The 116,659-nt window shown below is 51.6% G+C and overlaps 1 protein-coding gene across 2 annotated transcripts; it reads left to right on the forward strand.

Moving 5' to 3' along the window:
- Positions 1-350: 350 nt before the first annotated feature.
- On the forward strand, positions 351-99,808 carry NOS1 (nitric oxide synthase 1). 2 transcript variants are annotated; one of them, XM_036276381.1, is made up of 30 exons: positions 455-640; positions 25,655-26,788; positions 37,212-37,338; positions 51,635-51,763; positions 52,642-52,787; positions 54,225-54,387; positions 55,070-55,161; positions 57,991-58,132; positions 60,302-60,441; positions 61,615-61,789; positions 64,736-64,837; positions 66,810-67,004; positions 67,444-67,529; positions 69,894-70,038; positions 71,020-71,124; positions 71,674-71,732; positions 72,664-72,765; positions 74,420-74,536; positions 79,607-79,781; positions 81,598-81,736; positions 82,146-82,224; positions 86,901-87,094; positions 88,606-88,775; positions 91,249-91,459; positions 92,024-92,111; positions 93,344-93,465; positions 94,712-94,860; positions 96,476-96,670; positions 98,381-98,499; positions 99,764-99,808. In XM_036276381.1, the coding sequence occupies exons 2-30, from the start codon at positions 26,085-26,087 to the stop codon at positions 99,777-99,779; spliced, it is 4,386 nt and encodes a 1,461-aa protein (XP_036132274.1). In that variant the 5' UTR covers positions 455-640; positions 25,655-26,084; the 3' UTR covers positions 99,780-99,808. The 2 variants fall into 2 exon arrangements, with proteins under 2 accessions (XP_036132275.1, XP_036132274.1); XM_036276382.1 differs by lacking the exon at positions 72,664-72,765 and having other exon boundaries at positions 351-640.
- Positions 99,809-116,659: the final 16,851 nt, after the last annotated feature.

Consider the following 116,659-nt stretch of genomic DNA (forward strand, 5'->3'; position numbering starts at 1 on the left):
GAACAAGGGAGCATTTCCAAAGCCGGCTGCCAGCCCTCTGTCTACCCACCCAAGAGCCAGTACCAGAACTCGGGCAGCATCTCCTGGGGGTTCCTGGGAGCTCCCAGCCCTGCCCAGGAGAGGCTGTGCACCCCACTGTCCCATTAAGGAATGCTATCACAACACCGATGTAGCGATGTAGCGACAGAAATAACCATCCCTGCCTCCCATGGGGTCTCTCTGCCTAGGAGAGCTGCCCTTGTGGCTACCACATTCAGCCCCTCCAGGCTCCCAGAAATTGTCCGTGTGTGTGTGTGTGTGTGTGTGTGTGTGTGTGTTTCCTGATAGAAAAAAAATGGAAATTAGGTTATATAAAAGATGTATGCTTTGGAGCCCAGAGCCGCTCTTTTAATGAGGGTTGCGACGTCTCCCTCCCCACACCCATAAACCAGGCGGGTTGGACGTCACCGCTAATTCGTTTCAGTGATGATAGGATAAAGGAGGGACATTAAGAAATAAATTCCCCCTCATGACCCTCCCTGAGCTCACGGCTCAGTCCCTACATATTTATGCCACGTTTCCAGACGCTGGGCTAGGAGCTACTTAGTGCTGCCGCTCCTCCGAGGGGCGGCCAGGCGGCAGGCAGCGCCGGCCGGACCGGGTGAGCCACGGGCGCGCGTGCAGAGCGCCTGGCACTGCATGGGGGAAGCCCACAGCCTCTGTCCCGAGCTGGGGTTCTCTGAGGCGGAGGGAGGGCGGGGAGGGGACGCGGGAGAGGTGGGGGCTCTAGGCAAGAGGGGGTGGGGAGGGAGGGATCAGAGAAGCACAAAGCGGAGCGGAAGGGGGAAGGACTCGCGCAGCTCCTACCCGGGCGAGTGGGTGCGACTGGTGCCCTCCAGCCTGGTAGGACAGGGCGGCGGACCCGAGGATTAGGAACTGGGAGGAGGAGGAGGAGGAGAAGGAGGAAGAGGCGGGCTGGCGAGAGGACCCGAGGGCGGGCGGGTGCGCAGCGCGAAGAGGCAGCTTCTGTGCTGCCCGGCTTGGCGGCAGGTGAGTTCTTGGCCCAAGCGTCCCGCGTCCTCTCCCTGTCCCCTCCGGCTCCCTGCTCGGGCGCGAGCTCCCAGTGCGTAGGAGAGGTGCGGGGTTTGCCGAATCCCAACTTGGTTCGGGCAGCCTCCTTCCCCTCCCCACGGGCGGTCCCAGGCAGGGGCTCCGGCCCTGGGGGTCTTTGCGCCCACCCCGCTGCAACTTTGCAGGCTCCTGGGTTCTCCTCCAGCTGCGCGCTCCGCTCCGAGCTGTGTGCCCACGTTAATGGCGGAACCTTTGGCACCGCTTGCTACCCACCGCGGGCAGCCGAGGCTGGGGGACGCCAGTCCCTGGGGATCTGTGCACCTGCCCAACCCGAACTTTAGGCTTTTCTCCCTGCCCAGGTCTTCTGAGGTAGGGCACCTGCGAGCCCAGGGAAATGGCGGACTTGTTCGCTTTGCCAGCCACCCTCGGTGGGGGGCCTGAGGCGGGCTCTGCTCCCGGGAGCCTTGCTCCCGCCTGCTTCCAACTTTGCAAGGACCCTCGTCTTGCACCTCTTACCTCTGTTCTGGCGGGGATTGGGGTGCACGAGCGCTGGTTCCCAGAACCTTGAAAAGTTGTGCTTTGTGCTCGAAAGATACTCTAGGGCTTGCGCGTATCTCCTTGACCGGCGAGGGGTGCGCTTCCCCGGGATTAGAAGCCGGACAGTGTGCACTGCGCGCGGTTTGTTTGCTTCCAGGTAGCCAAGGGCTGGAGCAGGTTTCCTGCGAGATCCAAATTCCAGGGCCACCCCAGGGGCCCTTGGGCCCGAGGGTCAGCAGGAGGCTCTCCAGACCCGGTCCTAGAGTTAGCCAAACCCTCGCCCCCACCCCCAGGGCACTGTGACTCTCCGGACCCACTGCGCTGTCCAGGGTGGGCACCCAGAGGGAAGAGCCATGCGCAGGAAGACAGCAGAGACCTAGGGCAGGAAGCTTCTGAGGACGCCCCTGGGTTCTAATCCTAGATGTACCCTGTGCTTGTTGTGTGGCCTTAGGTAAGTCCCTTCCCCTCTCTAAGCCAGAGTTCTCCTCTGTAAAACGGGGAAAACAGTCCATAGCTTTCCCGTGGTACTGTTGTAAGGACCTCATTGCGCGCTTGTGAATGTGAAAGCAAAGCCTAAGGTGAGTGCTCAATTCACAGGGAATGTTGCTGATATTTTAAGGCCCGAGAACCCGATCCCCGAGATTGATGGCCAGGGGTGTCCTGCCCAAAGGAGCTGGGGGTCTGCCCCTCGGGATCCCCTGGCTGTGGTAGGTTGTATTCACCGCCAGTGGGAACCAAGTAGCCCCAGGGAATATACATAGTTTCTTTCCCACAGATGAAGGCCTTACAGCCCCGCTCAAACCCAGAGCTCAGGCCCCAGAAGAACCCAAGAGCAGCGGCAACAGAGGAGTAGCCCATAGGGTGTCCCCAGGCAGAGGCGCGGAGCTGACACAGGTGTGCGAGGCACGTCCTCCCTCCGGTGGCCCAGGACCTTAGGAGAAGGGAGCAGGGCTCCATCCCTCAAGCTGGCCCCCAGGGAACCGGGGGAAGGACTCCCCTCTCCATGTCTCTAATGGGGAGGGGCACACACTATGGCTTCACAAAGATGTAAAGTAGTGTTGATTCTCCCCACTGTTGTTTTTAATTTAGATAAAAAAGAGACGATGCCTCCTGCCCAGCCTGCAGGAGAGGCATCCACTCTCCTCTGCCTTTCCAGCATCATATCTGAGAGGCCTTGGCAGGTCCCTGAGGGGGGACATTCGGACCCACTATGTCTACCCCCCACCTCCTACCAGCCCGGATTTCAGAAGCCCCGAAGGACCTCAGTGCTGTGCCATTCCCCAGACCCTGTCACCCACAAGGTAGTCCTGGAATGTCCTCAGGAAGGCTCCCCCAAACTCCCCGAGGTAGCCAGCACAGTGATCTGAATGCCATTTTCAGATCTGAAAACAGTCTGGGAAAACCAAGCAAACTGCCCATAGTCCCCTAGCTGGCAGGTGGCACAGCCGGAAGCCTCAAATCTGGTTCTGGGCTTCTTTGGGGAATTTTTTTACACATCCCTGGGCATGTAAGCATTTTGATGTGCACTCCTCCAGTAGCACCCCACAGCCTCATCTCCTGATACATCTGCTCAGCTGGAGGCTACCCCAGCAGTCAGGGGCACAACTTTGTCCCCAGAAATTGCGGTTTCCCCAAAGTCCCAGCTCGTGTAGAGAAAAGGCAAGCAGCACAGTGAAGAGATCTGGTAAGGACCTCTGCTTGAAACCAAGCTTAGCTTACTCCATGGCTGTGTGACCTCTGGCTGGTTTCTTAACCTCTCTGAGCTTCCGTTCCATTATCTGAAAAATGAGAGCAGTAACTCCCACAAGGGGTTGTTTTGAAAATTGTTGGATAACGTATGTGAAAGGTGTTCTGGAAACAATAGTTTCTACCAAGATTGGTGGTTGTGCAAGACAGGAACCCCAGAAGGAAGTCTTCGGTAGCAGTCATTTGGGGCCGATAGTGTGGACATGGTTTCCAGACTAGCTTACCCTTTGCTCTTCCTGCCTCATCTCCATTTCCCCCAGATGGCCAAAGCAACACTCCCCCCCCCTCCCCCAGTTTGTTGTTTTCATCTGGGTGGGGTGGGCTGCTCTCTGAGGGTCTCCAGTGAGCTGCAAGGTGCTGTCCAAGGTACCACCCACATAGTTGTCAAAAGACTTCCCTGCTGTGGGGGTGCTGATTTTCATGGATGCAACAAGATTTGAGGGTCAGTTCACCTGGGTATCATGAGCACACACAGGTTTGGCTGTGCTGCCTTTTTGAGTATAGGTTTTGGGGTGTCTTATGACAAGATTTGGTGCATTGCCTGTTGTTCAGTTTCTGTGGGTCTGAGCCTTGGGTAGTGGTTGAGAGCCACAGGCAACAATCTGTACTCATTAGAACTGGGGCTTTTTCCAATTAGAAACCGGATTGTGCAGAAGTTGAATTGTTGTAGACCAACGAGACAGACCAGACTCAGACTCCGAACTGGGTTCAAATGAAGAGAGCTTTATAAGCCGCGCCGTGACTGTCCCATCTACGCAGAGGAGAGAGCAGCCCCTAGCTCAGGGGGTGAGTTGCTTATATAGTTTTCTTAGCCCCTGTTAAGAAAGTGGGCTAAGCAAGCATGTACAGAAGCGAACATCTGAGGTTAGCCATTATGTCTGAGGGGTGAGCAGTTCTATTTGCACAATATAGTGGTCAGCTCTGACTGATGCCCATCTCCTTCCCTCCTACCTAGTTCCTGTAATCTCCTTAGGGTCCAGGGCAAGGTCTACCAAGTGGGAAATTTTAACTATAAGTTTTCACAGTACTTTAGCTGTATGTTCTTTTGTTTTATTGCCCTATTGTCTGTCCTGCACAGAATTTGGTGTTCCAGGACCAATTTTCATCGGGCCTGTGTGAACAGTGGGACATGCTTCTCACTGCGGGTCAGTGCGGGTTTGTGTGGTTCATGATACAAAGGCTGCAATGATGGTAGACATGACCACTCTTCTCCTTCTGATATATGACGGCATTGAGACGTCATTGAGAAGTCCCACGCATTCTGAACTTAAAAGCAATTTAATTCCGTCTGTTTTCCTGGTTATTGTCATAGATTGGACAAACTCTTCAGAGAGGCTGAGCATGACTCCTTCCACCTTGACCTTGCTGCATGCACTTCAGCTGTGGGTCTCCATCTGATGTTGGGCTTTAGTTCCATTGGTCGACCCGTTTGTCCTTTCAAAGAGGAAATTTCTTTTAAAAGTGACTTACCAGGTATAACTTTAGGAACCAAGTAATCACAACAGCTAATAAACCCTGTCTAATTACCACTGGTTCCACCAAACCCACTGGTTTGAGCTCATTTGAACAGCTGAGTCCCCCACCCCCACCCCCCACCCAACCTTTGCAAGTGTTGTGTATGTTTATATTGTTCACACACTTATTCTAAGGAAGGATAATTAGAGTAGCATCCTGCAAGTATGGAAAATTGAGTCTACTCGACCTTATTACATGAAAATGATCTGCCCAGCCGGTGTGGCTCAGCATATTGTGTTCCATGGTTCCATTCCCGGCCAGGGCACATGCCGGGGTTTCAGGCTCGATCCTCAGTAGGGGGCATGCAGGAGGCGGCCCATTGATGTTTCTCTCTCACATCAATGTTTCTATCTCTCTTTTCCTTCCTCTCTCTGTAAAAAAAAAATCAATAAAAACATATTTTCTTTAAATGAAAATGATCTGTCAACAGAAAATGCCCCTAAGTTCCCAATAAAAGTAGAGCCAACAGGGTACAGTGGGTGTGGATCCTGGCACAGCCGTAGTTAGTGATGATAAGCCGAAGCTGAGCAGCAGTTATGCGTGGTTCTGTGGCAGACGTCAACACATTTGTCAAGTGTGTAATGATGAGTGTTAAATAGCAGGGCCCATGTCAGGCCCCGAGGACAGGTGCCCAGATTAAGGTGGCGTGAGCCCCACTCCTATGTACCCTGCGGTCTGGTCGGGCCGTGAGCACCAACAAGCCTTGTGCCAGGCTTGAAGTTTCTGCAAGAGCGGTAGAGGTGGAATGCTGCCACAGCACCCAGGACGGGTGGCTGGGGGACCAGGAAAGGCATCTCAGAGGAAGCAGCATTGGAGCTGATAGCCTTCCGATGGCCAGCACCCTCCCAGTGACAGGGTCTCCGGTGCCAAACCGGGTCAAGTGCAGCCAGGTCCAAAGTGCAGCATCACACTGAACATCAAAAAAGGACGTCATCTGGGGAAGCGTCTGACACCAGGCTCGGGCACTGGTGGCATCTGTGACTCCGGGTGAGTGAGTTAACCTCTCTGAACCTCAGCCATGTCATCCATAGTATCGGGTTATCACCACTGCATTGTGTTGTGTGGGGGACCCATGTGTGTGTAACTCTGGAGAGGGAACAGCCTCAGGCCGATCTCAATGATCAGAATAAAGAAGAGAAGTACAAAAAGGAGAGAACCCTTAAGTTAGCCAGCTGATTGGGGGCCGGCGCCTTCCACTCACTCAGCCCCCATTTTCTCTTCTGGGAAATGGGGGAGCTGGAATCCAAGGACATGTCAGTCTGGAAGCCTGCAGGTGGCGTTTATTTGGCTGCCATGGGGTTTGCGCTTTGCTTTGCTTTGCTTTGCTTTGCTTTGGTTTCGTCATTGTTTGTTGTTCTTGCCCTTAGGTCGCAGGCCCCACCATTAATAGTGTTTATGTCTTGCCTGGCCCTTCAAGACATTCAGTTCACAACCCCTAGACTAACTTCCCTCTGAGACAGTTTGAATCACAACGTTCTGTGCCTTGCCCGAGACAAACATTTGCCCAGTTCTCGTCCATCAGTCGCATTCGTGATTTTTGCTGACGGTCCCTAAAAGAAAGGCCGCTCTGTGAGGACAGAACCCTTTGCAGGAGCGAAGTCCCCTTGTCCAGCCTGGGCAGCGTTTTCTTCTTCCCCGCCTCTGATTTGCGTATTCCGCCACCTGCCATTATAAAATCAGCTCTGTTCAAGTGGGATACCCCAGAGAACACAGGCCTTCTTTTGGGCCATCAAAGATGCTTTGGGAGCCTTCAACTACAGGCACCTGAAAGAAATTCCACGGATGTTCAGGGGCGTCCTGAAGTGTCCCAGCTTTTGCTAGGAACCTTTGCCCACCAGCATTCAGTAACATTCAGGAATGTCTTCTTTATGCAAAGCTTGACAGCCAGATGGCTACCAGGCGATTAAAAAGGTGGGCCTTTCTGGAACCTGTTTCCAGGGAGAAATGAAGAAAGGCACTTGTGAACTCAAAAAGCTTACCCAGCTTCTGATGCTATTCATGAGCATCCAGTGGTTCCCAGCTGAAGGATTCCGTGTCTTCAGCAAGCCAAGAAAGCTGCCTCTGCATCTAACCAGCAAGACCTGGCTCCTAGCTCCAGGGGCAGAAAGAAGTGGGAGACACTGCCCCTACCCCCAAGTACTCCTGGCGTCTGAGACAGGGATCAACTTGCCAATAACTCGAGTGCAGTGGGAAAAATGGTGTGGTCAGTCCATCCTCCCTGGGCATTGAAAGGGCCGGGCAGATCCCACTGGGGCAGTATTTCATTCCACAGATTGTAAGCTGAAAGTGTAACCCACAGGGACAAATCGGAGTAATACTCGCTAGCAGTTGACATATTTTGAGCATGTTTTTCTCTTTGATTTTCGAAGCAGTCTCTCTTGGCTGCAAAACAGTCAATAAGGAGAATAAAAACCAATTATGTTCATGTACCAGAATTCAGGTAATGAAAAGGGTCAATAAATTCTGCATGTTAGTATATTAAGTCTTAGCTGGAAAGACCTTCCTTGTCATTTCCCCCTCATATGGTCGTCACTGAAATGAAATAACTTTGTCACAAAGCTGGTATAAAATAATGAGACGGGATGGATTTTCTCAGCTTGATATTTTTATTATTTTTTAACAAACATGCAAAATCTCTTGCATGTAGATATATGTAGTTTCTTTATCTGCTGCCTTCTGTGCCCGGGATTTCTTGGGGGTAACTTCTTCAAGACTTGCCTTCGGAAATCCAGACATTTCTTTCTTAATGCCAATACCGTATTCGGCTTTTAAGGGAGTATTTGCATTTGAGAAACACCAAGAAGTATCAGGAACCACAATTCTGCGGTTAAAATGGGCGATTGTCTTGGAGATGGTGTGAAGACTGAGTTCTGAGGCAGGCTGTTTTCGAAAACAACATGGTGCAACCAGATTGGATTTCTCGTCTCGTTCCAAACCGGCGTCTAAGTCAAGCAGTGTGCCCTGGACACTTCATCTTGAGACTGATGACAGGAACCAACTCCCGTGAAGCCAAAAATCTTCCCACTGAAGAACCCCTTGACAGCCAATTTCTGGGTGGCAGATTGACTTCTCTCTGCTAAGCAGTGGGGCTCAGATTTACTACTCGGGTTACTATTGTTTGAAAAACAACCTTAACTGGATATTTGGGACAATTATGCCAGTATAGGTGCTGTGGGTTTTGTGAGAGGCTATATTTATTCTTAGACGATGCATGCTTAAGAATTTAGGGCTGAAAAAAAAAAAAGAATTGAGGGCTGAAGAATCTTATTTTCAAATGGTTCAGTGTAAAAGACAAGTAGGTAGACAGGCAGGTAGGTTGACAGGTAGGTACGTAGGTAGAAAGGAAGGAGGGAAGAAGGGAGGAACAAAGAGAGACAGAGAGGGAGAGAGAAACAGAGATTAATGGAAGGATGGATCAATCAAGCAATTGATAGATACGGCAGACAGACAGGGCAAATGAGGCAAATGCTAATAGTCAGTGAATCTGGTTGGAAGTTTATAGGTGTGCTATTCCATTTTCTGTGTTTAAATATTTCCTAATAAAAAGTTGGGTGGCCAGGACAGCTTTAGTTAGACCTTTCTCTGTGTTAAATTTCCCCACATTTCGTAGGAGAACAATATTCAGCCTCCCATCTCTGTCCCCGTCTCCGCACACACACAGACACACGTGCACACGCACAGACACACCTGCACACGCACAGACACACACTCAGAACACTTCCTTCCCTGGAAGAGATCAGCCTGCGGTTCTGCCGGAGGTCACTGTTAGCCATGGCAGCGTCTCTTTACATTTTCCCCTCAGCGTTTTAATTAGGGCTGTGAGTCACTGTGCTTTATGAGGGCTGGTGACAATGTCACTTACGGCTGTGTAGCATCCCGATCGAGCCCTCTTCCACGGTGCATTATATCAGGGGCGCTGAGCAGGTGACAGTTCCCTCTGTCAGAGGCAGAGCAGGCTCCGAGCCTCTTGAGGAATTCAGGAATGAGCTTGAGGCTCGTCCCCGCAATATCTTCTCAAGTTGCCTCTTTGACCGCTGCCCTCGTGGCCGTGGTGTGCCTGAATGCATGCGTTCTGACGGGTGATTCAGAACAGCAGCTTTGACACCCTCCTTGGGGTCAGCAAGCTCTTCTCTCGGGCACTGGGGTCTGCCTTGCCATGACGTCGGCTCCGGGGGGGAGGGGGGGAGGAGGCAGGGTTCTGGAGCCCATCCGAGCTGGATTCGAGTCCAGCCACTGCCACTTATTCCCCCTGTAACCTTGGGCAAGTTATTTAATCTCTCTTGAAACCTTCTTTTTCTCTTCTGTAAACAGGAGGATAACTCCATTGGGTTAGTGGGACCATTAATTGTTGGCACGTATCCGGTACTCCGTCAGGTTATCATAGGGTGAAGGTGGTCATTAGGATGGCCATCTTAGACATGCTATGCCCCTGATCATTCAGGTTGCTTCTGATAGTCCTCATCCCTAGACCCTAGGTGCCATGGGAACTTAAGAATTTAAGGCTGGCCCTGGCCGGTTTGGCTCAGCGGTTAGAGCGTCGGCCTGCGGTGCAGGGAGACCTGGGTTCAGTTCCTGCTAGGGGCATGTGCCTTGGTTGCGGTTTGTCCCCGGCCCTGGTTGGGTCGTACGGGTGGCGACCACTCGATGGGTCCCTTTCACATCAATGTTTCTCTCTCTCTCCCTTCCACTCTATCTGAACAAAATATCAAAAAATGTCCTCGGTTGAGGATTAAAAAAAAAGAAGAAGAATTTAGGGCTGAAGCATCTTATTTCAAATGGTTCAATGTTAAAGATAGATAGATAGGTAGGTAGGTAGGTAGATAGATAGATAGATAGATAGATAGATAGATTGATTGATTTGTCAGTCGGGGTCAAACTAGGATACAGAAGACCTGCAGCTTGGATTTCTAAGATGATTTAATGAAAGAATTATTTAAGGACACAGTTGCCCTGGCCAGTTTGGCTCAGCGGTTAGAGCGTCGGCCTGCGGTCCGGAGAGACCGGGGTTCGGTTCCCGCTAAGGGCATGTACCTCGGTTGCAGTTTGTCCCCGGCCCTGGTTGGTCGTGCGGGTGGCAGCCACTCGATGTGTCCCTTCACGTCGATGTTTCTCACTCTCTCTCCCTTCCTCTCTCTCCCTCCCATTCTATCTGTACAAAAAATGGAAGAATATCCTCGGGTGAGGATAAAAAAAAAAAAAGGACACAGTTTAAGGCATTGACAAGGGAGGGCAAAGTGTCCAGGCCTAGCAACGGGAAGTGATGAGCACCCCAGCCTGATAAAGCAGGGGCGGGAACAGCATGACCCAAGCCCTTCGGGCCAAGGAATAGGGGGGGGGGGGACCTCCCAACAGAAGCTGAGCTCAGAGAGGAACGCACATTTCTCCAGACCACAGCACTAAGACAGAAGTGAGCAGAGGGAGAGAGAACAACCTCTCCCCTCCCTCCCTCTCATCTCCTTTGTGCCTCCCAAGGCCAAAGCCAGTCAGAAGCCAGAGGGCAAGGAGCCTGTTGGTAGCCACAGAGGCCAGTCCCCTCCCGGGCCCAGAGGCATTTTGAGGAGGGTGGAGAACAAGTAGCTCAGATGGGGCGGGGGGAGAGCTCACTGGTAATCGTGGGTGAAACCAACCCGATTCATCAGTGCCGAGCAGAAAGATGCTTCCCGATCCGGGGTGTGCCGGAACGTCTCCAGTGTTCTGTAGGATCCTCGGGAATCCTCACAACCAACCAGGCATTTGCTTTGCTTTCCAGCCCCGAACTGCATCCCCAGGTACTTTGAGGAAATGGGAGCGGGCATTGTAAAACCCCGTGAACAGTGCCAGGGCACCACGACTTAACCAGCAAACCGTAGGGTAGAGCTCTGGGTAAATAAAGCGTTCGCTCCGTGGAGGAAGTAAGGTTTGTTGAATAAGCTGCTGAAGTGGGTTTTGTGTTCCGTCCACAAGTAACCAGTATGGTGTCTGTTGAATGTTCACTCTGTGTTGTTCTGAGCATATATCCGGGGGCGGTGGCCAGCTGTGTCGTGCCAGCCAGGGGTGTGTCTTGTGAAAGCAGCTCTTGGGTGACAAAGCAAAGCATTCTAGTGGCGGTTTCTCAGGGGCCCTGGAATTTTCCTGCTGACCTGCAGGGAGAATCCAGATCAGACTTGGAGGAACGTTCTTGACGAAAGCCGTGTGATGTTGTAGAAAGCACCCCGGGGTGGCTGGGAGCTGGGAGTCCGGCGCGGCTCTGGCAATGACGGTGACCCTGGCCAACATTCTCAGCACACTCACGAAGGGCCTGCTACTGTGTTCAGTGCTGGGCTCACGCAAGTGCAGGTTTTCCATAATGTAGTAGATACTCCACTGGAGGTACCCTTTTTTTTTTAATTGAAGTAAAATTCACATAACATCAAATGTATTGTTTTAGGTATACTTCGTTGGCTTTCAGTACATCCACAATGTTTTACAACCATGGCATCTATCTAGTTCCAAAACATTTCCATCATCCCCCTGGGAAACCCTCTCCCCATGAAGAATTGAAAACACGAGTTTAAACAAGAACCTGTAAATGGATGTCCATAGCTGCTTTATTCACAACAGTCAAAAGGTGGAAATAACCCGAATGTCCATCAACGGATGAATGGATAAACCAAATGTGGTCCAGACACACAGTGGAGTGTATTCGGCCATAGAGAGGGACGCAGTCCTGGTACCTGCTACAGCGCGGAGGGTCCTTGTAGACATTGCGCTGCGTAAAAGGAACCGCACATTGTGGGATTCCAACGAAATGCCCGAAACAGGCAAATCCACAGACGGAAGAAGGAGTGGTTGCCTGGTGCCGAAGAGGAGGCGGGACAAGAGCGAGAGCCTGCTTACCTGGTGCCCGTTTTTTAAACACTTTTTATTTTGAAGTCATTTTAGACTCACAGAAAAGTTCCAAAAGAGTGCAGCGAGATTCTTTATACCCTTTTCTTCGGCATCCAGGCAGGGACGGGGAACCTTTTTCCTGCCAAGGGCCATTTGGATATTTATAACATCATCCGCAGGCCAGACAAAATTCTCAGCTCAGAACTGCGCCTGCTGTGTTTGGTGAGGCTAATTTCGCGAGGCGTGCGATGTGGGTGGGTTTTGATGCTGCAGGCCTTATACGGCGTGCGGGTCGGATGTCCCCACCCCTGAATGGAAGCACCGTTCATAGCCATGGTCCATGATCGAGAACAGGAAATGGACAGTGATGTGATGCTATTAACCAGACTACAGACCTCGCTTGAATCTCACCACGCTTTCCACAGACGGCCCCTTTTGGTTCCAGGATGGAGTCCAGGAAGCCACACCATTCACAGGGCTCATTTGTCTCCTCTGATCGGCAACAATGTGTCAGCTTTTCCTAGCCTCTCATGGGCTCGACACTTTCAAAAGCCACTTATTTATGGAATATAATGAACAAAATAAGCTGACGATCAAAATAGACCCAGAGACAAGGCAGTAGGGAGCAGACTGACAAACCTCAGAGGGAAGGGGGTGGGGAGCGGGAAGAGATAAACCAAAGAATTTGTATGCAGATGTGCATAACCAACGGACACAGACAATAGTGCGGGGAAGGCAGGAGGGGGATGGGACAGGGAGGAGGGCATCAGTGGGGGAAAAAGGGGAAACATCTATAATACTATACTTTCAACAATAAAGGTTAAAAAAATAAAAAAGTGCTAGCCAGTTGTTTCGTAGCATGTCCCTCAATTTGAGTTTGTTGGATGTTTTTTTAATCTACTCTATTCTAGACAGAAAAAATGTAGCTAGCACCTTCGTACAGTGAGTTCATGGATATTATTCCTTACGAAGTGGTTATAGTAAGTACTAAAGATAAATAGTGAGTCGACTTTAAGGAAGAATAGTAAATGAGTAACTACATAGGCAAGACATAAGTAGGTATGAAGGTGGTCGGACCGGTTGGGGAAATGGGGCATTATTTCAGGTAACCCTCACAAGGGCCCCGCAAAGTGGATACAGTTATCAGTCACCATTTCACAGGTGAGGAGACGGGCACAGAGATGCTAAAGGTCTTGCCCAAAGTTCCGAAGTCGGTGAATGCAGAGTCAGGATTGGAACCCAGGACCTGCCATCTGAACCATGCCATCCCCTGATAAGCCTGCCTTCCCACCCGCGGTGCCAGCTTAGATGCTGTTCCAAGCGACATCATTCTCTTTCCTCCATGATTTTTATTCCGGGGGGAACTGGGCAGAGCTGTATATGGGAAGGCCGAGTCAGGTGGGAATGTGTCACTCAGTGCAGGGAAGGGCTGTCTTCCCGGGGCTCAGGTGCACTGGTGCGGCAGGAGATAAGGACCCAGCCCTCAGGGAACCCCAAGGCACAGTCACTCAGGACAGCGTGTGTACCTGGGCCTGGCTCCTCCGAAGGGAGGAAGGAGTCTGGTTTCCATCCAGATCTTGGAGTGAGTAGTCGTGGGCTGGTTCGACATCAGAAGAAAAGGCGCTATTTCGAGAGAAAGCGTCACTCCGGGAAGGGTTTCTGTAAACACACTGAGGTGAGAGAGCAGGCAGGTGTGCAGGGAAGGGTGCCCGTCGTGTGAAAGGCTGTACCGTTCTCAGCAGCTTTAACGCAGGGAAACAGGTCAGCTGAGCGGCAGCCACGGGGCACAAGCTGGGACAGATGCAGAGAGCGCTCAGGATGCGGGGACCTGGCTGAGCCTGTAGCAGGTCAGTACTTCTTCCTTTTTATGGCTGAATCAGATTCCATCACGGGATAGGGGACACCTAGGATGGGACCCAAATCACTGAGCACATCTGTCCCTCATTGAGCAGCTTCTAAAGGTGACCTTTCTTGCTTCCCTTTGAACCTCACTATCTAGCAAGGGTCCCAGAGTCAAATAAGTACCTACAGGGTCCTGGCAAGAAACAAATGAATGCGGGGGTCACCTGGGAGCCAAGAGGAATGGAGAGCTCATGCCCCGTCAAAGGGGGCACCCCCCCCCCAGCTGTTGGTTGACCTTCGGGTAGGCAGACCCAGTGTGAGCACACCTTGCAATGTTCCAAGAAAACCAGAAATCTGCATTTCATGTGAAACGTGCCGTTTTTAACTGTGTTCACCAAATGAAACTCATCTGCGTGCCCACGGGGGTTGTTGGTAGAATCTGGCCGGAGCAAGCAAGCGATCCCCCTGCGTCCGAAGCACTTTTGTGCAGAACAGTTTATAGAACAGTTTGGGTTGGAGATGAAATTTCATTTGAAAGTGCCATTTCTGTAGGTCACAAAAGAGTGGACTCTCTGCGGTTTTACAAGGTTCAACCTTAAATGATCACACTCCCTAGACTGAAGTGTTCTGCTTGAAGCATCGCAGGACAACGAAAAAGTGATGCAGGTATTTAGAGGCAAACTGGTTTCTCAGACTATAATAGACACACCAGCCACCTGGGGATCTTCTTAAAATGCAGAGTTGGTCTGGGGCGGCACCCGAGACTCTGCATTTCTAAGCAACTCTCAGGTGATGCTGCTGGTCCATGAACCACACTGTGGAACAAGGCATTCGACCACATTCATCGCTGATCATTTTACGGACTTCACTGAGGCCCCCTCTTTTGCTCCCCTTGTTCTGAATCCTAGTGTTGTTACCCCAGTAAGTGAAGACTCATTCGTTCATTCATTCTTCCCTGTTACCACCTCCCTGCAGCTGATACCTGCATGGCAGCCGCCATCTGGCATGGGCTCCCCAGTTCTCTGCAGTCTCCACTGCTCCCTCTCACCTCCCACCTGGGCCACTCACTCAATCGCTGTAGACTTGGAAACTGAGGCTCTGGTTTATTGGGCACCTACTATGGGCCAAGCACTTTGCTGTGCACTGAAGGTACAACAGTAAACCAGGAAGCCATGATCTTTGTCATCAAGGAGCATACAGTCTCAGTTCATTAGGATGAGCTGGTTTTGGAACCAAGTAGTTATTCCATAAAAGCTGAATAAACAAAGGAGTTGTAGCAGGGGTCTCTAATACTATGATCCTTATTTTATTTTTAAATATTTTTTCTTTATTGATTTTAGAGAGAGAGGAAAGGAGAGGGAGAGAGAGATAGAAAACATCAATGAACGAGAACATCGATCGGCCGCCTCCTGCATGCCCCCCACTGAGGATCCGGCCCATAACCTGGGCATGTGCCCTGACCAGGAATCAAATCGGCAACCTCTCGGTGCATGGATCGATGCTCAACCACGGAGCCACACTGGCCTTATTTTATTTTAAAAATACATAATCATTTATAACTCTCTTAACTCTAAATAAGTATAACCAGCTTTTTACTGTCATTATGAAATTGATCTTTGAAATGTTTACCTTGACAAGCAACTAGTATGGGGTCTGTGGCCCCCTGCAGGGCTCTGGGATACCTGAAAAGCCTGGAATTGTGAGCACAACCTTGTGACAGCTTACCCCTCCCTCCGCCTATCATGTATCCTCAGACCCCGGTTATCAATCCGGAGAGGTCGATGGTAAACGAAGGTGGTTCACCAGGAGGGGAAGACTAATTTTGAATAATCAAGAAAGAAGCAGTTTAACCAGACAGAAAGTGCGCCTACCAAGAAGACTGCTGCTCACATCCTGAGTTGGGTGTTACTGCAATATAAGATCCTGAGTAAACATCCTAATTTCAGGGGGGAGGTAACAAAAAATGAGCATGCAACCTGAGTTTAGAGAAGAAATCAGGCAAGAGACCTAAACTCTAGTTTTGAGCCTGTTTTAAGAACCTATGAGCCTCAAACTCCTTATCTGCACAATGTCAGGTTAACCCGGTAGCTCCCACTCTTATTGCTGAGAGGGTCGTGAGTGCTTGGGAAACCATGTAATGTTATGGCCTCTCTCCCCGTATAAATGCACTTATGCACATAGTCACAAAAGTTGGGTACACAATTCCAGGATTTTCAGGGACCCCCGAGCCCTGTCAGGGTCCCTAGACTCCAATTATGAACGATTGGAATAAAAAACCCCTAAGGGTCATTTTCATCATCCGATGACTAAAATTATAGGTGGTGATCAGGACAACTAAAATAAAAATATGCAGTAATACTTGGAAGGTGATAAAAGCAATGACCTTGAACTGTCATTATTTATAGGTTATATGATTATCTGACCTAGAATATCTGAGTGAAAATGACTGGGACTAATAAAAGTTTAGTAAGGTTTTTTTTTTTTTTTAAATGCAGATTTTGAGTTCAGACAAACTTGGTTTAAATCCCCATCGTTGACACTCGCTGGATAAATGTCAATGACTTAATTAAAATCTTTGAGCCTCAGTTTCTACACCTATAAAATGGGAATCATATCATGTCCTTCCTATGGTTGTTGCAAGAATGAAGTTAGATAGTATTAGGTTGAACAGTAGAACATGGGTGAATTCGATCATCTGCAATACATCTAATTTTATCTAGTTCACCTAATTAATAAAAATTCAAGAAAAATATAGCTGTGGATAGCTGGTCATTTATTCAGTAAATATTTTATGCTTACTAGGTGCTAACATGCGCTAGAAAGAGAGTCAGTTATATCTTTCAAATCAAAGAAGACCTATGTTGCTGTAGAGTCAAGTGACCAGCAGATATACATGGAGCTCAAACCTGCCAAGGAGGATAATTATCCCTCCTGTTCCTGTCCCCCACATCATGCTAATGTAGGGCAACTGCATACACATTTAGCTAACCTAGGAGTCTTGGTCTTTTACTCAGGTTTAACCCATTTACATTTATTGTGAATCCTGACATATCTGACGTGTGGAGTTATTCCTGCCCTTGTAGGTTGTGTTTTCTAGTTCATGTGTCCTCCCTTTGCTGAAATGTATTTGTAACTGATTCAGGCCTGGATGCTTTGATCTCGTCACAGGGAATTTTCAAGTGAAGAAGTCAGATATTATCACTGCTCCCTTACCATAACCATTCTTCTTTTTCCTCCTATGAGCACCTTTTGCCATCCTCTTGACCCACCAGGAGCACCAAGGATCCCAGGCATGAGGGAAGAAACTTGGTTGAGTACCAAGTTTCTGCTGAGCTGCAATTTGAGAATACAGTTCTTGGCGTCTTCCCCAAAACAAGGACTCAACATTGTTGCTACAGTTGACATTTACCATTTACAAAGTGTTCTTTACAGAGTCCATCTTGTGTGCTCTCCACAACAACCTTGGGAGGTAGTTGTTTTTACTTTTTTCAGTTTCACAAAAGGAACTTGAGATTTAAAATGTTAAATGACTTGCCTAAGACCAAATGGCCAGTAACTAGCACAGCTGAGGAATAAGCCCAGTCAAGTGCATTTTTTCTGGAATCCTGTCTTAATTTTCAGAACTGTGAAAATAATGAGATGTTGAATCTTGCAATATGCTGGACCATAGTTAAATTAGTTATTACTGCCCTGGCCAGTTTGGCTCAGCGGTTAGAGCATCGGCCTGCGGTCTGGAGAGACCTGGGTTCGGTTCCCGCTAAGGGCACGTACTTTGGTTGCAGTTTGTCCCCGGCCCTGGTTGGTCGTGCGGGTGGCAGCCACTCGATGTGTCCCTTCACATCGATGTTTCTCTCTCTCTGTCTCTTCCTCTCTCTCCCTCCCACTCTATCTGTACAAAAAAATGGAAAAATATCCTCGGGTGAGGATAAAAAATAAATAAAATAAATAAAATAAAATAAAAAAATTAGTTATTACTACACAGGAAGAAGAATTCTACCAAAGGATCATTCTTATCTTTTTCTTTCACCCTACTTTTCCTCACCATCACATTCTGTCTGTCTGTGGAAGCCAGGCCTGGGAAGTCACCACGGACACCTCCTCCTCTCTTACCTTCCATCCAGCCACCAAAGCTTGTTGACTCCACCTCCCACATATCTCTTACATCTACCCACATCCTAACTGGACTCCCCATTGCCAGCCTGGTCTTTCCCACCCATTCTCCAAGCCGCCAGAGTGAGCTTTATAAAATCCAAACCTGACCACAGAACTTCTCTTCTCAAAACCCTTCAAGGCTTGTCATCACCCTAGGAATAAAGTCTAAAATCTTGAACGTGGCTCTCAGAGACCTACATGCCCCAGCTCCTGAAGACCTCTCCAGCTTTAGAAGACATTGTTGTTGTTTTTTTTTATCCTCACCCGAGGATATTTTTCCATTTTTTGTACAGATAGAGCGGGAGGGAGAGAGAGGGAGGGAGAGATAGAGAGAAACATCGACGTGAAGGGACACATCGAGTGGCTGCCACCCGCTCGACCAACCAGGGCCGGGGACAAACTGCAACCGAAGTACGTGCCCTTAGCAGGAACCAAACCCGAGTCTCTCCGGACCGCAGGCCAACGCTCTAACCGCTGAGCCAAACTGGCCAGGGCGACTTTGTTTTTTTTATCCTGCCACAGTGGACCTTGTCAGGTACCTCAGTACCTTCTCTCCTGCACCCCTCACTCCCAACACCCACCCCTTCATCTGACCAACTCTTTATCCCGACTCCCCCTCCAGCAAGCCTTCTCTGACCAGCCCCTCTAACTATTAGCGATCCCGTCCCTGCTCCCATTGTTCTAGTCACTACACTTGTCGCTAGTAACTCTCTGCACCCGTCTCCGCCCCCAGGTTGTGAGCTCCGAGGGCAAGGAGGCTGTCTCTCTGGTCCACCCTTACATTCCCAGTGCCGAAGCCATGTAAGGGTTAGTGACTTACATAGCTGTGTAAGAGTGGATGACTTGGGAACAGGGAGGGAGAGAGTAAGGGAAGGAGAGGCAGAAAAAGAAAGGAAAAGAGGGAGAGGTTTATTGGGGGTAGAAAAAGTACCATCTTTAATGGCCCTTAAGGAATATTTCAGAGACCCCTGGTAATACGTTTCCTTTTTATAGTAAGAAGGCCATCCTCATGTCCATGATTATGTTTGCATATCTGGCCTGAAATAGTTCGTTTTCCTTGAGGTGGAATTGAAATTGACTCTAAAAATAATAGTTAACAGCGCCGTGCCCACTACATGTATTATTCCCCCAAATGCATTCCCATTTAATTATCCCACGTAATGTATCGTTTTCACATTACAGATGAGAAATCTGAACCTAATAGGTGGTGGAGGTGAGGCAGAAACTCGTGTCTTTCTGGCTCCGAGGCTCATGCCTTGAACCACTGCCTGCCACTTCCCGAGAGAGGGTCTGGCGCAGACGAGGAGAGAGACACTGCCGGGGATTTGGGTGCCATGAACAGGTCCATGGATGGAAGGGACTGAAGAATCTTCGTCCTAAGCCTTGGAATTTTCTGTCTGTATGATGGAAATAGTGCTCTAGAGCTGGCTGAACTAGGTCATAAAAATGAGCTTTGCGAAATGAAGATGGAATGAAGTCTCGTAATTCCCCAGCTCTGTTTCGGCATGGAAACGCCTGTCCCGAGCTCTCTCCCGGGTTGGGCTGGACCCGTCACACCCCCTTCCCACCCCAGTGGAGTCTCCACCGAGGTCCAGGGCCTGAGCTGTGGCTGCCTCTCTTCAGTCCCACGTTCGGATGCACCAAGACCTGCTCCTGGGTGGTCTGAACATACGAGATGCAAGAAGAATGTACAATGTAAAGGAATCTTTCCTCCCACCCGACCCCTAGCCTCCTAGTCCCCTTTCCCATGAGCAAGCTACTAACACCTTGTTACTAATACCTTGGGTGTTTTTGCAGAGATTTTCAGTGCATCTTTAAGCATACATGGGAGTATGGATAACTGCATAGGATGCATATAGAAATATATGTCATGTTCTATGACTCGCTTTTTAAATTCAGTACTATATCTTGAAGATCATTCCCCATTGATCCTTTCAGATCTAATTGCCCCATGTTTCATACCTGCACATTGCATGGGTATGCCATCCTAATGGTGAACACTCAGATGTTCCCAGTCTCTTGATATTCTGAACAACCTTGCAAGGAAGAGTCTTTTGTGTAAGTTTAAGGATATCCCTCCCAGTTCATCTTCAGGGGAAAGTCTTAAGAACCAAACTGCCAGGCCAGAGATCTGTGTATTTTAAATATGAAGGGTAGAGATTGTCAAAGCTCCACACAAAGAGGTTGCACAAAGCAGTGCTGTAAGGGAGGGTGGATTTCCCGAGCCCTCAGGTGCAGGGTGTCCTGTCTAACTTGAAACAATCCTTCTTCCTCGTGCTCCTTGCTCTCAACTGGGCTCGTGCCTGCCCCTGAGGTGTGAGCATTTGATCTGGGAGTATCAAAGGCATCCCAGGCAAACTGTAGCCATGAATCTGGGGGAATTATGTCTGGGAAGATCCCCTGGGACCAGGGTGTTCGTGTCTCTGGGATCCCCAAAACGCAGAACACCAGCTTACCCCCTGATTTGCAGAGGCTGGCGGGTTTGTAACTATGACTTGGCGTAGGAGAAAGTACGTCAGTTTGATTCCCGGGTGGCGTCCTCTCTAGGGAAAGACTGCCAATGAGCTGTTCGGGAGATGTAAGGAAGGTGGTTTCGTTGGTTTTTGTTTTGTTTTCAAGAGCAGAGTTGGGTTATGATTTTGGTCTTCTGTTTGTGTCGGGGGTGGCAGTACTCTGTTTTGTTTTAAGAAGTGGAGGACTTGAATTTGTTGTTAAGTGAGATTGGAAGGAGAGGGGGAGCAGGGGTGTAACTCCGTGAGAGATTTTGTGGGTGTGCGAACCGAAAACACCTGGGTGTTCACAGGCTGAGTGTTCTTTACTTCTGTTCTTTTTTTTTTTTTTTCAATTTTATTTTATTTTTTCTGTCACCTTTTATTCCCTCTGTGGGTGTTCTTTTCTTTAGTACTGCTCATTTAAAAGGTACTACACGTGTGATAAAAAATAATTTAAATGATATGCAAATAGAAAAGAAACAGAGTCAGTGCTTCCTCCCCCTTCTGAGTGCAGTGCTCCTTGGACGATGCAACCAATGATGCTCATTCCTGCCAGAATGCTCTCTGCATTTGTCATTGGTACCTTTCTTTTTTTTTTTACCTAGTAGTATATCTTGGAGCTCATTTTTCACCTGTAAATGGGGATCTGCTTCATTCAGTGACACATTTATTGTATTGTTGGGTTGGTTAGATTTCAAATGACATTTGGGTGGCAGGCTGTTGGATACTGGACTGTTGGTCCAGGTGACACCCTCCTGTTCCCTCTCTCTCTACAGGGTTCTAGGTGGGTTTTCTCTCCACACCCTACCGATCAGGCTTAGTGCCAGCAGTCAGCCTCAAAAAGTGGTGAGATGGCCCTGGCCAGTTTGGCTCAGCGGTTAAAGCATCGGCCTGTGGTCCGGAGAGACCCGGGTTCGGTTCCCGCTAAGGGCACGTGGCTCCGTTGCAGTTTGTCCCCGGCCCTGGTTGGTCGTGCGGGTGGCAGCCACTCAATGTGTCCCTTCACGTCGATGTTTCTCTCTCTCTCTCCCTTCCTCTCTCTCCCTCCCACTCTATCTGAACAAAAAATGGAAAAATATCCTCGGGTGAGGATAAAAAAAAAAAGTGGTGAGATGGTCGCTAACCTTCTGTGTCATTTTTCTTCATTCGAAGGAAGTGTCTTCTGCCTGGCTAAGTGATCAGTAGATTCTTGAGGGGACCTCAGGGACGGGGGGCTAGCAGAAAGAGCTCTGGCCCGAGAGCCAGACCCTAGAATCAGACCTCAGACCTGCACCGCCCAGCGCCAGTACACGGTGAGCTGCATGCGTGACCTGTAACTGTCCGTGGTCTCATTCTGGGTGGAAAGCAGCAGGTGAATGCACTTCCTGATCATCGCGCTTAGCCCAGTGTATCCAAAACAGTGTCAGCTGAACATGAATGATGGATACTGGGAAATTATTGAGATCGTTCATGTTCTTTTCTTCCTGCGAGTCTTCGAAATCCAACCCACGTCGTACTCGTGCAACGTATCTCAATGGAAGCAGCCACAGCTCAGGAGTTCAATGGCCACGTGTGACCAGTGGCAGCTGTGTTGGGTGACACAGCTCTGGACATCCCCCAACTGTTGCTGATTCCGAAATCCCCCCACCTTCAGTGCTGGAAGTGGAAAGCCACAGGCAAGCCAGGCAGGCAGGTCCCCCTGCGGTAGCTCCATTTGTGCATCTGTGAAGTGGGGACAGTCAAGCGTGTGACCTTGGCCAGGGTGCGGTTGAAGAATGTGTCAGTGGAGTAGGTGTGCTTTGGGGAGGAGGAGGAGGCAGGCATGATTCTGTGGGATGATGGTTAGGGTTAGGATTCTCCTTGGTGAGGATGCAGAATCCACTCCCTGAGACCCAGGGCTGCCTCCCCCGCTTCCCTCCATCCGCCCCCCCCCCCAGCTTCCCTCCATCGGCCTCAGTCCCCTTGCCAGCTCTCGCTCCGTAGGGCTGAGGGCTTAGCACACAGCAAACTCTCAATCACTCGGAACTGCTGCTGTGGCTGTTCCTGCAATGGCAGAAAGGCGGCCCAGGAGGGGGAGTGCTTGCCCAAGGTCGCACAGCGAGCTGGTAGTGGCAGACGCTGGCCTATTTCGGCCCCTCCTTCTCCCTGGCAGTCAGCCCCGACAGTCAGCCGCTCGCTTCCTGGCTTCCTCGCAGCGAGGTAACAAGTAAATGCACTGCAACCTCGGAGCCACTGGAGTGAGGCCTGGGTCCCAGTACGGGCTCCACGGCAGGTAGGCGGGCGTGCACACCCGCGACGGTGAAGTCGCAGCTCCAGAGGGCAGGGCTGTCGTCAGCGCGCCATAGTGCGACTAGCGTGAGAGTCCTCGGTGTGATGTCAAGCAGAGGGCCCCCTTCTAGATGGCACATCATGTAGCTTTGGCAAGACGGCGGTGGAGTAGAAAGTGTGCTAAATGATAAGCCAGGAAGCCCAGAACAGTAGGTGTTATGTAACAATAACAGGAAGCTATTGTTTCCTGAGCATTCGCTCTGTGACACTGACGAGCACCCTGCATCCACTGTTTCGCCTAATCCTCCCAGTCACCCAGGCAGGTGGTGATCACTTAATGACCCCATTTCACAGACGGGGAAACTGAGGCTCAGAGAAGATAAAGAACTCACCCAGAAACACACAGATAGAGCCAGAAATGGCCTTTAAAATCCCCGTGGGCCCTGGCCGGTTTGGCTCAGCAGTTAGAGCGTCGGCCTGTGGTCCTGAGAGACCCGGGTTTGGTTCCCACTAAGGGCACGTATCTCGGTTGCAGTTTGTCCCCGGCCCTGGTTGGGTTGTGCGGGTGGCAGCCACTCGATGTGTCCCTTTCACGTCGATGTTTCTCTCTCTCTCTTCCTCTCTCTCCCTCCTACTCTATCTGAACAAAAAAATGAAAAAAATGTCCTTGGGTGAGGATAAAAAAAAAAAAAATTTTTCCCCGTGGCAGAAGGGTGGCCAGCTCTCCAGGTTGGCTCAAAACCGAGGAGCCTGCTAGACACTGGACATTTGCAAGCTGAGGCAAGGGGGTCTCCCTATAGCCGCTTAATTTATTCATCTGTGAAAGGGGGAGAGTCAAACCTGACATTGGTCAGGGGGTGAATAACAATATGATAGCAGAGGAATATGTGCTTTGGGAAGGAAAAGGAGACACCTAGTATCACGGAGCTGTTTCTAGGGTTAGGATTGACCGTGGTCGGTGCTCAGAATCCGCTCCCTCGGTCCCGGGGCTGTGTTCTCTCGCTCGCCGGCTCTCATTCTGTCTCTCTGCAGACACTGGCTTATCCCAGCCTCTCAAGCCCAGCCCCTTTCCAGTTCCTTCCAAATTTCAAGTTGCCTTTCTGGAGCCAAAGTCTGAGAAGCAGCATCGCAGTTTCCCCAGCACCCGCCAACAGCCCTCTTTGATTTGGAAACAGTTGAGAGAGAGAGGCGAGGCCCGGGATGTTTGTGCATGGCTTTCTTGCTTTTTCTTGAGTCAAGTCTAGCCTCTGTCCTTCGGTAAATTCTGGCCCCAACCAGTGTGCGGAAGGAGAGCTTGGGGTCCTCGCCTCCCCAGGAGCTCACCTTCGAGTCCCTTCTTTAATTAAGGACCTCAGCTGAGAGCAATCTGGAGTTCCCGCTGTGTCTGCCTCCAACTACACAGTGAACATCCTGGGTTTGGTACCGGGAAGAAATGGGGCTCACGGAGACTTAAGGGAGCAGGGGCAGGGTGGACCGGTCCTCTCTCCAGCGAGGAAGAATACAGCGGTGCTGGATGGTTTCCTGTAAACCAGGACTCCAGCAGCAATGTGCTGAAAGACACTCCGCCGGTCTGTCCATGGGCCGCACACACTCACACACACAGCCGAGAAGTGACACAGCGCGAGGGCGATGCCTGAATACACAGAGAGAAACACACACACACAGCAACACCAGATGGAGAACGCAGCCCGGGCCCAGCCCCGGGAGTCATTATTCCCTCACCCACACAGAGGGACGGCGGAGTTACGTAATGCAAGCTGCGAAAGGGTGAGGCTGAACTTGCTAACCGGCCCCCCCAGGGCACCCAGGAGGTGGTGCCTCCTCCTGGGGGCTGTCTGCACCCACTTTCTGCTCTCAGAGGCAGCAGGAGCTTGTCATCTGCCTCAGCCCTGGGGTGACCCCGGGAAGCCGCTAAAAGGGAAACGAGGGAGTGAGTGTCACTTTGTTAGTAGTGGCAGATGGGAGCTCCCTCGCCACGCTAAGGCGTGGTGAAGATGCCCGCAGAGGGGACGCCAGGCAGAGATGGAACTGGGGATAAGGAAAGAGATGGAGAGGTTCTCTACTGTCCCCCATCTTTCCCCCATTCACCCACTACCCTCGATCACCTGCCCCAACCCAGACATGAAACGTACCGACATCACTGCCCGCTATGTACCTGCCACAGGTGCACACACCTCATCCTGTTATCCTTTGGTCCCCCAAACACACCTCATTTCCTGAGCCGAGGGAGCTGGTGGGAGTGGCAAAAATAACTAGAATATACATTTTTTAAACCTAGAGTATAAGTCAGCTCAGGCTCAAGAGTGGCACCGAGCTGAGTTCAAATCCTCCCTCTGCCGCCGTTCTCTGCTTGTCCTTGGACAAGTCCCTGACCTTCACACGTGGGCGTCTTGTCTATGGAAGGGTTGCTGTGTGAATCAAGGAAAAAGCATACGTTAAGTGTGTCTGTGCTAAGTAAGGGTCCGCTGTGTTTAGTCTTTTGGGATTCTTCTTCTTCGTTCAACAAACTGTCACTGAGCACCTGCTCCGTGCTTAGGTTCTCCTGGGATACACCGTCCATTCTTCCGCATGCTGCTCTGGTAGGGTTTCCCGTGGTCTGTGGAGTACATACGTCCTCCAAAGTTTTGTGTGGACCCGTGTCTTTAGCATTTATTATACCCAGTTTGGTTTGTCACAGTGGCCAAGTCTGTCCTATTGAACCTGCAAGAAGTCGATAATTACAGAAATGGTCACAAAGACCAACTGACAGCCTTCATCGGTGGTTGCACAGAAGGCTGTGTCTCCCTTCTGGGGGTCTGTTGTGGGGGCTTTGGGAGTGGCTGGAATGGAGACCCCACAGATCTGTGCTGGCTGAGCTCCTGACCCGTGGATGGACAATGTGTGTGAAACACACAGACAAAGGCCAGGCGTGTGACAAGCTGGAGGGGTGGCTTCTTGCAGTGGTAAAAAAACGAGAGAGGTCTTACGATCCTTGCCTTTTGATTTCTGGGGCTGACTGTCAGTGGTCACCCAAGGCTTTGATCACGGCGGTGAACCAGACAGTTTGCAGCTAACTGGGAAAGTACCCTCCGCGAAGGAAAGGGATTGTGTTTCTAGGTTGGCTTCAGAACTCCAGAGCATCTTATGCCTAGACTTCTTGGTCTGACATCTTGGTTTTGAAGGTGGTGTTGGGTACTCCAGTCTCTATTTTAATTCTCTCCATCCTGTTCCTTGTTCCTTCTCCTCAGCTCAGGAAGCCCCAGTCCTCTCATCTGCGTCGCACAGGCCGGCGATGCCCAGAGGATAGTCCACACGAGCGTACGTCACCTCTAGACGTCGCCTCTAGACACATCCACCAGATCCTCCTCCTCCCAGTCCGCCTGACCCGCTGCGCAGGTACACTTCCCACCACTCCTGACGTCTGCCTGATCAGCCCTCACTTCCTAAGAGAACAAGGAAGGGGCAGATGCGTGACATCATGCCACCGACAGCCAAACAGCAATGAGTGGGTGATACCGCGTTGACGTCCAAGACAGACAAGCCCAAGAGACTCTGCCACAGCCCTGGCAGCACCAGCCCCAGCTCCTTCGTGGCACAGCCGGAAGCTGGGCTCCTCCTGGTGAAGTCACCTTGGCTCGACACACTCTGAGGTCTTCAGACCCTCGGACGCTGGACACCATGGAGAATCACATGTTCAGTGTTCAGCAGATCCAACCCAACGTGATTTCTGTCCGCCTCTTCAAGCGCAAAGTGGGGGGCCTGGGGTTCCTGGTGAAGGAGCGGGTGACCAAGCCCCCCGTGATCATCTCTGACCTGATTCGAGGGGGTGCCGCAGAGCAGAGTGGCCTCATCCAAGCCGGAGACATCATTCTTGCGGTCAATGGCCAGCCGCTGGTGGACCTGAGCTACAGCAGCGCCCTGGAGGTGCTCAGGGGCATTGCCTCTGAGACCCACGTGGTCCTCATTCTGAGGGGCCCCGAGGGCTTCACCACGCACCTGGAGACCACCTTTACTGGGGACGGGACTCCCAAGACCATCCGGGTGACACGGCCCCTGGGTCCTCCCACCTCGGTCGTCGATCTGTCTCATCAGTCCTCAGCCTGCAAAGAGCAGCCGCTGGCGGTGGATGGGGCCACAGGTCCTGGCAACGGACCACAGCATGCCCTCGACAACGGACAGGAAGCTGGTTCGCCGACCCACACCAACGGCCTGGCTCCTGCCGAGAAAAATGCTGGGGCCGCCCTCCAGGGCAGTGGGGAGCACAGTGAGCTGCTCAAGGAGATAGAGCCTGTGCTGAACCTCCTCACCACTGGTGACAGAGGGGTCAATGGAGGGGGACCCGTCAAGGTGGAGACAAAAGACGCAGAAGTACAGGTGGACAGGTAAGCCCCACAGGTGCGCATGCACGCGTGCTCGTAGCATGTGAGCACGTGCTGCAGCTCAGCCTCGCAGCCCAGAGGCCGCCTGAGCTGTCCCGACATCCGTGCGGGCACACCCCCCTCTCCCTTCCCATTGCAGTCGCAAGAGCAGAGTGGGCGTGGCATCTAGGACGGCTCTCTTGCCTTGAGTCCCAGAGCTGCTCATCATGGTAGCTGGCGCCCTGTCTTCCGATCCTGATCCCGTGTAACCCTCCAGCAGCCCCCCAAGATGGGTACGTTTGCAATCCACATATCACGGGTCAGAACTGCGGCTCAGAGAGGGGCTTTCTCAGGAGGTCACCCAGACATGAGGTGGGTGTCAAGGCCCTCGGAAGAGAGAGGACAGCGGAGCCAGCCAGTCAAGGGCAGAGGAGGTTCTGAAGGAGGGGGATAGAATCACAGTGGAGAATTGGCCCCAACTTCCCAAAGCAGGGGTCCTGCTCGGATCAGGTGTGAGTCCGGGCTCGAACTTGAAGAACTGGGTGCAGGCCCCTCTGTGTTTGCCAGGTCGGCACTTCCTGTTCTCTGAGGAGGGAGGCTGTGGATCGCTCCAGCTCCTTCTTGGCGAGGGGGGGGGGGGTGCCGGAGAACAGCAGGTCAGGAGGTAGGAGAGAGAAGTTCCTGTCTGCCCCCATCACGCTCACCTTCAGTCCAGCACTGACCCCCGCCCCTCGTGCTCCCAGGGTAGGTCTAGGTAAACCCTTCTTATCTACCCCCTCTGGTCCAGGAACCCCAGAAATCTGACGCAGAATTTCCCAGCCCTCTCCCAAGGACCCCTGTGTGTCCCAAAAGCATGTAGGGGTCACCAAGAAGCCCCTCGGGTGGCCTGGACTAAAGTCGTTCTCCAGGTACCTCCATTAATTCGTTTTCCAAATGTCCGTCGAGGGCCCCCTGCACGCCGCAGTGTCCTGGGCCCCAGGGGTGGAGCAGTACCCGGAGCAGATGAGCCCCGCCCCTGGGGAGCTTTCGGTGCGGTGGGGAAGAGGAAGAGCAAACAAGGAAAAGATGTGGATAGGCAGCCCCTTAGTGGCCGTGCTGAGGGGGTAAACAGAGCAGGGAACGGTTAGGAGGTGTGGGGCAGGGTGGACTTTCAGCTGGGGAGGCCGGGCCGGTCTCACTAGGAGGTGACACTGTGAGACCCAGGGGAAGGGGGGAGGGAGCCTGGTGGCTTTGTGGAGGAGCAGCGTTCCAGGCAGCGGGAATGGCAGGTGCCAGTGTCCTGAGTTGCAAGTTTGCCTGTCTGTTTGGGGAACTGCATGGGATCCAGTCCTCCTTCCTGATGGGGCAGCTCCCAGACCCCCTTCGTGGGCCCCTCAGTCCGTGGCAGCCCACCTCAGCCCACCATGGCATCCTGGGCGTTCCCAGCCTCCTGCAGCTGGGTGAAAGTGGAGCCAATTTCAGCAAGACCCCAGAGCCCCCGGGAAGGAAGACGAGGCTCTGTTGGGGACCCCTGGGCAGAGGGGAAGCTAGGGTCACTACTGCCCTTCGATCCCCTGCCTTCCGGCCCACTCCTTCCAATCCGGCTTGTGTCTCTCTGCCCTCCACACTGCCTCTCCCACGAGGAGCAGCGAGGCACCGAGCGGGGCCCTTACCTCGCGTGGCCGCCGATCCCCGGCTGTGACTAATGTTCCGTGCGCTTGGTTCTGGTTCCCAGCGGGGCAGGGGCCGTGGGCATCAGAATGCCCCGGGGGCTCTCTTCCAGTCTCACCCAGCCCAGGAGGCTGGCTCTCCACGTGGGACTTGCAGACACCCTCCCATAATTGGGAGCTGAGCCCTCCCTCCAAGGAGGAGCCCATGTGACCCTCACTTCCTGCCAACAGTGCGGGACACAGAAGCTTGGTGCTGGACACCAGGTGTGCGTGGGATTGTCAGATGTGAAGGACTTGAACGGGGCCCTTTCACCAGCCGGGCCGAGCGTCATCCTGTGGCATCATCCCAGGGAAGCCGCCCTTGTTTCCCCATAGATGGGGGAGGGGCGCGCCCGTCGGATGTGCAGTCCGACCATTTTCCCAACTTGAGCGGCTGCACCTGAGCTCCCAACCCACCCTCATCCCTCAGTTCTCCTGTGTCAACCTTGCCCTTCCTAAAGGAGCAGAAAAACTGCTTTGGAGGAGGTCAGGTTTGGGAGAAAGCAACCCAGGGCAAGTACTGGGCTCCGTGAAACCCACTCCCATGAATGATCCTAAGGACGAGGAATATTTTATACTCACACCCGTGCTGGGCTCCAAGCTCCCCACCCCGCCCTATTTTTTTAACAAATATTTTAAATGTCCCCTTTACTAACCAGAAGCGGATCCATGGGTCATGTCACCCACCCACATTTGACATTGTTTAAATCCATATAATGCCCTAACTATAAAGTAAAGGAGACAGACAGCATAAAAGTAGCTGACGATGAAAGAACCCATCACTCATACATCAGTGCTTAGACTCGACTGCACGCGCACGGCCCGATGTTTGCACCTAAACATAGACCAGTTGCAGACCCGGCAGCATCCGATGCAGACTGACACAGGTGTGTTGTTTGGCAACTCGGACGCCACCAGCAGCGTCGTCGCCTTGGTGATGTGATTTCCTGAAATGGCGAACGGCTCCCAATGAAAGGATGCCCTTTCTCTGATTTAGTTGCAAGAGCGGCATGCGTGGAAAATTCAATATGTTTTAAAGCCTTATATACACACAATAGCGAATCGGATTCATGGCTCAGAAATTTAAGCATTTAATAATCTGTGTGAACGTCCAAAGGCTGTGTGGCAGTCAGGACCTTTATTCCTTGTGTGGGGGGGTGTCCCTGGTGTTACAGGATGTCCGTGACCCCAGATGCCACCTCCCTCCCACTGGGACCACCACAAGTGCCCCCACAAATGGCAAAACTGCCTCCTAGGGGCTGAAATAAGTGCCTTACTGAGAATCCAAGCCTCGGATCCGAAAGGGAAGCGCAGAGACAGAATGTCTTCAGGGTCACTCTGGGGGCTGGCAGGCCAGGGACAAGTCAAGCCCCTTGGATCTTGTGGCTGCCTGGAAACTGTGTATCCTCTCCATCCAAGCTGCATTTGGGGGTTGGGACTGGAACTGGCATCCTGGATGCTGGCTGTTCAGGTGACAGTGTGGCGAGCTGCCTGCCAGGCCCAGAGCCCCACATCCAGGTCACACTTACTGGTCTGTGACTTCTGGGGTCTGAGCAGAGGCTGATTCTCAGCAGTGCCCCGACCTTCCGCCCTCTTGGGCTCATTCCCTTCCTTCGTACCTCTTTCCTTTGGACAGACTTACTCTGCCCCATTGAGTCCCTCTCCCTCATGGAGCATTCCTGGTCCTGTTGTTGTGGGGTGCTGGCCCTTACCCGAGGGGAGAAGTGATGCTTAGTCTAGACACAGCCTCATCCCTTCGTCCCAGGGGGAGGCGGCGTGCGAGGGAGAGCAAAGAAGAGAAATCGGGGCTTCCGGGACCTGCTGCACTTGGGAGCGGTCACTTTAAAATGCTCATATCAGAGGATATCCAGGTTGTCAGCTTGCTGCCCTGAAGGAGGGTTCTAAAGAGGCCAAGGTCCCCAGTTCAGCCTCCATCTGGACCAGCTGGTCAGCCTCACCCTGTGCTCTGATAACTTCTCTTCCACTTGCGGGGCACTCGGTTACTTACAGATTACCTCCTTGCATGAATTAGGCTCCCTAAGTAGGACATGTGCTTTTAGCCTCCTTTTGTAGCACTGAAGCTCAGAGAGGTTAAGCAACTTGCCCAGGGTCACACAGCACTGTCCTGGTTCTACCTAGACATCTCACACTGAGTGTCCAGAGTTAAAGAGAAACCAGGCAACAGAATGTGACTAGAGGAACAGAAGTCAATTTCGACCCTGGGGAATCAGTTTAATTGGGGGGAGCCTTCTGTAGCAAGCCTGAGTTTTGTTTTTGGGTTTGGGCAGGTATTTTTATTGTGGTAAAATTGGTATCCAAGGTTATATATATTTCGGGTGTAAAACATTATACATTTGTATACACTACACAGTGTTCACCACTGTAAGTCTCGTTACCATCCATCATCATAGAATGAACCCCCTTTGCCCTCCCCAACCCCCTTCACCTGTGGTAACCACTGTTCTCTGTATCTATGCGTTTGTTTTTGTATTGTTTGTTTTAGTGTTTGGTTTGTTTTTTTTAATTTCACATATGAGTGAAATCATACAGTATTTGTCTTTCTTCCTCTGGCTTATTTCACTTTGCATAATGCCCTCAAGGTCCATCCATGTTGTCACACGGGGACTGAGTTTTATAATCATTATGTTCAGCCTCTACAGAGCACTCCAGGGAGGCCTGGCCCCATGCTAAGGTCTTTACCTTGAGTAATTCATTTGCTCCTCATAACACCCTGTTTCCCTGATAAGGAATTCGAGGCTCAGAGAGATGCAGTTAGTTGTCCCAGGTCACGCAGCTAGCAAGTGACAAAGCCAGGACTTGACTCCAAGCCCATCCTCTTGATCTCTACTGACTCTGTAGATTGCAGTGTTGGCCACAGTTCACTTGACCATTAGCTCTCAAGTTTCTGAGAACATCAGAATCTTTTCTCAGAGTCCAAAAGGGAAACTGAGGCCCTGAGGTGCCTTCTACTAAAGACAGCACCCCTGGAGAGCTGACCTAGATCAGCCAATGACAACAGAGATTCCAGGTCTGTCTGTGTTAGAGGGTCCGTCCCTGCAGCACTTGACATGTCTCATAGCTTTGAATCACTCTGATGGCACTTTTCAATGAAGGAATTGAAACCAATAACATTTACACTGAATCTTAGTGCAACTCTTCATTCTCATCTTAACTGTTTGCACGTGAATGGCTTCCTCAGTCCATCTTCTCCTGAGTAGGGGAGAAGGACCCTATTTATAGTTATTACTCTTGCAATGCAACCTCTTTCTATCTATGTCCCCGTCACTTTGTCACGTGGGCACCCAGCCTCTCGTTCTGGAGAAGAGCTATGGGATGAACCCACGCACCCACCCCAGATGGCATGTACCCAGGGGACTTCTCGCCACCTTTCATTCAACAAGTATTTGTGAGCATCTGTTCTGCGCCAGACACTGTCCTCAGAACTGGGAATCCACTGATGAACCTCCGCCATGGTGGAGTCAGATCATACAGTCCTTTTAGATAATGATACATTGGAAAAAGCAACATGTGCATTAAGGCCGGAACATGCAAAACCTGAAATCCAGGGAAGGGTGTTTCTAGCAGAGGCTACTGGAGGATCAAAGGCCCTGGGGCAGGAAGGAGGTTGGGATGTTCAAGAAACTGAAAGATGGCCTCTGGGCCTTGGGTATAGCCGGTAGGGGAGAAAGGCAGTGAGGTCAGACACATGGACGGGCCATCAGCGGTCTGATCACCGAGCCTCCCATCCCTGACCCCATCTGTTCATTGTACCAACTTCCTATGGGTTCTGTAACAAGTGTCACAAATTCGGTGGCTTAAAACAACACACTTATTTCTGGAGGCCTTGTGTCTGGAGGGTCTAGAAAAGAATCCGTGTCCTCGCCTTTTCCAGCTTCTAGAGCTGCATTCCCTACCTTTCTTGGCTTGTGACCTCTTCCTCCACCTTCAAAGCCAGCATCTTGCTTCTGTCATCCCGTGGTCTTCCTTGTCTGTCTTCTCTTGTAAAGACACTGATGATTGCATTTAGGGCCCGACCACACGATCCAGGATCACCGCCCCACTTTCAAAGTCCTCACTGAAACACGCCTGCAAAACCCCTTTCTCCATGTAAGGGGACAGCATGGGTCCAGGGATTAGGACCTGATAACTTTGGGGTCATTATTCAGCCTACTACACTCTTCCAATAAGCCCCCTGGAACAATGTCATGGCCGGGCCCCAGACTGACCAAGAGCTGTCCCCATCACCGTCAGTGTGACTTCTCACTGGACTCGTTTTGGTGACCTTGCTTCTAGCCCCTGCCCTCTGCACTCACCAGCTACATACTTTAGAAAAGTCCCTTGGCCTCTCTCTAAAACCAGTGTATGGACCAGGTGAGCCCTAAGATTCCTCCCAGAAAAACCAGGTTCTCCCTGGAGGTCAGTGTGGCTACACGCATCACAGGCCGAGCAGTGACCTGCCCGCCTCCTGTCAGGCCACCGCCGGAAGGGGCCTGCTCCGTCTGACTCGTCTAGAACGCCCCTCCGGGGGGAGGAACTCAAACCTCCCTTTAGGTCAGAGGTCACAAAGGGGGTCTGAAGACCACGACCAGTTGTCCCACGAGTTTTACTTGGCCTGCAGAGTTTTCTGAAAAAGTAAAATCGTGGCAAAATAGAAAAATCAAGAGAGTTCACATTAAAACTGATTTCCAGCCTTTCAAAGAAAAACATCAGAAGAGCGGTTAGCACAAAGTCCACATCCTAATGAGACAACCGGCCTTGGGAGCCGGCCAGGGGCTGCCGTGGGCCGATCCACCCAGCCTGGGCCCTGTGGACGCAGCAGTTTGAGAACCCAGCCCAGCTTTTGTGATACGAGGTGCTAGGTCATGACTATTCCTGCTCCAGGGGCCTCACCCCACTTCTCAGCTGCAGCACTGGCCGTAGAGCTCAGACTCTCAAAGGCACACTTTTCTCTTTGTGGGGACCGTTTTCTTTTCTAGCACATACTCCAGACCCAGTTTCCACAGTCCCCAGATCTTCCTGCTTTGACTCAGCCCCCAGCACTCGCATCCAGGTGGAGGCAAAAGCCACAGGCTCTCGGGGTGTGGAGGGCAGGAGGGGGCCAGAGAGAGTGCGGTGTCTGCTGAGAGACGCAGGCAGGCTTCCTGCCAGGACCAGCTGCTCCTCAGCGCCCTCCTCCTGGCCGGGGCAGAGCCGGCGGCCCCCACCTGCAGGCTGGGCCCTGCACACAGGCCCGGCCCACCTGTTCCTCGTCCTGGGTCCTCGGGGACGGTCCGTGGTCAGCACCGGGCCGACCAACAAACACTTGCACAAACTCTGTGGAGTCAGACCCAGACCCCCGCCCACCCCCACTGCGTGAGGGGTCAGAGGGTCCTCCCGGGAAGCCTCCGTTGGAAGGATCTCGCAAAGGTTCTCGGAAGATTTAGAGATGCTCGACCGACTCCTGGCTTGGGTCTGATCGCCCCGCTAGCAAAGTGGAAGGAAGATGGCCCTGGTTTAGGCCTTGCCAGAAAGCACAGAGAGCCCGCCGGGCGGGAGACAGAGGGAATGTGAGGGCTGAGAATGGGGGGGAGGGGGTCTGGGAGGCAAGCAGAGAACCCGAAATCCCTGGGCTCCGCGAACAGGCTATGACAGCTCAGAAAGAGTCTGAGTGGCAACGTTCCCGCCTCTGTTCCCCCGCCCCCAGGGGAGATGCCCCGCCCCAGGCCAGAGCCTTGTCCACCTTCATTTCCCAGTCTTCAGACGCAGTAGGACTTTCAGTGGCTCCGTCCAGTGCTGCAGCCCCCGCCACACATCCCTGTCTGAGCAGAATGACAGTTCAGCGCAATCAAACACGCAGTTTCTCACGGACAAGGGCCGCACCTCCAGGCCCCGACGGCCCTGGGTGTCCAGTGGCTGCCGTCCTGGGCAGCACAGAGGTGGACGATGGCAGAAGGCCTGCTAGCCCCCGCGGGCTTGGAAGGACCTTGACTGTCTCATACAGAAGCAGCACGTGCCTGTCTCTGTTTCTGTCTGATCAGCCCCTAAGCACGTCCATAGTGAGAGCCCCGCTGGTCGGACCGTAGAGCTAAGTGCTACAAGCTGACCTCATGGACGCACCGCAGCCACCCCGCAGGCAGGGCTCTGTGCCTAACCCTGTTTAGAGATGAGCACACCGAGAGGTGGAAAGGGTAAAGGGTCCAGACCCCCCGAGTCGCACAGCTTGTACGCAAGCCGAGCGTTGAGCCCCATTTCATCCGATCCATAGCCAGTGTTCTTAACCATCCGGCTACCCTGCCCTCCAAACCCACCAAGAGGATCATAGGCCCCCAGGGCGAGCACGTCTGTAGCAATAAGCTTATCACCCACAGACTGGGGGTTGGGAATCCACCTAAACCTAATTTTGCCCCTGGGTGAATGGAAGCTGAACAGCTTGTTCCCCGTGGTGCCGTATTAAAAATACTCCTTCCTTGCTAATCACACAGGACTCTTAAATAAGTTTGTGTTGACAAAACACTTCAAAAGCATTATTTAAACAAAACTGTTAAAGGTTTAAAAAGAATGATACAAGCGGCTCCCTCCCTATAGGTTCATACACAACAAGCCGTGTGAGCCATTTCAGAGTTGCCTAGGTAATTGTTCCCTGTGAGTTTTGTAAACTGGCCTCATTCTGAGAGCGAAGTTGGATTACTTACTCTTTAGCCTCTGGCTTAGCATGAACATCCTGACTAGTTTTTCCTGTCTCTGTTTTTTTCTTTTTTTAAACAAAGGAAGGATCTAGGCTGAATATCAGACCTAGTTTCAAATCCCAGCTCTGCTATGTGCTTACTGTGGGACCTCGGGAAACTTGCCTAACCTCTCTGGGCTCAGTGTTTGCATCTGTAACATTGGACTTCGAATATCTGTTGGGATTAAATGAAATCATGTCTGTGCAAGTACCTGGTACCTTACAGATGCTCAGACCATATCAACCCCCTCCCTTCTTTGCCGAATCCCCACTTCCGGTCGGTCATGTGATGTCATAGAATCAGGAGTGTCAGAGCTGAGAGGGATCTTGGTGACATTTAGAGGAGCCCTCTCAGCAGACACTTCCTCCATGTGTCACCACGTAGGTAAACTATTGATTTGAGTTCTGTAGTCAAGAACCATTCCCGGTGTGTTTTGGTAACGTTTTAAAGAGGGTAAAACAGGATGTTCCCTCTGACAGTTGCAGACCTCTCCAAACAGAAGAGCGGAAGTGGCTTTGACGTGGGCCACCAGGACTCCGAGAAACACGGGTGAGGGGTATGGATGGACCCAAGTGAGCAGCTGGACAGGCTGCCCAGGGCCATGGCCTCTGATTCATCCAGAATGACTGTCAGCACCAGATCAGGGATTGGGGGAAATGATGGAGCCCCCAAAGCTGGGAACGTAGAACAGGAGGCTAGACAAGAGCCAGCCTGGACGCCTGGGACCAAAACCAAGATGGGCCACACAACAAGCTGTGGTGCCCAAGGCTGGGGAACAGACAGATACCAAAGTCCGGGCACAGGGGCGGGAGGGTTGAAAAGCAGGCTGTCGGGAAGCAGGAGGGCAGCACTCAGAGGAAGGACAGGTCTGGATCTTAACGCAAAGTCAGCCCATCCCAGCCCCCAGCCCAGCCCCCAGCCCAGCCCGCAGCCCAGCCCCCAGCCCAGCCCCCAGCCCAGCCCGCAGCCCAGCCCCCAGCCCAGCCCCCAGCCCAGCCCGCAGCCCAGCCCCCAGCCCAGCCCCCAGCCCAGCCGTGCTTTCTCTGCGTCCCAGAGGAGGTCAGCCTGTGGAACCCAGCCGAGGTGGGCTCCTCCTGAACCTTCGAGCTCAAAGCCTGGGAGTGGGGAAGGCTTCCTGGTTAAGAAGTCGCACTCTAGGGTCAGGAACGAGCCTGGGTTTGAATCCTGACTCCACCATCACTAGCTGTGTTACAGGCTAGTGATTTAAACTCTCCGAGACTCAGACAGGTGATGGTGGCGGTGGCGGTGGTGGTGATAGTGGTGGTGGGGGTGGTGATAGTGATAATGATGATGACAAATGATGATGATAATGACAGCCTTCATTTCAGATGGATGTAAAGAGTAGGCTGGGATGCTGTGACCTTGAGCAACTTAGCTTGTGTCTCACTTCTGCTGTCTGTACAATGGTGATTAATATTCACATCTCATAGAGTGGTCACAAAGATTAAATTAACCAAAACATATATGAAGTACTCAATAAACACTAGCCATCGTTATTAACAGGATCATTATTTTGGTTGCTGTGTTCTCCTTATTTTCAGAATTCTTCCTATTTATCCTGGGCTGGTATCATTAGTCTTGTTATCGACGCCTCAGCATTGGAACGACTTCCCCCCCGGCCCATAGGACTTGTTTCCTACCCTGTCGCTCCTGCCTCCTGCTTAATTGTGCAAGACAGCTGTGTAAGACACAATTAAGTCTGATGAGCGTTCTTTGTCCAGGGATTCTGCCTGGGAGGGGGTGAAGAGAGCAAAACCCATGTCATGGCCATTCTAAATGATGCTCACAGAGAGGGGTGTGTGCCAGTCACCGGTGCCAACTTGGATGAGTTCACTCTTGTGTGACAACGGGACTGCCTCCCACCTGTCGCTGGCAGTCCCGCGAAGCGGCAGGCGGGGCACCCAGTGCTCTCTGGCTCCACGCAGGGTCAAGTGAGTGAACCGCGGATGTTCTGGACTGACTCAGGAATTCCAGACCAGGGCAACCAGCTGCTCTCTCCTAACGTCAAGCTTCCTCACCTGCCTTGCCTTTCAGAGATTTGGACAGCAAGTCACACAAACCTCTGCCCCTGGGCGTGGAGAATGACCGAGTCTTCAATGAGCTGTGGGGCGAGGGCAACATGCCTGTGGTCCTCAACAACCCGTATTCGGAGAAGGAGCAGGTAAGCGGGTGGTGCCAGCTGGGAGAGTTGGGGCTGCAGCCAGGAGCACCCATCCTGGGGTACAGATTTTGGCTTTGGTGTGTTTTCTTTTCTTTGTGAGCTTGCCATTTAGACATTTTTAATTCTGTTTCGACATTAAAGGCAGTCACATGGTTCTGACTTGAAAAGGTATAAAATATACATGGTGAAAAGTTTGTCTTGCTCCCCCAAACACAGCCATGTGGTTTCTCTCTCTACAGGCATGCAACAGTCATGGTTTCTGCACACATTATTTTCACGTGTTTACACAAATGAGCCTACATTATACATATTGTTTTGTACCTTGCCTTTTCACTTATCAGCATATCTTGGAGAGTAGTCCTAATAGTAGATAAAGGGAATCTTCATTCTTTTTCATAGCTGCATAGTTTTCCATTGCATGGCTCTGCCATGTTCCCTCAGCCAGTCCTCTGAAATGGATACTTTTAGGTCATTGCCAATGTTTTATTATGACATTACTGTAAAGCATGACATTGCAAAAATCTCTCATTTGGCACATGGGCAGGCTTTTCAATAGAATACATTTCTAGAAGGGGAATTGTTGGGTCAAAGGTCATAATCACTTGTATTTGGGCAGACATTGAGAACTTGCTCATAAAGATTGTGCCAATCCTGCCGGCTAAGTTAGAGTGATTGTTTCCCCGCAGTCTTGCCAGCTCCATGTGTTATCAGACTTTTCAGTCTTTTGCCAATTTACCAAGATGTAATTTGGCAGCTGAGCAGATGTGGTTCCTGAGAGTGGTTGGATTTGGCAAGAGAACAGCAGCCCCTTTCTGCCGCCCAGGCAGCTCGTGGGCCGGGCCAAGCAGCCTAGTGGGCCTGTGAGTCCCAGCCCAACCCTGCACGGCAGCGAAGGGCAGGTGGGCTGGTCCAGGTCACTCAGCAGGCCGTTCTCCCTCCACCACCTGCCCCAGGCCCCGGATGGCACAGGCCCGATTGCCAGGCTCTTTCTTCTAGGCAGGATCTGTGGCACTTTTGCCACCAGCTCATCTAAGCAATGACTCATAGTCTCTCGACATAGCTTCCCAGGGAGGATGGGACACTGCAGAGCCTCCGTGAGGACTGCTCTCCTCAGCTGCTGCTGCTGGCCAGGAAGATGAGCACATGAGGCATCTGCAGTAGGTCAGACCCGTGCTCCCCCTGGCCAGTCACCCTACCTCTTGCAGTGACTTCTGGGAATGTCGGAGGACAAACATAATTGTAGGTTCTTGTGCTGCCTCAAAAATCAAGGTCATGCCCTGGCCAGGTAAGGCAGGCAGCTCAGTTGGATGGAGCGTTGTCCCTATATGCGAAGGTTGCGGGTTTGATCCCCGGTGGGCACACACAAGAAGCAACCGATGAATGCATACAAAGGGGGAAAAATCAAGGTCACATTGTGTGCCTGAGGGGACTAGTATCCATTCATGATTAAGTGAACAAATATAGTTAAAATATTCTTTATACTTTCTTTCTTAATTGAAAATAAAGAGGTGTTGCCATAATGAAAACTCTCCCAAGACAAAGGACAGAAAGAGGCAGCCTCAGGCCGGATTCGGGCTATAGACATGATTTGTTAGAGTGACACTGTTTATCCTAAGAGACAGTTTCTATCTGAACTTTGAATTTATTGCCAATATTTCAAAATTTTATATAAATATCATATTTACAACTTCTCTTAAAAATGTGGACAGTCTGACCACATTGAGCCTATATTCTTATGGGGCAATAATCTCCTGGACTGAGTAGCAGCTGCGCCCCACCCCCACCCCCCAGACAGGGCATGGGCTCTCTGGTTTGCCACAATCCCCACCACTCTCTATTGTGCCCCTCTCGTTAAGTCAAGATGAAGTTAAATCTTTTTGTATCCCTGCCTTTATTATAAGTGGCAAGGTGAGCTCTACCAAGAGGTTTATATGTTTCAGGAAAGATGAGAATGATTTCATGTTGTATGAAAATGAAGACTATTCTCATGTATTTTAATACGCAACCATGTGTTCTGTCTTGAAATCGCTCAGCCTGCTTCGCTAATTTACCTTCCCTACCTGCCCCCTTTAGGTATCAGAGTTTGTAACTGCAGGTCTGCAGTAAGCCTTGAGATCTGGGGTACAGGGAAGAAGCAGAGGAGGCCTTGGCCCCACCAGAAGGACCCTTGACCCTTACAATCCTGCTGAAATATGAGCAGCAGGACCGCGGCCATTTCCTGCCGTGCCATCTCCTTGGCCAGACTGCCGTAGCTTGTAAAACACAGTCCTGAACTCCAAGCCTGAGGAACAGGCCTCAGTACTGCAGGGCAGGCATGATGAACAGGACCACTGCCGCCTTCGCAGGGTATCACGGTGAAATGATGGGTGTCTTAGTCTGTTCAGGCTGCTCTAACAGAATACCATAGACGGGGTGGCTTACAAACAACAGAAGTTTATTTCCCACCATCCCGGAAGCCGAGGGGTCCAAGGTCAAGGCCCCAGCGGATTCGGTGTCTGGTGAGAGCCCACTTGCTGGTCCACAGACACAGTCTCCTTGCCGTGTGCTCACACAGCGGAAGGGGCAAGGCGGCTCTCTGGAGTTTCTTTCATAAGGACACTAACCCCATTCATGAGGGCTTCACCCTTATGACCTCATCAGCTTCCAAAGTCCCCGCCTCTTAATACCATCACACGAGAGACACGGACATCCAAACCAGAGCAGTCAGGAAGAGGTGGCGAGAACTTGCCTCAGGGCCTCCTCTACAATGACAGGTCCAAGTCCATGTCCAAGGAGAAAGGGTTCTGGAAAAAGGGGGAAAGACGGAGTCTTCCTGAGGTTAAGACAGCCAAGTGGCTTTCAACTCGGGAGCTCCTGGAAGCACATACATAGACCAACGGTGCTGGATTTCCATTCCTTCCTTGGTCCTCGTCCAATCCTCAGCGTAGCCCACAGGCCAAAGCAGGTTCGAATCCACTGGCCTGTGAGATCATCATCTCTATTGTCTGAGACTCAGTTTTCCAAATGCCTCCCAGAAACAGAGCTGACAGGAGCAGAGAGCCAAGTGCTCAGTTATATTCGGGTCCCGGAGCTAAGGAAGCAACCCCATCCCTCCTGCGAGACATCTCCATAGCCACGGAGCTCAGGAATGTCTCCCAGCCTGAGCAAATGAGTGAAAAGTGTTCATTTTTCTGACCTGGAAGACCAGCTCCTAGGCTTAGCCTCCCCTCTGCCTGCTCAGAGCCGCTATACCTGGACTTCCTGGCATGGACTTCCTTCTTCCCACTTGTAACCCACATTTGCTGCTTGTCTAAGCATCCACTGGGGGAGGGGGTTAGCATCGTTAATAATCCAAAGAGAGATCCAGCCACTACCTGCTTTCCTGAGTCAGGTAGACCGGAGAGGTTGGACCAGTAGCTGGTCTGCATTTTCCCCAAGGACTGGCAAAAGTCAACAGAGAGCAAGTGAAGCAGGGTGGATGCAGGCTAGACATGAGAAAGAACTTCCTGACACTGAAGACTGTCAGCTCTTTGAAGGAATAGTGAGGTCCGTCCCATTCTCCTTCATGCTCTCATTTGTCCAAATTCAAGGAAAATCTCCAGAAAGCTGAATCTTTCATCTTTATCTAGTAATCACTTCTCTTGCTAATAGGCTGGGTCAGCAATGGGTGGGGCTGATGAGACTCAAGTCCCTGGTCACTACAACACAAAATATGAATGACTGTGATGGTCATCTTTAACATCCCCTTGCAAATTCTATCTGGCCTGGGCTGATCGAATGAATCTGTTTGATTCCATCACTGTTCCCCCAATACCTGCCATGCGCATAGTTCAGACACCGTCCTCCCTGTCCCTGAGAACTTCACGGGTGAATGTGGGGATTCAGACATGGATACAGTGTAATTCACCCTAAAATAGGGACACAAAAGGCTGTGGGGACTGAGCAGGTACCTGGAAAGACTGACGTAGGGACGTGGCATTTGGCCGGGAAGTTCACATAGGGTTTTCCTGGAAGAAAGTGAGAAAAGACATTACAGTACAAAGGAACAGCTGTGGCTTCTATAGTGCACTTTTTGTCTTGCTAAGAATCATTATTCAATCTCTGAGGTTGTCTTGGGTGTTAATACCATCTGAGCTACGTATTGAATTTTGACACCCTTAAGTGTCACCCTGGCTAAATGACGTGAGAAACTGCTGTTGGTCTATTCTCCCCGCACAGCCTTAGGTTTGAAGCAAAGCCCCTCGCCTTTCCTTCTTACGAAGTGCCTGCCTGATTTGCTTTCCTGAGGGGGAAAGGGTGGACCCATGCCCTGCTCGAGGACGGAATGTCTATTTTCAGATACTAATTAAGCGTCAGTCCAGTCCTTAGTGGGTGCAAAGGGGGTCTCGAGACTGAGGGGACAGACATTTCCATTCGGTGGTCTTCCCGTGTATTCAGTCCGCGGCCCCTCGGCAGCCTCGTGCTGACAAAGGCCATCAGGCAGGCAGACGGAGGACCTCTGCTGAGACCCCCTCCCCACCTTCACCACCTCCTCAGGAGGGAGCCTGGGGACGCAGGCCTGCTGGCTGCTTTCCAAATGTCAGGATCTGTTGAGAAGCTGTTCTCAGCTTCCCGGTAACTGTCAGCATGACCCTGCTTTCTGGAGAGCTCTCAGCTATGAGGCGATTGGGGGTGCTTGCGGGTCCCCAGTCTTCAGAGGACCAGACACCTCCAGGGCCCCTCTCTGCATGAGCACACCCCCCAGCTGGCTAGGAGTGCTGGCTTCTCTGGAAGCCAAAAAGGGGACAGCCAAACCCAGCGAGATGGTGTCCGGACGACGGCGGACCAGAGGGCCACTGCTCTCCGTGACAACCCCGCGTGCCGAGGGGAGCCCTCTAAGTCAGCCTGCCCCACTGCACGTTAGCAATGTCAGGATAAAAATAACAGCACTGACGACGCCACCTTGCAGGGGGTGGCCGTTCTGCCCCTCCTACTCGCTCACCCACAGCCCCGGGCCAAGCACTCGGCGTGGGGTCAGCCCAGGTTCAGCCTCCTCCCACTGGTGGTTCGTGGTCAGACAATGAGTGTCTCCTGGCAGGGCCTAACGGGCTCATCGAGCTGTGGGCGGACGAGATGAGAGACTGTGCGGTGATGCCATCGCCTATAAGAATAACAGCTAATGTTTCTCCAGCACTTGAAGTCTGCAGTCTCATTTTATCCCCAGCCCGACCCAAAGAGGTACTGTTATTGTCCCTCTTGACAGATGAGTACACTGAGGCACAGAGAGGATGTTCCGTAGCTTGACAGAGGTCATATGACTAGTAACTGGGGGGGGAGAGACTTGAACCCAGGCCTTGGCGCCCAGCCACAAGTCCCCTCTCAGCTCTATAGAGCCTGGCACAGAATAAGTGTTCCAAAAAGGTTATTACTGATGTTCTTGTTGTTATTTGGCTAATTATTATACTACTAATTATTATACTACTACACCTCTGTCCCGTTACAGCCACATTGTCACCCTTGCCGATCACTCAAATCGATGTAGGTGATGTTATCTATGCCTCCTGGGGCCAGGCTCTGGGAATACACAGAGGGGAGACACTAAGGCCTGGAGTGGAAGAGCGGGAACGTTGAGGCCCTGGATTCTGTGCCCAGCCCAGCTGCCTGTTAGTTGTTAATTTGGACATAGTCACCTCACCTCTCGGAGCCTCTGTTTCCACATCTGAAAAATGGGCTTCCATGAGGATTCAGTGTGCGATGGCCTAACCCAGGTTGGGCCCAAAATAGGCATTTACTACATTTCACTCGAACTGAAATTGAACATGATCACTGCCCTTGAGGAGTTCCCAGCCAAGGTGTCATCTGTTCATCAGATGTCCGCCTCAACCTCCAGGAACTTACACTTCGAAGACAAGCTGCAGCCGTAGGCACACACAGCAGTTCCCACACCATGATGGTGGGGTTTGTGGAATCATTGCCCAGACGTTCCCCCTCCTGGCTGGCTTTAGCAGACTCCTCTGGCCCCGATCAGGTTGACATCTCCGGGTGCCCGTTAATAACTCCCTTCCCTAAGCCTCTTAGAAGCACTTGAGAAACTTCCTGTGTTTCGAGATTAAGTCCTCTCCATAGGAGGGGGCCCCAAATCCCTAGCTGTAAGTGGCTGTTTGGCTATTAAACTCACTTTTGCCCCCAACTCGATCAGACCAGCTGTCCCTTATCTTGGTCTGGCTATGACTAAAGCTAGACACCCAGGTTGGATTTTCCCCCAAAGCATCTTTTCTCAGGTTATCCAGTGTTCCCCGGTGCCCTCAAACACGGGACAATACAATGCTTTCCAGGAATTTATACTGAACAGAGATCCCCCAGGCCCTGGGGGGAGCAGAATGCATACTTTGCTGATATTCCGCTTCCCCTCACCCGTCTTCACCTGCTCAGTGACCCCCAGAGTCTTTGTAGGTCACGGAGCCAGCCTTCCCTAGGAGGTCAGAGTCAGGATGGAGCCAGGAAGTGGGGCCTGGATTGTCGGGTGTTTGGGTTCAGCCCTGCTGTAATTTCCACTTATTGTAAGAGTGAGTCTATTCAATGCAAGCTGACTCAACTGTTGTCCGAGCGGGACAATGACTTTCTGGTCTAGAAATCATTGACACCACTCTGCATATTCATTCACTGCCGGAAACCATATTCGAGTTCTTTACCCAGACAGGCCACGTTGGGGCAAAGTCATTTTTGCTTCCTCTCTTTGCAAATTATTATCAGTGGCCCAAACCCAGAGATTCTCAGAGGTCAGTAGAGACCCAACCCGCATCCATTTTCTGAGGGTCCCAGGTTATTTTAAAAGGTAAAAAGGCCAAAACATAATCACAAAGCTTGTGCACTTGAACGATTTACATTTAGCAATTTAATGCTTTTAATAAACACACACACAATCCAATGTAATATAATGGAGGTAGGCCATAGTATAATTACAAGATTTATTTTAAAATTAATTCATAGTGCACATATACATTCCGGTCTGGTAATGGGACCAAGTTTAAAGTGGTCTAATATCTGGTTATCTTGTAGCAGCATCGCAGTGCTAAGCAGAAACCCATTTGGAGAAAGTATCAACAATCTAACTTAAAGACCCCTCATCTCTGGAGGCCCTCGTCCATGGACCCAATAATGTGTGAGGGGTCTGACTCCCAAGCACCCTCTCCTTCATCCCACTCCAGACTGTAGAACATGGACCGTAAAATCAGGGTGGGCGGGGAGAAAAATAAGCGATTTCAAGCTTCCATGGAGTTGTTATAAAGAATGAGTCACTTTAGAAATAATGCTTTAAATAAAGCAAAGGAAATTATACTCCGAGGCATTAAACACAGTTGGTTAGGTTTTTTAAGTAGCGATTTTTTAATTGCACTGATGGGTGCGTACCTGCTGGTTTACAGCTCTGTGGTCGCAGACCCCGAGCTGCCGCAGCTCGTAACTGGGTTATGTTTGCTGCCCCGAGGAGATGGTGCCCCCGGGTGGGAGCTGGCTGCCGGGAGCTGCAGCTAAGGGCCCGGTGTGTGGCATCTGGCCCCCGGTGTGGATGGCCTGCTGCCCGGCGCAGCCCAGTGTGCCGCTCTCGTTGGAGCAGAAGCCACGCGGGCAGGTCACTGCAGCTCTATAACGGAGGAGCTGTCGCTGCTGTCAACAGAAAAGGAAAAAGAAGCCTTAGCTCCTGGATTCATTTTGGGCCTTAGCTCCTGGATTCATTTCCCAGGACTGTCGTAACAAAGCACCACAAACTGGGGGGCTTAAACAACTGAAATCGAGGGTCTCCCCGTTGTGCGAGCCAGAGGTCCGAATTCAAGGCGAGGGCCGGGCCGGTTCCTTCTGAGGACTGTGAGGGGAGGATCTGCCCCAGGCCGCTCTCCACGGCTGGTCGATGGCCGTCTTCCTGTTCACCTGGTGTTCTCCCCATGTGCATATCTGGCTCCAAATTTCCCCTTTTTATCAGACATCAGCCATACTGGGTGAGGACCAACCTGATGACCTTGTTTTAATAGAATCACCTCTAACAACTGCAAATGAGGTCATATTACGAGGTCCTGGGGGTCAGGGCGTCAACATATGAATGTGGGAGGGACACGGTTCAACCCAGAACAGTTTCTAAGATACTCTGTGTCGCACAGGGACCCCCCTTCCTGCTGTCAAGCTCCTGCCCGTTTCACTGTGAGGCCCCGGATGGAGACAGCCCATAACTGGGGAAGGGTAGTGCTGGGCTGTTTCTAGGTCTTCTGGATTCTCATGTCTGGTGTCTGTCTTTCTGCCTCCCCCTTCTCCTTGTGCCTGCTCCTCACCCCCCGACTTCGGCTCCAAGACTTACCACGTGCCCGCCCACTCAGACTGGAAGCTGGGGGGCAGTGGTGACTTCCTTTCCCTCCCACTCTTCCGGCACCCCAGTCTCTAGCACCTCCCTTCCTGCCCTGCAATCCTTGCAGTCACGTGTTTATCGGAACTCAGCATTGATAAGGTCACCCCCTCAGTCAGGCAGCTTTGGGGATTCTCCATTCTCTACGCAATCAAGACCCAAGTCTCTGGCTTAGCCTTTAAGGGACGCCACAGTTTTGAGATGCATTTAGGTCTTGCATTAGTCAGTTCGAGCTGCTGTAACAGTGCCACGGACCGGGAGGCTTCAGCAGCGTTACTCCTATCAGTTCTGGAGGCTGGGTGGCCAAGGCCAAGGCGCCAGCATGGTCACTGGGGTGAGGACTCTCTTTCTGGCTTGCACAAGGTCACCTTTGCTCTGTCCTTACGTAGCCTTTCTGTGTGTGTGTGTGTGTGTGTGGAGAGAGAGAGAGAGAGAGAGAGAGAAGGAGATGTCTCTTCCTCTTCTTTTATTTTATTTTTTTATCCTCACCCGAGGATATTTTTCCATTTTTTGTTCAGATAGAGTGGGAGGGAGAGAGAGGAAGGGAGAGAGAGAGAGAGAGAAACATCGACGTGAAGGGACACATCGAGTGGCTGCCACCCGCACGACCAACCAGGGCCGGGGACAAACTGCAACCGGAGTACATGCCCTTAGCGGGAACCGAACCCGGGTCTCTCTGTACCGCAGGCCGACGCTCCAACCACTGAGCCAAACCGGCCAGGGCTCTTCCTCTTCTTTTAAAGCAGCGGTTCTCAACCTTCCTAGTGCCGCCACCCTTTATTTATTTATTTTTTTGGTACATGGCCTTAGCGGGAACCGAACCCGGGACTCTCTAGTCCGCAGGCTATCACTCCAACCACTGAGCCAAACCAGCCAGGGCGCCGCCACGCTTTAATACAGGTCCTCATGTTGTGGTGACCCCTGACCATAAAATTATTTTTGTTGCTACTTCATAACTATAATTTTCTACTGTTATGTCTTAGGCGACCCCTGTGAAAGGCTCGTTCGACCCCCAAAGGGGTTGCGACCCACAGATTGAGAACCGCTATTTTAAAGGCATCAATCCTATCAGATTAGGGTCTCACCTTTATGACCTCATTTTACCTTAATTACCTCCTAAAGACCCTGTCTCCAACTATAGTCACATCATGGGTGATGACTTCAATGTATGAATTCGAGGGGGTCACAATTCAGTCCATAGCTAACCTCAAACATTTGTTGAACATGTACCCCATGCTGGGCGCTGGTCTAGGGGCTGGGGCTAGAGCAAAGTGAACAGTGAGTAGGCAGAAAACTTTATCTATAGATACAGAGATAAATCTATGATACATATATTTACATGCACATGCAAACACACACACACACTTACAGTCATTACAAGCAGGGATAAGTGCTCTGAAGGAAAATGAGACATAGTAAGGGTGGTGAAGGAGCACAGAGTAACAGAGTAACAGAGGGGAGGCGTGTTTTAACAAATGATCAGGAAAAATCTCTAAGGTGGTGGCGTTTAAGCAGATGGAAACAGTAAACTCGCTTTGAGTCCAACCAGTGGAATTCAGTGCATTTACTCAGGAGTCGGCCAACTTGTCCTATAATGAACAAGATAGAAAATATTTTTGGCTTCAGGGCCCTATTGTCTTGGTCTCCATCACAGCTACTTGCCCTATCATTGCATTGCAAAAGCAGCCACAGATAGTACAGAAATGAGCGAGTGTAGCTGTGTGCCAATAAAACTTTATTGATGGACGCTGAAATCTAAACATCGTGCAACTTATTTGTATCATGAAGATTATTCTTTTGATTTTTTTTTTTTTTTGGAAAAATCATTCTTAGCTTATGGGCTGTACCAACACGGGGAGCAGACCAGATTTGGCTCGTGGGCCTCAGTGTGCAGACCCTGACTTTAGAACATGCAGCCGTAAGGTTTCTCCCGGTCTGGATGAGAGCCAGGACCGTTGTAGGGCCTAGAACACAAGTTCCTGGCACATAGTGGGTGTTCCGTATGTATTTGTTAAAGGAGTGAGGGAAGGGGAGAAGGACTCAGTGTCAGAAATCCTACAAGCACGAACTCCTGGCTTGGAGCCCCAGGCTCACACTGACTGCCTCGCTGTCTCCTCTTGGGCTGGAAGACCATTTCCTTTCATATCTTCAGGGCCTCTGTAAGGAGGTGTTGACACAGCCTTTGAAATGCCCACGGACTCAGAGCTTGCCTTGCAAACCTGGGAGCAGGCAGCCCTCCCACAGAACCCACTGGATCAAACCAGTGCCTCCCGTCACCTGAAAGGCTTCCGTGTCCATCCCAGACACTGAGCTGGAACTGGACGTGCAGAATCGCAGCCCAAAGCCCACTTGTGCGCTGTCCCCAGCATAATGAGTCACAGGTGCCACTAATCTGCATTTTTAACCCACACTTTGGTCCCCACTCAGAAAAGTCATTAGCATCCCCCATGCGGGGCCCCTAACTGCTATATTAATCTCCCATTTGTCCCCTCTTGAGTCATCTAATATTACTGCTGGCTAATTAAAACATCAAAGTCTCAAGTACAACAGCCCTGCCAGAGGCCTCCTAATGCTGGGTTTCATGTGTGCAGTCAGCGCAGCCCGGGTGGAGAGTGGCATGCCTGGCGCTTGGGCCCCCAATTACTTGGCTCGTAATGACCACCCCTGGCACATCTGGAACCTCAGCAGATGGCCTCTGTTATTAGGCCTGTTAGCTCTGCCCCCTGCCGGTGGAGGCTGCCGGCTACCCGCCCACTGGCCACACCCCACACCTCTTCCTCCTGCCTCACTGTGCTCCCCCCCCTCCGCCCTCCCACCTTCCCCACAGGTCCTGGGCTCAGCCCCCACGCCAGCACCGCCTCTGTCACCCCTGGGATTACAGCCGCTCTGCAGCCTCCGGGGCATCGACGTGCATGGTCCAGACAGTTTCCAAACTGGCTGCAGGACGCCCGTGTTTAGGGAGGGTGTCCGAGCGCCTCCCACACGGGCAAGGGAGGATGTTCTTTCTCGTGGGCACAGGTTGTCAGCACCATCAGAGGATTTGTCGGGACGAAGGCCTGCCCAGGGGTGACTTCCATCACCCAGCTGTGTGCTGGGAGAGAGCCTGGAGACAGCACAGAAGAAGAGCTCAGGATGTCTTTCCAGGCCTTCGGGGGAAGCGGGGTGTTCATGTGCAGCTTCACGCGGGGGCACAAGTGAAATAACTTAAAGTTTGGCAGGATAGAAAGTGCCGAAGGGGCCCTGGCCGGTTAGGCTCAGTGGCTAGAGCGTCAGCCTGCAGACCAGAGAGTTACGGGTTTGATTCCGGTCAGGGTCATGCACCTCAGTTGCAGTTTGGTCCCCAGCCCTGGTCTGGGTCATGCAGGAGGCAACCAGTCGATGTCTCTCCCCCCATCCTCCTCCTCCTCCCACTCTATCCCAAGATAAATGGAAAATATCCTCGGGTGAGGATGGAAAAAAGAAAATGCCAAAGCTGGTTCCTTGGTGGGAACCAAGGGAGAAGCTCATCCAAGTCCCTCTGCTCCCTGGTCTACAGTGGTGTCGTTACAGCGACAGTAATAGTAATACAACTAAATAATAATACCAGTTGTAAAAAGTACTGGCTAACATTTCCGAGGTGACTGCTGCCATCCGAGTGAGAGACAATGGTGGCTTGGACGGAGGAGAGGAGGGATTCTAGAGCTATTTAGAAAGCTGCAGGGGAGGGAGTGGGGGTGGAGTAGGTATGGGAGATAGAGTGGGTGGTGTCCGGGACGGCTCCCACCTGTGGCTTGCAGGTGGATGGATGGCGGTGCCCAGCGCTGAGATGGGAACCACTGGGGATGACCGGATCTGGCCAGCGCAGGGAGGAATGGGAGAGCATGAGTCACAGCACCTTCCGTTTGTTCCCTGCACTCTTCCGCAGCTATCTAATAGTGGTGTGCTGTTCACCTGCCTCTGTTTCTCGTGGTAATGCTTAGGCACAGAGCTGGCCACTGGCTGGAGAGGTGGCTATGATAGGCCTCTCGCCTCAGGACCTTTGCACAAGCTGTTCTCGCTGCCTGCAAGGACCCAGCTCCTCCCCCTTCTTTGGTTAACACCTCCTTGTCCTGCAGGCCTTGACTTAGAAGTCAGATGCTCCTGGTCAGGTGCCTCTTCTGTTTGCTTTCACAGTCCCCTACATACTGTCAGTGTCCCATGTCAGTGTACCCATTGCTCTCAATTATAGCAGCTCATTCAGTTGTGATTCCCCCTCCCATCGAACTTCATGAGGGCAGAGATCACATCTGTCTAGTTTGTCACAGTAGCCCTGGCCCTTGCTGCCTTGCCTGGCGCATAAGAGATACTCGGTAAACAGGTGTTGAATGAATGAATGATCAATGAATGAAGGAAGGAAGGAATGATGAACAGAGGCCAAGAGGCAGGATTGTCAAACAGGGACGTGGTTAGAGAGTCAGAATTTGACTCCTGCCTCAGCTTACTAGCTCTGTGATCTTGGACAACTTAGCCTTTCTTTGCCTCAGTTTTCTCATCTGTGAAATGGGGATGGTAAGGTTAGTAAGCGCTCATTGAATGGTAGTTTTCAATAGTGGTCTTTCAGAGTCCTCCACGATTTCTATCCTGGACTTAGCCCGTTTAATGGTAATTCACAGCCCCCTCACCCACCTCAGGTCCTGCAAGCTGGCTTCATTTCCTTGTACTCGCCATGGCTCGTATACTCCAGTCGCACTGGCCTCTTTGCTGGTCCTTTGAATTTAGCATACTCATCCTACCTCAGGACCTTTGCACTTGCCTTTCTCTCTTCCACTTAGTCACCATCACCTCCCTCTATTTGTTATTCTTAGCACCACCTGAAATTATATGGCCTGTGTATTCATTTACATTCTGTCTCCATTTCTCCCCCAACAGGGCTTCAAAATTTCAAGGATCCTGTCTGACTGCTTCAGCACAGTGTCCCCTAACAGCTAGGTGCCTAACCGTACCTAGCACATCAAAGGGGCCCAATAAATGGCAGTTGGAAGTGTGAATGCCCTGCCTCAGGGGCACTGCCCATTGTTCTTCTCTTAGGCATGAAAGTCACTGAACATGGACTCTTCTCCCCTCCCCTGCTCAGCTGTCTCAGCAGCGCGTGCCTGCCGCCTCTCCCTCACAGTGGCAGAGTGACTGGTGCTGGTCTGATGCACGGGCACACCTCTGCCCAGGCAGGTGGACCACTACTCAGGAATTCCCAAGACAGATTGCGATCCTTATCCTTGAGTCGGAAATGGAGGGGCCACCATTGGTCAGCCCAGGACTTATCCCCTCTCACCTACTGGGCAGTTGTATTGCAGAGGCGAAGACACATGGAGAACTGAAGGTGTTTAAGACAGAGGGAGCAGGGAGTGCAAAGGCCCTGAGACAGGGACATGCTTGGCCTTTTTGAGAGGCAGAAACCTGAAACTTGGGGGACATGTTGTATGCTTCAAACCTTTCTAATGTAAACCTTCTGTTTTCCCAGTACTTGCCAGAAACAGTGAGTTTGGGCTGTAGCAGGAAGGCCCAGAAAAGTAACTCCACCCAAGCCTCAGCCAGCCTCGGGGTTGATTCCTTCGCCCTGAGGGCTTCATCCTTCAGAGAAACTGACGGTGACCTTCCAGTCATCTCTTCATTCAGCAAACACTGGCGGAGTCCCCGCTATCTGCCCAGTCCGTGCTAGACACCAGGGAGTCCTGACCGCCTTTGGGTTCCTGACCCCCCTTCCCAGAACGGAACCCAAAAGGCTCTTCCGTGGCACCTCCTTCTGCAAAGCCAGAGGGACCAGGTTCCCAGCCACCTTTCACGCGTCACAGGGGAGAGTGGAGCCTTCCTCTCCGTGCAGACAATTGCTAACTCGGAGGAGATGGTGCCCCCAGGTGGGAGCTGGCTGCCCAGTGGAGACCATTTTCCAGTGCCCTCCTGCCTAACACCCCACCTTGGTTCTCTCCTCAGCCTCCTGCCTCGGGGAAACAGTCCCCCACAAAGAACGGCAGCCCCTCCAAGTGCCCCCGCTTCCTCAAGGTCAAGAACTGGGAGACCGATGTGGTTCTCACGGACACCCTCCACCTTAAGAGTACGTTGGTGAGTATCTCGGAGGGTGTCGACAGGATGATCAGTCTCAGCACTACCTACATTAGGGACTGGATAATTCTTTGTGGTGGGGACTGTCCTGTGTATCCACCCAGGGACAACGGGCACTATCTGAAGACGTTTTTGGTTGTCACAACTTCAGGGGGCTCCTGACATCTGGTGGATTGCAGGCCGCTCACTAGGTGACAGAAGAGGCCCCACCTCTTGTTGGGGGGTTGCTATAAAGTAACATTGCAGCCCTGGCCGGTTTGGCTCAGCGGTTAGAGCATCGGCCTGTGGTCCGGAGAGACCCGGGTTCGGTTCCCGCTAAGGGCACGTGCTTCAGTTGCAGTTTGTCCCCGGCCCTGGTTGGTCGTGCGGGTGGCAGCCACTCGATGTGTCTCTTTCACATCGATGTTTCTCTCTCCCTCTCTCTCCCTCCCACTCTATCTGTACAAGGATTGGAAAAATGTCCTCGGGTGAGGATAAAAAAAAAAAAAAAAAGTAACATTGCAAAGGGTGGGGATATCGGGAGGGGAACAACTGCGGCTATTTCTTGCAGTCAGCGTATCATGCATGTGTTCAGATAAGTCACTGTGGCCGCTGTACCATCTCCTGGGGATTCAGTGCCGAGGGAAGACCAGCCGCCAAGCCCCTCTTCCCCCAGCTGAGTTGAGCAAACATTTTTAGAACCTTAAAATGCCGCTTAGCTTTTCGTACCTGGGCTGATGACCACGTCCAACAATGATCTGAAGCTGGTAACTTGAGAAATCCCCCTTGGGAATTAAAGGCAGGTAAACCCCACCTGAATTCCATCCAAGTGTGCAGCTCCATACCTGCCCCATTTGGGCGAAACCACGTGATAGCCCAAACCTCTCTCTTCTGTCCAGGAAACCGGATGCAGCGCACACATCTGCATGGGCTCCATCATGCAAGCTTCTCAGCAAATACGAAGGCCGGAAGACGTCCGCACAAAAGAACAGCTCTTCCCTCTCGCCAAAGAGTTTATTGATCAGTACTATTCGTCAATTAAAAGGCGAGTTTAGCCCTGGCCGGTGTGGTCCAGTTGGTTGGAGCGGCATCCTGTGTACCAGAAGGTTGTGGGTTTGATTCCCAGGCGGGGCACATGCCTAATTTCTGATTCTGTCTGCAGCTGGGCCGTGTGTGAGAGGCAACTTACCGATGTTTCTCACATCAATGTCTGTTTCTCTCTCTTTCTCTCTCTCCCCACTTCCTCTCTCTAAAAATCAATAAACATATTCTCGGGTGAGGATTAGAGAAAATAGGTAAATAAAAGACAAGTTTGTGTTGACACTGGGGAGCCTGGGTAAGGAATCGAGTACTGGAGACGAAGACTTCAGCTCCAGCTTTTCAGACGGTTGAACCAAGGCCTGAGCCTAAGGCCTCGGCCTGCCATACACAGAGGTCGAAATCTAGTGGCCCCAGGGCCAGATATGGCACCCAGAAATGTTTTGTTTGGCCTGCAAAGTGTTGCTTACATTTGAAACATTTCAAGCGATCCCACGTCTAGGTATATACCCTAAAGAAAATCTGACTTGCGCAGGAGAAGGCATGCATAAACATGCTCACTGAAACATTGTTGTAATAGGGAAAAAATTAATTAGGGAGCCAGCTGGAAACCACCTCAAGGCCATTGACAGGAGAATCTGTAAATGAGATGTGATTGTTTCCTTAATGAAATACTATACAACTGTGAAAAATGGATGGGGTAAAGCTATTTGCTCATGGGAATGAAGCCCACCAATGACTCTGAGCTACAGAAAGAAAGGGCAGGTTGTAAAAGGATACATTCAGGACATCGTTTATGTAAACATTGTAAACATGGGGAACAATACTGGATACACATGTTGGTGGAAGTATAAACAAAAGCCACATTCAAAATAACAGTCACTTCTGGGAAGAAAGTGGGCCATAATGGGGAAGTAGTCCGCAAGGATCTAGAATATTTGTTCTTATTTGTTTATTATTTCTTAGGCGTGGGGCATGGGTATTCATTATCTTATTTTCCACATCTTTTTATAAGTCTGAAATTTTTCGTAATCTTTTTTTTTTTTTTTAATTTAATTCATTGCCATCATTTAAAATGAGAAGAGTTTTGTTTTTTTTTCCTTCAAAATAAGAGCTCCAGTTTCTTTTGAAAGGAGAGCTGGCTGGCAGCAGTGGGCCCCCATGGCTCTCAGGTGACAGCTGGCTGGGGCAGAGCTGCGGCCGTTCCCTTTGGACCAGGCACGGGCTCACCTGTTAGCCGCAGTCCCCGCCCAGCCAGTTCAGTCACTGCTGGACCTTCGTGGGCATTTTAGTTTGCAGCCTCTACTTCATGCCTGAACTGTTGTGTCCAGAAACCCACTGGGACTTTCCGTGACTTCTAGCCTCCTGTAATAGCTCCTACCTTTCACCAACCTGTGATTTAGAGAGAAGGTGACGCTCCCACCTCTCTTCCCTCCTCGCTCAGATCTGGCTCCAAAGCCCACATGGAAAGGCTGGAAGAGGTGAACAAAGAAATTGAAACCACCAGCACCTACCAGCTCAAAGACACGGAGCTCATCTACGGGGCCAAGCACGCCTGGAGGAACGCCTCCCGCTGCGTCGGCAGGATCCAGTGGTCCAAGCTGCAGGTAGGCGGTGAGGCTCAGATACCTTGACGAGCCCGTTGGTGGAGGGGTGAGCTTTCAAATGGCTCAGCTCCTACCAAGGGCACCTGGGTGCCAAGGTGATCTACCAGATGGCCATCATGGGGTCCCAGGTGCTCAGATCATGACCAGATCTGGTTTATAATCATGTCTCATTTAGCCAACATGGTATTTATTTTTAAATGAATTTGCATTTTTCTTGGTAAGACTTATACATTCCAGTTTACCACCACTCCCTTTTGTCTTACATCTGTCTTTGCTTGTTTATGTTATCTGCCTACTCACTTAAAACATCAGATTCTGTGTCCCTTGGTATGCTTTTTTCTCTGGGAAATAGTTTTAAGTTGGAAGTAGATTAGTTATCAAGCTCAGGGGTTTCTTGTTTGGTTTTTGTTTTGTTTTTTTATCCCTAATAACCTAACAGGAACTATAACCAGCCCACTAAACGTCTCGCCTCTCCTCACCATCCCTTTCCCACATCACTACACGCCATGCCCACTCTTAGGGGATTTGTCCCGGTTTGACGGAGTGGTGAGGTGCTCGCTACTCCAATGAGGTAGCCCCTGGAGTAGGCTGTGGGCTCTCCTCCAGTCGGAAGGCTGCCCAGGGGAAGCCAAGGAGGGGAGGAGGAGGCCATGAATCCCACAGTGCAATGCACCTCTTCCAGGTGTTCGATGCCCGAGACTGCACCACGGCTCATGGGATGTTCAACTACATTTGCAACCATATCAAGTATGCCACCAACAAAGGGAACCTCAGGTGAGCTGACCAGCTTGCGGGAAGAGAGTCCCCCCCAGTGCTGACACTTGGGTCTGGAGTTGGTTCCCCTGCCAGGCAAATCCTCCCTCTCCTCTCGGGAAGATGCGCCCAGCTGGGAGCAGTAACCTGGCATGATTGTTCCACCACCATGTCCCTTTTCTTCTGGGAGAAACAGACACCTGTGTGGTTTGCAAAGTTACAGCAGCCAAAGTCATATTCAGCCCGCCATTCAGCGTCAACCGTGGAGGGGCAGGAAGGGGTGGTCCTCATGTCGGGAATAGGAAAATGCCCACTGCTGGTGCTGACCTGCTCCCTCCAGCTTCTGCGCTGTTGCGTGGAGCAGCCTCCTTGGTTGAAAAGACAAATTGTCTTCCCGCTGCCGTGGGGACCACTTTGTCAGGTTCCATCAAGCCGACTCCTCTTGCCCTCTATGAAGAACAAAGCCACCAGGAGCAGGCCAAGGCAGGAAGGCACCGGTGTGGACTGGTGGCTTTCACACTGGCAAGTTGTGGCTAGGGAAGGAGCAGCTGGGAGGGAGCAGCTGGGAGGGAGCAGCTGGGGGCCCACAGATGGACAGTTACACTTGTTAATCCTGCTCCCTCAGTCCTGCCTTGGCATCTGTTCCCAGCTCCTGATGACCAACCCATCTTGAGGCCGCTGCAAGGATATTCCCACAAGCCCCCGGGCTACACTGAGCTCATCCCCAAAGTGGCTTGTTGGCATCAAGCATGGGTTTTCTTGCATGTGCCTCTTCCTTGAGAAGGAAACACTGTCTGCCAGCTGAGCCTACTAGCAGGAAAAGAGCCGGTAATCTGAGCTCAGGGCCGCATGGGGAATTAGCCCAGCTGACCCTTGAATAACACGGGTTTCAACTACACAGGCCCACTGAGATGCAGATTTTTTGAAGAGATGCAGTAAATGTATTTTCTCTAATGATTCTCTTAATAACATTTTCTCTTCTTTAGCATACTTTATTGTAGGAATACAGTGTGTAATACATAAAACAAAAAATGTGTTAATTTACTGTTGATGTTATCGGTAAGGCTTCCGGGCAACAGTAGTTAAATTTTGAGGGAGTCAGAAATTAGCTGAAGGAGAACTTGGTTGAGGTCTCAGTTTCAAGGAGTTTGTGGGCCCTTCTGGTAGTTTTCAAATGGTGCTGTGACTATGGGGTGGGGATGGGGCTTCACAGACCAGGCAGTGCACCTCCACTCTTGGGGAGCCTTCATGACATCGTCTATTAAAGAAAATACTCAGCTGATTATTTTTAAACCACACATCTGGACACATACGTAAGAGCATGTATACCACGTATAGAAATCATCTAAATATAGGAGAGAAAGGCATACGAGGAAAAAGAAGGGAGGAGCGGTAGAGAGAGGTAACTTAAACAGTGCGGAGTATTTGACCTGCCTTTTTTTTGAGATTAAGCTTAGCAGAGCGGGAGATGAGTAGTGTAACGTGTTATATTTCTGCCGTTGGTCTCTGTCCCTGCACACAGAGTAAATGTCTCATCCCACTGTGTGTGATTCTAGTGTTTCTAAACATGCTTTTTAAATATAGGTATTACACAAATGCCCTTTATCTTGTGCTCAACCAAAGAAACGGCAGTGAGGGAACACTGATGTTTTGACGCATCCTGTGTTGATTACCCAACGAGGCGCCTTTGCTACGAGATTGTCAGTGGCGCCTCTGCTTCTGTGCGGCTCCACCGCCAGCCCCGTTCTAGATGCACCGCCAGGTGCATTGCACCACCACGCAGTGTTAAGTGCAGTGTTGTCCTGTGCAGACAGTGAGGCCTAACTGTGCTTAGAAAGAAGGCCTTGGGAACTAGGTGGGCCAGGGGATGCTCTGTGGAGAAAGCAGGTTTGAGTCGGGGCTTGCATTTAGAAGCATGAGAGCAGAGAGGGATTCTAGTGGGAGGAGGGGGGGCAAGGATCCAGGGCCAGGATTGTGTGGGAGGAGGTCTGTGTGCAATAGGTTGGACCCATGATGGACTCCCATGCTGACACAAGGCATAGCTGAGGATTCGGTCCACTGATGGGGCCAGCGGATCAGGTGGCGGGAACTTGTGGCGTGAGACAACGTTGAACCCCATCATGAAAAGTGATTCTCCTTTTAATTTTTTGGAATCCTGATGACGCTAAGGAGGAAGCCTCAGTCTGTTGCTAACCCATCCTAAGCACCTCTCTAACACTGCTGATCTCCTTTTAACAAAAAGAGAGCAGGCCTCCAGCTAGGTGCCTTCCGTACACAACAACAACAATTTCGTAACAGTGGACAGTCTCATGGCTGCCTCGCCAGATAGGCAAGGCCGGTGGCGATCTATCGCTTCGGAGTAAATAAAAGTGAATACAAATGAAAGTTCATTTCTTTTTAAGTCGTAAATCTATAGACTTCGACATGGAATGAGGGTGGGGAATTGGACGAGAATTAACAATGGTGGTAATTACGGTAGGAGAAAGGCTAGAACTAGACATTGATGGCGTATTCTTACAGGGAGGCAGTGTCTGATGTTCTTCCCCTGGAGATCACCTGCTGCAAAAGAACTCCCTGGAAAACTGGCCCAAGCCAAGCTTGTTTGAAAGCCCCATTTGAGAAACATTCTTTTTCCTTCCGTTCTCCACACTTCTTCAGACCAACGGTCCCCGCGGAGGGACAGGACAAGGTTCCTCCCTCCCGACAGCTTGCTCCACGGGCTCTGGGGACCTTGACACACATGGAATCCACCCTGAGCCTCCTGCAGTCATTGACTTGGATGACACCTTTTCCAGGGTGTCCCCAAAGTCCAAGCCCTGCCCTGACACTGGCGCCCTCTGTCCACCACAGGTCTGCCATCACCATATTTCCCCAGAGGGTCGACAGCAAGCACGACTTCCGAGTCTGGAACTCCCAGCTCATCCGCTATGCCGGCTACAAGCAGCCCGACGGCTCCATCCTGGGGGATCCGGCCAACGTGGAGTTCACACAGGTGCGTGCCGCCCAGTCCGGGCCCACCTGGGCTCTCATCCCTCCGAACCGTCATTATCGACAGACTCTTCTTAGTTTCATGTTATCATCACAGGGGAGCAGCACACGGACTCCTTCTCCCTTTGGCTGCCCCCAGCCCAGCTGGTGCTTTTACAGGTGGTCCATGGGTCATCTTCCTACCATTACCTTGCCCAACCCTCAGGATGGGAGCCGTTGTCCCACTTCACAGATAGGTAGACTGAGTCCCACCTGGGCCAAGTGAGTTATCCAAGGCAATACATGAAGAGAGGGAAAGCTAGAAGTACAGTCCAGATCTTCTGCCTTCCACCCGGAGCAGGGGAGCTGACATATGGAAACCATGTCTGGTGTCCCCCCTTTTCTGAGCTGGGTAATATGTCAAACGCATATCATTCATTCATTCATTGATACAACTATTCTATCCACGTCCCCCTCTTTCGGAGGGCTAGACTCCCCATGGTCCAGGACAGACAGTATTGCTGGCCGCCCACGGCAACTCCTAAAAGCCACGAGGAACACAAACACCACCATCCAAGGTTGCTTTCAGGGCGCTCAGCCAGGTCGCACACTAAGATGCTCACAGCATCTGTGCCCCCAGGAGACACCACAGGCAGACCACTCACCCCCATTGAATCACCTTTGTCCTCTCCTCAAACTCCACGCAGCACCTCCCCGAGAGGAGCTGGCACAGGGAGCTGCTCCGCTGCCTGGGTTGCTGCCGACTTCATCGGCGTCTGACCTCCTCATTGGAATGTCACTCTCCTGAGGAGGGGGCTGCAACCCGGCGGCCCGGAGTCCCACCTGTGCCGGTTTAGACGCAGCCAGACTCTCCGCTCCACTTGGCTGAGAGCTCAGTGTATCGTTGGCTGACCTTGTCCTCGTGGCCACCAGAACATAAACGCCGCAGCCTCTTCCCTTCCCTGTCTCCAGAACCCTCACGGACAGGACATGGTCTCCTCAGCCCACAATGTCATGCTGCTTCTCTGTACTAACGCAGCAGAACGAGTCACCCCAAACATAACCACGTAACTGGGCCCTGCGAAACCCTCTCACCCTGAGCTGTCCCGTACTGGTCACGTGGCTGGCAAGCACTTGAAATGTGGTGGGTTCAAATTGAGATGTGCCATGGGTGCAAAACACGCACCAGATCACCAAGACAGAAACCAAAAATATAGAATGGAAAATACCTCATTAATAAGTTTCTATCTGGATTACATGTTGAAAATATTATAGTGGATAATATTGGACTAACCTACTTATTGTACTTATTAATAAATTAACACAGTGATTGAGTTAATATATAGATTTGTGTTAAATAGCTTTAAATATGCTAATATTAATTTATTTTAAAATTTATTAAATTATATCTAATACATTTGATTACATGTTAAATTATATTTTGTATATTTACTGGATTGATAAATATATCACATATTTAATTTTGATGTCAAATGCATTATTGAAATATATTAAAACCAATGCTTTATTTAATACAGTATTAACAAATTGATATTAATATAATTGATATGCATGATTAATAACTATTTAGTAATTAAATACTATTGAAATTTTAAAATATATAAAATTACTATATTATTTAAATTGTTTTCACCTGTTTTTGTTTGTTTTACATTTTTTAAATGTGGCTACTAGAAAATTTTTAATTACTTATGTGTCTCACTGTATATTTTGATGGGACAGCTGCTCTAACATGCATTATGCGCAGATTCTGGTGGACCCCCTCATAATTTGGCAGAGTTTCTTCATTTCTCAGGGCACCCAGTGCAGACACTTCCAGGCCAGGGCCTGCCGTGTGCCAGCCCTGTGCGTGAGGGCGCCGCCCGTGCAACAGTCACATTCGTCCCTTGCCCTCTGGGGGTTCCCGTGAGCAGGGAAGACCCAGAAAACAGCAAAGCCAGGTGCTGAGGCACGGTCTGCCCTCCGTCCTGCGGGACGGCGCGAAGGGGTTCTGGCTGCGTGGTGATGGCAAGGAGAGCCTGATGACGGAGGTGGCGTGGCCCAGACCCTCTGGAGGAAGGGGCCGCGGCGGACTGGCGCCTGGGCTGCCCCTCCCCACTGCCGTGGGCTTGGGGGGCTGGGGCTTGGCGGCCTGCGCGGGCGGCGGGCCTGACCTGGCCGGGTCTGCTTGCAGATCTGCGTGCAGCAGGGCTGGAAACCCCCGCGAGGGCGCTTCGACGTCCTGCCACTGCTCCTGCAGGCCAGCGGCAACGACCCCGAGCTCTTCCAGATCCCGCCAGAGCTGGTGTTGGAAGTGCCCATCAGGCACCCCAAGTAAGAGGGCCTGGCATGGAGTGCGTGAGAGGGGGTGGGTTTCCCAGGGCCCTTCACGGCCCATCCCCACACCCCGGCTCTCTCTCCAGCCGAGACACAGGCTGAAAGGGGTCTTGGTTCCAATCCTCACCACTGGGCCTGGGCACAGGGGGCCCCCAAAGAATCAATAACCCCCCCTTGACCAGCCTGTGGACTGCTATCTTTTCTGGATCATAATGTCCCTTCTTACCCCATTCCTAACTATCAACCCAGACCTGCCCTAAGGGTTAGATGAGTAGAAATACCCACCATCATATTGTGGGCTCAGCTTTTAAATAGAGGGAGTCATTTAAAACCCTGTGTGACCTGATGTGAGTCAAGTCCAAAGGAATTGGGGTAAAGGACATCCACGGTGTGGCACTGGCCTTAGGGGCAAAACTGAGGCGGGCACCGAAAAACTCGATAATCGAGATGAGTAATATTTTAACGCAGTGATTTTTTTAAAATCAAAAATAATTTTTAAAACAATCTGTGCCGTACAATGTGTCAACATTTAAAATAAATACAGAATCCATTCCAGGGCTAAGATTAGAGTGAGGCATAAACCAGGTGAGTCACGCAAGTGTAGGGTGGAATCCTGTCTCTATTTAAAGTTTAGGTATTACCCAAATAACTTAATTCCAATAACATGCTGTAATCGAAATTTTATGGTGCCTAGAGGTATGAAGTCACCTGAGCCTACCCAGACTGGGCATCAGAGAAGGCTTTCCAAAGTAAACAACACTTTAGCTGAGAATTAAAGTGTGAGTAAGAGCTGGACAGAAACAGAAGGAAGGGATCCTAGGAGAAAAGAACTGCCAAGCAAAGGCCCTGGGGTAGGAAGGAACTCACTGTCTCCTAGACTAACTTTCAGAGTGGGTTTAGAAGACAAGTAGCAGCCCAAGGCAATGGTTTCTAGGCCTGGATGTCCATGCAAATCACCTGGGAAACATGTTTGAAATGCCTATTCTCAGGCCCCAGCTCTGGAACCTGTGATTCTACAGGTCTGACGCAGAGTCCAGGAATCGGGTTCTGACATATTCAGTCCCAGCCTGTTGCTGGCATTTCAGCGTCGCCAGACTAAGGATATCCCACCTACTGTCTGCCTATAATACTCCCACCCCATGGTAAGCTGGGCTGTGTTGCTCTCCACAGGTTTGAATGGTTCAAGGACCTGGGGCTGAAGTGGTATGGCCTCCCTGCTGTGTCCAACATGCTCCTGGAGATTGGCGGCCTAGAGTTCAGCGCCTGTCCCTTCAGCGGCTGGTACATGGGCACGGAGATTGGCGTCCGCGACTACTGTGACAACTCTCGGTACAACATCCTGGAGGTGAGGTCCCTCCTCAGTCACCATGACTGGGAAGCACAAGGCAGAAGGGGTGGGCTCAGCGGCTCTTCCCTACAGCCAAGCTTTGGGGCTTAGACAGTAGAAATGGATTAAAACAGAACCTGCAGTCCCGGTAAAGCCCCTGGTGACTCCAGAGGCATCTGTGGCACGAACAGTGCACGGACTGTGTGCTACGCAGCATTCAGAGCACTTTGCATGTATTACCTGCTCATTTAATCCTCGCCACACCCTCCAGGTATGCAAACCCCCTTCCACGGACGAGAAAACCAAGACCTTTGGAGGGATGAAATGACGAACTCAAGGTCGTGCCACGCTGGGATGCAAACCCAGTCTGGCTTTGTGGCCCAAGTTCATGACCACCCTGCTACACTGCCTGTTGGTGTCAAATGCTGCTAGAAGGGTTTGAGAATGGCCATGAACTTGGGACATTTTTCGTCTCTTTTCTGAAAAATAAGGGAGGGCTGGCTGGCGGTGGTTTTCCACCATGCGCATTTCTCGGCAGAGGGTTTGATTTCCTTCCCGGCTGAGTCATCCTCATTTGCTACAAAGTGCTGGGGCGGGGTGCTTCCTGGTGCTCAACGCTGTGGTTTGTCAGCAGATGTTGTTGCTAACAACAGTCTGCGGTAGCTGCCCTTGCTTCACACCAGGCACAGAGAAACAGAGAAGTTAGGTGCTGGGCCTGTGACACACAGTAAAGTCTGCAGAGTCGAGATTAGAACTCATGCCCTGGCCAGTTTGGCTCAGCGGTTAGAGTGTTGGCCTGCGGTTCAGAGAGATTGGAACTCAGAACCAAGCATTGCGTTTATGTGGCTAAAATCCATAGGTGTGCACATGGATGGACCTTGAGGGCATTATGCTACGTGAGCTAAGTCAGACAAAGACAAACACAGTATGATCTCACTGAGACGTGGAATCTAAAAAAGCCGAACTTGTCAAAACAGAGAGTAGAATGGTGGTTGCCAGGGGCAGGGTGCACAGGAATTAGGCAGATAAATAATTTTAGTTATACAGATAAATAATTTCTGGAGATCTGAAGCACAGCATCGTGATTATAGTCAACAATACAGCAGTCCAGACTTCCAAGTTGCTAAGAGACTAGATCTTAATTGTTCTCACCACAAAAAAAGACTTCATTATGCCATGTGATAGAGGTGACTAATGCTACAGTGGTCATCGTATTGCAGTATATGAATATATAAATGTATCCAACCAACACCTCAAACGTGCAGAATGGTATATGTCAATTATATCTCACGTTTTGAAACATTCCATGGCTGTTGGCCTGGAAAACAGAGGCCGGGGTCCTCAGCCTTGCAATGCCTGGGGGAGCTGAATAGTGTCCTGGGTCCCACTCCCTAGGATTTGGGCATAATTGCTCCATGGGCAGTAGTTTTCAAAGCTCCCTAGAAGATTCTGCTGGGCAGCCACTGATCTGAACAGACCTCTGGCAAGAACGGAAAGACAATTCAGGCAACTTGCATAGAGATGCCTCTAGTAGCATTTAGGGATTTTTTTTTATTATCTAAGTAGCATAGTTTTGTTGTTGTTTTTTTCCTGCAACTAATTTCTATTCTTTGAACCAAAATAATGCTGTGGAAGTAACAATAGCAGCATGATTGGCCAAACACGCTCTCCTTGTTTAAATGGATTTACAGAGAGCAGCAAATTCCTTACTTTCTGCATTTGTGTGGCTGCCAAGAGACCCCAAGCAGAACCTGGCGCCTCAGCCCCAAAGAGTGCATTCATCAGACTGCTTCTCGATCTTGCTTACATTTCCACTGCAATGAGTAGTCACTGGGTAACTTACATGGGACTCCCTCCCACCCCTACCTTCAGTTCCAACTGCCATTATGTACAGATGTTCCCAAAGCTGAGAAAGTGTCCCATTCTCTCCCCCCCCCCGTAATGAGACCTGGGTTCCCACGGAAGTGACAGAGTAAGTGAAAAGCAAGGCTCTGATTCATGGGCTTGCTTTTGGGTCTTCCCCACGCTTGACGTCAGCTCCTGCTTCAGCTGGAGCTGTGACATACATGTCAGGCAGGGATGGTTTTCCCAATGGTTTGGCCCAAGGAATTGCCTGGCTGGGGAGCCGCTCCCAAGTCTTGGGCAGTTCACATCTCCTTGGGCTCCAGCTCCGAGGCCAACTGGCTCTACAGAATTTGAGCAAGTCCAGGCGCCTCTCTGAGCCTCAGTTTCCTCACTGGTTGGAGGGAGTTGGGCAGGTGTCCCCACAAGCTCAAAACTCCTGTGATCTGGGTTGCAAGTAGTGGCCAGGATGGGTGGAGGGCTTTTCCTAATATAAAGCAGACGACGTCACTCCCAGGCCCGCACCTCTGCTTAAAACCCTGCATGACCCTCCTCGTTACACTCGGAGTAAAACTTCTGGCTCCTTGAAGCATCCTTCAAGAGCCTGCATGATGCAGTGCCGCCTGTCTCAGTAACTCCCCCTGGCGCTCCACCCTCCACACACGCTGGCCTTCTTTCTGGATCTCAGCAGCTCCGAACCCTCCTCAGGGGCTTTGCACGAGCTGTCTCTCTGTCCAGAACCTTCCCTCCCTCCATCTGCAAATGCCTTGCTTTTTCTCCTCATTTCGGCCTCAGCTGGGATGCCACCTCCACAGGGGGCCTCCCTGGCTCGTGTGGTTCAGTGGACCCTGCCCCCATCTCCTTCCTCATCCCATTTCCTTGTCTTATTTCCCTTGTAAGAATTAGCACTCATCACAACGTGAACTGTCTCTTTCCCCTGCTACAAGCTCCGGTCAATAATAAATTGCCAGCCAAGTTCCTCACTAAGAAATCTTCAGAGCAAGTGAATCAGTCTGCCGATGAGTTGAATAATTAATTAAGTTCATTCATGACACTGGCTAGCCCGGTCCCTCCTTAGTCTGTAGTTCCAGCCCATGAGTCTGTGTTCCCTTCCCCTTGCAGGAAGTGGGCAAGAAGATGAACTTGGACATGAGGAAGACGTCCTCCCTGTGGAAGGACCAGGCGTTGGTGGAGATCAACATTGCAGTTCTGTATAGCTTTCAGGTAGCACCGGGGTCCCGGGCGTCAAAGCTCAGAGAGGAACGGGACCTTTCTGAGCCTGGGGGCAGAAAGTCCCAGGGCCCTCGCTGCCGGGAACCGCCCCCGGGGATCTGTCCACCCGGGAACCGCCCCCGGGGATCTGTCCACCCGCGAGGTCTGCCTCCTGCCACGCATGCCTTCCTCTCGGTTGCTGATCTTGAGTGTGGACTGTTTGAGGAAGAGATGACCAACAGGGGCCTTGTGGCTTGACACCTATGATTTTTTTTGTTGTTGTTTTTAATCCTTATCAGAGGATATTTTTCCATTGGTTTTTTTAGATAGAGTGTGAAGGGAGGGAGGAAGGAAGGGGGGGAGAGAGAGAGAGAGAGAGAGAGAGAGAGAGAGAGATCAGTGTGAGAGAGGCACATCGATTGGTTGCCTCCCACATGACCCTGATTGGGGCCGGAGATCAAACATGCAACCCAGGTACGTGCCCTTGACCAGGGATCGAACTTGCAACCCTTTGGTCCGCAGGCTGACTCTCTAACCGCTGAGCCACACCAGCCAGGGCTCACCTAAGACTTTTTAGAACTGAGATGGCAGGTATCGTCTGTGTCTTGCTCAGAGACTCAAATTATCACCTAACAGAGACAAGTCATTATCAGAGGCATGTGGGCCCCGGGTGCACGTGGCCCCATGATGGTAAATGGTGTTGATAGTAGGCGGTATAAAATTTGTCAACGAAACCAGGATACTTTTGAGAGCAAAAGAGGGACACCACTAACGATTGTGCCAGGACAGTGGGCATAAGCCAGGACTCTCTGGGCAAACCGGGAGACCCTAGAAGTCATGCTGTATCGTTGAGACAGCTCTGTCCTCTCGCTGGGGGCTGGCGGTCTGGGAGGCTAGACACTCACAGACATGCAGGGAGGCACACGCAGACAGCACAGTGAACGTATCACTCATGGCCAGACGTGACTATAAACCGCAAGTCCCCATGTCAGGAGTGGGGAGAATGGGTACTGAGGACTATGCCAGGGAACAGATAAGTTGAGACAGGGTCGGGGGAAGAGGTGAGGTTTCAGGAGTTGAGAATGACGGAGGGTGGTTTGGTTGAAGTATGAAGACTGACGATCCAGAGATAGCAGAAGTGAGTGAGATGAGTGATTTAAAAAGACCAGTTTAGGCCCTGCCCAGGGAGCTCAGTTGGTTAGAGGGTTGTCCCGATAGGCAAGTTCAACCCCCGGCACATACAAGAAGCAACCAATGAATGCATAAATAAGTGGAACAAAATTCAGTGTCTTTCTCTCTCACTCACTCTCTTTCTCTCTCCCTCCTTCCATCCCCCCTCTCTGCCAAGGGTCTGTGGGCAGAAAGAGGAAGCACTGATTAGGTGAACCCCAAGCAGCTGGGTTACCCAGACAGCTCACCCCCTCTGCTGTGACTGACTTGTTTTCATTTTAATAAACTCAACTTCATTAGTTTAACATTTTCCAAGAGGATTTTATTCACACCCATATATGGAGAGCCAAGATCAGTAAAGAGAAGAGAATTGTAAATTTAAATAAATAAACAAATACAAGGAATAACGAAATGAGGTGGTCAGATGCTAGCTAGATAAGAGAGAGGTTCCCCACAATTTAAAAAAACAAGGGTGGGGGAGGAGAGAGGAAGAATCGCAGGAGAGGCGTTCAAGTCGGAGCGGGAACAGAGACTCTCGTGGGAGAAGCAGAGGCAGAACCGCGGAGAAGCAGCGGACGCGGCCCCGGCATCTCCGGGACTGCCCAGCGGACGCGGCCCGGGCATCTCCGGGACTGCCCAGCGGACGCGGCCCGGGCATCTCCTGGACTGCCCAGCGGACGCGGCCCGGGCATCTCCGAGACTGCCCAGCCCCGGGCATCTCCGAGACTGCCCTTCGGAAAGCGCCGCTCCAGCTGGGAGTCCTGAAACACCCGGCTCTCTACCTCCTGACTCCTTGTCCCCTCTCCACCCCCAGAGTGACAAAGTGACCATCGTCGACCACCACTCAGCCACCGAGTCCTTCATCAAACACATGGAGAATGAATACCGCTGCCGGGGGGGCTGTCCCGCGGACTGGGTGTGGATTGTGCCCCCCATGTCTGGCAGCATCACTCCCGTCTTCCACCAGGAGATGCTCAACTACAGGCTCACCCCCTCCTTCGAATACCAGGTCCTGCCCCCCCCTCCCCCCTGCCTCTTCTCGCGCTAAGTCTTCAATAGCCGTGTGTCTGTTGTGCTTAGAGCACGTCCCAATTCCGACTAGACTTGGGACACGCAAGCGCTCAGTGGCCTGGCTTGGTTAGTGGCTACCATAGTGGACGACGCAGCTCCAGCCGAAAGACTAATGGAGAGGAGATGAGCGGTGTGGGGTCTCAGGGAAGGTCTCTGAGAGGGACTGAGGGCTGAGTGGGAAGATCTAGCAGGATAATGCAGGGAGGCTGGGCCGGCCACTCTGTGCAAGGACCCCCGTGGGCACCACCAGCAGAATCACTCCTTTCCAGAGCTGAGGCTTGGGCGTGGCTGGGCAGCACCAGCTCCCAGGGATCCTGAGCATCGTCCAAGAGCAGCTAGATTCCCTCACTGCGGTAACCACAGTCCTCTCTTCTCAGCCTGACCCTTGGAACACCCACGTCTGGAAGGGCACCAACGGGACCCCCACAAAGCGAAGAGCCATTGGCTTCAAGAAGCTGGCAGAGTAAGTCTCCTGAGGAGGTGGGGGATGTATGTGCCCCAGAACTCGAAGAGCCCCAGAAAAGGAGGCAGGCACATAGTCATGCCTCTGACCTCTGGTGTGATAAGATTTCTCTATTTTCTCTGACCCCCCTCATGCCTTCTTTGCCTCAGAGCCTGGGATGTGAATATAGCCACAACCCTTCTCCTTCCCAATTCCCAATTTTACTTTCCTCACTCAGTTTCATACATTCTTTTCCTGGAGGCAATGGTGTGTTGGCAAACCAGCTTTCTTAATAATACTAATATTAAAAGTAATAATAATAGTAGATTGTGTAGCATTTGCCAATTGCTGTGGTGTAAATACTCCCACTACGGCCAGTTTTAAGCTACAGACAGGAAGTCATTGAACCCTTAGTAGAAAGGAGCTGGGATGAGCCAGCTCCAGATGGTGCTTAGACAGTGTCCTTGTCCAGGGCTGAACTCTAATGTCCTTCCTTCCTTCCTTCCTTCCTTCCTTCCTTCCTTCCTTCCCTCACTCATTTGTCCAACAAATGAATGCTGAGTACCTACTCTGTGCCAGGCACTGTGCTAGGCTCCAGGGATGCTATCATGAGCCAGATACATGTGGTCCCCGCCCCTCTTGACACTCACAGCCATTCATCCATCAAAGATTCACACAGATACAGTAACACTGCGAGCGCCACTGAGGAGGTCCATCGTGCCATAAAGCAGACTTAACTGAGTTTGGGAGGTCAGCGAGGGCTTCCTTCAGGAGGTGACAGCTGAGCTGAAGAGCAAGATGGATAAGACCTAATGGAGCACAGAAGGGAGGGAAGGGGGTTAAGGACCAAGGCTACAAAGAATAACTGCCCTGAAGAAGGCAGAGCCAGCTGACGAGCGGGGTGGGGCCAGCAGAGATGCTCTAGAGGGGAGGCCAGCCTTCTCCTAAAGAAAGAGCTGCACTGGGCCCCTGGGAGACACCCCCTATTTGGAGCTAACTTTTTGGCAGGGGAGCTAGGTATGCACTGAGCTCCCTACTCTTCCCTAAGTGCCTTTGGGTCCAACATGGTACATAGTTATAAAAAAAAAAAAAAAAAAAGGTGCCATCCATGCCATGGTGGGTCTTGCAGGGACTCAAACCTAAGTGCTGGTTCTGTCGATATGGCCCATGGCATCGCTCTCCCTCTCTCCTCTCTCTCTCTCTCCTTCCACCTACCCCCGTCTTCCAGCCAAGCAAGGGCCCGTCGGCAGCCATTCTTCCCAGATCAGAGAAGCACGGATATTCTGAGTATTCTCGGGGAAGACAGCCTTTGGCTTTTGTTCAGTTCATGCGTCTCTGGGGGAAGAAGGGAGGGGGGAATCTAAAACATTAATTGCACTATTAAGATTGGGGTAGAAACAATGGAAGTTAATTATAGCTGCTTCTCTGTGCTTCCGTCATTCAAAGGGAACCCCCGAGGCACCTTCTATTCCTCTCTGTTTCTCCCCCTTTGCCCAAGTGCTCCTGCAGCCGGGTGGGTTTCCCTGGTTCTACAAATGATGCATCTGCCACCAATAATCCGCAGGTGGGAGTAGTTAGCAATTTGTCTCCTCGGAGATGCCCAGTGGGAGCAGGGGTGCTTGCTCAGACAAGGGGTGAGCCCAGGCATTCTGGAGCCTCTGGCCCGTCTGCCACCCCAGGACCCTCGTGGACGGGAAGGAAGAAGAGCGGTTCTGAATTCTCCCTTGAACTACAAAGAGCCTAGACTTGCCATGTGACCTCCCCACGTCCTCAGTGGTAACAGCATCTTTAAAATCCCTTCCTTCCTCTGCTAGGTATGTGTTTGGTGCCTGTTAGGTATCAGGCTCTGTGCAAACCTAAACCAGACCTGGTCCTTCCTTTGAGAACAGTACACCTGTGAAATCCCTTTGAGCTCAATACCTGGCGATTTGTTAGTGACTCATTTCTCTCTCTCTCTCTCTCTCTCTCTCTCTCTCACACACACACACACACACACACACGAATGTAAGTTCCGTCACAGCTGCTTGTCCGTAGCTCAATTCTCTATGTTCTTCAGCTCCTATAACAATGCCTGGCACCTAGGTGCTTAACACACATTCAATGGATGAACAAATGATTGTGTGAATGAATGATCATCTTTTGGGGACAATGTTTGGCAAAGCAAGATTCTCAAGACTGAGATTGATCAGTTAAGTAACAACCCAACAAAATTAACCAACCGTTTTAGCTCATGAGTCGTTGCCCTGGAGGGATTTAATACAGGAGTCAGATGGTGCCTCAACTCAGGCTGTAAGTTCTTTCCGTTATATTTCAAAGGACCATGGTTCTTGCCCAAACGTCCCAGCCTGGCATTTCCCATTTTTCTCTTCATCCTCCTCCTTCCAGAGCCGTCAAGTTCTCAGCCAAGCTGATGGGGCAGGCAATGGCCAAGAGGGTCAAGGCGACCATCCTGTATGCCACAGAGACAGGCAAATCGCAGGCCTATGCCAAAACCTTGTGTGAGATCTTCAAGCACGCTTTTGATGCCAAGGTGGGTAGGAGACAGTGCCCGCCCTCCAGCCCCTCATGGCAATTAGAGTTGGGAGGGGAGAGAGGGAATGCAACAGTAGAACCCTTTGAGAATGGATGGAAGCACACCCCAAGTCGCCCTTCAGCACACATGCTCCCATTTTCATAAATTTCAGGGGACTGTGATGCCCCTCTCCCTGTGAATCCCCCAGGAGTCCAGGAATCACAAAATGAAACCCCCATATCTAGAGGAGATTGTTAGAGGGTTTATGAAAATCCATTCTGGAGTCAGTTTAAGAAGCTCTGTGTTCAATACAGTTCAGTGGATATCTTTTGCTGCAGGACTTCTCAGAGCCTTTAATCTGCAAATCTGTGTTATCATCTCCAACAGAGGAGGGCGGAGAATGTAAATGTTCCCCAAACATGTTTGTTTATGGCTCACTTAACTTTCGAGGAGCATCTCCGGAGACTGGGCTTCCCTAGAACCTACCTTGAGGAATGTTGCTCAAGCGATGCTATGATATAGGGCAACAATCTTTCCTAACACAGGAATCTCTGTGTGTGCCAGGTCCCCCACACTGCTGGAGGGAGGATTGGAAAGGGGGCTGAGCAGACAGTTGGTCAGATCCAGCCGCCAGGTCACTTCCAGCCTAGATGTGGTCAAGAAGATTCTAAGATCAGTTGGTAGTAAGAAGCTGAAGGGTCTCAATCAGGATCTGTCTCTACTGACAGCCAACCCCTTGCACCATTGCCCCCGATTCTCTACGGTCCTTCAGACCACAGTGACTTAGGTTCCCTACTGGCAAAAAGCTTGCGGTTCTACCAGAAACCCATTGAAATAGTGACACCCAGAGCTTTTGGTTCTTCCAAAGGAGGTGGCTCGAGATGACTCATCTCTTTCCTCTCTTTCCCTTCTGCCCTTCCCCCATCACTTCTTGCTCTCTCCTACCTCCTCCCTCCTCCTCATCCCTCCCTTCCTCTCCCCCACTATTCCCCCATCCAGGTGATGTCCATGGAAGAATATGACATCGTGCACCTGGAACATGAAACTCTGGTCCTGGTGGTCACCAGCACCTTTGGCAACGGAGACCCCCCTGAAAACGGGGAGGTAAGAGTTCTCCCCTGTTCTAGCGCATATTTCCCTCCGCAGGGAGGAGGAGGGGCCACAGTTACACCCGCTATTCAGTAGCAAACCCTCCCAGAGCCTCAGAGACAGTGTTTTCCCTTTGGATCCAAGTTCCGCAAAGATGGGACCATTCCTAGTCCTCAGTCTGTTGGTGTCCACTGACTGGTGGATTCCTAGTGAGAATGCTGTCCCCTGAGTGAGCTGTTTCTTTGGAACGGGTGCTCCAGCCGAGAGTTTGGTGTCCCCTGCTCCAGGTGACAGAAGTGGGGACAATCTTTTTATAGGGAGAAAGCCACAAAGGGGCTCTGTGTGCTGAGGTGGGGGTCGGCCTCTGCAGTCCTTGAAGCAGCGGGCCCTACCCTGTGCATCTGCAGCTCAAGCGTCGCTGCCCAGCCCAGCCCCTGACCGTCTCGGACACCCTGACCCCTAAGCATCAGACTCTGCTTTTCCCAGCTAGGACCCCAGTGCCTGACCGTGTTTCAGATTTAATGATACGTGCTTCCCATTTCACTCGCCTCTCTTGGTCTGCAGAAATTCGGCTGTGCTTTGATGGAAATGAGGCACCCCAACTCTGTGCACGAGGAAAGGAAGTGAGTGAATGACCCTCCAGTGTCGCGTGACACCCTGTGGGGGTGGCTGAAAATTGTCTTCTGGCACCTGGGGTTCACATCTGAGTTTGGATGGATGGTGGTTGTGACCTAAAGTCCATTTGTGACCAACTTGAGCCGGGGGGTGTCTGTGCCCCCCCTAGAGCTGACATTTTGGTCTTTGACTAGAAGGTCTTGGGTTGGTCCCTTCACAACCCTGTGCCTCTGTTTCTTGTTTGCACCAAATGGGGTTTGTTACACCTGCCTGAACTTTCTGGTTGGTAAGAATCAAATTAGAAAGTAGAGGCACACGTCCTGTGGAAAGCGAGGAGCGCTGTGTACGTACAGCTCTCGTCTCCGGCCTTCGGAGACCGACATGCAGGGTCAGCGGGACGCGCTGCTTCCTGGACCCTCCCCTCTCTGCTCGCGGTGGCCTCGGCCCTGTGGAGGCTGCCGTCAGAGGGACGCAGAGAGATCCTGCCGTCGAAAGGTGTTCGTGGTGAAGCCGCGTCTAACGTGGGGTTGGGTTCCGGAGATAGTTCGAAGCGAAAAACACCTGTAATCAAATCACCCTTGAAAAGCCCTTAAATCCCCTATAAAGTCAAGAACTTAGGGCACGTGCAGGCTGAGCTGCCGTCCAGGGAGGCCAGCACCGAGGTCCCCGAGCTCGGCTGGGCACCCAAAGCCGTAGCTGGCCGTGTTATGCAGAAAATCCCTCTCGGCTCTCTGTAGCCAAGCACGTGTTGCCAGACTCGCACACCTTCCTCATCCAGGGGAGGGCTGAGTCCCTAGCGCTCAGCCCCCCTCCTCTGCCCAGCTCCAGCACTCACTGCGCCTGCCCCTCCCCTTCCCAGCCCACCCTGGGTGGTCTCCAGCAGGCTTCCCTCCCCCCTCCTTCAGGGAGAGATAGGGCACCATCCATTCTCCCCTCTAGGTACCCGGAACCCTTGCGTTTCTTTCCCCGTAAAGGGTCTCCCCTCCCCCGAGGTGACACCGAAGTCCATGGTCTGGCTACAGCCCGTGACAGCCAGCACAGGTAGAGCGTGTGTGTGGGGGTGTGCATGGGCGTGCATGCACGTGTGTACGTGCGTGTGTGCATGGAGACGTGCGTGTGCATGCGTGTGCATGCATGCCTGATGCCGGAACATCCGAGGCCACATCCAGGTCTCAAGGAAATCCGAGGTTCTAACCCAGGCTGTGCCACTAACTCAATAAGCGACCTTGAGCAAGCAAGTCCCTTGACCTCTCTGAGCCTCAGTCTTCCTCATCTGACAAATGGGGAGAAGCTCTCTCTACACTTACCACCTCTGGGAGCTGTTGCAAGGATCAAAGGATAACAACAAAGAGGAAAACATTTGGGAAAACCTCTAACCTCATACAAATATGTTCTTCTTACCCCACAACCATCACCATCCCGCCCACACTAACAACACGGTCACCCCCTGATACGTGGCATGACTTATTTGGAGAAGTGACTTGATGTGCGACTATTTTAGGGCAGAAAATACACTTACATATATTTAGACCTTTCCCGGTGCTGGAGCGAAACTTTGAATAACACCCAGCTTCGAAACCCCGCAGCCAGAGTGCGCAACTTCTTTTTCTGTCGTTTGCACTTGGATTGGTGTGTGGAGTTTTTGTGTTTCGTTTGCGTTTTTTGTTTTATTTTGGGGTGGGTTTTTTGTTTTGTTTTGTTTTCGGTCTTGGGGACTTTTTTTGGTTTTGCTTTATTTTATGTTTTGTTTTTGCCCTGAGATCAAAACTTACCACTTTTAGAAGAACACTGGACAACCAGGGTTTTTACATTTTTTCCTTGAGTCTCAAGGCTCATGAGCCACTGTTGCTGAGATATGAGCCCCAGTCATGTCTTCCCTCCCCTTCAAAACAGTTTACCAGGAAACCCAGTCTCCTTTCCTGCGGGACAGTGCTGAGCACTTCGGCAAGTGGCATGTGACAGACCCTTGAAATGTCTAAAGACCAAAACTTTATGGAAAGAGCACCATCCCATAAGACTTTCTAAGATGACGTAGACGTTCTGTATTCCTGCCACCCGAGACGGTGGCCACTAGCCACGCGCGACTGTTGAGCACTTGGCGTGTGGCTAGTGCAAGTGAGAAACAGAGCTGTTCATTGTATTTCATTTGAATTAATTTCGGTTCACCTTTCAGTAGCCACAGGCGGCCAGTGGATAATACAAGTCTAGGTCCTGGCTTTGCAAAGTGACGTCTGGGGACCCACAGCATTGACATCTCCAGGGAGTTTGTTAGCAATGCAGAGTCTCAGGCCCTGCCCCAGGGAATCAGAATCTGTATAACAGCGTCCCAGGCTGATTCTTATGCATGTTAAAATTTGGGTCGTAAGGAAGCATGGTCTAATGGTTGAGGGGGTGGTCTGTCCCATTCCTGACTTCTTGCCAATTCAGTCATTTTGACTGTCCGAGTCTCAGTTCCCTGAGTCTAATGTGATCAGGACCCTTTTAATACTGACAGCATCAAGTACGGATGGCTGGCTATCACTGTGCGGGGCAAGGGCAAGGTGATCCGTTGTAGAGGAGGCCATGGGATGTTATGGTCTCATCCATCACACAAGACGAGGTCCTAGAACCAGAACTGGTCATTTGAAGATCCACCGGGGTGTTGACCTCAGGAGGGCTTCAAGCCAGAGCTCATGATTCTCTCTTATTTTGGCAGGAGCTACAAGGTCAGGTTCAATAGTGTTTCCTCCTGTTCTGACTCCCAAAAATCAGCAGGCGATGGGCGGGACCTCAGAGACAACTTCGAGAGCGCCGGCCCCCTGGCCAACGTGAGGTGAGCAAGGGGCTCAGGGCACTGCGGATGATGAAGGCTCTTGGGGAACTGGACTTGGTTGCAAAGTGGGCTCTTTGTTTGGGGGGATCTCCCTTCAATGCCCATTCATCCCTCGAATAGCCGGCTGTACCCCAGCTGTACCCCACTCCTCTCAGCAAAGGCAAAGGCTCAGTGCCCCCATCACCCACGTTTTACCCTCACATGCATTTCACCCCCTCACATGCATTACATCATTTGTAATGAAGAATGTTGACCCCTAGAAATTTCTTCCCAAATGATATGTTTTATACATAATAGAAGCTTCTGGGGACAACCTGCCATAACCCAGTGGTTCCCAAACCTGGTTGTGCACAAAAAGCACCTGGAGATGTTTGCAATGCACCCATAACCCAGCCCCACCTCCAGAGAGTATGGGGTAATTGGTCTAGAATTGGGACTAAGCATTGCTTTTTTGAAAAGAAAGAAAGAAAGAAAGTGCCACCATCAACAAATCATCAAACAACAAGTGTTAGTGAGGGTGTGGAGAAAAGGGGACTATAGTACACTGCTGGTGGGAATGCAGACTGGTGCAGCCACTATGGAAAACACTATGGTGTTACCTCAAAAAGTTAAAAATTGAATTGCCATTTGACCCAGTAATCCCACTTCTAGGAATATACTCTAAGAAGCCTGAAACACCAATCAGAAAGAATATATGCACCCCTATGTTCATAGCAGCACTATTTACAATAGCTAAGATCTGGAAACAACCCAAGTGTCCATCAGCAGATGAGTGGATAAAAAAGCTGTGGTACATGTGTACAATGGAATACTATGCAGCTGTAAGAAAGAAAGATCTCTTATCCTTTGAGATGACATGCAGAGACCTGGAGAGTATTATGCTAAGCGAAACAAGCCAAGCAGAGAAAGACAAATATCACAGGATCTCACTTATTTGTGGAATAAAATGAACTAAACAAACTGATGAACAAAACTGACCCAGAGACATAGAAGTGGGGTACAGACTGACAAACCTCAGACGAGGGGGTGTTGCGGGGGGGAAGAGATAAACCACAGAACTTATATGCATGTATGCATGACCAATGGACATGGACAACAAAGCTGGGGAAGAGGTGGGGGGATGAGGGGGAGGGTGTCAATGGGGGAAAAAGGAGAAACATCTGTAACAGAAATTAATAAAATATAATTTAAAAAAATAAATTGAAAGTAAAAAAAATAAAGCCCTGGCCAGTTTGGCTCAGTGGTTAGAGCGTCAGCCCACGGACCAGAGAAACCCGGGTTCGGTTCCAGCTAAGGGCACGTACCTCAGTTGCAGTTTGTCCCCGGCCTTAGTTGGGGTTGTGTGGGTGGCAGCCAGTCAGTGTGTCTCTCTCACATTGATGTTTCTCTCTTTCTCTTCCCCCTCTCTCTCCCGCTCTATCTGAAAATAAGTGTAAAAATTTCCTCGGGTGAGGATAAAAAATAGATTGATTAATTAATTTTTTAAAAATTAAATCTACCCCCACCCCCCCGGCCAGGTAGGTCACTTGGTTAGAGCATCATCCCAATACACCAAGATTGTGGGTTCAATCTCTGGCCAGGAAATGTACAAGAATCAACCAATAAATGCATAAATAAGTGGAATAACAAATTAATGTTTCTCTTCCTCTCTCTCTAAAACCAATAAATAAAAATTTTAAAACTCTTTAAAAAGTCTCCCCAATTGACTCCAAATATGTAGTCAGATTTTTAAAATACTGGCCTAACTCCCATATTTTCAAGAGCACAGTCATGTACCATGAGATAATTTTAGGTAGTACATAGACATATATTTTGGGGTTTTCTTTTTTTTAAAAAAATGTTCTTATTGATTTTGGATAGAGAGGGAGAGAGAGAAACATCAATGAAAGAGAAACATCGGTCAGCTGCCTCCTGCACACCCCCACTGACTGAGCCCACAACCCGGGCATGTGCCAGGGCAGACATATATCCTGTATTTCAACAGTTGTGCATTCAGTTTAATGGTTATTTGGAAAGAAAGAAAACTGGATGTCAAACCCAGGGTTTCACAGGTATCGCTCAAGATGAGGCTGATAGAAGCGGAGTATCCAAGCCTGGCCAAAAACCTCTAACAGAACCTCTTGGCCACTCACTAAACCTTCTCCACACCTGCTCAGAGCAATGCTTAGTAGCTGATTCAGATCACAGGGTTCCTAGGTACTGGAGTATTGTGTCCATCAGTACACAATACTCTATCAGTCTTTAATAGACTTAACTTTTTTTATTTGTTTATCCTCACTGAGGACATTTTTGCATTTATATTCAGATAGAGTGGGAGGGAGAGAAGAGGGAAGAGAGAGAGAGAGAAACATGGATGTGAGAGGGACACATTGACCCCAACCGGGGCTGGGAACAAACCACAACCGAGGTACACGCCCCCAGTGGGAACCGAACCCAGGACTCTCCAGTCTGCAGGCCGACACTCCAACCGTGGAGCCAAACCGGCCAGGGCAATATAAACTTAATTTTTAAAACAGTTTTAAGTTCATAGCAAAATTGAGAGGAAAGTACAGAGATTTCCCATATTCTTCCCACCTTCCCCCCCAACACACACACACACCCTCCTCCACCGTCCGCATGCCACACCACAGGGCGACATGTGTACAGTCGCTGAACCCACACAAGTCCACGGTGTGCATGAGGGTTCCCCTTGGTGCTGCACATTCTATATAGGTTTCGACTTCGGTACTTTTTTCTAGTTGACGTTGAAACATCAGTTGTAGTTAGACCCTTTTTTCCCTTATTAAATGTACTATAGCTTAGAGCAGGCGAAGCTACAGCCTGGCCACTGTATGACTGTGTACAGCCCATGAGCTAAGAATGGTTGCTACAGGTGAACATTTGCAATTCATTTAATGATTAAAAATTTTTTTAAAAGACACGCACTACCTTTGAGCCCCAATTAAGCAAAATGTTATTTCCCACCAAGAAGAATTGCATTCTCATTAGTAGACATCTATTACTAAAAAATTGTACCCAGCTATCATTATCATTATATTTTTAACTTTGTCAATACGACATGTGTGGGAATGTGTTCTTTCTTTTGGGGGGGGTGGGGGATGTGCCCCTAGTGGTAACCGAACCTGGGTCTCTCTGGTCCACAGGCCGACACTCCAACCGCTGAGCCAAACCGGCCAGGGCTGTTCTTTTTTATTATAGAGTTATCTACGTAATAGTTTCAAGTTTTCTTCTTCACCTAAAAATATTTACTCTTGGGCCCCATGTATATTGCATTTGCCAACGCCCGGTTTGGAGGCTTAAAATAGGAATTCTGAAACCACGGGTGGAGACCGATGGCAACCTGAGTCTAGGAAGTGACTGTGATGCAGGTCGCCAAGTGCATCGGGAAGCATGGTAATGAATTAATTACTTGAACCATCTGGTAGTGAACGCAAGTGGGCTTGATGAGCCAGTAAGCACAAATTAGAAGCAGGTTAAACTAACAAGTAACTAACAGTGTCGGTGATAGTCAAGGATGGTGGATGCCGCAGACATAAATGTTGGAGGTGTGGGGAGCGGCGCCTTGGCCACGTGACACGCTGGTGCGAGTAGGTTCCGAGTCTGCCTCGGCTGTGGGCACCCTCCAACCAGTCCAGCCCTGGCCACCGGCCGTCTGTACCCATCAGGCTGCTGCCCTGCAAGGAAAAGGTGCAGAATCCAGGTCCGGGAAGAGCATAGGTGAAGGGGGGGGCACCCCCCTAATCTCATGCACTTCCCTTGGAAAGGCTCTGGGACCCCAAGGGGGAAGGGAGGGCAGGAAAGAAGAGGAGAGATGAGAAAGCATGAATGTGGTTTTGAAAGGAGTGGATACGAACCTATGTTAACTTTCATTTGACCTCTGATCACCTGGACCTCTCTCAGGTTCATTCTCCACCAGTGGAGAGTTTTTTCCTAATGTCTCCTGCCTCCCTCCCTCGTTGTCCATCTCAATCTCTCACTGTCTTGGTCCCCTCAACCCGAAAATCAGATTCGGGGACAGAGCCAAACCTGTAGGTAGTCGGCTGAACAGCCCCCTGGTTGCTTGTCTGACGTGACAGTCTACCACAGAACACGCCGACCTGGGGAAGAAGTGGGCGGGGCGTTCTTGTCCCACCTCTGAACCTGTCGTTCCAGCCCAAAGAGGTCAAGACCTACAGCCAGGACTAAGCTCTAGAAGTGTGACATCCAGTGTCTGTAGGACACAGTGAACTAGCAGGAGCGGTCACCTGAGGCACAGCCCTCCACTTCCCACACCTGCAAGCAGCCAGCCCCACCTCCACGTAGACAAGAAGCTCACGAACTTGACCCCCATCAATTCAAACAGCAACATCTTCTGGGTGGTATCTATGCAAAGAGGGGTTGCGAAACCAATTAATTTCATAGACGTTGCAAGGGGTGGGGCCAGCATAGGTATAAATCCTTTATTCCCTTTTATTTTTTAACAGTAAGATTTTATTCTTTATTGACTTGAGAGAGAGAGAGAAACATCGAGGAGAGAGAATATCGATTGGCTGCATCCTGCATGGCCCCCACTGGGGATTTGGCCCACAGTCTGGGCATGTGCCCTGACCAGGATGTGGTGACCTCTCGGTGCACGGGTCGACGCTCAATCACTGAGCCTTTTTAGAAGTACTGGGTGTACTCGTCTGATCGGGTGGCCTTAGCAAAACACCACAAACGAAGTGGCTTCGACAACTGAAATGTATTTTCTCACAGTTGTGGAGGCTGGAAGTTCAAGACCCAGGCGCCAGTAGGACTGCTTTCTGAGGCCTCTCTCCCTGGCTTGCAGACAGCTACCTCCTGGCACTGTGCATGCGCAGAGATAGAGGGAGGCTCTCTTCGTATAAGGACACCAGCCCTGATGGATTAGGGCCCTCACGTCATGACCTCATTTAACCTCAGTTACCACCTTGAAGGCTCCATCTCTAGTTACATTGGGGGGTAGGGCTTCAACATATGATTTGGGGGGACATAGTTCTATTATAGTCATAATTCCAGGCACCCCCACACTCCCCCAGTCTCCGCACATGGGCTTTGTTGTCTTGCTGGCAGGTTCTCCGTGTTTGGCCTGGGCTCACGGGCATACCCTCACTTCTGTGCCTTTGGACACGCCGTGGACACCCTCCTGGAAGAGCTGGGAGGAGAGAGGATCCTGAAGATGAGGGAGGGGGATGAGCTCTGTGGGCAGGAGGAAGCTTTCAGGACCTGGGCCAAGAAGGTCTTCAAGGTAACCGTCTTCCCAGATCTCAGAGACCCAGGGGAGAAGTCATGCTCCCCCTGACCCAAAAGGCAGACTACCTAAACCATTAGAAATAGGAGACACTTGAGAGAACCCCTGGTACTTCCCCATGTATCCGTCCAGGAGACAACTTGAAACAACTCAGATGAGTTTGGGTGGCCTTAAAACACACATTCTCCACCCTGAATCCAACTTCCTACATTATGGCTAAGGAGTTTGTCTACAAAAAAAAAAAAAAAAAAGTATATAGTATTAGAATTTCAGGGCTGGGAGGAATCCATCCCTCACATTTGGTTGACAAGTAGAACACACAGAGGTGATTAACCAAACCAAGGGCCACACCTCGACCTGAAACTCAGATTCCACCAGCTTGTCTACTTGGACAAGCTTATTCCTGTTGTGCTAGATATCCACTATGGTCAATATGGGAGCCACTAGCCACACGTGGCTATTGAAATTGGAAGGTATGCTGATTCACAGTAAACATGATGAATGGGTGAATAAAATGCCATACGCTTGTGATGGACATTTAAATCATCTGAAAATCAACATGAGGCCAAAAATTGGTAAAAGCTACCCTTGAAAACCTTTTGAATTATCCGTGACTCTTAGCTCAAAAACTCTGAACTGTAATTCTTAGGATCACTAAAGTTGGAGAACTTATGAACTTTGCAAAGAAAAAAAGAAAAGAAAAATTTTATGCAGGGATCTAGACATTCAGTATATTTTGCCTTTAATGTAACTTTTTTAAATCTTTCGAGGAAGGTGGATAGGAAATTCTGGAGTGTTTACTTTCTTGTTTAATAGCATAGGCCTCTACACATGTTGGTTTTAGAAATAAGTGGCATAGAGTTACATACTAAATAGACGTTAGGTCCTAAAGTCTATAGTAAATGTGATTATGTCCAGTGCATAAAAGGCACTCAAAAAAATATAGGCTGGATTAATGGATGGATGGACAGATGAACGGATGGACTGGTGGGTAGATGGGTAGAAGGAAGGAAGGAAGAACTGAGGGACTAGTGAGTGGATTGGTGGATGGATGGGTGGATGGGTGGATGGATGGGTGGGTGGATGGATGGGTGGGTGGGTGGGTGGGTGGGTGGATGGATGGGTGGGTGGGTGGGTGGATGGATGGATGGGTGGGTGGGTGGATGGATGGATGGGTGGGTGGGTGGGTGGATGGATGGATGAATGATGGGTGGGTGTGTGGGTGGGTGGATGGGTGGATGGATGGATGGATGGATGGATGGGTGGATGGATGGATGGATGGATGGGTGGATGGATAGATGAATGATGGGTGGGTGGGTGGGTGGATGGATGGATGAATGATGGGTGGGTGGATGGATGGGTGGATGGATGGATGGATGGGTGGGTGGATGGTTGGATGGGTAGATGGATGGTTGGATGGATGGATGGATGGGTGGATGGATGGATGATGGGTGGGTGTGTGGGTGGATGGATGGATGGATGGATGGATGGGTGGGTGGGTGGTTGGATGGGTGGATGGATGGTTGGATGGATGGATGGATGGGTGGATGGATGGATGATGGGTGGGTGTGTGGGTGGGTGGATGGATGGATGGATGGATGGGTGGGTGGATGGATGGATGGGTGGGTGGATGGTTGGATGGGTGTATGGATGGGTAGATGGATGGTTGGATGGGTGGATAGATGAATGATGGGTGAATGGGTAGGTGGGTGGGTGGATGGATGGTTGGGGGATACATGCCATGGCTTGAAGTTGCTGGAGAGGAGTCCCTCATGGCTGACAGAGGTCACTGAAAGCCCCGTGTGTGCCACAGGAAGCCTGTGATGTGTTCTGTGTGGGAGATGACGTCAACATTGAGAAGGCAAACAACTCCCTCATCAGCAATGACCGCAGCTGGAAGAGGAACAAGTTCCGTCTCACCTATGTGGCCGAAGCTCCAGAACTTACACAAGGTACCTCTCGCCCCTCTCCTGCGTAGGCATTCGTGACGGTGGGGGAAAGGAAGGTCAGGACTTCTCACCTTGGAAAGGTGCCAAGGGACAATGGGTTTCATCACTTTGCTCTCCCATTAGTTCAGTCCCCCATGAATACGTGGCCGCTGCCCCACGCTCAGTATGTCTCCCCAAGAGTATGGGGTGCTACCTGACCCATCCTCTTCCCAGCTGAGTCCAACCAGATTTGTTTTGTGTTGTTTTTGTCCACAACCACCCACCCACCCAACAATGCCTGCCTGACCTCTCTCTCATCCCTTCACTTGCTCCAGAGGACAGTGTGAGTGTGAGTGGAGGTCGGTGGGAGCGGACGACGTTCCACTGACAGCTGCGGACCCATCTCAGGAGGACTGTTGTTTTCTCCCCGCAGGTCTCTCCAGCGTCCACAGAAAGCGGGTGTCGGCCGCTCGTCTCCTCAGCCGGCAGAACCTCCAGAGTCCTAAGTCCAGGTAGGAACACCTTGTTCACTCGGGGTGCCCACCTCTGCGCCAGGAGCCCCCCAGGAAGGTAGGAGTCCTTGCTGACTCCAAGGACTGCTCTTCTGTTACCCTCCCCAGTGCCACTGAGCCCCCCTGCTGCTTTGTAGCATCTCGGTTTCCTGCCTTCCCTTTGCCAAGCTGCAGCCCCGAGGGACAGAAACGTATCCTCCGGTGGGGTCTGGAGAAAAGACCGGATTACAGAAATTACTCCGTAAACCACACACAAAAAGCCAGTTAATTTGCACATGTTTTGATGTGAACTAGATTGGACCAAAGTCCCCAAATAAGCCCCTCTCACCCCTGGAAAGGGCACCGCACTCCTGCCGGCCGGCTCACCCGAGTGTCTCAGCAAGGCCAGGAACGGAAGACTGCATGGGTTCGCATCAAAGGGTCAAACATGTCGAGGGATTTATCTCTTTAAAAGCACCGATTCCAGCTGCACAGGTTTTCTGAGGGTTAACTGAGTGGAAAAGCGTGGCAAGCTCTCCCTTTCCTCCTGCCCACGGCGAGTCTAGCTGTTTGACCCAAGAGGCCACAGGCGAGCTGTCAGCAACCGCCCCCCACTGGAGACTCCTAATTGCAAGCAAAGTGCTTAAGAGGAAGTAAACAGCCTTTTGGGGATGGTCCTTGCAATTCTAGAGAGAAAAGTGACTGCCTGGGCAGGAAATAAATTTTCTAATGTATGAGCACCAATTAGCAAACGGTACCGAAGAGAGTATTACGGAGCGCTAATGGGCGTACGTCCTGGAAGTCAGGAGGAGGAGGGGAAATGCAGGAAGGGCTTGAGACAGGCTGTGAGGATGGCGGAGGACAGGTGGGGAGAGAGACTGGAGGGAACGAAGTACAGAAGGGGCCTGAGCACTCGGCTATCGGAGAGATTGGTGGGACCTTACCATGGAGAGTTCCCCACGGCCGAACTCCTGATTGTATCCATCTCCCCTCGGATACATGGCCTCTCTCCAGGCTTCGCCATCGCAACAGAGAACATTCGGCTGAAGCCACAACTCGAGTCTCCTCGCCTCCTCTCACACTGGACATCCACTCTCAGTGGCCGCCAGGAGCAAAGCCCCAATGACCTCTGGTCTGAGTGGCTGTGGTAGACACCTAACCTGTCTCCTTGTTTCTTGGCTTTCCCCTCAAAGATCCAATTTCCAAACAGCAGCCAGAGCAATCTTTTAAAAATGTAAACTGAGCCCTGGCTGGTTTGTCTCAGCGGTTAGAGCGTCGGCCTGTGGACCAGAGAGTCCCAGGTTTGACTCTAGTCATGGGCACGTACCTCCGTTGTGGTTCATCCCCAGCCCCCGTTGGGGTTGTGTAGGTGGCAACCAATCGATGTGTCTCTCTCACATCGATGTTTCTCTCGCACTCTCTCCCCCTCCCACTCTGTCTGAAGATAAATGTAAAAAAATATCCTTGGGTGAGGATTAAAAAATAAAAAAAAAATGTAAGCTGAAGCCTACCACACCCTCCAATGGCTTCCCACTGAATGCAGGAAACCTCCAAACCCCTTGCCGTGACATGTCAAGACCTCCACCCAGCTCTCTGACCTCCTCCTTCCACCACTCAGCCCTGCGCTGATCACTCTGCAGACCCTCCAGCCTCCTTTCCCTTTCTTGACCAAACCACACTGTTTCCTACCTCAGGGCCTTGGCACATGCTACCCCTCCTTTCGGGAACATTCTCCCCCTGGATCTTTACATGTCTACTCCTCATTGTTCAGGTCTCTACCCAAATGTCACATCACCAAAAGCTTCCCTGACCACCCTTATCTGATGGTCGCTTAGCCCACTGCCCTCAACCCATCACCACCCTCCCACCCACATCACCAACTCCACCTGAGGGCTTTTTAAGTTACAGCCCAGTGAAAACAGGATACTTTGTCCATTATTCTCTTATCAGTGCCTAGAACTGCCTCACACTCACCATAAATTTGTTGAATGAACCTATTAACTCAAACTACTCTTGACAGATCATGTTTACCCTTTTCATGGGAGACTGAACATTAGCTTCTTTTTTTTTTCATTTAGTGCTAAACATTAGCAGACTATTCTTTTATCTGGAACTTGCACACGTGTATGTGTGTGTGTGTGTGTGTGTTATGCTTCTGTGTGTGAATATAAATACGTCACAAGCAGGGGCTACTCTGGGGGAGGTGGTGAAAAAAGTCCAAATGGCTGTGACCTCCCCAATACTTCCCTTTCTCCTGCCCCCAAAACTTTTCAATGGTCCATATGTGTCCCAAGGTTTAAAAAGAAAAAGAAAGAAAGAAAAAAAAGCCTAGAAAATCCTGCACTTAGAAACCTCCAACAGCACTGAGATTTAAAACAATCGGTCTCCAGGCTGGTGTTACCCACCAGGGATCTGCTTCCGGCTAAGCTTTGTGGAAACACCCATCCAGGCCCTGAGATCGTGGGGCCACTCTGTGCCGGGGTTGTCAGCAGGCCACATCTGGTCAATGGCTGGCGAAGTCCCCTTGGCTAAATTCCCAGCACAGGCAGAATCCGGGCCCACCTTCTGGCTAACTTGCCAGCTACCTCCCCACCCCTGCCCCTTATCTGCCTGACCACCTTCTGCCCCACTCAAGAGGACTCGGCAGGTGGCTGTGAACATGAGCCAGCTCAGCAAGTTCGTGTCCTCTGTATTTGTCTTTTGTACCAGCCAAAGAGACAGAGGCAAACAGACTTCTGAAGGAAATCGTGATGATGGGGGAGAAAGTGGGAATTGATCTGCGGGCCTTTCAAAGGCGTCCCGTGGTTGTCCCAGGAGGCTCCCAAATTAGCAGCCCCACAGCGCCGCCTGCTGGTCGTCGGCCTCTGCGAATTCCCTTCCGGGAGCTGGCCGTGGGTACTGTTTGCTCTCTGGGAACCAAGATGGGTGTGAGCTCGGAGCAGAATCAGCCTGCGCCAGACAGGGCAAAATCTGCCCAGGGAAGGAGAGTGGGACCCAGACCCTAACGCCGCCATTCACAATTTCAGTCACCAAGTTCCCCACTAAAGTAAGGACAGGGGTGCCTTGCTCCAAAAAAGTACTTGACACCCCAAAAAGCAAGTGTACCAGCACAGCTATTTTTAGTAGTGGTGGCTATTTGCAGCACAAAAGGGCTCTTGGTTACGCCAAAAACTCCTTTAAATAGCAATTCCCATTGGTTGGTTCATGTGTTGATGATTCAAGGGAGAATATGGGGACTTCACATCGAATGTCACTTTCTCTGTCAACTGAAAACCAGTTGGCAAAGAAGAAGAAGCAGATCTGGAATCTGATCATAACCCCAGGTGCACAAAGGATTTGATTTACCAAAGTGTGATCAACCCCCAAGTTTTCATAACTTGGATAAAAAACGTAGTATCTGTACTAAAACCTTAAAAAGACCAGAATAATCATAGTCTGAGAATTCATTCTTTTTTTTTTTTTTTATCCTCACCCGAGGACATTTTTCCATTCTTTGTTCAGGTAGAGTGGGAGGGAGAGAGAGAGAGAAACATCGATGTGAAAGGGACACATTGAGTGCCTGCCACCCACACAACCCACCAGGGCCGGGGACAAACTGCAACGGAGGTACGCGCCCTTAGCGGGAACCGAACCCGGGTCTCTCAGGACCGCAGGCCAACGTTCTAACCGCCGAGCCAAACCAGCCAGGGCTGAGGATTCATTCTTAAAGCTTCCTATTCACCTCGCACAGGCTTCCCTGTGCTTGAAATAAAAAATCAGCGAGAGAGGGCGTGTCCCGGCAGGTGTGACCGAGGTTTCGTCTGGGTTTTCTCAGATCTCTCCATATTACAGTATCAGTGGATTTCTGTTTAGCAATGACCCAGGCTTAAGGCCAGGTTCTTTTACCTCTTTTCCACGAGAGTAGGAGGACCTCCAGTTGCAAAAGGGTGTGAAGTTTAGGGTTCTGGGGGGATGGAATTCCACAGCCTGGGAACAACACTGCGTTGGATCCAGTGGGGTCGTTCTTGCTGAGAGGACCCCCATTGGCACTGAGAATAAAGCCTGTTCCGGCAGCTGGGAGTCTGAGGTTCCTTCAACAGATATTTCTTGAGCATCTATTATGTGCCATGCACTGTCCTAAGGACCATCAATAGAGCCCGGGACAAAACAGACAGCCCAGCCCCCGGTCCTCTAGAGTTTATGGTGTCCCGAGGGCCAGGGGATGGGCAGGGGGACAGAGCACAAACCATATAACAAAGTAACTGCTACTGTGGGTCAGAGATGGTCACTGCTATGGAGAAATGAGAAGCCAGGCAGAAAGAGAGAAAAGCAAAGAGGTCTGAGGACTGAACCCCGGGAGGCTCCGTGTCCAGAGTTCGGGGAGATGAGGAGGAACCAGCAAAGGAGACAGCCAGGGCAGCCAGAGAGGAGACCAGGAGAGCCCGGGGTGCTGGAATCCCCCCATGAGAAGGAGGAAGCGAGCAGCCGTGCCCTGTGCGCACCCATGACCAGCACCGGAACCGGCTGCTGGGTTTGCAAGGGGGAGCTCCGGGTGACCCCGCTCAACGCCGTGGTGTGGAAATGGTGGGGACGAACGTCTGGTTGGCCCCGAGGAGAATGGACGGAGGGAAGCAGCAGTCACAGAGGCGACAAAGGAGCAAAGAAAGGGGGCAGGAGCTGGTGCCGTTGCCTGATTGTTCCCCGCTCCTTCCCTCCAGCCGGTCTACCATCTTCGTGCGTCTCCACACCAATGGGAATCAGGAGCTGCAGTACCAGCCTGGGGACCACCTGGGCGTCTTCCCTGGCAACCACGAGGACCTCGTGAACGCCCTGATCGAGCGCCTGGAGGACGCACCCCCCGTCAACCAGCTGGTGAAAGTGGAGCTGCTGGAAGAGCGGAGCACAGCTTTGGGTAACTGTGGCCTCGCCGGCCACCATCTGTCCACTCCCACGGCCGCTCCCTTCCCCCAGGGAGTCCCAGCGGGTGGGTGTCCAGGGAAGAGGAGGCCCCTTCTTGGTCCTAATCACCAAACCAGGTAGGAGAGTGGGTCTCTTGGCTGAACAAACTTGGCCCAACTGGCTGATCGATTGCCTGTGATGCCAGGACATCGAGGGTTCATCATTGGGAGGAACTTACCGCCACCCCACTGCCCACAGAATGAATAGCCCTGAACTCTGGCCCCCCCTCTCCTAGAATCCAGAGGCGCTGTATGAACGCCACGGCCCACGAGGCTTGGCACCACCTATCTGACCTTGTTAGACCCAGTTCCAGCCTGTTTCAGTGCCCATTCTTTTTTTTTTTTTTTTTTTTATCCTCACCCGAGGACATTTTTCCATTTTTTGCACAGATAGAGTAGGAGGGAGAGAGAGAGAGAGAGAGAGAAACATCGACGTGAAAGGGACACATCAAGTGGCTGCCACCCGCACGACCAACCAGGGCCGGGGACAAACTGCAACCAAGGTACATGCCCTTAGCGGGACCGAACCCGGGTCTCTCTGGACCGCAGGCCGATGCTCTAACCGCTGAGCCAAACCGGCCAGGGCTCGGTGCCCATTCTTGACACTGCCGCTGAAGAATTTGCAAAGCAAATGGGTCTAGTGGTTCACCTCAGTGGGTGCAGGTGAGCTCAGGGCTCGGGTACAAGGAGCAGCAGTGACCTTGCGTGGCAGCCTGTGACACAGTGACGTATCACCTTTACAAAGGAGCGAGGGTGTCCTGTCAGGGCAGAATGTGAAAACAGTATATAGTCAAAGGCCTGTTGAAAATCCCTTAGGAAGGCCCCACTTTGGAGAGAAACCCCTTCTTGTAGGAAATCCAACCCAGCCAGTCCTTACTCCATGTTGGAACTGTGCCTTTTTATCTGGGGTGGAGTCCCTAATGAAGGAGAGGCTTGTATTTGGGGGCTATAGTGAATGAAAAGTACACAGAGGCGGTACGTGTGGTGGTTAGAAGACAGACTGCCGACTTCACATGGATGAGCTGTGTGGCCTTGGGTGAATTCCTTAACCTCTCTGTGCTTCCATGTATCTCCACTGCAAAAGGTGGATAATAATAGCACCTGCCACCTGGGGTGGTCGTGAGTTTGAGCAGATGAGAAGGATTACAGGAGTTAACACAGAGTTCTGAGACTCGTACTGGCCACACAGAAAGTACTAGGTAAGTGTTAGGCGTGTTTGTCATTTTGCCATGAGAGGCCCACTCAGAGGCGTGAGAGGACAGACAGAGCCAAAATCAACTCATAACTCCCCTCAGTGGACTTTGGATATGCTCCTTGCACACAAAAGGTTAGGTGTGGGACAGGCAAGGTGGAGAGGCGAGGGCTTAGGGGCTCACCTAGCCCCATCCTAACTTGGAGCCAAGCCCTCGGAGCTCAGATTCCCCTTCCCCCACCCACCCCGCTACCCTCCACTGTGCCTCCACAGGAGTCATCAGTAACTGGACAGATGAGCACCGCCTCCCGCCCTGCACCATCTTCCAGGCCTTCAAGTACTACCTGGACATCACCACGCCGCCCACGCCACTGCAGCTGCAGCAGTTCGCCTCCTTGGCCACCAGCGAGAAAGAGAAGCAGCGTCTGCTCATCCTCAGCAAGGTGGGTCCCTGGCCTCCTGCAACCCCAGGGGGCGCCTTTCACCTCCGAGTCCTTGGAGAGTTGTCTAGCATTACAACAACTTCCCAGCAGGTGGCAGTCTTGAGCAAGCATTGCCATTTTCCCGTTTGCAGAAAGGCACCATGTGGGCTAGTTCCTCCCCAACCGTCTCACCTGGTGCTAAGCCCTGATAGCATGAGAGTGACCTCGTGGAATCTCAGAGTTCTTTGACCACAGTAGAAATCGCTGTTCCTTTGGATCCCTGGAGTTTCCATTGGGTCCCTCTTAGCCAATGCTTACAAGAAAAAGAAACAGAGAATCTCAGTGCCATTTTCTAGATAAGCCTTTTCCCCAGCCGAGGAGTCGTAGCAGGACTTGGAGATAAAGGAGGCCCCTGAAGGAAAAGTGAAGCCACCCTTGCTTAGAGACGGATGACCTGTTGGCTCCAAGCTGCTGCAAAATCTTGCTCAGGGAGAATCCCACCCAGCGAGACCTCCCAGGGCTCCTCCCCAGTGTGCACGCCACCGCCACCGCCAAGGGTGGTTTAGCTTCCTGCTGTCAGGAGAGGGGCTGGAGTGGTGGTCTGCAAGGCAGTGGCTAATGCAAGGAGTGCATATGATCTAGAAATATACGAATAAACAGCAGGAGAAACACTTCCAGAGCGAGTGGTTGGAAGTGGTTACCTCTGGGGAGTGAGGAACAGATTGGAGAGGTGGAACAGAACACCACTGATTTCGTCGTAAGTTTTGCAGAGTTATTGAACTTTTTAAACTGTACATGTATAACTTTGATAGGAACCAGAGTGTGTGCTTTTCGCACAGGATGGTTTACAGTAGAAGTGGATATAAATAAGTATATGGATTAATTCATTTCTTCTGAAGAGCATAAATTCCAAGATTAAATGAACAAGGATTCTTTTGTTGTTGCTGCTGTTGTTAATCCTTACCCGAGGATATTTTTCCATTAAATTTTTTAGGTCGAGTGGAAGAAGGGAGGGAGGGGGGAGAGGGAGAGAGAGAAACATTGATCTAAGAGAGACACATTGATTGTTTGCCTCCTGCATGACCCCAGCTGGGCTGGGGATCGAACCTGCAACCCAAGTACATGCCCTTGACCAGGAATCGAACCCGAGAACCTTCGGTTTGCGGGCCGACACTCTAATTGCTGAGCCCAGCTGGCCAGGGCCTGAGCAGGGATGTTTGTTAGGAGAAAAAGGGGGGGGGGGGGTGGAATCAGATGGCACTTGGAGAACCGTCAGACTTCAACACGAGTCTGACCTCCAGTGAAGGAGAGGGAGAAGGTTGAATGGACATGTCCAAGGTCATACATGCTGTCCAAGGAAAGACCTATGTAGGTGATCACGTTGGTTTCAGGTGATATCACTTTCAGAGCAGCTGCTGGGACTCGGCCAATTGTGCCCCTGTAGGTGAAGGTCAGTGGGGTCGGAGTCTGGGAGGCACATTCTCATGGCTGCCATGCCCTACCAATAAAGTAAGGGTGGCTTCAGGGACATGGGGAAGGGCTCTGTCATCCAGGGCACTTACGGTGGGCTGCACCCCTCCGCAAAATCTGAACCTCGTGAAAGCAATGAGGGACTGCCCAGGGCGGCTTCTGAGATGCAGGAAAAATAGCTCCAGAGCCCCAGGGGAGTCTCTCTGTCCCCTAGTAACAGCTGGGCCCAGCTGTCAACACGTCCCCGAACACGGTCCCCCACACCCTACCCTGTTCCTTTGGGACTGTCCTCCACCATCTGAGCATGCTCTCTGTTGATGCACCTCCACCCTTGCAAACCCACCACCCTCACTTCTGCATTCTAACCCTACAAGTCCCAACTCCCTTCCTGGCGCCTTTATCTTGACCTTTACGTACCGCAGGAGCCCAGCTTCTGGGGCCGGAATGCCTCGGGGAAGGCTCAGTACATTCTTTCCGTAAGAGACCAGGTAGTAAATATTTTAGGCCAATGGTCTGTTTGATCTCTGTCGAAACTACTCCACTGTCATTTCAACACAACGGCATAGGCAATACATAAGTGAGTGGGCAGGGCTGGGTTCCAGTCCAACGGTTTTATGGACCCTGAGTTTCGAATGTGATAGCATATCTTTCTGTCATAAAATGGTATTCTTTTGATGTTTTCCCCAAACCATTTAAATGTACAAAACAAGGGATGAGCCAGGCTGGCTTGGCAGGCTGAAGCTTGCCCTTCCCTGACCTAGGCTCAGAGCCCTGAATCACTGCCTCGTAGCCACCGGACCTCTCTATCCCTCAGTTTGCTCATCTATAAAATGGGTTTAATAATCATACTTATTTCAAGAGGTGCTAGTGAGAGTTAAAACCTGGCACAGAGTACTTAATGATGTTAAGTGTTAACTACTAGTATTTTAATTTGTTTTCTTCCCCGGGCCCTACGCAAGCCCTCGTTGGAAATCTGTACCAGGAGCTGAGTGTGAGTTTCCCTCTGTCCCTCCCCTTGGCACAGGGCTTACAGGAGTACGAGGAGTGGAAATGGGGCAAGAACCCCACCATCGTGGAGGTGCTGGAGGAGTTCCGGTCCGTCCAGATGCCCGCCACCCTGCTCCTGACCCAGCTGTCCCTCCTGCAGCCTCGCTACTATTCCATCAGCTCCTCCCCAGACATGTACCCCGACGAGGTGCACCTCACCGTGGCCGTCGTCTCCTACCGCACCCGAGGTGGGCAGGGGTGCTGGGGAGCCTCCAGGCTGGCATTTCCCCCCTGGGGCCCCTGCAGGTCTGCCGAGTCCCCAGTCCCCAGCCGGGAAACTCTGGGAAGGAGCAGAGTGGACACTGTCCCCGTGGGCAGAGCCAACTCCACGCAGCAGCTGGCACACACCCCTTGGAGCAGGAGTCCCCTGCTGCGGGGTGTCCAGCTGGTCATCGGTCAGTCAGATAGCCTGCCATTTTTCTCCCATGCTGTCCCTCTGTGACAAAGCAATCAGTGTGCACGGTGGCCGAGACAGCTCTGAGCCCCCGGCAGCCCCCTGGCGAACACGGGGACCAAGGCCCTTTCAGCAGGCAGGATTTGAATCTGACGCCCCCTCCCCAACAGCGCCCCGGGCACTTTCGCAGATCACAATCTCTCCCCGCTGTGCCAGGTCCCCTTCCCCTTCAGAGGAAGGGCCCAGACAAGGCACTCCAAGGCAGAACCTTGGCATCCGGGCTGACGGGAGGGAGGAGGCCGACGACGGGAAGCTCGGGGGCAGTTGGTGAGCCAGGCCACCTCGTTTATTCTGCCAGACGGAGAAGGGCCGATTCACCACGGCGTGTGCTCCTCCTGGCTCAACCGGATACAGCGTGACGAAGCGGTCCCCTGCTTCGTGAGAGGGTGAGCGCAAACGCAGAGGAATGACAGCCGTCCCAAATCTGCGTGCTGATGTCCTGAGCTGTGGGGGTGACCAGCCCGGAGGGTTCCGTAGAGTCGGCTGCGTCCCTCCCACTTGCTAAGGAAACGGGATCATGGGACAGAACCCAGCAGAAGCGAGGAAGCCCTCTCGCCAGGTCACGACCACGGCCGCAGCTATGTATGAAGTGCGCGTGCCAGGCTGGGTGCTGAGGCTGCCGTGGAGAGCCGCGTGGACCAGCCTCCGCCTCCGTGGGATGTGCAACCAGGGGAGAGGGTCCAGATTCCACCGGACACCCCATCTGTCCCCACTTTCTTAGAAACAGGGAGGACCCAGACCCCTTCCCACAACCCCATCAATTAGAGTCTCTCCTCCCAAACTCAGTTTAAAGGCTGTTCCTGCCCATGGTTAACAGGCCTGCATCGCGTACTCAAAAACAGGGTAGATTTCATGTGACATGTTCTGATCACAACCAGTCAGCCAAATAGAAAAATATTCCTTCAGAAAAATAAAGGACGTTCCCGAGCTAGGCCCATTGTGAGTATCTGCTCTGTCGGCTAATAACGTCTCTACCAGAACAGCAACCTCAGCCCCTTTTCTGAACTGTTGAAGGTAGGATGTTCATGGGGTGGTCCGCACACCTCCGGGGGTGCTTCAGAAATAGAGTCCTAGCCCAGACTTACTGCACTGCCCAGAAACCGCACCCCTTTGACCCCCCCAGCTGGTCCTTTTGCACACTAGAGATCTCAGGGACGGTTAAATCAGTGGTTCTCTGCGGGAATGATTTGACACCCCCCACCCCAGCGACATTTGGCAGTGTCTGGAGGGTGTTCCTGGAACCTAGTGGGTGGAGCCCAGGGCTCAACAGCCTGCAGAGCACGGGGTGGTCCCCACAACAGAAGTCTGCAGCCCCACATGTCAGTAGAGCCGAGGCCGGGAGACCCCGAGTCCAGGCAACCCCACTGCCCTTGTGGTTTTGCTCAGTCACTGGGGTCATTGGGAAACGGAGGGGTAGCCGGACTCTGAGCGCCTCCTGTTTTGAGGATGCCCCAAATCTGTGGGACCTCCCACCCTGAGGAGGGGCACCTGGCCCAGCCTGCAGGGCACCAGGGCTGCTGTCCTGCCACCCGAGACAGCCACCTGGTCTGCCTGAGACCCAGCTGCTCTTGCCCACAGAGGGCTCAGAAAGCCTCGTGACCTTCTCTTCCTTGTGCAGAGCACCCAGCTTCCACCTGCCCCGGAACCCCCAAGTGCCCTGCATCCTGGTGGGCCCGGGCACCGGCATCGCCCCCTTCCGAAGCTTCTGGCAGCAACGACAGTTTGATATCCAACACAAAGGTGGGTCCTGGGCCACTGGCCACACGGTTTCCACCCCTGGGCCTGAGGGGGCCGCCTGTCAGCTGCCCGGAGACACGTGACGGCCTGCTCTCCACTGTGTCCCCGCCCAGGGAGGGGCGGGGCAGCCTCCTGACCTGACCCGCCCCGTGGTGTGATTCCAAGGACCTGTCCAAACACCTCCGCTCAGCTGACGCTGGGGCCTGAAATTCCACATTTCTTGGGCTGTTAAGATAGGACCCCTGCTTAACACTCAAGTGGCCCTGGAAAGGGGGAGCATGAAACCTTACATGGATGTGTGCTTACGGGATTCTCTCCAAGGGGCCCGTTCGAGAGCAGGCTTTGCTGTGTGGGGTCCACACAGATCAGCTGGGGGGAGGGGGCAGCCCCAGTGTGGGCATTAAACAGGGTTATTGAGCATACCAATGAATAAGACAGAAACAACTTAAAAACAAAAACGCCCTGCCCTATGGGACGTCAGTCAAGTGGAATACTAACATTTGTAGTGTTCGTGATGTGCCAGGCACAGTTCCAGTACTTTTGTTTTTGTTTTTTGGGATGGGACATTGCTGTTGTTGTTAATCCTCACCTGAGGATGTTTTTTCCATTGATTTGTTGTTGTTGTTGTTGTTGTTAGAGCAGGAGGGAGGGAGGGAGGGAGGGAGGGGGAGAGAGAGAGAAACATCCATGTGAAAGAGACACATCAATTGGTTGCCTCCTGCACCCGCCCTGACCAGGGCCAGGGTTTGAACCTGCAACCCAGCTACATGCCCTTGAATGGGAATCAAACCCTTGACCCTTCGGCCTGTGGGCCGACGCTCTAACCACTGAACCAGCCAGGGCTCTAATGTCTGACATCCATTTCTAACCAGTGAGGTAGTTGCTGTTAGGACTTGTTTTGTACGTGGGGGAAATGGAGCCACAGAAAGTTCAGCAAGTTGCTCCTTGTCAGACGGCGCTGGGATCGGAACCCAGGCAGTGTAGCTCCAAAGTCTGGGGTCTTAGCACTTCCCCGAGGGGTCAGGAGGAAAGACAGGCGCAGAGAAGGGAGGTTTGCCAAGTCTGAATACACTTTACCTACTTCGTGCTTGTGTGCACGTGCTCATGTGAGGGTGTGTGGGCCCATACACCGGCCTGCCCCAGCGTCCATGTACCTCTATCCACATGGTACCTGCTGAGGTTCCCGGGACCCCACCCCCCGAATCAGGAGTCAGAGCTGCTGGTGACTTGAGATCTTCCTGGTCCCCAGGAATGAGTCCCTGCCCCATGATCCTGGTCTTCGGGTGCCGGCAGTCCAAGATAGACCACATCTACCGGGAGGAGACCCTACAGGCCAGGAGCACGGGGGTCTTCAGAGAGCTGTACACGGCCTACTCCCGGGAGCCAGACAAACCAAAGGTAACCCGGCTCACCCCAGGCCTCCGCCGCAGCCCACGCGCCCGCACGCTCGTACACACGTGAACCCCTGGCCCGCCTGCCCCTCCGCCTGGGTGCTCACACTTCAGGAGACGGGGCCTGAAACTACCAGCTGAAAACATCTAACAGCTCCTAGTGCGTGCGGCTGCTTACGGGAATGTGCAGAGCAGCCAACTGCAGAGAGCGAAGCAGGCTGGGGGGCCGGGGCTGCGGGCGTCAGGGGTGGTGACGGTCCGGAGCCGGTGTCGGCGGGGGTCTCACGGTGTAGCGAGTGCACCTACTGCAGCTGAGTCGTGCACTTTAAAATGGTTAAATGGTACATTTCACGCCTATTTTATTTTTTTATCCTCACCCAAGGACATTTTTGCATTGATCTTCAGATAGAGCAGAAGGGAGAGAGGGAGGAAGGGAGAGAGAGAAACGTCAATGTGAGAGAGACACATTGAATGGCTGCCACCCACACGACTCCATCCGGGGCCAGGGACAAACTGCACCCTAGGTACGTGCCCTTAGTGGGACCCGAACCTGGGACTCTCCGGTCTGCGGGCCGACGCTCTAACAGCTGAGCCACACTGGCCAGGGCTCATGTGTACTTTTTATTTATTTTTTATCCTCACCCAGGGACACTTTTTGATATTTTGTTCAGATAGAGTGGGAGGGAGAGAGAGAGAGAGAAACATCGACGTGAAAGGAACACACTGAGTGGCTGCCACCCGCACGACCCATCCAGGCCCAGGGACAAACTGCACCCGAGGTACATGCCCTTAGCGGGAACCGAACCCGGGTCTCTCCAGACCGCAGGCCGACGCTCTCACCGCTGAGCCAAACCAGCCAGGGCATCATGTGTATTTTAATATACACAATTAAAAACATTTTTATGTGAATTAGAAAACTTATTTAATGGCCCATAAGAGACCCTACCAGTCAGACCGGACACGGGCCACAGGACTGGCACTCCTCCTGGATCTTGGGGAGGTCTGGGGTGGAGGGGTCCCAGGAAGGGGGCCAGGACAACTGGGGTGAGGGGAGAAGTCAGAGAATCTGGGCAGTGGCCATTTGACAACTGGTGTGTGTGGAAGCGTATCAACCCCAACAACCAGGTCAGCCAAGCCAGGACTTACCCGCTGAACGCCAGCCTCACCCAGAGGGGAGTTCCCTGGGCTAAAAACAGCCTGAACAAGCGAGCCAAGTTCCTGGAGGCTGGTGCCCCCTCACATTCCCTTAGCCCACTTCTGAATCCAGCTGCAGCAGCTGGCTTCGCACAGGTGTGGCCTGACAGCCCTCGCCTGGCCCCATCGCTTGCCATCTGCCGGGGCTTCTCTGGCTCGTCCCGTAGGATTGCTGCAGTCAGCACCCCACTCCTGCAAGTTCATGGCGTTCACACCTTCTGGGTGACCCCTGGTTGTTGCAGAGAGGAGCAGGTGGTTCTGGGGTCCTCGGCAGAGTTGAGGTCCGAAGCAGGGAGCAGCTTATTCACACAGCCTCAAGTTGGCTTTCCCTCCTCCCCAATTTCACTCTGCTGAGACCCCAGAGATCACTCCCGGCCCACAAGCTCCCGTGTCAGGCTCTGCTTTCTGGGGGTCCCCTCGCCCCACAGAAGTACGTGCAGGACATCCTGCAAGAGAAGCTGGCGGAACCGGTGTACCGAGCCCTGAAGGAGCAAGGCGGCCACATTTACGTCTGCGGGGATGTCACCATGGCTGCGGACGTCCTCAAAGCCATCCAGCGCATCATGAGCCAGCAGGGGAAACTCTCGGCGGAGGACGCCGGCGTGTTCATCAGCCGGCTGAGGGTGAGTGGCGGGCGGGCTTCTGGGCTCCCTCTCCCGCATCCAGTGTCCTGTCTCCACCATCCGGGAGCCACGATGATATCCTTGCCCCCGTTTTCCATTTCTGGCCACGGTGGAGGATGTAGGTGGTCCTGACCCACAGTTGAGAGAGAGGAAGGATGGCCGGTGTGCAGGGGAGTGTGTTAAACGGCGTTGGGGGCTGCGTTATATAAAAATAGCAAGCGGGTGGGTCACTGGGTAGCTGGACAGAGCCATCCTAAGCCAGCTTTTCCTGCCCCCAGGCCAAGGGTGACACCGCCCTGTGCAGCTGTGCAGCTGTGCAGCTCGGGCCCTGCACAGAGACGTCTTCCCCAGGGCGGCGGGTGGGAGCTGGAAGCCATTCCATGCCTGGCCCCCTGAGCCCTGGGCCATCCCAGCAGGGGGGGTCTCTTCCTCATCTGCACAGAGCAGTAGCTAAGAGCAAGCAGCCCAGCAGGCCAAGTCCTGTGTGACCCACTGCCCCAAGTAGAACGACCTGAGTCCAGGTCTCCACCGAGCTCCAGGGCTAATCCCATCCTTCCCCCTCCTCCCCTAAATGAGCAGGAATCAAACATTTGTGCAGAAGGAGCCTTGTTGTCAATAGGATACTGAACCCCAGGAGATTAAAAATAAATAAACAAACAAATAAACCTACCTTCTGGTAGAAATGTCAGAGATCCGAGGAACATTGCAGAGGTCCCCGTCATGCCATTTCTTTGGTATGACCCTCAGGAGACACACTTTCAACCATAAAGATAAATTAAAAATAAAATAATAAAAAAAATAAAGTAAAATGCAATGACTGTTAAAAAAAGAGAAAAAAGAACTCTGCAGAATAAGGTTGAAAAACCACCCCAACTAAAAAATGAACCCATTCTACAAATGAACGGGTTCTCCTAAACCGTCTGAGAAATCTGTGCGTCACTGTACCCAAGAAGTCTCCCCTTTGGCAACTGGGGAGGTGTCCCCTGCACTAAGCAGCACTTGGTTCTCGTTCTCTCTCTCTCTCTCTCTCTCTCTCTCTCTCTCTCGTCTCCGCCAGTCTCTCCAGGCTGTGATGTTTCCCACTCGGCCCAGCCACGCCCAGATCTGAACTGGCAGGAGCCAGAGGACAGAGAGGAAAGGGGGGGGCTGGTGAGGTTCCCATGTGACCTCCTCACCTCCTGTCCTCAGAATCAGTCGGCATAGCAGCAGCTTGTCCCTGGATGGGAGCATGAGTGGTCATTGTCATCTGGGCTGGAGAGACCCCAGGCCCTGAGGGTCTTGCTCGAACAGAGCCTTGGAGACCAAGGGTCCTCTGGGAGGCATTGGGTTGCGCCTAGTTTTTTTTTTTTTATCCTCACCCGAGGACATTTTTCCATTTTTTGTTCAGGTAGAGCGGGAGGGAGAGAGAGGAAGAGAGAGAGAGAGAGAGAAACATTGACGTGAAAGGGACACATCGAGTGGCTGCCACCCGCACGACCAACCAGGGCCGGGGACAAACGGCAACCGAAGTACGTGCCCTTAGCGGGAACCGAACCCAGGTCTCTCTGGACCGCAGGCCGACGCTCTCACCGCTGAGCCAAACCGGCCAGGGCATGCCTCGTTTCTTTAGGGACCATTTTCTTTAGGGATAACTCATTCTGTGTGTCCGCCCCTCTCTGTGCCCTTGGCTGGCATTTCAGGGCTGTCTCCTGACTGCTTCTGTCCCTTTAGGATGACAACCGCTACCATGAGGATATTTTCGGCGTCACCCTGAGAACGTATGAAGTGACCAACCGCCTTAGATCCGAATCCATCGCCTTCATCGAGGAGAGCAAAAAAGCCACTGACGAGTAAGCTGCCCCCGGCACCTCGGGCAGGCGGTGGGCAGGGACCCTCGTCTGGGTCCTGATGGGGAGGGACGTCTGACTCCATTAGCCTGGCGGTCCCACAGAGAGGTCCCCTGAGACCACACATTCCGGGCCGCGCCAGACTGGCGGGATCTAAAACCCTGGGGATGGGGCGCAGCAGTCTGTGTTGACAAGTGCTCCTGAGATTCTGTGCCTTCCCTGTGGGAACCCCAGCTTCGGACACCGGCCTCTGTCTGGGGTGCCCCCTGGTGGAATGACGGCTCTGTGAAGTTGTCTCCTTGGGGTTCACACCCCTGCTCTCACACCCTGAAATTGCTGGGAACGCTCTCACTGATGCAAATTCCAATGGGCATTATTTTTACTTCACTCCTCCCCTAGAAATGGCCGGAAACGGTCTGGGGCCCCGCAGGACTGGGGTTGAGCTCAGTGTTTAAGCCTGCACGGCGCCAGGGCCCCTCAACCTTGATGGAGCCGGCTCCTTGGCAGCAGCAGAGGGCACACACCCCTTTCTCCAGACCCTCGTGGTTCCCCCTACCACGTGGCAGTTCGAAAACATACTTTTGCCCGGCCGGTGTGGCTCAGTGGTTGAGCGTGGACCCATGAGCCAAGAGGTCACTGGTTCGATTCCCGGTCAGGGCGCATGCCCAGGTTGTGGGCCCATCCCCAGTGGGGGGCATGCAGGAGGCGGCCAATCCATGTTCTCTCTCCCCCTCTCCCTTCCTCTCTCTAAAATTAATAAAGGGGAAACAATTATAAAAAAAAAAGAAAACATACTTTCGTGTCCAGGAGGTTCACATAACTACCGTTACCATCACAGCTCCTTCGGTTAATCCTCACCAGGGGACATTTTTCCCTTGATTTTGAGAGAGTCAGAGGGAGGGAGAGAAACAAACTTCAATGTGAGAGAAATATCGATTGGTTGCCTCCTGCAAGACCCCGGCCCCTGTCGAACCTGCAACCCAGGTAAGTGCCCTTGACCGGGAATCAAACCCGAGACTCGTTGGTCCATGGGCTGGGGCTCTAACCGCTGAGCTAATCGGGCCAGGGCACAAAGGCCCTTGAAAGCCTGCCCCTCTCCCTGCCGGCTGTTTGGGGAGCAGGCGTTCCTGCCTGCGTCCTGGTTACAGCCCAGCTGGGTGCGGGCTTCCAGCACCGGGCTCTGCAGGCCGTGAGGGCTGAGGGCCTGCTCCTTCAGGACCCTGCAGCGCCTCCCGGCCTAACTCCCTCCTCACTTCTTCTCCCGCAGGGTTTTTAGCTCCTAACCGGACCCTCCTGCCTCCGCGGACGGCGGGGCTGCCCCGTGCGCTCCGCGCGGGCGGCGGCAGGGTCTGTAAGCCTGGACGCTGCTGAACCCTTCCCTCTGCCTCTCGTCGAGTCGCCGCGTGTCCTGGTGTCCTCTTCTGGGCCCTCGCCTGTTTCCTCGGCCTTCCTGGGTGTCCTCCCCGAGTGTCCCTGCGGCGATGCGATGCCTTTGTAACCTGCAGTGGCACTTACAGAACTGCCCCCACCCCCTTCCTGACGAGGACAGATCAGCATCGCTCACGGCGGGGCTGGATCTCGGGGTTCCCCTGGAGAGGCTGCAGGGACCACACGGAAGGGTTTTCTGAGCCCGTCTCTCGGCCGCTGAAGTCCCCCGCTTACCCTTTTATAAGATCAGTTCTGGTCACGCGTGTGCGTGCGCCTGCCGGGCCCGGGCCGCCGTCCACCCTCTTGCCTGTGCCCGCGTGTTGCCTGCAGCCCCTCAGTGCCAAGAACCCCGGCCCGGCCTGTGTTGGTTGCCCACACGTCCATAACTGAGGGTCTGTGCCTGTGTCCCTATAGCCCTCGAAGCACCCTGGTGGCCCTGGTTATAAGGGGTCAGGGCGTGGAGCGGGGTGTGTGATGATTAAGGGGGAAATCTCCAAAGAAAGAGGGCGTCGGAGACCTAGATGCATTCAGATTCTGACACCAGTTAGAGGAGCCCTCCTGGGAAATTAACCCGTCTGTCGGATTGCCCACCCCGCCCCCACCCCGCCCACCCCAGGCCCTCCCAGAGCAACCCCACCAGGCCGGAAGTCATGCCGTCCAGGGGAAAGTGCTGGAAATAGGAATCTCCTGATCTTGGCCACCCGGTGACTTTGGACAAGTCACTGGTCCTCGGTTTCCCCTCCTTATAGTGTTAAAAAGCTTAACAGTATGAATGCATCAAACTTGAAAGTTGTGGACACTGGAAACCATATCAAGGAAGAATGTCATCCTTTGGGGCGGTTGTTACACCCTCGGGGAAGCCAGTGAAAGGGGACCAGGTTGGGGCGGAGTGTAGTGAGACCCCCATGGCTTCTACCGGGCCCCGGAGCGTGGGGGGAGCCTGGCCTTCCCGCTTCAGGCTTCTACAAGTGCTCTCCCACACTTTCAACCTGCTAAAATAATTTTAACAAACAAGTTGTCCTCGACTCAGATTTTAAAAAGGGGGGCGGGGGCAGCAGAGTCCTTAGCAGGAATCAGAGCTGGTACAACTTCTCCCTGGCAGACAAGATGCCGAATGTACCCTCTCCGAGTAAATGGCATCAAAAGGTCCCTTTTTACACAGAAGTGCTAAAAAAAATTAATGTCAGGCAGTGCCCACCAGAGAGAGCCAAAAAATCCCAGTGCCCATCCCCCAAGGGACTGGCCCCGGGGGTCTGCTCTGGGTGCCCGGGGTTGGAAGGGAAGCAGCCAGCCAGCCCCATCCTTCTGTTCGGTGTTGTCACACAGAAAGACAGCATTTGCTTTATGCACTGTACAAGGGACACTTCTGTCTTGCTGCTGACTGTGGGGGCTTGCCAAAGAGAAAGGGCCCTGCCCTCTTTGGAAGGGCCTTGGAATGCGGGTGCCAAAGACGTGTGGAGAAGATAACCTCCCAGACTCCAGGTCAAAGGGCAAATTATATCTGACCTTTCTCCGCCCTCCCCGGCAGCTCCCGTGGGTCCCATCCCCTGGGTCAGAGCGAGATCCTCCCTGCCTGCCTTGAGTCCTCTTCCTCCTGCTCAGGCATCTTTGGGCATGAAGACCACACTCAGCATGCTCCCCGGCCCTTTCTCACCGGGAGGGAAGCCCACCGTCAACGCCGACTTTCCTGCAAACACGAGTCTGTCTCCTAGCACCTTCCCTTCCCAGGACTTTCTTTCCAACCCCTGAGCCTTTCAGAGATCCCTCTTAAGATGTCACCGTCTCCCCCAGGGACAGAACAGCTGTGCCCAACCTCTGTCAAAGAGGAACCGGTCAGTGCTTCCCCCTGCAAATCAAGCTTTTTGCACGGATGCTTTTCCGTCGCTGAATGAACACGTGTGCACCTTCTTCGCATATCCCTGTCCTTGGAGAAGCAGGCAGACAGATGGAAACATCGTCTTGTTTTATCGGGGAGCCCGAAGAAATCATCATTTAACCAGGATTCATCCTTCTTCCCAAGAAGGACGTTTTTCCCCCCAAGTAAATGCCTTTCAGCCAAAACACAGCTGCTTCCTAACTCGTGGCTCGACGTCGGGAGACTAGACTGATCTGTTTCTCTCGTTTGTCAGAATCCCTGACACCAAAAGCCTGGCTGTAATGAGCCTTTCAAGAAATGGAGAGTGGAGCCCTGATGGAGGGTTTAGCGCTGATCCAGGGTTTCTAAATGCTGCCCCCTTGTGGTGGCTTGTATTTCAGGCCCAGTAGCCAAAAATGGGTGCAAACTTTGGTTTAATAATAGGTGAGCAAAAAATCGGGTTTGACTGGGCACTTGGGGGTTACCCAAGTTACAGACCTTTTATTTCCCTCTCCCCCTTGAATTGGCCTGCAGTAGCTCCAACCCCATTTATGTATTTATTTTTATTAATTCTCACCCTAGGATATTTTTTCATTGATTTTTAGAGAGAGTTGAAGGGAGGGAATGAGAGAGTGAGAAACATCGATGGGAGAGAGACACATTGATTGGTTGCCTCCTGCATGACCCCAGCCAGGGCTGGGGAACAAACCTGCAGTCTAGGTCTGTGACCTTGACTGGAATCAAACCCTTGACCTTTTGGTCCACAGGCTGCCGCTCCAACCGCTGAGCCAAACCCGCCAGGGCTCCAACCCCATTTAAACAAAAAACATGAGTTTGGCAAAGAGGAATGGGTTCTCCCCTAACAGTCACGTTCTCCTATCACTACTAAGAACCTAATTCTCGCACCTTGTGTGGGGAGAGAAGCAGAAGTAAACCAAGATTTTCCCTTGGTTTCTAAGGCTCGAGACCTCCAGGTAGCTTTCTTTCGGGGGAGAATGCTTCAGACCCACCAAAGTGGAGTTGTGGGAGTTGACCTGAGTCCAAAGGGCGAGAGAGAGTTTGCCCTTGGTGTTCATCTGGCCGTTTTTACGCATATGTTTCGTCTCCACTATCTCTGTCTCCAAGTGAGGCCCTGGTTCTGCAGACAGCCGTGGGCTGGCGAATTAGCCACCTTTCCGAGTCTGCGTACTTGCTGTGTAAGAAGGTGGACTCAATGCGTTACTGCCTCTAGATGCCCGGTTCCAGGACCTGGCCCCTTGTGAACGATCACATTTTACTTTTGCGCTTCATCTATTACATTTGTGTTTGTTTGTTTGTTTGTTTGCTTCCCCAGGGTGCAGAAGGCATGGTGCAGTGTGCAGAGGAAACCACAGACTCCCTCTTATAGATGGTTAGAGTCTGGTAGGCAGAGACACAGGTCTTAGAACCAACATAAACGTCTGGGGTTTGAGAAGTGGGTGGGATCCCACCAGCAGATCTGGGGAGACACATTTGCCATGAAGCAGGAAGAGGGCGAGCAAAGACACAGATGGGGGTGAGGGACACACGGGGTGAATGGGCGGTGGTGTCAGAGGTCCCCGGCTCCGGAAGTCTGGGGAGGGACGGAATGGCGAGAGCGAAGCTAGGAAGAGAGTCAGGGACCAGACCGTGGGAGGGGCCCGTGGCATGTTAAGGAATTTTGACTTTATAGGACAGGCAGTCGGGCGCCCTTCAGAATGTTTTTGAAAGAGAAAAATAAGGTGAGCGGAGTTAAGCTGGGAAACGAATGTTCTGGCAGCACAGGACAGGGACAGCCGGCCTGTTGACCTGGGGCAGATGACTGCAGGGGCTGGAATGAAGAAAGAAACAGATCCAGCGATAAGGGAGGTCCCAGGGCCGAAACCACCGGACCTGGATCCCTATCTGCTGTGGAGGCCGAAAAACAAACCAGAAAGTCGGGATTCTTGCCCTCGGTTGAGAAAGGGGGCTTGGGAGACGCAGTTTCCAGAGAAGGATGAGTTCGCAATGCTGACGTGACAGCCAGCCGCGTCTCCAGTCAGCAGGGTCAGTCCTTCCAAGGTTCAGCCAGGTTCAGCTGCCCGGAGAGAGAACTGACCCCTGGCCAGTCGACCTTGGCCTCAGCACACAGGATTTTCTAGCCAGACATGCTCTCAGCGGCCACTTGCTTTGAGCTCCAAAAGGAGGTCGGGTTTGCCCTCAGTCCGAAACAAGTGAGATTTTCAGCCCCAGATCATGGGCACACGGTCCCTGCCAGGACAGCAAGCCAGATACCTGGCCCCTTTGCTCCTGCAGCGCGGGCCTCAGGGGGGCCTTTCCATTCCTGCCGTTAGGAAAACCGCGGTCCCGAGATTTGTTTGCAGCTGGTCACATTTCTGTGTCCGTCTCCATCTCCACCCCTCGGTCTCCTGCGTGTCTCTGTGCCCGCCTTATCCACAAAGCTTTCTCTCCGAGTCTGCAGGCTAATCTGAGACTGCCCGAAAGGGCCTGACAGAACTAAACACTAATCCGAGCTTCCTATACAACCCGTCTACACTCCCTGCCTCCTCTCAACCCTCGTAACGTCTCCTGCATCCAAACGCCCTGTTTGGCTGGAGAATTAAAGGCCAGGAGCTGGGATGGAGGGAGCAGGTACCTGACCGTCTGAGGGAGGGGCCCTGCCTGCCAAGGATCCAACACAGAGAGTTCCTCTGAACCTGAATTTGGCCCTTAACGGCTGACACCTGCCCGGCCTCTCCAGTCCCTGCCTGGTGGCAAAATGGCCCGAGAGAAGAAGCTGCCTCTCCCCAAACACTGATGTGTCTCAGATGCGAGGACGGAGAGAAACCTTCATGCCCGGGAAACAAATCTATTTTGGGTCTGTGGTCAGAGCCGTGTGCAAGGGGGGTGGTCGGGAGTAACTGTGCCTCAGTGTGTTCCACGCGTGTGTTCTGCCCCGGACGGTCGGCGCGGTTTCTGAAGGAGTAGGACTCTGTCTGGGCCAGGCCCGAGCCCACTCTAACAAGGTGGCCCAGTAGGCGGGAGCCTGCTGCTCTTCACGGCCACTGGACAAAGATTCCTCAGCATCAGACTCGGCTCCCGGGCCCTAGGAGACTCTAGTCTGTCGGCCTCGGCACCCCGGGCATTTGGGGCTGGAGAATTCTTTGTGGGGCCGTCCTGGGCATTGGACGTTGAGTGGCATCCCTGGCCTCTGCCTTCGAGATGCCATATCTGCCCCCAAATCGTGACAACCAGAGATGTCTCCCGACATTGCCAGATGTCCCTGGGGGCGAGCCGGGCACTCCTCAGCGGTTTCGTTTCTATTATCTGCTGCCGCCCTGAGACGTGAAGGATTTTGAGGGGAATAAAAGATGGTTTCACAAACTCCCTCCCAAGACAGAATTGTGGCAACAGGCTCTGGGCTGATGAAGACTCACAGAGGCCCAGTGCCCTCCGCGCCCTGGCTCCTGCCTCCACCCCGTTTTCCCTGTTGCTGTGTCGTTGTGACCGTTAGACCCACTCTGGACTCAGCGGTGATGTTCTGGAAGGCGGGGAGAGAGCGCGGTGGGTTGCTGTGATGCTGTCCCCCCGGGTTCCTGGTCCGGGGTCGGGGAACTGGGCCTGTGGGCAGCGCGGTGTCTCGTCTGACCACACACACGCCGTCAGAAACTTCCCCCTACCTCTGAGCTCTCGATGCTGCTAACCTCTGCAAGTGTCCCGTGTGCTCCAGCACCTCCCGCAAAGGACTGACGCCCGCCCCACGCTCTCCGCGAGGTTGTCCAGGCCGTGTCCGCCGCATGCTCTTCCTCTGTATCGTTCTCACCTTCGAACTGGACGGGATTCCACACGAGTCTACTTATGCCTGTTTGCATTATGGTTAAAATATTAAAAAGTGGACTCCACTTGGCTGACTGCTGTCTTCTGTTCGGTTTGCTTGGAGTTTCTCACGCCCCTGTCCCGTGCGTAGGCCGGGGCCCCAGGAAGCCCCCCCTGAAGCAGAGGCCACAGGAGGCTGCCTGGGGAGCGGTCTCGGGAAGGGGAAAAGGAGGGGCGAGGGGCGGGGGAAGCAGACCGACAAGTTAGAGGAACCCTGCAGGGAATTCTGAAGGTGACCTTCAGGGTGAGACGCAGGGCAGAGACGGAACACAAGGCAGTGCCGTGCCGCCCTATAGAAGTCGGTTTATTAAAATGATGGCCAACAGTTACTAACCCCTGCTCTTCACCAACACACTGCTCGTTACTGTTGCTCTCCCCAGTTTAAAACTTGGGAAACTGAGGCAGAAGGGAGCGGCCAGCTTGAGCAAGATCAGCATAGCTCGTATGTGTCCCAGGTGGAGTTTGAACCCAGACTTCCGCTCTAGAATCTCATTCTTAACCACCACCCAGTGCTGCTGCTAAGGGACCCACACTGTCCCGGTGGAGATCCTGGCTCCTCCACTTCCTAGCTGTGTGACGTTGGATAAGTTACTCAACCTCTCTGGACCTTCATTTCTGTACTGTGAAATAAGCTGTGATTGTTTCAAATGGACTGCACTGAGATAGGGTTAAGTGGATTAATATATGCAACACAACATGGAACGGAACGGAACAGGATAGGACAGAACAGCCCTGTGTTAACAGAACAAAAAGCACTCATCCATGGGGGGGGGGGGGGGTCACAGAGCCAGGCACTAGACACCTAGAATTGCAGTGCAGAAAGACTGGCTATTTTATTATGAACGAGAGGCTAACGCTCAAAGGCCTAAACTCCCCCTGGGGAGTAGGTTACCAGTTACATAGGGCAAAATCTCAAGACACCATGGGTTACAGGGTTCGGGGTCGTGCTGGAAGCTGATTGGCTGGAGGTATGCGGGGCAATAAAAATTTTCTCCAGGTCTTGAGGACAGCTCTGAATTCTGCTCTGGCGTCCCTCTGTCTGGTTTCATCAGAAAGTAGCCAGGGGGTAGTTCCAGGCCTCAGGAACTGAAAGATAACTTAGGTTAAGATGTTATCTTTAGCCTGCCGGAGGCTGGGAACTTATGATCCTTAGTCAGGGCTCTGGTCTTCTGCTGCCTCAGGGGTTGCTGATTATCCAGGGAAAAGGCTAGGTCTTGGAGGGTGGGGATGGGGGCGGGAGAGGGAGAGAGACAGAGGGGATTTCTAGAGTTAGGGTTTAAGGCCAAATTGAATCAAAATCTTAAGGACCCCTGGTTTCAGATGCACGAGTAAAGAAGCTGAGACCCATGCTCTGGTTCCTCCAATGCTCTCAACCCTGTGCTCTCATGAAGCCCAGACAGCCCCAGCCGGATGGCATTTGCCACTGATACCTGGGCACTGGGTTTCTCAGGCCTCCTTGGCCCACCTGCTTCTCCCCCACCTGCCATTAGCGTTCACAGGGACTGAGGTCAGACACCTGCTGACACGTCTAACCATCTCCTCCAGTAATTCATGCACACACCGGGGTTTTGTCAGGCCTAGCCTCAGAGGTGGCCAGGGACAATTTAACATTTGTATGCATCCTAACTGGGGTAGCTTCTGTTGCCTGGCAACCAGGTGAAAAATCCAAGTTTACACCAAAACACAACCTTCCCAACCACAAATTTGAAAGAGAAGGGGGTGGGAAACAGAGGGGCGGGGGTGAACAAACAATTTTTTAAATTTGATTTGTTGGGGTGACATCGGCTCATAAGATATCTGATACAGGATTCGAGCGTCGATCTCTAAGATGCATGATCTGTACATTGCATTGTGTGCCCACCACCCAAAGTCATATCTTCTGTCACCAGATATTTGGCCCCCTTTAACTACCCTCCTTCCCTCTGGTCACCACCACACAGTTGTCTGTGAGTTTCAGTCTCACATATCACGTAGGAGCGAAATCATATGGTTCTTTGCTTTTTCTGACCTACGTTGCTTAGCATCATATTCTCAAGGTGCAAACGACCAGGGTCCTTCGATAGATGACTGGACAAAGAAGATGTGGTACAAATACAGGAACTACTACTTGGCCACGAGAAAAGATGAAATGCTGCCATTTGCGACCACGTGGAGGGGCAAGGGATTTTTGAGTCACTGCAGATCAGTATAGATATTAAGCGTCACAGTCAATAGAAGTGTATTTGTCTTTTCCTTGTATCCTTGGCAAAATCACCATGAGCCAAATCAGGGAAAGTATTTACAATCAGGTGGATCAATACAGATATCGCTTAACCCACCTCCCCAAAAGAAAAGAGCTTTATAAGGGCCTCTGGGGGAAAATTAGATTGCTAATCAAATGCCAGAAGATTAAAGCCAGAGTAATTAGTAGAATGATTTTTTTTTTTAATCATTTAAATCTAAGAAAAACACCCTTAAATCTTTACATTAGACTTGGGGTCTTGGAGGGGACAGAGGTGGGACAGAAGGTACAGAGGTAGCTTCTCTGTATCTCTGTTTTCTCCGCTAGATCTCAGAGTTAAGGTTGGAGGCTGATACCTGAAGCCTGACTCAGTTCCTCCCTAATTGACCGTTTCCAAGAATTTGAAATCTTCAAGGGTGATGAGTTCAGCTCTCCACTTTGCTCTCATTCGGATGTGACCGGGTAAAGACACTCAGTGCAAGAAAGCCTCTGAGACATACTGTAAACTCAAGGTGTCATATCTGTGGCATTAATTAAACCTCATCACTGAGTAATTGAATCGGTTTTGGTGTGAAGGCTTTAAAAAGAGTCGCTAATGGAAATGCAGTTATTAGCAGGAGCGCTGCAGGCAAAGTCCGGGGGGGGGGGATGCTGGTTTTTTTCTCCTCCAAGAGGCCACGCATCACCTTCCTTGAAACTCACACACTGCCCTCGCGTTGCCCTTCCAGAAGCATCTCTTTCATCTGGGCAGGCCTTTGCTCAAAGGCCTTCAGCGCCAGTAGGGACCAGAGGAAGAGGACCAGCCCCTGCAGCCGGGACTCAGTGCCTGCCCTGGCCACAAGCAGCCTTCTCTGCTTCTGGTCCCCAGCTTCCCACAAACCATCCTTTCCCATCCTCCCTGCAGGTTCCGCCAGGGGCTCTAAACACAGCGCCGAGCTTGGCTTCTGCCGCTCCCCCTACCTGGAAAGCCCACCTTCCTCCCGCCCCTCAGCTGAGCCCACTTCTGTGGCTGAGGGTTTCATTCAAACAGTGTCTCTGGGTTTGACTCAAACACGGTCTTTCCAGGGTTCTATCCTCCAACTATACTTTCGGTCTGCACCAGTCACTGGGCGTCTTGGAAGTCTTGCTATACAATAGCTGTGTGTGTGTGTGTGTGTGTGTGTGTGTGTGTGTTATCTGCCTCTGTGGAGTTGTTACCTGTATTGTCACAATGACGCAGAGCGGCAATCACAAAATCTCCCCGGCTGACAGCGTCACTGCCGAGCAAATGGAGTCATGTAGCTGTGGGCCATGGAATGCAGGCAGCCTGGACAAAAACAAGTTTTCACCGGGACCTCCGGACAGGGCGCAGCTCTGCTGACACCTTTATTTCGGTCGTGTAAGACCCATTGGGGACTTCTGACACCCACAGCAGTCAGATAATCAAGGTGTGTTATTTTCAGCCACTGAGTTGGAATAATTAGTTCAAACACCAATAGAAAACTAAAATCTGTATTTGTTTCGTATTGCTATGTTGTAGGGAAGGATCCATTTCCTCGTGTTTCCCAGCTTCTAGAAGCTGTCCACATTTCCTGGTTTCTGGCCCAGCAACTCTCAAACCTGTTTCCATTGTCATGCTACCATCTCTGACCCCTGACCTGTTTGTCCCCTGCTTATAAGAACTCTTGTGATCACATTGGACCCAAGAGTTTGAACTTAATGACATCTGCCATTACTTTTGCAAGGTAACTGTGATGTTGTAATTTTTTTTTTTTTAATTCCTCACCCAAGAATATTTTTCTACGTATTATCAGATAGAGTGGGAGGGAGGGAGAGAGAGAGAGACAGAAAGAAACATCGATGTGATAGAGCCACATCGACTGGTTGCCTTCCACACGACCCCACCAGCGCTGGGGACAAACCGCAACCGAGGTACGTGACCTTGACCGGAATCGAACCCCAGACTCATTGTTCCCTGGGCCGACGCTCCAACCGCTTAGCCAAGCCGGCCAGGGTGATATTGTGATTTCTAAGTATTATTTGGTTTTCCCCCCAATTCTGGTAAAGAGCTCCTAAGATCCTTGGAACTTCCTAATTGATAAGAACAATAAAGGTGTCTTGTTTTTCTTAAAAAAAACCCTTTCAACCTGAGTTTATTTTAATAAGTGACTTATGGGAAGCACCTGAGAGGGGGGCCAGTTGCTGGGAACCCACCAAGTGATTAGAGTTGAAATTTTCAGTCCCACCCCCTGACCTCAGGGAAGGCAGAGGGGCTGGAGGTTGAATCCCCAGTGGCCTATGATGGACTCAATCACGCCTTTGTAATAAGTCCTCCATAAAAAAACAAAAGAAGAGGGTCCAGAGAGCTTCCGGGTTGGTGAACACGTGGAGGGGCTGGGAGACGGTGCCCTGGAGAGGGCATGGGAGCCCTGGGCCCGGCCCCCATGCCCTGCCCTGCGCATCTCTCCCACCTGGCTCAACCTGACACAGGTCCTCACATTGTAAACCTACACCCGAGGAAGTAAGATGTTGCTCTGGATTCTGTGAGTCGCTCTAACAAATTAATTGAGCACAGGGAGGGTATTGTGGGAGCTTCCACTCTGCAGCTGGTCAGCAGAAGCCCAGGTGGGCTTGTAGTTGGCTACTGAAGGGGGTGGGCAGCCTTGGAGGACCGAACCCTTAACTGGGGAGTCTGTCTCCAGGTCCTCGTGTTAGCTAGATCGTGACAGAATTGAGTTGAATTGTAGGGCACCCAGCTGGCGTCGGAGAATTGCTTGGTGGTGTGAAGAAAAAAACACTGACACCCCAGTAATATAGGGGAGAAGTGGGTTTCCAGTTGTCATACAAATAACACAACGATGAAGTACGAGAATAACCTGTGTCTCACATGCCCACAACTGTACACCTACCTGTGCCCACCTCGGTATGTTCGCAGGCTTGGGCGATTAGAAGGAAACATGTCTGGGGGCCATTATTCAGCCTAACTTAGCCTGCCCGCCGGCCCCCAAAGACTCGTGTCCACCCGGCACAGCGAGCTCAGTCAGCTCAATGGAGCGGCACTAAGGGGACTAACCCACACCCTCGATAGCAGGGTAATGAGCACTGGGTTGCCAGGCCCTTTTGTGGACCCTGGCGATCAGCCAGGACTCCTTCCCACGCTGCTGCAAGGAGAGAAAACACCAGCTAGTTGGCTTTTTTTTTTTTTTTTTAAAGGCACATGCTACCCCAGCCGGTGTGGCTCAGTGGTTGAGCGTCGACCCATGCACCAAGAGGCTGCCGGTTCGATTCCTGGTCAGGGCACACGCCCAGGTTGTGGGCCTGATACCCAGTGGGGGGCATGCAGGAGGCGGCCAATCAATGTTCTCTCTCACTGATGTTTCTATTTCTCTCTCCCTTTCTCTCTCAAATAAATAAAGGGAGTATGCTAGATGGTGATGAGTGATTCTGAAGAAAAACAAAGCAGGGCAGAGTAATCGAGTCAGTAGGGTGCCCGGACAGCCTCATCGATAAAGTCACCCTCAGGAGACTGGAGGAAGGTGTGGGAGCAAGCCATGCTTGGACGGGAGGCGGGGGGTCCGTGGGTCTGAAGACTGTCTCTAGGATAGACCCTCACATGGCCAGGACATTCAATTAATACCGTATTTGAGCAAAAGTGCCTTCACGGAAGTTACCATTTCATAAAAAGAGACCAGTTTACACTTCAGGCTCCTCGCTGGGCAAGACCCCACCCCTGGCACCTTCTAGTCTCACCTGGCACAAATGCTCTCCCGTTGCCTTAGGAATTCATCCCTGGGGGCTTCTTTTCTAAAACAGGGCCTCCAAACAGGACCCACAAAACCTGGATCTGCCCGTGCTGGCGGGTGAGTGCAGTCGTCACTCATCGTGTACATATGTTGTATGTTACGGCTTGGGAATGGGGACCGAGGGAAAGGAAGGGGTCCTGTGAGGGCAGGAGGCCGCAGGCTGGTCGGCGGACCTGTATTTCTGCAGACAAGGGCTTGAGCTGTGACCTAACGTCCAGGGGAACGGAAGTGTATCAGCAAAGTCCCTCAGGTGGGAGGAAGAGTGTGGGGGGAGCAGAAGAGACGGGAGGGGTCGGTTTATTTGGAAAATAAGGAAAGCTACTAAGGTGTGGAGAGAGCTGAAATGGTCTCTCTGGCTAGACTGTGGGGATCTCACGGGAGATCACCAGAGGTGGCCGGAGTCCCGTGGGCCCCTAGTCAAGATGGGTTATCAGCTTGCTGCAGCGGAGGGGCACCTGGAGGACCTGCGGCCGGGCTGCAGGAGGCCAAGAGGGCCCGGATCTGGGCTTGTGCCTGATCCGAGCAGGTTCTAGGATCGCGGGGACCCGCTCTCAGCTGAATCCAGTGGGTTGTTCAGCAAGCGGGTACCGTGGGGTCAATTTTAAAACAGAATTTTCCCTGTGGCCAAAGGAGCAAGATACCATCCTTCCTTTCTTTCTTAGGGCGTTGGCTGGAGACATTCTGTGTGGGTCATTCCTGCCTTTGATAAGTATGTAAATCTGTTTTGTGTGTGTGCTGTTTTTTGGGTTTTCGTATGTGTGTTTTTAATGATGGTAAAACAGACAAAACAGAAAATTTACCACTTCACTATTTTTGAGAATACAAGTGAACGGCATTGAGGACATTCACAGTGTTGTATGACCATCTCCACGAAATTTTTCTCCTCCTAAACGGAAACTCTGTCCCCATTGAGCAATAACTTCTCATTCTCTCCTCCCCTCAACTTCTGATAACCTGTATCTACGTCCTGTCTCTATGAATTTGCCGATTCTAGATATTTCCTATAAATGGAATCATGCAATATTTGTCTTTCGTGTCTCACATCTTTCACTGAGAATCATGTTTTGCAGGTTCATCCACGTTGTTGCGGGTGTCCGTGCTTCATATTTTTTCAGGGCTGCTTAATATCCCATTGTACGAATATACTGCAGTTTGCAAATCTTAAAAAATAAAAAAAAAATCAGCAGCAGCCTTTTCCCAGTATGACAACCCAGGTATGTTTTTTCTAAGGGTCTGGGAAGCATCTCCTTGAAATGAAATTTCGAGGCAAGTAGTGTTTCTATGTCCCTGTACGTGGGAGCGTAGAGTGGCCTGTTCCAAATGTAATCACCAGCTTGTCATAAAAACGAGTTTTGTTATCCCTTAAGACAAAAGCAGTTAGGTAGCACAATGGGTACCCCAACAACCAGGTAAATTTAGAATGAACTAGAAAGGAATATATTACAAAGGTGTAGCCAGGTCCTCTTATCTGAGGACAAGTTACCAGTAATCTCTGGAGCATATATGTAGTGCAATGCTTGACTGTGTATTAAAAGGGTGGGATTTCCCTCTGCCTCTGTAATCTCATTAGCAGATTACCTGTGAGTATGTCACAGTTATAAAACTGTTCTCCTTTGGCAGGGTTCCGTGGAGGACTTTCTACATTGTCAGGAGATTTTAATCCCCCCCCCCCCACACACACACACAGCATCTTAATCATCTTTGATAAGAAGACAGAAAAACAGGAGGGCTGGGATGTCATTGATAAGAAAGCAAGAGTCATTCATAAGAATGACTTACCCCTCATCTGTGCAGCCGTGGGGTCTGCCTTCTACCTAACAGGTTGGAAACTGTTTATCAAGGTCTGAGCGTCAGGGGAGCTGATTCTCACCTTCTCGGGGCCAGGGCGGAAGGCAGGAGAACAGTTAGGAGCCACAGTGCAGACGTGAACTGGGACAGTGGCCAAGGAGACAGAGAGAAGGAGACAGATCTGAGAAATATTAGGAGTGACTCTTTTAGAAAAGAAAATTGCACCTGGCCAGTGTGGTTCAGTGGTTGAATGTCGACCCATGCACCAAGGGGTCACTGGCTCGATTCCAGGCCAGGGCCCAATCCCCAGTGGGGGGCATGCAGGAGGCACCCAGTCAATGTCTCTCTCATAGATGTTTCTATCTCTCCCTCTCCCTTCCTCTCTCTCTCTTTAAAATCAATAAAGAAAGAAAATTGCTTCTCTGTTCCAAAAATCGAGGCACAGAGAACGTAACCTCTGTTGGGTATTTGAACGTGGATAATACCTCCCAGCACAATTAAGATAAAATTCCAACACATAAGAGAAAAGCCCACCCTCTTCCCAGGCCCTGTTGGACCTGTTCGAGATTAGTAGTGTGGTGGTTGAGAACAGTGTGGTGAGAGTAATATATACAATGTTTCATTGACTAGGAAGAGCTATTTCAATCCTTATCCGATCCTCCTCGTTTTATAGGTAGAAAAACCAAGGCGTCAAGATGTTAACTTCTAGGGGGCATTTGGAGGGTGAGGTGCCAAGGATGGCAACACGTTCTGGTTTCACAGGAATAGATGGATGGGCAGCCTTTTCTCGGGCAGGAACCATTGGGAGGAACAAAGGAAGTGAGGTGGGTGGGGGGATGTGAGTTCCATCCCGACAGGTTCAATTTCAGGGACCCAAAGGTAATGTCAGGTGACGAATTGGCTAAGCGAGTCTAGATCTTAGAGAAGCAGGCTGGGCTGAAGAGAGAATGTGAGCATCGTCCCTGGCTTTGGATTGTCATTCAAATTGTAGATACGGGTGAGAGAGTGAAAGAGGGGAGCCTGTGGTTGTGGCCCCTGGGGCCCCAACGCGTACCGTCTGGGTAAGACTGCAAAGGGGACTGAGAAGGAGCAGCCCCAGAGAGAGGGTGGGGCCACAAGGGTCAAGGTGAGTCAGCGTTTGGAGAAGCAGCTATGTGGTGACCAGCCTGTCCTTGCTAGAAAGAAGGCAAGAACGAGGTCAGGAAACTGCTACTGAGTTCAGAGATGTAAAGGTCCAGTCGGACTCCATCCCAGATCCGCTGGACTCCAGGTGCGCCCCTAAACCTTTCTGTTTTACTGACTTCTTTTAACGTTTTTATTTATTGATTTGAGAGAGAGAGAGAAACATCGATTTGTTGTTCCACTTGTTTATACATGCATTGGTTGATTCTTGTATGTGCCCTGACTGGGGATCAAACCTGAAACCTTGGTGTATCAGGACGATGCTCCAACCAGCTGAGCTCCCAGTCAGGACTAAACCTTTTTATTTTAATGACTGGAGTAGCAGCTGCAACAGAAGCACCAGCCCCAGAATTCCTGTATTGAAGCCCTAACCCCAGGACCTCAGAATGTGACTGCATTTGGAGACAGGGTCTTTAAAGAGATGAGTCCTGATCCAATAGATCTGGGGTCCTTACAAGAATAGGAGCTAAGATGCAGACATACACACACACATACCATGTGAAGACACTGCAGGAAGACAGCCATCTACAAGCCAAGGGAAGAGGCCTCAGAAAAAACCCAACCCTGGTTAGTGACACCTTGATTTCAGACTTCTGGCTTCCAGAAGTATGAAAAAAGAGCTTTCTGTTAAGCTACTTAGTCTATGGCACTTCGTTATGGCAGCCCCAGCAAACGAACGCAAGCAGTAACACGTGTTTAAACAAACTTACTGTTATGAATTCACATAACATACAATTCAAGAGCGAAAGATTCAGTGGCATTTAGTACATTCACAGTATCATGCAACCACCACCTCCGCCTGGTCCCAATGCCTTTCCACTACTCCAAGATAACGCTTGTGCCCATTAAGCAATTTCTCCCTATTCCCCCATAACACACTTTTAGCAAGCCCTTTCTTTATGCCAGGCACTGTACTATGCTTTACATAAATGTACTCATTTACAAAAAAAATTTTTCTTTATTGATTTTAGAGAGAGTGAAAGAGAGTGGGAGAGAGAGAGAGAAACATCAATGAGAGAGAACATCAATTGGCCACTTCCTGCATGCCCCCCACTGGGGATCGGGCCCACAACCTGGGCATGTACCCTGACCAGGACTCAAACTGGCAACCTCTTGGTGCATGGGTTGACACTCAACCACTGAGCCACACTGGCTGGGCTAAATGTACTCTGAATTCTCTCAACAGTCCCAGGAGGCCGACATAATAATAATTATTATTATTATCTCCATTTTACAGATGAGAAATTGGGCCTCAGAAAGGCTAAGTAGTTTGCTCTAGCTGTACAACTGGTGAGACCATTGCAATCGACAAATACTGAGAATCTGCCGAGGATGTGCTGGGTACAGGGCCTGTGCCAAGTGACTAGGCATCCAGACAGTCCTGATTCTGAAGTTGCTTCTCGTCTAGTGGGAAAGATGCAGGTTGAACCATTATAAACTAAGTAAATAATTACAAGACTGCAAAATGGTGGGAAGGAACCCTGTCTGGTTCTGGGGCAGGGATGAGGGAAGTCAGGCCTGCAGGAAGAGGAGGAGCAGCTAGAAGGAGAGTGCAGGCCCAGAGCGGGAATAGTATCCATGTGGGAGGAAAGAGACCAGACTGGCTGGGATGTGGTTACTGAGGGAGAGAATGGCTTCAGACAGGCATGGAGTGCTAGATGGGTCTGTCCCTTTGCAACAACGTTAGAGATTTCAGATTTATTTCTAAGGGCAATAGAGAGCCATGGATGGCTTAACACAATTCACTGAGAGTAAATTTACTGCTCAAACTGTCCCAGGGCATTCTGATTTTCCTGTTTGGGGTAGAGGGTGGGGGCACTTTATTGAGCCCTCCATGTACCGATAACAGATTGTTCTATACCTGTGTGTCCCCACGGTGGACTTGGAGCTCCCAAGGGTCAGGGACACAGGCTTACTCACCTCAGGGCACATAGCACTGGGCCTGGCACTAATCTAACCTGAGTTTTTGTTTGTTGTTGTTAATCCTCACCCAGAGGACATTTTTTCCACTGATTTTTTAGACAGAGTGGAAGGGAGGGAGGAAAGGGAGGAAAA

This window comes from Molossus molossus, unplaced genomic scaffold (genome assembly GCF_014108415.1).
Source record: "Molossus molossus isolate mMolMol1 unplaced genomic scaffold, mMolMol1.p scaffold_m16_p_22, whole genome shotgun sequence".
NCBI lineage: Eukaryota > Metazoa > Chordata > Mammalia > Chiroptera > Molossidae > Molossus > Molossus molossus.

Bases quoted from the DNA above. Each gene is read 5' to 3' on its own strand.
- NOS1 (XM_036276381.1), top strand. From the start codon at position 26,085: ATGGAGAATCACATGTTCAGTGTTCAGCAGATCCAACCCAACGTGATT. The intron at 61,790-64,735 runs GTGAGGTCCCTC...TTCCCCTTGCAG, and splicing joins CTCGGTACAACATCCTGGAG to GAAGTGGGCAAGAAGATGAA. The intron at 71,125-71,673 runs GTAAGAGTTCTC...CTTGGTCTGCAG, and splicing joins ACCCCCCTGAAAACGGGGAG to AAATTCGGCTGTGCTTTGAT.